At 42.1% G+C, this 144,179-nt stretch overlaps 1 protein-coding gene and 1 long non-coding RNA gene across 2 annotated transcripts; one reads left to right on the forward strand and one right to left on the reverse strand.

Annotated features, from left to right (window-relative positions):
- Positions 1–11,679: 11,679 nt before the first annotated feature.
- Positions 11,680–115,181, reverse strand: LOC142139615 (galactosylgalactosylxylosylprotein 3-beta-glucuronosyltransferase 1-like). Its single transcript, XM_075197381.1, has 6 exons — positions 114,519–115,181; positions 34,145–34,292; positions 28,552–29,078; positions 23,516–23,812; positions 14,825–14,930; positions 11,680–12,661 (listed from the first exon to the last, which is right to left on the reverse strand). The coding sequence occupies exons 2-5, from the start codon at positions 34,254–34,256 to the stop codon at positions 14,844–14,846; spliced, it is 1,023 nt and encodes a 340-aa protein (XP_075053482.1). The 5' UTR covers positions 34,257–34,292; positions 114,519–115,181; the 3' UTR covers positions 11,680–12,661; positions 14,825–14,843.
- On the forward strand, positions 92,499–99,306 carry LOC142139614 (uncharacterized). Its single transcript, XR_012688240.1, has 2 exons — positions 92,499–95,391; positions 96,111–99,306. It is a non-coding gene; the product is annotated as an uncharacterized LOC142139614 (long non-coding RNA).
- Positions 115,182–144,179: the final 28,998 nt, after the last annotated feature.

A 144,179-nucleotide genomic window follows, 5' to 3' on the forward strand; every position in this document is an offset into this window, starting at 1 on the left:
CAATTTCTACTGTAGATAAAAATGCAAAAGTCTTAGTTGCACACATTTGCAAATGTATGTTTAAGCCACCCGCCACTCCACGGTGATTTTGGTAATAGGGTGGTCCTAACTCTAAACAGTGAGAGTCCCATGTATTTAGGTCATACATATGTGTTTTTAAATTAAGAGCTAACTTACCAAAGAGGTAGCCCAGAAGCCTCCAAACAGCAATTCAGCGCCAGCACTCCCCACCAGCTGATACCAACATGCCTCTCAGACAAATACAGAAATGGAAGCTGCTCAATCAATTTATAGGCTCATAGTCTAATTGTTTAGAGTTAGGACCACCCTATTAGCAAAGCGCCGTGGAGTAGCGGGTGGCTTTAACATACATTTGCAAATGTGTAACTGAGACTTTTGCATTTTTATCTACAGTAGAAATGGCAGATATGTTGCTGACTATATATTTCCCTTTCAAGCACCTCCTATGAGCCTATAAATTGATTGAGCAACTTCCACTTCTGTAAAATAAACTAATTTGCACCCTTTGTATTGTAACATGGTTTGTCCAGGATCAAATTATCTCCTTTTTTGCCTTACTTTCCATAATGATTCAGGCCCTATGAGCTTTGTGAAAAAAACTGACTTTTATTGTTAGGCTGATGATGTCCGACAATATTATGTCTATTGCATGATGGTGGTATTGGCAAGACTGGTCTGTTCTATTGTTTAAGTGAAGCCAGGTTGGTTACGAGTGACAAGATAGCGAAAGTCAGACCCACACAGGTGGTATCTTGGGTGACAACTAACTAAGAGCATGGAAGGGGTTAATGATGATGTGGATAACATGTATTACCATGTTGATATAATTATCCTGACCTTTGTTCTTTGCCACGCTGTCTATTGTTCTTCCCTGGCTATCTCCAGATCTAGCACCTGTACTGTACTATTTACTCTGCTATTGTTCCCGTTTCACTGACTTGTTCCAAAATAAAATATCGTTGAAGTATTTCTGTGTCGGTACTCAGTGATCCTCACAGGCTCGTTTAGCGTTAGGAGTAAATACAAATTGAACGTGCATTTTTGCACCTCGGTGATTTAGTGTTGGACGGAGAGGGCATGGTACTTTGAAAAACAAAGAAAAAGAAAAGTTGCGTTTGCATTCCTTGCATCGCAGCATGGTCTGTCCAGGGGCAAGTTTGTAACTTTCAGCGGAATTTGCTCCTATCTCAAATTGGATTCTATTCAAGAGCAAGAAGAAACAATTATTGCATTTGCAACTAAAAACAACTTTATCCTCTTCCTTGTTAGTTTCAGCTTTGTATAAGGCGCACACAATCTCACATAGTGCTGTACATTGAATGATTCCGTTTCCCTGGCTAATCAATCAGACAATATATTTTCCAAGGTCACAGGGAGACAACACTGCGGTTCAAACCAGGATCTCCAGAACGTCTCACATTTTATCGTTATATGATTGGTGTCTTTAATCACTAAGCTTGTTCTCATCAGTTCCCTTTTACAAGACTTAAAAGAGGAGATACGAGTAACGGTTTTGAAGATATTATCAGTGAAAAGTGTATCAACACCTTCCTCACTAAGCTGAAATGTGTGAAAGAGCCAAACTATTTATAGATATCGGTGGCTTTTACTACTTGCATCATACAGCAACTTATTTGTATGCTGCTACTTTTAAATGAAATAGTATTATCATTTTTGTTTTAAGAATATAATTGCTAGAAAAAGTCTTCTAAAACAGAAGGCATTGAAATGTTCCTGCTATGTGAATTAGGGATTTAATATACTGCACTGATTTAATAAGGTCACGCCAGCTGCCTGCAGATTGAATATATGTCTGAGCTTATCCGGTTGTATCTGTGCAAATAGCCAGTGGTTCCTGGAGACGTACTGTATAAGAAGTGACCATGTTTCATTGGGTTCAGAGATATTAATTCTTAACCTTTAAATAACGCATTGCAATGCATTTTAACTATTTACTATTTATACTACCCTATATGGGCAAAAGTATTTGGACACACCTGTTAATTACTGAATTGAGGTGTTTCAATCAGACCCGTTGCCAGAGGGGTATACAATCAAGCACCTAGCCGTGCAGTCTCCATTTGCAAACAATTGTGATACAAATTGGGTCATTCTGAAGTGACTGCAAGCGTGGTACTGTGATAGGATGCCACCTTTGCAATAAGGTGGTTTGTGAAATTTCATCCCTGCTGGACACTCCACGGTCAACTGTAAGTGATATTATTAGGAAGTGGAAGTATTTAGGAACAACAGCAATTCAGCCACGGAGCGGAAGACCACATAAAATCACAGAGAGGGGTCAACGACAGATAAGGTGCATGGTGCGTAAAAGTTGCCAACGCTCTGCTGATCCCATAGCTGAAGAATTCCGAAATTCCCCTGGTATTAATGTAAGCACAAAAACTGTGAGGCGGGATCTTATGGGTTTCGATGGCTGAGCAGCTGCATGCAAGCCTCCTATCACCAAGACCAATTCCAAGCATCGGATGGAGTGGTGTAAAGCACACCGACACTGGACTGTGGAGCAGTGGAAACGTGTTCTGTGGAGTGATGAATCACACTTCTCTGTTTGGCAGACTGATGGGCAGATGCCAGGAGAACATTACCTGCCTGACTGCATTATGTCAGCTGTGAAGTTTGGTGGAGGAGGGATAATGGTATGGGACTTGTTTATCAGGGTTTGGGCTAGGCCCCTTATCTCCAGTGAAGGGCAATCTTAATGCTTCAGCAAACCAAGTCTCTTTGGACAATGCTATGCTTCCAACTTAGTGGCAACAGTTTGGGGAAGGCCCTTTTCTATTTCAACATGACTGTGCCCCAGTGCACAAAGCAAGGACTACAAAGACATGGTTTGATAAGTTCAGTGTGGAAGAACTTGACTGGTCCACACAGAGCTCTGACCTCAACCCCATCGAACACCTTTAGGATGAACTGCAACCTTCTCGTCCAACATCAGTGCCTGACCTCATAAATGTTCTACAGAATGAATGGGCACAAATTCCCACATAAACACACTTGTAGAAAGCCTTCCAAGAAGATTGGAAGCTGTTATCACTGCAAAAGTGGGACCAACTCCATATTAAAGTATATGTATTTGAATACAATGTTATTACAGTCCCTGTTGGTGTAATGGGCAAATGTTTGAATACTTTTGTCCATATAGTGTATTTATGGTTAAAGGTGACATAGGATATCATTGTAGGGAGGGGGTAGGGTGAGCAGCTCAACAGGCTGTATGTTTTTGATTTATCTCATTACAATGGGTTTCCGCCCTCACTGCACCCTAACTCCTCATTTGGCCACACACCCTGTCTGACTGCCAATGAAAGGAGCAGAAGTCTCCATGTGCTTGGTATATGCATCAGAGTCATTCGGTGGTAGATGACTTCTCTGTCTTCAGGGAAGCGGACGTAGTGCTCTAACTTCAACAAGATCCTGACAGTACGTATAGGACACGGAGGCATCTGGAGAAAGATAAATGGCATAATGGGACTTAATAATGGGGAAGGGTGTGGGCAAAGGGTATCTGTCATCACTCTATTGCTAATATGGGGGGTCTGCAATATATGGCTGGCACTGGGTGGTATCTCTGTGCCATCTATGGATGTCAGTGGAGGAATCTCTGCAGAATATCATTAACATTTTTTATTTGTAAGGGCTCCGCAGTGCTGGATTGTAGGGATCACAAAGATGAGGTGAATACGAGCTTGACGAAAAAGACGTGAGACAGAGGATAGGTGATAACTTACAATCTAGAGAAAGCGGGCAATGCTGAGACAATAGGAACTGGAGGGATTCTGAGTGTGCACCCAGAGGCCGTAGTGGTAGCTGGGGGTAGGATAGGCTATAGTGAAGAGCTGGGTTTTGAGAGAGAGCCTGAAGATTGAATGTTAGGGAAGAGTCTGGTCAGGCGGCTTAGGGTGTTCCATACGTGATTTAAACCACATTATTGGTCTGACTACCATCGGTGAAGGTGATATGTGGGATTTGTGTCATGGGAAACATATCCTTAGAAAACCACGGCCAACATAGAGACATTTTTACCTCTTCAACAAAGATGTGTTGAAGACAGAAGAGCGAGGAGAGAGCTCAGCGTAAGAAGCATCACACCAGTATAGTCCACTTGCAACTGGGATTTGCTAGTGGATTTCTGGTTGGAAATCAAATCCCTTTTCAAGAATAAACTACAATGTATCCTAGTCCAGACCATTGGTCAACTTAGATATTTTGCTTACTAAAGAAATGAACAAAATTATCTTGGAACCTGATTATTTCCAAAGACCACCATTGACCAAGACATTAGCCAAAATCATTGGTATCAAAAGTGTCTGAGTATTATTGAAGACAAACTACATTGGAATCTGGGACTTTAGGGTAACACACTCCTCACTATTGGCAACAATATCAGACAATTGACTCCAGATTTAAGCACATGTGGGCCCAACACCAGTGGATCACCTGACTGAAATATATCAGATTACTATTAGGGATGTTAGACAACATGGCTGAAAGATGGCCACTATCGGCCATTGTGATTACAGACAAAGTTTAATTTTTTTTGCCTTCTATTGTTATGGAAATAATTTAGTCGCTGACCAAAGCAGGCGTGGTCAATCTGTGGCTCTCCAGGTGTTGTGAAGTCCTAGCATGCTTTGACAGCAGATAGCCAGCCTACAGCTGGCAAAGCATGATGGTACTGGTAGTTTCACAACATCTGGAGAACCATAGGTTGGCCAGACCTGGACTAAAGTTTTACATATATGGAAATTAATGACAGGTAAGAAAATTCTGAAGCCGTACATAAGAGTGATTGTCATCACCAATGTACCAATTGCCAATTTAAAAGATAATAATGACATTCTCTTTATTAGCTTGACTTGGTCAGGAGAGGGTCTCGTCATTAAACCTAGATATGGGGGTAAATTTATCAAGCTACGGGTTTGAAAAATGGAGATGTTGCCTATAGCAGCCAATCAGATTCTAATTATCATTTATTTAGTACATTCTACAAAATCTAGAATCTGATTGGTTGCTATAGGCATCATCTCCAGTTTTTCAAACCCGCAGCTTGATAAATTTACCCCATGGACTGTTTTGCAATGAAGTGACAGTGGACACATCAGGCCTGATTCATTAACAAAGCAAAACGACCGTCATGTGCGTTTGTAAAAAAAAGAATGTATATCGGGTATACACACATTCGTATTCAACAAGGAGCAGATGTAAAGATACGTATATTGATGAATTTTGCTTTAACAGCCAATACACTGCAGAATACGTCAAATACATATGTAGAATATAGAGTCCCAAAAGAATGCACAGAAGATTAAAAAAAACCTATTCGATTAACGTCACCTGTTAATAATATAGGGCCTGATTCATTAAGGATCTTAACTTAAGAAACTTCTTATTTCAGTCTCCTGGACAAAACCATGTTACAATGCAAGGTGTGCAAACTAGTTTTCTGTTTTGCACATAAGTTAAATACTGACTGTTTTTTCATGTAGCACATAAATATCAACTTTAAATTTCAGTGTACAAATAAGCTATCAAGTATTTGTGTGCTACATGAAAAAACAGTCGGTATTTAACTTATGTGCAAAACAGAATACTAATTTGCACCCCTTGCATTGTAACATGGTTTTGTCCAGGAGACTGAAATAAGAAGTTTCTCAAGTTAAGATCATACTTGCCAACTCTCGGAAACAAGTTTCCGGGAGAGGGGGCATGACTGGAGGGCGGGACGAGGCCAAACGTGTCATTTTGGTCTCGCCCCCCGTGAAAACCTAATTTACGTCGCGGGGGGCGGGGCCAAAAGGACGCAATTGGCCTCGTCCCACCCCCTCCTGCCCTCATTTGACGCGATTCTCTGTGAAATCCAGGATGCGGGAGAAATGCCAACGAGCCCGGGAGCCCGGGAGACTGAACCGAATTTCGGGAGTCTCCCGGACATTCCGGGAGAGTTGGCAAGTATGGTTAAGATCCATAATGAATCAGGCCCATAGTTATCAATGACAAAACATTAAAAATTTTTAAAAAGTTGTTTTTTTCCCTACATAAAATACATTAGGATGTTCTTAATGTCTACTATACATAAAATGCATTTGTACACTACTGACAACACCGTACCTCGTGAATTAATAGGCTGCAATCTCACAAAATGGCTGCCTCCAGAGTGTGTAGGTGAAAGGTCTGCTTTAATGCCATTGTATGTGTCAGCTGTTAGTCGGATACTGCAGAAAATGACCTGACAAAGTGACATAAACCAACGCAAGTACATTCAGTCTCATTAAATCTGGAATGTGTCCTTTGCAGAATGAGCTCCTGTTTCCCTCTATTTAATACACAAACGCTCTGCCAAGAAAAATCTGGCGTGATAATCTGCCTCAGAAATTTCTGCAAATTGTAGGAAGCATAATAAAAAAAAGATAATTAGATCGGACTGCAGTAAATCTCTCACATCCTCTATATTAGCATAAGATGATGTTTCCAACAAATTGTGACAATATTGCCGTTACAGTGGCATAAAGCACCTTAATATGACAAGTTTTCATCACTTAACCATTGTTGTAACCTTACATAGAAATGATCACACCCAGATGGTCTAAGTAAAAACAAAAACTAAAGGAGAAAATTCTATAAAAGAGGACATATAAATACTTTTATTTAAACAATCCAAAATATTTTTTTCATTAAATATCAAGTAAAGAACCTTACAGACGTGCATGTGATTGTTATTAGCTATCCTCCCATAAATCATTACCTCATTTTTAATAATATCTCTGTTGGACAAACAAAAATGGCTGACACAAACATTCCGCTACATAGACGCAGGTTCACAGACAGAGCTCAGAGGGGTGTTACAAAGCCTCTCTGCTCACTACATCATGTGCCATATGACTGTGGTCACCATGGTAGTCCAGGATCATAAATCATTAATAGCAGCCTGAAGAAAAAAACAAGGGTATATGGTAAATCCCAACATTCTTCTTACAGCCTGACACAGTGATGTTAAAAAAAATCTGATTTTTTCATGGGATTGTTACTTTTATCTTTTCTTTAGGATTGTTCTTCTTCTTTGTACTTACACAACTTTATATATTTTCTTATGCAAATTATTAAAAAGCAGGTGCGCTCAACTGAGGAGACCTACAATATATGTCATATATATCTCCAGAGCAGGGGACAATTCAGTGAAGAAGGTTTTTTGATTGACCGAGCTCAGGGGCAAACGCAGGATTTGTAGAGGGGGGTTTCCACACCATGCTGCCAGTGGGCGTCACCATCATGCATAGGGGCGTGGCTATAATTTTAGACAGGGCTTGGCTGCTCTCCAACTCTTCCTATCCCCATAATATACATGGGCAATGCTTTGTGGACTACTGTTAGGTGCACGCAGCTCTCCCTTTTTAAGCAGAGCCGTGTGAAGCAGGGTCCAGCCACCTCAATTATACAGCGCCCCAGGTTTCCTAGTGCCTGGAAACCCCCAAGGGGGGAGGGTTTCCAGGCACTAGGAAAAACCCCCTCGGTTTGCCTATGGAGCTGGGTAAGGTATTTTATATATATATATATATATATATATATATATATATTCATTCTGTGTCCAATTCACAGGCTTGTAGTGTACATATGAGTAGAATTAGAAATGCAGATTATCAGCGTGAGCAGGGTGTATTGATAGGGCTAATGTCAGGAAATGTCCGTGTAGTTGTATCTCGGTATGTATATTAACAAGTTGTACCATCCTCAGATATTGGGAAATGTTGTAATGGACAGGTTGGTGCTGTGGATATATGTGATGCCAGTTTATCATTTATAGCAATATTAGCAACAATGGTACTAATGATAGCAGTGTGATTAGATAATGTCCATTCATTAAAGAGTCCACACAAATTAATGATCTCTAACTTGAGCAGCAGGTCCGCTGGGTATAATGATCCTTATGGAAATTATTCCCTTATCTTCTAAATTACATGTGAATGAAAATGTAAACAATAGAGATGATAGTGAAGTACTGTTGCTAGAGATTAGTACATTTTCGAACTTATGCACTTCTCTTTAGGAAGTTTAATGTAGGCCGTTCTGATTGGTCTTTGACTGCTCAGGTGGCGTGAGCCACTACAGAACAATAAGTTCACTATAAAACCAGCCGATAAATGATCAATGAACAAATTACTTATCAGAAATGACACAAAGATCATACCTGCCAGCTGCCCCGATTTCTGCAGAACAGTCCCGATATTAGTGATCTGTCCCGACTGGGGATATGTTTTTCCCATGTGTGGGAATGTTGGGGAAGGGAGGTATCCAATGGGCAGTCTAGAGCTTTACAGCGATAGGTCAGTCCTCTCGGGGAGTGGCCACCCCCACCCCCTGCGTGACAATGTGATGTGCCACGCCCCCTGTCCTACTGCCGGGGGCTGACATGTTGAAGTCATGCAAAGATCCCAGCATGGTGGACAGGGGCTAGCATTTGTGTTGTTTGTATATTTTCTCTTGCCATTGGTTTCTTCCGGGTGCTCCGCAGTCCTAAAAACATACTGGTAAGTTAATTGTCCTCTGACAAAGTGGACCTTAGAGAGTGTGTGTGGTACGGAATATAAATTGTAAGCTCCGATGAAGCAGGGACTGATGTGAATTATTACATATTCTAGGTACATCGCTGAGTAATATTATTAGCCCTACATAAATAAACAACAAATAATACTACAGTTCTTGAATAAAGAATCATTGAATACATGAATATATTTCACTCCTGCCCTAGCTCAGTTTATGAGATAAGAGAGTTCAGCAAGAGCTAATAGTAAAGGAGCGTAGTAGCAGAGTGCTGATTTGGGCAGCAGTCCTCAGGGGCATCCTAAGAGAGACAGTCCTACCCTGGAAGTATTGCAGGCTTATTGTGTTTGTGGCAGAAGAGGTACCAAGGTTTGATAAGACAACAGTGACTTTTTTTGAAAAAGGTATAATAGGCGTTTATTAAATTACAAGTTAACCCGTGCATGATACTCATGCATTCTAGTCAAATCAAGCTACTTAAGGTGTTAAAAAGGTTCTTGTCATGCATTTGGGCCATACCCCAGGCCTCCTCAGGGGAAGAGCGTTACTTCCCGACGTAAGCGCCCTTTTTTAACGTGGTTTTGTCCACATGTCACCACCTCATCATTCTTCTCCGTCACCTCATCCTTCATCTTCATCGCCACATCTATCCAGATGTCTATCCAGACACAGGGATCTCTCTCAGCGGTCCTGAGTATCACACTCCTCTCGCTCTGTCACCCCCGGCAACCACCAACCACTCCCCACTGTCACCCCCGGCAACCACCAACCACTCCCAACTGTCACCCCCGGCAACCACCAACCACTCCCAACTGTCACCACCAGCAACCACCAACCACTCCCAACTGTCACCCCGGCAACCACCAACCAATCCCAACTGTCACCCCCGGCAACCACCAACCACTCCCAACTGTCACCCCCGGCAACCACCAACCACGCCCAACTGTCACTTCTCCTTCAAGAAATATATATATATATTTTTAAAATCTTTATAAACACTTTTAACAATTAACAAATTAAATTAACAAATTAAAAACATCTTAGTATACCAAATTTCAGCCCTTTCTGAATTTTTTTTTCCACACACACTAAGAATTTAGTAGGTCGGTGTATAACTCCACCCAGCAGGTGGCGCTGCAGCTTGGTTTTATTTTTTCCACACACACACACACAGACTAACACACGCCACTAAGCATTTATATTATAGAAATTGGGCAAAGGAATATATTTGAGGCCATTGGTAAAACCCATTATATTAAGAGTAAGTTTTGACCAACAGGTCTCTATCGCTCTCAAAACTCAGGCATATTGCATACAATATTCTCGACTCCCTCCATCCCTCAACCTAAGAGAATCTTGCACTTGTTCTTCTCGACAGACAACCCAGAACTCCACTCTCTGGATCGAAGAACTGACATTTCCTCCCGCATCCAGCATCACGACACTCTCACGTCTCCATTGGTATTACAAGCACAGAGAGGGATCCGACCTAGGTGGGAAATTGGCCAATACAAGTCACAAATCTCTTGAGTTTTTTTCCAATTTGAGGAACATCTACAAAGAATTTTGGTAGCTCCGACCCCTCTAAAGCGACAAATGTAGATAACACATAAGGGGCACGGAGGTCTGTGCATAGAGCAAAAGGGAGGATTCCTACAAACCTATTAAAAGAGAACAACTTAATAGCTTTCTCCATTACAACAGAGGACAGTGGAACCTCCGAAATATCTATAGCTGGAGGAGACAATTTAGAAAAGCACTATGGTCATTATCAGAACAAATGGCCTTAGAAGACTACAAGTCTAAATAAAAGTCAAGAAAGGATATATTTATGTTCTCTGTTAGGGAGCAAATCCTCCCATTACATAGAATAATTCAGGGAATGCCAGGTTTTAATTCTTTCCAGGAAAGCTAGGAATCTGCTATTCTTCTCTACGAACCGAAATCCTCTCTTTGTAGTGTCAGATATTTTCTTTCTATATTTTTAGCATCTTATGTTTGTTGGCGTGGGGGTCTCGTGGGTCATTCCACCCACCCCACAAATATTGAATGCCAGATAGGTTACTGTAACTGTTCTCCACGTAACCTGTTAATTTAGGTGCATTAGGAGCTTAAATTATGGGGGGAAAAATATTGTGAGATAAAAATTTCAGGTGGAAAAAAGGGGAAATGTTCTGGCAAAATCAGGACACCTTGGAGTTCTACGTGTTACTTGAGTACTAAACGGGGAACAAAACTCCAACAAGTATTCTGATGTTTTAGAGAAGAGTGAACTGTTCTATCTTGCCTTTTCTTTAATGTTAGAACACTGATGTCTATATATCCGCTGGGGTACGTTTTTCCAACAATAGGTAAATCGAGACAAAAATGCGGATGACTAGGATCCCGACATGTAGCAAATACATACTTACCATAAAAGAGACAGACATCATTTCCGACTCGCCACATATAAATGCTGAAAGCAGAAAATGTCGGAAGTGTGATTTTCGACATTTAAAATGGCAACAGTCAGATTGCCGGTATTAAGAGCGCAATACCAGGTCCTGCCGGCTGTATACTGTAGAATCCCTAATCCAAACCCTAATCCTAACCTTAACCCTAATCCTAACCCTAATCCAAACCCTTACCCTAATCCTAACCCTAATTCTATCCCTAACCCTAATACAAACCCTAACCCTAATCCTTTTTCCTAACCGTAACCCTAATCTTAACCTTAACCCTATTTTAGATTATACAGGCGGCGGGTTCTGGCATTGCCCCCTTAATATTGGCAATCTGACTGTCGCCATTTTTATTGATGAAACTCACACTTCCAGCAGTTTCTCCTTTCAGTATTTAAATGAGGCATGTTGGAAATGTTGTCTGTCTCTTTTATGGTAATATGTATGTCCTACATGTCGGGATTCTAGTCATCTGCATTTTAGTGTCGCTATATTTATTGTCGGAATCCTCGTAATCAAAATAATGACTACCACCTTATGTAACTTTACACTCCTTAGGTATTAAGCAGTTTTTCACTGCATGCTGCCATATTTCTGTAAATATCCATAAAAACCCAAGTCACTTCTATTGAGAAATAAATTACCTGGTTAAGAACAACGATTCTTAATGCAGAGTTCTTTTATTTCCTTTACCAAATATTTAACAACTTCTTCCCTCTTTATATACAGCACAGTACTACCCACTTTGAACAATATAACACGGCAGCACCCAATTAGCAAAAGCTGAGCTGATAAAACTCAGTAAAGTAGCGTCCGTCATTATAAATCACCCATCCGTCGCTCTCACAAGTGAGCAAATAGCTCTTATATAAGGCTTTAAAATTCCAAATATAATTTACATTTTTTTTTTGGGCTCAACTCCGCTTTAAAGTGACCCCACAAAGTGAAGGCAGCCATTTTGTGGCGGAACCAAAATCCAGCCTATCCTATTACGGAACTAGCGTCATCACTGAGGCAACTTGTCAACATGGCTGCCTTCTCTGTGTGTAGACGAGGAGGGCACTCGAAGTCCGTATCATACCGTTTTGCAGTTCCCAAGAGGCTTAACGAAAGATAACCTATAATTTCCACATAAATAACAACATGAAAACCAACATTACCTGTGTGCCTTTATGTGTTTTTAATGATGGTCAGCAAAGTTATGTCACATGTAGCACAAGTTGTTTAAAATAAATAATTAAAATAAATCTTGTCAGCGGTATGGAAGCTTGATTAGCATCTGTCGTAGATCTGATGGCACGTCACATTGTGAGAACATTTTAATTAGCTTTGGTACACAGGCCCATATGTCTGTGGAAGAACTAACATATGTTTTGTCAGAGCAGAAACAGGAATAGACCATCCATCTTGTGTTCTGCCTCCCGTCACCGGCTCACAATGTTTTATTCCTCTTATCCTGATTAGCAGCAGCAACGGGGGGCTCTCCGGGAGAAAGTTCTTGGATTATTTCTCTTTTATTAGAAATGTAAACAGCCATATTGTAATTCCACAACATTTAGCTTTATAGGGAAACACTGTAAATGGCGTCTCCATAGCTTATATGTGTCCTTTATCCTATCCAGGTCTTGTTATGTACAGAGCATCTGGAAAAAAGTACAAAACACCTACATCATTTATCTTTATAGAGCGGAAATGGTCAGTTTAACATGTTTAAAATGTTATATTAAATATTGTCTAAATGTTATATGACATTATCTATCTATCTATCTATCTATCTATCTATCTATCTATCTATCTCAAACCTCTCTATCTCATATGTATCTCATATCTATATCTATCTATCTATCTCAAATATCTCTAATCTCATATGTATGTATCTATCTATCTATCTATCTATCTATCTATCTATCTCAAACCTCTCTATCTCATATGTATCTCATATCTATCTATCTATCTATCTATCTATCTCAAATATCTCTAATCTCATATGTATCTATCTATCTCTCATAGCTATTTATCTTCATAGAGCGGAAATGGCCAGTTTAACATGTTTTAAATGTTATATTAAATAATGTCTAGATGTTATATGACATATCCATCTATCTTATATGTATCTCATATCTATCTCATATCTATCTATCTATCTATCTAATATCTATCTATCTATCTATCTCAAACCTCTCTATCTCATATCTATCTAATATCTATCTATCTATCTATCTATCTATCTATCTATCTATCTATCTATCTATCTATCTCAAACCTCTCTATCTCATATGTATCTCATATCTATCTATCTATCTATCTATCTATCTATCTATCTATCTATCTATCTATCTCTCATAGCTATTTATCTTCATAGAGCAGAAATGGCCAGTTTAACATGTTTTAAATGTTATATTAAATATTGTCTAGATGTTATATGACATATCCATCTATCTTATATGTATCTCATATCTATCTCATATCTATCTATCTCATATCTATCTATCTATCTATCTATCTATCTATCTATCTATCTATCTAATATCTATCTATCTATCTCAAACCTCTCTATCTCATATCTATCTCATATCTATCTATCTATCTATCTAATATCTATCTATCTATCTATCTCATATCTATCTCATATCTATCTATCTATCTAATATCTATCTATCTATCTATCTATCTATCTATCTATCTATCTATCTATCTATCTCAAACCTCTCTATCTCATATGTATCTCATATCTATCTATCTATCTATCTATCTATCTCTCATAGCTATTTATCTTCATAGAGCGGAAATGGCCAGTTTAACATGTTTTAAATGTTATATTAAATATTGTCTAGATGTTATATGACATATCTATCTATCTATCTTATATGTATCTCATATCAATCTATCTATCTCCTATCTATCTAATATCTATCTATCTCAAACCTCTCTATCTCATATGCATCTCATATCTATCTATCTATCTATCTTCAGCATTATTTACACTATATTAATATACATGAAATGTGTATCTATCTGTCCAGTTCATATCACTTGATTAGTAGAGATATATACAGAAATTCGTGCTCTAGAATATTTATGGAAACCAGCATAGACATACCAGACAACAGTCTTGGTTTTCGTTAACTAAAGGGATGTAATCCCAACCACAATGGTCATGGTTTGGAAGATAGTGGCTTAATTTGTCCCGAGTTTCCATGTTGGATTCGTTATCATGTTGTCATTATGTGTCATCTGCATTTAATGTTTTATTTGCATTGGACGAATAACACCTGTAAATGCACTTTTTTGTATAAAGTGCCCTCGGATAAAACAGTATTGACCAACATCAATCAAAAGAACCTTTAAGTATATGTAAAAATCAAGTCAATTTGACCGTACACCAAAACAAAATATTTCGATTTTATGATATTATATTAAAATATTCCTATTAGCATAAAAACATCATAATATCATGCACATGTGCAACAATGGGAACTACATGCTAGTATACAGAGACAATCAGCTCTCCATATAGGGAAAAATGTGGTTGACCAAAATTGAAGTGCTCTGATAATGCACCAGTGTTTATAGCCATATCTAGTGCATAAGGGAATTTCTTTGTTGTTTTATATGAGACTTGGAATATACTTATATACGGAATCCTGACAAACACAAATCAGAACCGCCATTTATTGACGTTTCGACTAATGACGCTGACAACACAAGCCCGTGGGTGGGCAATGCACTCGCTCTTCTTGTGACAAACCTCAGATGTTTGGACTGTAACTCATAATAATATCTAATATAAAAGACACAACACTTACATGGCAAATGGCTCCAGTTCTACACTTCTGTGTTCATGTCTGTGAATCCTCGTTTACCCTCGTTCACAAGAGTTGGTTTCTCAGTCCTTGTGTGCCAGACCAAGACCTGAAATGAGATTAGAGTCATTAAGAATATATGGTATGTATATATATGTATATATGATTATTCAGCAGAGAATATGTTTTTGTGTTACGGTACAAGAAATCCACAAAGGTTTAATGAATAGTTTAGCACCTTGATTAAGTTCATAAAAGATCTTAAAAAGTGGTCATGGCTTATTATTTGCCAGAAATGTTGAGAATTTTTGTGTTTTAGACATACAACAATGTTGGTTTTGGTGTCAGAGGTTTTTTGGAGTATGGAAGGAGAATGTATACACCGATTAGGCACAACATTGAAACTACCTGCTTAATATTGTGTAGGCCCCTCTCATACTGCCAAAACAGCCCTCAACCGTCAAAGCATGGACTCCATAACACCTCTGAAGGTGTCCTGTGGTATCTGGCACCAAGATGTTAGCAGCAGATCCTTTAAGTCCTGTAAGTTGCAAGGTGGTGCCTCTATGGCTCGGACTTGTTTTTCCAGCACATCCCACAGATGCTCGATCGGATTGAGATTTGGGGAATTTGGCTGCCAAGTTAACACCGTGAACTCTTTGTCATGTTCATCAAACCATTCCTGAACAATTTTTGCAATGTGGCAGGGCGCATTATCCTGCTGAAAGAGGCCACTGCCACAATGTTTAGGTAGGTGGTAAAATACACACGAAAGCCAGGACCCAAGATTTCTCGGCAAAACATTGCCCAGAGTATCACACTGCCTCCGCCTTTCTGGGTTTCGCGAACTATTACAGAAAATTCATTAAAAATTTCTCCACTCGAAAAGGCGTCAGATCCCTCCAATTGGTCTGAAGAAGCTAGAGCAGCATTCCATTGCGTTAAACAACTTTTCATTTCCGCTTCAGTTCTTCTCCAGTCTGATTTATCCCCAATGTTTATCCTGGAAGTGGATGTCTCTGCAGTAGGTGTAGGTGCTGATTTATCTCAACATTTTGAAGATAGATATCTTTATCCCTGAGGCTAATTTTCTCACAAATTTCTGCCGGCAGAGAAAAACTACTCTATAGGAGAACAGGAATTATTAGCCATTAAGTGGGCTTTGGAAGAATGGAGACATTTGTTGGAAGGTGCCAAATATCCCATCTCTGTTGTCACAGATCATAAAAACCTTTTGTACCTAAAGTCAGACCAGTGTCTCAATCCAAGACAAGCTAGATGGGCCTTGTTCTTTTCCAGGTTTGACTTCAAAGTAACCTACAGGCCAGGATCCCAGAATTGTAAGGCCAATGATCTTTCTCATTCCATGATTCAAGATGAGGATCTTTGCCTCACCCAAAAAAAGTCCCATCATTGATCCTGTGTCCTTTTCTATCACCAATATTGTTCCTACCCCGTCTCTGGGGAAAAAAGGTTATAGCTCCAGCACTTTGCAAGAAATTGCTTCAATGGGCTTATGCCTAACGATTTTCTGGACATTCTGGAGTTCAGAAGACTTTCAAATTTCTCCAAAGATCCCATTGGTGACAGTGCAGTCTGCATTCTGGCTCCAGTCCGATTCCAGCACTCTGGTTCCTTCGGCTCTGGTTCCATTCCAGTTACTGCATTCCGGTTCCAGTCTGGTTACAGTATTCCGGCTACAGTGATTCACTTCTTGCAATTTGGTTACAGAATTCCGGTTCCAGCATCCTCCAGCATTTGGGTTACAGCATTCCATTTACAGTCCGGTCCAGCAATACAGTTCCTGTTTGCTCTCTTCTGCTAGTGTAATCACCATCTGCACCAGTCCTTTCACTACATGCAGAGGAACATTATCAGGCCACCCAGCTTTGTCCACATAGTCACCAGTCCAGCTCCAGAGATACAACCCAATCCGGGTACAGACAGATTCTCAGGCGTGACAGTTCCATTGCTCCATGGTCCAGTTCTGGCGGTCATGTGCCCACTGTAGGCGATTTCGGCAGTGGACAGGAGTCAGCATGGGCACTCTGACTGGTCTGTGGTTAAGCAGCCCCATACGCAGTAAGCTGTGATGTACTATGTGTTTTGACACCTTTCTATCATAGCCAATATTAACTTTTTCAGCAATTTGTGCTACAGTAGCTCTTCTGTGGGATTTGACCAGACGAGCTAGCCGTCGCTCCCCAGGGGCATCACTGAGCCTTGGATGCCCATGACCCTGTCTTCAGTTCACTGGTTGTTCTTTCTTGGAACACTTGTGGTAGGTAATAACCACTGCATACCTGGGAAAGCCCCACAAGTCCTGCCGTTTTGGAGATGCATTGACCCAGTCTAACCATCACAATTTAGCCCTTGTCAAAGCAGCTCAGATCCTTACACTTGCCCTGCTTCCAACACATCAACTTCAAGAACTGACTGTTCACTTGTACAGGTGTATTGTATTGAGATAATGAGATCAAGTAATGAGTGTGGATGACAGACGCACATCTTGTGCAAAGCAGATAATTCAAGTTGGGAGATATTTTAAGATGGGGGAGAGTAATGCGGAAACAAGATTTAATTTTGCAGATAATTTCAGGAGATAAAGTAGTAGGTAGGGTCAGGGATGTTCTTTTTTTTGTGCTTTCCCACTCTGCTGAATACTGCAAGATCTCATCTATTACTTTTACTATTACTATTACTTTTATTGGAACAAATAAAAGTTAAATCATTCTCCATGCACTGTTTAAAAAAAAATAATTTAAGAACAGATGGCTTTCCCCTCTCCACATATCCTCAACATGCGCCGATCCAGCTCTCTGCTCTATTAAGGCAAGAAAGTATCACTGAGCTCCTAGCCAAATTATGCTATGGGACTCAACAACGCACCGTTCCTTCCCCTGCTCAAAACCATATCCTCTCCTATGGATGAGGGCCCGTGACTATTGCAATTGTTAGAATGTAAACCTATCTCATACTCAGGTGTGGACCATCCAGGGGGTGGAGAAGATGAAGCAGAAACTATGTCACTTATTTTAAACTTCATTACTTGTCTCCGGTTATTATCCTTGTACCGTTTTTGTTTTGAAGAGTCATGGATTAAATTTTCTTGAACATCTTTCCATATTTGTCAGAGGTGCTCAACTCAACAGGCCTATAAGGGAGTCTGACCGATGCTGGACCTGGAGTTCTATGGGTGCTATCACTTTCAGATGCATGATGAACGAGCCCTGCCATGAACCACAGGAAGTCCTTAATGGGCCGTGAATGCTTCTAACGAGATGCAGGATAGGTAAGTACCTTGCGTGCTTCTTACGCTGACCACTTGTGACTGGCCGGCTGTAGAAAGGGTGTCGGGCCTGATTTGTTAAGGAAAGTTAAGTAAAAAAAATTGAGTAAGTAGTCTCCTGGACAAAACCATGTTGCAATGCAAGGGGTGCAAATTAGTTTTCTATTTTGCAAATAAGTTAAATACTGACTGTTTTTTCATGTAACCAACAAGTACTTGATAGCTTATTTGTACACTGAAATTTAAAGTTGATATTTGTGTCCTACCTGAAAAAAACAGCCAGTATTTAACTTATTTGCAAAATATAAAACTAATTTGCACCCCCTGCATTGTAACATGGTTTTGTCCAGGAGACTACTTACTCAATTTTTTTAACTTAACTTTCCTTAATGAATCAGGCCAGTCATGTTTATCTTCTGTTTATTCTCATTGTATGTGACTTGTTTGTGATCCCCTCAATGTACAATGCTGTGTAATATATCCACGCTTTATAAATAAAATATAATAATAATAATAGTAATAATTATAGCCAAACTGGTGTTGCAGTTACACAATGGACTGTCTATACTCTATAAATGAATAACAACGTTACCCTGCATATATATGGACTTGCTTCATACTTAAAATCGATTTATGTGTATATTAGGGAATTTAGAATGTAAGCTCCAATGGGGCAGGGACAGATGTGAGTGATATTCTCTGTACAGCGCTGCAGAATATGATTGACACTATATAAATAAACAGTTATTATCATTTGATCATATCACAGGATCCATAAGCTTCTGGAGTATATTCTTTAAATAATGTTTATAATATACTTTAATTGATCTTCATGTATACTGTGGGTGCATTTATTTGAACTTCATTTTTTAAGTTCAATAGTATTATTGTTTTTGTACATTTTTTACAAACAGACAGGACCAGTGTGATTCCCAACTGTTCCGCTACCAGCCAGCTGTAGTCCCTACTGTTATACCCCCAGATGGCTCCAAAAATGCCATCAGCCAGGACCTGCTTTTACTCTCGCTCCCAGAAAACTGGTGTGGGAGGAATTAAGAAAACGGAATATTTAGTATTATGTGTTCCTGCAGATATTGTGCCTCTAATTAAAATACATTTTACTTCCTTTGTATAGCAACATACGTCTTCCTTCTCTGTATTGTTTTCTCTTGTGACAAAAAGTCCAAATACTTTTTGTAGAATATAAAACAAAATCTCATCATACAGTATGCTTATTGTAGAAATTAGTTGCACACATATTTGTATTATATATGGAACGTTGTATCCAATTCGGAAAAGTATATACATATTACAAGTCACCCAGGAATTTCATAACCATTTAAAGCACAAAGCTGCATAATAACTAACAGTCAGGCGTGTATTATTCATTATAATATTCAAGTGATGACATCATAACTCATGGTGGCTTAGTGGTTAGCACTTCTGCCACACAGCGCTGGGTTCATGAGTTCGATTCCCGACCATGGCCTTATCTGTGGAGTTTGTATGTTCTCCCTGCGTTAGCTGATGATACTCATAGCTCACTGATTATAAGCAATGACATCAGAACTCTATTTCATACTTGCCAACTGTCCCTGAATGTCAGGGAGACTCCCTGAAATAGGGGTGATCTCCTTCACTCCCTGAAGAGTCTGACATTCTCCCTGATGCTGAGCCAGTACAAGACGTGGTTGGCTTCACCATCTGTGGCATGATGACACAGTTCAGAAATTGTGTCCTATGTCCATGTATTGATGCCGATGGAGGTGGCCATTTTCATGTAGACCAAGATTTAATCAAAGACTGACAGGTAAGACAACATGTCTTCAGTAATGGAGACAGAAATGTAAAAGACACTTCAGTCTCTAGAGATTCATTAGCTGCCTTTCTTTAACGCATAGTTGCCTACACTCCCGGCATTTCTAGGAGACCTCCCAGGCTCCCGGGAGAGCAGGACAACCTCCCGGTTCTTGCCCCCGCAATACATAAGTGGCAGGGGGGGTGCTTAATGATGCAAATATCGCGTCTTCTTAGTTCTGCCCCCTGCTGTAATTGGCCAAAATTGTGACAATCGTTTAGGGGGCAGGGCCAAACTGATGTGATTCATCAAGCCCCGCCCCCGCCCACCTCCCACAGGATCTCCCTGAAGCCAACGAAGAAAAGTTGGCAAGTATGCTCTATTTGTACAGACAGATATTATATACAAGGGATTTTACATGTATTATTATGTACTATACAAGTTACGTTGTACTACTTGTAACTTTTGTTATTCATTATTGGTCAGAACTTTTTCCTAATGATTCTGACTTTACTACGTGACTGAACACTTCTGTGCCCATATAATTAACAGCTGTATATACATATATGGATGCTCAGCCAGTAAGCGGCCAAGGGTTACAACCTCATTTATTCCTCCGCTTGGGATGTTTTTGTCCATATCAGCTGCAAATTTTAGATTTTCTCTAAATATTTCTGCACTATTTTTATCTACAGTAAAATTAACACACAAAGAAATCAATAACAAAACAAACCTAATAGTTTTCTGGGTATAGTGGAAAGTGTTAATTTAATTAATATAAAGTGGAATGAATCAGACAATTCATAAGAAACTATGGTTTTTATCATAGATCGATGCAGCACTCATTATCCTTGAAGGAGTTTACAGAACCAAGACTCGTTCTATTATTATTATTATTATTATTATTATCATTTATTTGTTAGGCGCCACAAGGTTTCGGCAGCGCCGCACATAGTACAAACAGTAGACTATACAGGGTATAACAGTACAGAACAATAAACAAAAAGTACCAATACTTCAGAAACTCCAGGCAGGCAGATGCAATAGACACGGAGCAGAAGAACGGGTAAGGAGACAGAAATGAAGAGGGCCCTGCTCATTCGAGCTTACATCCTAAGGGAGGGTTGACAGACCAGGCACAAGAGGAGCCGGTTGAGGCAATGGGAGAGAGGGGAGAATGAGCGGAGGAGATAGGGGTTAAGTGGATGGGTGGTAGGCTTTGAGAAAGAGGTGAGTTTTGAGTGCACGTTTGAAGGAGCACAGAGTGGGAGAGGTGGATGGAGCGAGGGAGGTCATTCCAGTGAAGGGGGCTGCACGGGAAAAGTACTGGATTCTGGAATGGGAAGAAGTGATCAGAGTGGAGGAGAGGCGACGGTCATTGGCCGAGCGCAGGGAGCGGGCGGGAGTGTGAATGGCGAGGAGGTTGGAGATATAAGGGGCAGTAGAGTGGGAGAGAGCCTTGTAAGTGGTGGTGAGGAGTTTGAAAAGAATTCTGGAGGGGAAGGGGAGCCAGTGAAGGGCAGGGCAGAGAGGGGAGGCAGAGGAGGAGCAGCGTGAGAGGTAGATGAGTCTTGCGGCCGCGTTGAGTATAGAGCGGAGGGGGGAGAGACGAGAGTGAGGGAGGCCGGTGAGGAGGAGGTTGCAGTAATCCAGGCGTGAGAGATGATGAGTGCGTGTATGATGGTTTTGGTGGCCTCCTGAGAGAGAAAGGGACGGATGCGGGCGATGTTGCGTAGTTGGAAGCGCCAGGCTTGGGCAAGGGAATGAATGTGGGGGGCAAAAGAGAGAGAGGAGTCAAGGGTGACACCCAAGCAGTGGAGTTGGGTGACAGAGGAGATGGTAGTGTTGTTAACGACAATGGAGAGGTCATGGTGGGATGGGTGGTTGGGAGGAGGAAAGACAATGAGTTCAGTTTTGGAAATGTTGATTTTGAGAAAGCGCTCCGACATCCAGGAGGAGATGGCGGAGAGGCAGTCTGATACCTGAGCGAGGAGGGTGGGCGAAAGATCAGGTGAAGAGATGTAGAGTTGAATGTCGTCAGCATAAAGGTGATACTGAAGGCCTAAGGAGGAGATGAGAGCACCAAGGGAGTAAGTATAGAGGGAAAAGAGTAGAGGGCCAAGAACGGAGCCCTGCGGGACTCCTACAGCAAGAGGGTAGGGGAGGAGGAAGAACCAGACGTGGATACAGAGAAGGAGCGGTTAGCGAGGTAAGAGGTGAACCAGGCGTGGACAGAACCAGAGAGGCCGAGAGAGAGAAGAGTTTGCAGCAGGAGGGGGTGGTCCACGGTGTCGAAGGCTGCGGAGAGGTCAAGAAGGATGAGTAGGGAAAAGTGACCCTTGGATTTGGCCGATAGGAGATCATTAGTAACCTTGGTCAGGGCAGTTTCGGTAGAGTGGAGGGGGCGGTAGCCGGATTGGAGAGGGTCAAGGAGGGAATTGTCTGATAGGTGCCTGGTTAGGCGGCTACTATGTAATGTTATACAATGTAATTCATCAAATGTCTTTTCAGATAACTATATGGGACTCGTTAAAAGCTCGTCACAATGACGGTGAAAAAAATAAGTAAGATCATGTTGGACCCTTTTTGGTAAGGGTTAAATTGTGGGCATCGCTTATACCACAAATGTGGAATCAACTACAGGGCTCCAATAACAGGGGCAGATCTTATTGCACCCAATGTGAATTTACCCTTGAGCAGCGATTGAATAGTTTGTCAGATGGCTGCTCAGCTGCAAATTTGTGGCAAACTTTACAAATACTGTTCATGGGACCACAGTTATGAGCATTAATATTTGTTTCTTCAAAGTTACCCACATGAAGAATGGCATGGTATCTTGTCAGCTGACTTTGTAGGCATTGACATGATATTACCTCTGTCCTGTTCGCTCTTCGATTGTTTTCTCTGTGACGAGCAATTTACTGAGGAGTCAGATTTACATGGTGATGACGATCACGTTCTCGTTCTCTTTGGTCATCAGTCATAATTTGTCGTCAGGCTTTATCCTGCTCCGCCCGTCGTCTTTTTGCTGCTTCTTGCTGTGCAGTTACTCCCATAGCAGACATTTGCCTTTAGGTGGCATCCCAGTTACACTTTGTTGCTTAAATTAATTAGTATACTCCTATTAGTTTAACAGTAAGTGCAAATAAAACGCATGGATAGAAAATCGAGTCAATTTGGAATAGCAAAGGTCGTTATAAATGGTAAATGCCACACAAAAAAACAAAGTAAACCAAACAAAATAAGCACAAGAAATGAGTAATATCTAGTCTGTAGGAATAGTCACGTACACAAAAGAGTCATTTGCAAACATTTTACCAAATTTGTTTGTGTGTATATTTATAAAGGTGAGGGGCAGTATTAGCCTTTAATACATATAGATAGTGCAAAATATCACCTCAAAATAACTGTCGCTAAATGCCTTGATAATTAAAGTGTTTCTGTCACTCACACGGTGGAGGAAGCCATTTTAGTTGACCTATCAGTTCACCAGGAACAAATGAACTGCCTCAGACCTCTGTGATGTCCCTAGCCCACAACATGGCCGTCTGCACTGCAAATAGGCATCAGATACATTTTACGCATAAGTGATATGTTCCAAGCTAACCTTAGTGCAGTTGGCAGCTTTGGCTTCCAGTCCATCCATAGTGACCAGATCTTTCAGTAGGCTCGTCTCTTGATAACCCCCCTTCACACCCTCCAGCTTGAAGTTGGCATGAGGCCTTTCGAGGATTAATCGAAGGCTGATGGCGAAACCGGCCATGTCGATGGCGAAAGGCCTGGTGGGGTCAAAGACGGTCTTCCAGCCGGCCACTTTGCCCAACTGGCTGACTTTTGGAGACTCATACCTCAGACCACCCACAAAAGCCACCGGCCACACTGATACCGTTCTTGTGTATCGCATCTGTGAACGAGATAATGGTGCATTACAGGCAAGTCCTCAACATCTCATTAACACTTAATCAACTAAGCCTAATCCTGAGTAATTTTATGTAGCTGTCAGGATGACAAGCATTGGCTGCATTCCCTATAGGTTCGTTGCCAGCCAATAGTAAGTAGGTTGTGATATTATGAAGACTTCTTATTGGCTAAGCTCTGTTCATTCCATGTCTACACTATTTGGCCATTTCATCTGATATTTATGTATAGTGCACCCAGGTGGATAAAAATGTACATTTTATGGTTGCAAAAAATGGTTTTAAGAGGGAATTACAGTTGTGTAATATCCTAATAAATAAAAAAGTTAAGAGACTTAAAAAATAAATAGGATCTGTAGCTTAGCAATGTGTGCAGATGAATGTGTAATTGTTGACCTTTGGGACATGTACAGCTTCTAAGTGGCTAATATCACCCTGAGACATTCATCAGATGCCAAAGTGTTCGGGGCTATAGGATAACACAAAGCCGTAAAGATAGTAACATTGGTCCAATATTTCCAGCCATTGCGGCCCAGTTTCCCGTGGGGATGAGATGGCACCTGGTTTAACTACAACACAGGCCAAACAGATGGAGGAGGATGCCCAGCATATGGGCCTCAAGCTAGAGAACCAGACAACTGACCTTCTTCTATACCAAGGGATGAGACCCCATAACTCTAAGGTCTAGTAAGCTCTAATGCAAACATTAAAATCTGACCAATGAGGATTCACTTCTTCCATAATAAATAACAGATAGTTAAGGAAGCTAAACCCTTCCGAAATCAGAAGATTCTTGGAGTAACATACACATTTTTCGGCTCTTTCACCAAATTCATTGGCCATAAGGAAATCCCTCTAACTGACCACTCACAGTCATGTTAATAGTTTCAAGCAACAAACCATTTTATCTGCAAAATCCTTAATTTTGGGAATATCATGCAACTTTACTGGAAGACAAAACCTCACCTTCACCCCCCCCCCCTGCACTGGCACATAGTTGTGGCAATACTCCAGTCCAGTTAAATTGATTACATGACTCCCCCATCCAAATGGCTCTAACCTGGATCTTAGCATTCGATTCTGGAGCCAGGACCTGGGGATTTCTACATTGGACTGACCTCCGTCTGTACTCCCTTCTTTAGGATCTGTCAAAAACCTAGTTTCCTGGGTTATCAGAACTGTTATAAGTCTCAATATTTTGCCTAATACTATGTGCCTAACTTTGAAATGACTATACAATTGTTGTGGTCTTATTTATATAACCATGGCGTTAGTGAACACAATTTACCCTTTGCGAAGTTGGGTCCTTTGGAGGATAATAAATCAGAAGTTACTTGGAGGTGTAAAATACCCTCCAGGACTAACCCATGAAGGCCTCTAATACTGTTCCTATAATATATATATATATATATATATATATATATATATATATATATATATATATATATATTGGTAGAAGTTCTGGGAAAGTGCTGAATGGCAGAGGTATATGTCCCAGGCTTTCTGCTTTGTGTACATTAAAACCCCAGGGAGATTGTTTATGTGTGGGGGAGAAAGCTTCCCAAAGTATGTTTTTCAGCTGTAGGAAAATATGGTAAGGGTCCCTGGGGTTATGAAAGGAGAGAGAGGGCAGGCTCCATTTCATCAGGCCCATTCTGGGTATTCTGGGCCTCCAGCCTAAATGTAACCTGATTTGCAACTGCACCTGTGTGTGTGTTTAAAAAGCAGTCAGGCTGGACATGCAGTCTCTCTCAGACCTGGGGAGGAGGTTGGATGCCTCCTAAGAGACTCTGCAAATGTTGAGCAATTACCTCTAGGTTTTGTATGTGTGTGGGACACAAGGTCCTTCACATGAGAGAGGGTGTTCCTGTGTGTTACGTTAGTGCCAGACAGGCAAGGTGTTTACTTTGAAGTTTTCTTTGTTCTTCTGTTTAATAAACCTGACTGAGGCCAGTTGTACCCAAAACACTGGACTTGTGTGACCTCTCTGCTGCTGTTCACTACTATCTACCACAGGAGATGGCACCTGTTCCCCTAACCCGGTTACATTGTGGTGGAGCTATGTGAGCGTGAGATCTGTGCATATTTAGAGCAGCAGCAGCTTTAAGAAACCTGCAGGAAGCAGGTCTGTGTGTGTCTGGAAAAATTAAAGTGACAGACACAGTGAAGAAAGATTTGCATTTGACTTATGTGGCTTACAGCAACTAAAAACTGGATTGTTTGTGCACAGCAGCAGTGGGAAGCGGAGAACGACGTGGATATGAGTGACAAATCCTGCTATAAAGTAATGTTTAAACAGAGTGCTTGTTGCATCAGTGCAAAGTGGATAACTCTGTGTTGGAATAACAGAATAGAGTAAATGTGTTTGCAAAACCATTCAGCAGCAGCTGTTGACAGGTTGTCGTACCCGTACATGACAAGAAACCAGGGGTTGTTGTATCAGATGTTCAAAGAAGGAAAATACATTTTGGAATGTTTAATAGTTCCTAAAGCGCATATCATAGCGGCGTTAGACCTGGCTCATGGTAACATAATGGCACAGCATCTAGGGGTAGAAAAAAACCTCAGATAGAATTTTACAGCAGTTTTTCTGGCCAGGGGTTCGATAAGATGTATCTGACTACTGTGCATCCAGCCCAGAGTGTCAGCGCCATGTTCCCAGGCACATTGTAGGGGTCCGCTTGTCACACTACCCTTTGTTATGGTATACCTGTCAGGGAAAAGAAAGCCAGAACAGGTCTACAGTGAAAAGTGTATAAAACTCTGGAAGGATAGAGCTGTTTTGTCAGCTTCCCCGGTCCCCCCAATAACCGCTATTCTTTTGGGTCAGAAAGGAACAGTTGCCAAATCCCCCTCACTCATTCCACAACATGAGTTGTTGGTGAGAAATGGAGGTGTGTTTAGGAATTATAAGTGTTCCACCCACAGGTTGAAACAAGGGGGGTATGTTACAAAAGCACTGGGAAAGTGCTAAATGAGTTATTGTCACGGTTAAATGCAGGAATACAGCTAGGGGCCACAAATATGGTGAAAAACACTCAATGTTTATTTGCAGAAGTGTACTAATAGCAGGTAATAATGAGCTTGTAGTAAATACCAGGTACAAAGCTGATGCAGGGAAGCAGGAGGTATGGAGAGATCCCAAGCAGGAAGTAACCAGAATCATACCATAAGGCAGGAACAACAAGTAACAACAGGATGTGACAACAATAACCAGCAATGTATGCTGGGAGTGACAGCTATAAGTAGGGGAAATCACAGGTGTAAGGAATAATTAGAGCAGAAAGGTTAACTCCTAAAGCACAAGAAGCAGGCACAATCTTAGCACCTCTGGTGATCAGAGGTACTGCTGCTAACACATAAAATGAAACACAAATAATAGTCCAAAAGTCCAGGAGGCAGGAGCTGCCAATACAAAGCAGCAAGCTGTAAGCAGATCGTTACAGTTATATATCCCAGGCTGTCTGCCTTGCGTATATTAATACCCCCGGGAGATTGTTTATGTGTGTGGGAAAAGCTTCCCAAAGCGTTTTTCTCAGCTGTAGGAAAATATGGTGAGGGTCCTTGGGATTATGATTGGAGAGAGAGGGTGGGCTCCATTCTTTAGATCCATCCTCGATCTTCTGGGATGACAAAGTCCACGAACCCAGATTCCACCTCCAGATCGGCAAACAGGATGGAGACTCCGTAAATGCAGAAATAAAGTACTTCATGTGTATAAATAATCTTGCTGAACATGTGTGGATGTATGAACTTAGTTTCAAACAGAGGTAAGTTTGACATCACAATCTTCTTGTTTCAAGAGCTCACACTCCAACTGTCTAGCACACGAGAACAGATATATTGATGATCATGATCACTGTTGACCCTGGGTATTCAGGAGCACTTGCAGCCACTAGCCTTACTATCAGCTTATGGCTAGCTGCTTGCCTGCATTTCTCCGTTTAATTGTAAATCATTGTAACTTTGTTTTGCATCTCAGCTAATTTATTCAATAGAAGGAGAATTCTGTATCCTTCGCTAGATAGCGGAGATAAAGTGTCCTAGTTATAGTGGTAGATTACACGGAGTTAGCACACGAGATACTTGATACGTTAATGAGAGATATTAATCATTGTGTCGCTTGGTGTGCATCCAATATTCCACCAGGCCCATCCTCACAGCTATAATGAACCTCTTAAAAACCTGCTACTAATACATCAAATGGTATGTGGATTCTAAATTATTTGGGTTACAAGATTACGCTACATCATTATAACATTCTCTTAGCGGATTGAAAGTTCTATTAATAAAAATTATTTATTTTTTTTCTTTGCATAATCTAAATCTAAACTTTTCTCTCCAGCACATTTTGTTCAGCCGGTCTTAATGCTAAGCTGAACATTTTGATTGAGCGTTCTCCTAAACCTTAGGTGCGCTCGGAAAAGGTCAGTCCTGGGAATGATGAGTTAGTGGCAGGTTATCCACTAAAGTGTAATGACTGTACCACAGCAAAGCGAGGTCTATTGCCTATTAAAACCCAGGATTAAATCGCAATTTAATTAAACAGCAAAAACACATTGATTTTTCAACGGACATAAAATAGAAATTCCAACATTAAAAGGTGATTAAGCGTGTTTCGGAAAGCCAATTACAAGGGTAAATTAAGATATTTATAAAGTCTGAAGGCCCAACAGAGATGTATAGAGAGCGGAATGTATTAAATCGCTCTTAGCAGTGGACTCACCTCTTCAAAGAGCTCTAGGCTGTATGTGTTATCGTCATCAGCAAAGTACACCACTCCTTCCGGGCGGTTGGAAGCGTTAATATTGTCTCGAAGCCACCGGAGACCAAGGTTTCTCTGCATGGTACCACGTGGCGTGTGTGCCCTCGATGAGCCCGCTCTCAGGTTGTGGGGGCTCTCCACATTCAAGTGCGTGAAGTTGAGTCCTGCTTTCTCAAGCAGATTAGCCACCAGTTTTGTTTTCCTGGGACAGTCTTCCACCACGATCCAGTGCAAACTCACTACGTGGAGAAACGTGTTGGCCAGTCGGACGAGCTCGGCCTTCTGGACTGGGCGGGTATAGGTGGGCGTAATGACGTAGATAATTGGAATGTCCTCATTCCAAGGTGGGGGTCGCGAGTAGACATACGTCCTGACAACCACAGGGGTTTCACGGGTGGTGTGCTGGTGGACGCACTGAAGTGAGTCCTCTTTACTCTGTGTCACGTTGCTCAGAAGAGGTTTGACTGTAGAATTGTCACCTGTTTCCTCTGTAAAAAAAAAAATGAGGACATTTGCAATAGTTATCCATATTGACAAGGAGACTTAGTGGGAGCAGGATCTGGCTGGGGAGAATTAACACCTATGTGACCAAAGCACATTTCACATAACTCCTTTAGGAAGGATAGCGCAGTAAATATCTTTTTATTTCAAGAGTACAGGCAAAACAATCCCCCTTCCATAATTCTACCTATGGCTACTTTGACCCAATAAGCGCAACATTAGCAGATGCCCTTGTGTTTCAAACTTCCATTGTCCCATAGATTGTAATCTTGCGAGCAGGTCCCTCTTACCTCTCTGTCTGTATTTATTACCCAGTATTGTCTTATAAATGTTTGTTCCCATTCGTAAAGTGCTACGGAAGTTACTTGCGCTATATAAATAAATGATGATGATGATGATGAACATTACAAAGTAATGAGGTAGCTCTCCAGAGTATAGGACAGGGTCTGGTTAAGGGTTCAGACTGCCTCATAGCGCCCCCTTGCCTTCCAAGGCAGGCTAGTGCGCGGTCAGTAAAAACAAACTCAGCCTTAATTTAAAATCCGTCTTTTTTACCCCACCACCAATGTTTATGTTCCCGTGTTTTCGAAATTCAGCTCCACTTGACTTTTTAAAAAAACTTGCACCCCAGGCTGCAGCCCAGTCAGCCTATTGGATATTTAGGCCCTAGTATAGGGATACCAAAATATATGTACTTTAGATATATATATATATGGGCAGCATGGTGGCTCAGTGGTTATCACTTATGCCTCTCAGCAGGGTCATGAGTTCGATTCCTGACCATGGCCTTATCTGTGTGGAGTTTGTATGTTCTACCCGTGTGTGTGTGGGTTTCCTCTGGTTGTACCAGTTCCCTCCCACATTCCAAAAACATACTAGTAGGTTAATTGGCTGTTATCAAATTGACCCTAGTCTGTGTTTCTGTCTGTGTGTGTGTTAGGAAATTTAGACTGTAAGTTCCAATGGGACGGGGACCGACGTGAGTGGCAAATATCCTCTGAACAGTGTTGTGGAATTAGTGGTGCTATCTAAATAAATAAATGATGATGATGATATGAGGTACAAGCCAGTTATAGGGCCATATTTACATCCACGGCCATAGCCGAGCCAGATTTTGGGCGGGTAAATTGTCTGTATGGACCAATAATTTCGTATTGGCCCACTCCATCTCACCCCTCAAGTGCAGACTAGGCAGGACACCAAGTAGCCATCATACCAGGGCCCGAAATTTTGCTGGGTCCTGAATATATGGCTAAAAAAAAGTCAAAGTCAAAGTGGAGCTGTTGCCCATAGCGACCAATCAGATTCTAGCTGTCATTTAGAATCACATGACGGCTAGACTCTGATTGGCAGCTCTGTGCAACAGATTTACTTTCCCTTTTTAGAAGGTTTGCTAAATTCACCCCTTGGAATCTAATTCTCTCTGCTGAGTGAATGGGGTTTTTGGTAACTATTAGTGCACAAGACTAAGATGATCATTATGAATGAGCTAAGCCTGAACATGAACATATAGTATAACACTTTTTATTCTCTCCATCTATCTGTGATCTAAAGCTGCAGTACTACATTTGTGATGTACCAATACATCGTCGCTTATCCTCTTAGTAAAAGGCTGCAGTGTAGTGTGAGATGAATTAATGTTCCCCCTATTATTATTTTTTTGTAGATTCTTTAAATCCTTTTCCTCTGTAACTAGAAAATTTCTGTCAAATAATGCAGCTGTCACATGTCAGGTGTCATTATTCAATAATGCTGATAAAACCTGTCTGAAATTAAAAATAATACAGGGGGAAAAAAACAGATTCTGTCCTTTAAATGACACCCTGCACATAACCGGAAAAGTGAACTATTATTTAGCCTCAATTCACTAGGAGCATCGTGCCTCTTGCCTCATGCCTCAGTCACTAGGGAATTGATGGCCTGCATTCTCAAGGATCTTGGTTCAATGACGTCTCCAAATAACACACACAGCACAATATTAAAATGGACCCACCCAAATACACACATTGGAAGCGGCCATTTTGTCGGCTGAGCGAAAATCATGAGGCAGGAAGTGATGTCACAAGGTACTAGTGAATTGATCTTTAATATTGGTTCAACCATACCGTCCAATAGAAGTGTAGCCTATTGCAAAGTGGGTGGGGTTTTGTGATAATTTTTGTGGGCAAATCTCTTGGGAGTTTTTCTGGTTCAGTGGGTGGGGTTTGTGCCGATCAGGGGTGGGGCTTATTTTTATTTTCAAATATTGGGAGGTATGGTTCAGCCCCTAAAATGAATGTATATAGGCATGTTTAAACCATTTAGTGTATTTTGCATTAACCATACTGAAGAAACGTTCTTCGAGCAGGGTTCCCACACACAGAACCCAAGAGCACTGTAGAAGGAGAGTTAACTTGTAGTTAATTGGCTGCGAACATTTGTTTAAGAATATATTTAAAAGATCTAATGTTTTATCTATAAAGGGAACCTTGAATAATCCAGCCATTAATAATTCTATTTCTAAAGGTTAGTGCATCTAAGGTGAAGGAAAAAGATTATATCTGAATTACTGAATTATATGCTGCTTGGTTTTGTCCCGGACGATAGAAAGGTCAATGACTTTTACATTTAATCAGAGAAATGGGCCCATGAATCTGCTTAATATCAATGGCTGGTTAGCTATGAGTAATGGGCAGCGCACCGCTGGCAGAGAGTATTGTCATTAAACAATTCTATAAATATGTGGAAACATTTCTTCTTATTCAACATTTGCATTTAAGGTCAAATAACTGCAGAGAGAGAGATGGGATCTGCTATCTAACTTGTCGCGCTATGCTTCACAGAATTCTTGTGCAAATATGGTTGTTTGACCCCTATGGGCATCCATAGGTGCACATCACCTATCTACTCTCTGGGATTGTTCCCGTTCCATTTATGGATTCACTGCAGCTTGTGCCAGCTAACTATGTGCCCCAGAACACGTCACATGTTGGTTACTAGAGATGTTTTGGTTTTGGATCTGGATTGACTTAGTGTTTTGGTTTTAGCAGAACTGCCCTCGTGTGTTTTGGTTTTTGATTCTTATTTTTTTCTAAAATCCTTATTTTTTTTTCTAAAATCACATAATTTGGCTCTTTTTGTACCTACATTATTATTAACCTCAATAACATTAATTTCCAGTCAATTTTTTTGTCAAGTGACAATGGCACTGAGCAATGTCACTGGAGAGTGACAAGAACACTGCTACGCCTGTTTCTGTGTGAGCAATGGCACTGAGCAATGTCACTGGAGACTGGAGAGTGACAAGAACACTGCTACGCCTGTTTCTGTGTGAGCAATGGCACTGAGCAATGTCACTGGAGACTGGAGAGTGACAAGAACACTGCTACCCATGTTTCTGTGTGAGCAATGGCACTGGATCTCCTGGGGAGGGAGGTACTTATGGAATCCAAAACCCGCAAAAGTTTTGCCTCTTTTCAGATCCTAGGACGCGTGAAAGTACCGAGCCGGCTCGCTAGCCTACTCGGATCCCATAAGTCCGGGTGGGCTTGGTTTTCAGAAAACCAAGCCCGGGCATCTCTAGTAGTTACATCACTACTTATCAGATTTAATTGCTCATAATGTAACAACTATTTGGCAGATGATACCCATTAGCATGTGTGGGGTTATCATCCAACCAGGACACAGAAATGCTTCTTTACTTAGGCAGGGCAGTGACTATTTGAGGGCTCTGTCCAGAGTCCCCGCCTGCGGACCGCTTTGCTTCATTCAACGCTGCTCTGCATAGCACAGCTCTGTGTGCAATGATAGGGAAGGTCGCACGGTGGTGTGAAGCAGCCTGTTACAGTGTTGGCCAATATACTGTATAGGTCTGGGCCTGATAGATTTAAAGGAAGCCGACTGTTTGCAAGCGGGAATGACCTGTAAAGTGACCCTTTTATTAGCAAAATAATATTGATTAGAGTAGATGAGTAATGAATGGAGAGGAGTTAAATTAATTATTTAATGTTAATTGCTAAGCAGCAAAGTTGGCCTGGTCATTAAAGTTACTAAACTATCCACTGGTGGGCTCCAAGTCGTGGAAAGAGTGTGTGTGGGGGGCAGGCGTGGCATCTGGGCATCACACAGCGGGGGATGGGGCTACAATATTGAAGTGGGTGAGATCCGGGAGGGGGGAGGGAGACCTGCTCTTCTGAGAATCTGGGAGACTCTCCGAAAATTCAAGAGTATCTCGGACATGCCGGGTGAGTAGGCGAGGATGCTCCAAGTCTAAACGGGCCCCTGTAGCAGGTATGGAGAAACTTGGGACAAGTGACTTTATTGCCCTCTGATAGATTGTAAGCTTGCGAGCAGGGCCTTCTCACCTCTTTGTCTGTTTTACCCAGTTTGTTTATTAGTTTATTACGTTTGTCCCCAATTGTAAAGCGCTACGGAATATGTTGGCGCTATATAAATAAATGATGATGATGATGATGATATGACAAAATCATCTTAAAAAAAGGCTATTTTGTAGATGTTTTTACATAATGTATATGTGCTACATAAAAAAAATTATTGGGTGATTGCAATGGACACATTACATGACGATTTTTCTACTCGCTTACAGGAAGAAGAAAAAAAAAAATTGAAAAAATGAGGTGGGTGGGGCTCGATGTTGTGGCATGTGGTGAAAGTGGGTGGGGCAATCATTACCAAGCCCCACCCACTCCAGCAACAAAAAAAAAAGTGGCAGTGGCTATCATATCATTACTCCAGTAGATGCCAGGCAAATCTCTCTGTTGGCATTAACCACTTGATCGATAGGGAGAGGCCCCATCTCCAGCGTAAATACCACTTTTCGCCAGAGAAATGAGTTTTCTCCCTATAAGAAGTCTACTGAACCCATGAACCAGATTTTGGCCATTTCTCAAGTCAATGGGCCACTCGGCTTCTGTCAGGACATTTTTGGACTGTATTGTAAAAGAACAGGCCAGTTGGGGTTTCGTTCTCTCTTCTGCCTCGTTTGTTTTTTGTTATCTCAATGAGCATCAAATCTAATTATGTTACTATATTTTTTATTGTATTTCCGTCTTACTCCTTAGAATGGTGAGGTAGAGGCTGGTCGGGTGCTGGTGCCACAGTGTTAGGAGGAGAGCCCATGGGAGGACGATGAGAAGTGTGGTGAGAAGGTTTCGTCTCCTCAGCATGCTGTCGCGATTGTCCGTGACTGTTCATTTCTTTACCTGGAGGAAAATTAAAAAAAAGTGGGTGTAATTTATTGCATTAAATGGAGATGTTGCCTATAGCAACCAATCAGATTCTAGCTTTCATTTTGTAGAATGTACTAGATAAATGATAGCTAGAATCTGATTGGCTCTTCAAACCCGCCGGAAAACTCTTGGCTTGATACATTTACCCCCTGATGTACCAGGTTTTTAGGATTGGTAGCAAAACACTCTGATTAGATTTATTGTTGTGTTTGTGACCAACATTGTCCCATCGACGTTACAAACCGGGATACATGGGTTTCACGACTTTTTAATTCACAAATAGGACAGCCCGAAACTTTAGAGATTCTCCCTGTTAGGTTTCCCCTGTGGGGGCTGAGGTTCAATGAACGGGAGGGGCTGTGGGGCAAAGTACCACCCAATATTCAATGCATCTCATAATAAACTCCATCTTTCTCATGTAACCTGCAAAATATCCAAAACAGGTTTGAGCACCACTGTATTAAGCGGTACAGAACTTTCTGTTACCTAGGAGAATGCAAGGCAATCGCAGAGATACATGACATTTTAGGTTTTTATTCATTAAATGTTTCCTTCTGGCTCCTCATTGATTTAAAGAGAAACTTAACAACACAAAACTGAAAATTACAGGTGTTGCCTATAGCAACCAATCAGATTCTAGCTATCCTTTACCATAATGTAATAGATAAGTGATAGCTAGAATCTGATTGGTTGCTATTGGCAATACCTCCACTTTTCCTTTTTAGAAGGACAGATACAGTAAAGTCCAGTTTGGTTATTTCAGGTACATGCAGTAATTTCTCTTAGAAACAAGGATATTATGACATTTATCCATATATTGTAGGTTTTTTCCTATAAAACATTGACTCTTTATAAAGTTTCAGGTCAGGTCTGAGAACCTTCTAAAGACACTGGACAAGTTAGATTGCTGTTACACTCTACTTATTCATAATTAGATTCCGACTCAGCTATGCGGCAACTCGATTCTTTGAACTTGACTTTGATATAACGATGAACCACATGTAATGGAATATAAATTGCTAAGTCAGCAGAATTTGGTCATTTGTTCTGTCCACTTTTTCCACTCAAAAACCTTTTGAAATGACATTTTCAGACGGGTTCTCTGTGCAGGACTGACTTCCCCAAGGGCAAAAGAGACCATTTGATCTTATTTTTTTTAGTTTCATCCTTTCTTAAGTTTCCTTGAAATAAATTATATATTTGCTAAAGTTTTTAGATCATTTTTTTTTCTTCCTTTTCTTAACAAACTTCCAACTTCAATGATGTTCAATGTATATCTCTAACCATTAGCTGTCCATGTGGAGTACCCACTAGGGTCAAGATCCTGCAGTCGCTGGGAGACTTTATATCTATCTATCTATCTATCTATCTATCTATCTATCTATCTATCTATCTATCTCATATCTATTTCTATATCTCATATCTATCTATCTCATATCTATCTATCTATCTCATATCTATTTATATATCTCATATCTATCTATCTATCTATCTATCTCATATCTATCTATCTATCTTTCTATCTATCTATCTATCTCATATCTATCTATCTCATATCTACCTATCTATCTCATATCTATCTATCTATCTTTCTATCTATCTATCTATCTATCTATCTATCTATCTCATATCTATCTATCTATCTTTCTATCTATCTATCTATCTATCTATCTCATATCTATCTATCTCATATCTATTTATATATCTCCTATCTATCTATCTATCTATCTATCTATCTATCTATCTATCTCATATCTATCTATCTTTCTATCTATCTATCTATCTATCTATCTCATATATATTTATATATCTCCTATCTATCTATCTATCTCATATCTATTTATATATCTCCTATCTATCTATCTATCTATCTATCTATCTATCTATCTATCTATCTATCTATCTCATATCTATCTATCTATCTCATATCTATCTATCTATCTATCTATTTCATATCTATCTATCTCATATCTATTTAAATATCTCATATCTATCTATTCCATATCTATCTATCTATCTATCTATCTATCTATCTATCTATCTATCTATATATCTCATATTTATCTATCTATCTCATTGCTCTCTATGTTACATATCTATCTATCTATCTCATATCTATCTATCCATTCATCTGTCTGTCTGTCTATATATATGTATATATGTCAATCATATCTATCTCTCTTATCTGCATATACAGTATATATATATATTATATACATGCTATACTTATACTATATATTATATATACTGTATATATTAAGTGGATTTGACACAACTAAGACTGATCACGTTACATTATGTGAATGAAACAAGGGGATTAATTCCCTTTAAGTAACTATTCCCAGTAGTAAGACCAAGGTACAGTGGTGATGAGAGGGGATCTGTCCCAGCATAACGGCCGACAAACAATACTTGTCCTGGGGTGAGGATGATTCATGCTGATTAATATGTAGGTGATACAATATAACGAGTCAGAGCCTGATATAGGCAGGAAATGCTTCTACATCCCATGAAGGTCACTTCTGCAATTACTTATGAATAAGGTCCCTGAGGTTAAGCTTGGTACACCCTACAGGCTTTTCACCCTATTATCGTGCCGACCACATGATAAACGACCATCCGATATCGCATTAGTGTGTACGCTCATATGTTCATGTTTTATATTATCAAAGCCCATTGTATCGTTTGATTTGATTCTATTAACTGAATAAAAATCACGATAATCGATGGAACGATGTTGGGCAAATATGGCAGTGTGTACACACTCACCACCAGCAGTGCAGGCAGATATCTGTACAGTGTACAGAGTCACGATCTGTTCAGCAGATGGTTATGAGAGATGAAGATCACAGATGTGATGGTAAATCGTGTATAATGTGTACACATGGATCTGCATGATCATCAAGACTTTCATTCGTTAGTAACATTGTTACAGAAATCGCATCTGCAGTAATGTTCTGTAGCGTGTACCCAGCTTAAGTCATCTATTTTGCAATACAGTTTTTGAACTACACAACAGCTGTGAGACATGTTTTGTTGCTGTGGGCACCAGACAGGTCAGTGATTTATATACTTTTGCCAAAAATAATCTATAATATGTCAACAATTACCATTATGTTATACTCTACACTTATCCCCTGATATGAACTTTATCGTTCAATATTTAATTAAAAAGTATTATTACATTTGGTCACTGTGCTAATTTCCCCTCTGAGTACAGTCTTTTAATGATGTATTTTACTCCTGCATGTATTACTGCTTCCAGGTCCCTTTACAGACATCATTACTCCCTTTAATGGAAAGTAAGATGGATGCTGCCAATATACTTTGTATAACCCTCTCCTTGCTCTGGCTAATTGACCTCTGTCCGTGTTTTATTTGTATCAGATTGTGACTCGCTGAACTCCACAAGTCTCCGGGGCCTCCAAACCTTCTTACAAGTCCAACTCATCTCTAAATAGATTTTAAAAATGTATTACATTCACTAAACGATAATAATAATAGTAAACAGTGAAGTGATTGTAAGCTCTTTGAGACAGAACCTGTTGTTCTCATATATCTGTTGTCAGGTACGTAGCCATCAGGGTGTGTTTGGTTAGAACGTGGTTTGGTTTGGACATGTAAGGATTGATTCACGTTCGGACGTAACCTGTCCGCAACTTGCGTTTAAATTAAGAACACGGAAAATCAGCGTAGTACCGCCCATATTCAAAGCCAAGCGAGTCTCAATTTCCATGTGAATCTGGGTGTACGTACGCTCTGCCTAAACATTACTTGCCATAACATACAGAAAAGAATGCAGTATATGTACAAATCTATGGGGGGTATTCAATTGAGGTTTTTTTTAGACCGCGTTAAGTCATTTTAACGCTGTTTTTTTTATCATTTTCGAGCGGGTTAACTTTACCCGCGATTCAATTCCATTTTTAACGCTACGCTTTTTTTCATGAAGCGGTCCTCTCGCGCTTCAGTAGAAGGTCTATTGTAAGTATAGGGTGTGCGAGAGGCAGCCTCGTTAAAAGCTATTCAATTGTTTGTTAATGTGGCGCGTTAAACAGGAAAATACCTCTTTGGGGTGTGATAAAAATAAAAAACCTATGAAAACTATTTGAAATCATGTAATAATGTTAAAAAAAAAAGTTAAATTATGTTTATCACTAATGCCTAACATGAAAAAGTTGATTTTCTTGTGAAAAAATAATAAAATAAAAAAACCTAAAAAATTTAAATAATAAAATCACTAATTAATTATATTTATGTATGTTTTTGGTACAAATATGAATGTAGAAATGTGTATTGACATGGTATAGATGGTTCTATGGTAAAAAAAATTGTTAAATAAATAATGATGCTAAAGAAAGTACTGTAATGTAGATATTATCAATGTGTAATGCAATCTAATGTATAGAAATGTATGCAAATCCTTTTTTTTCTGTTATACATGACCACATTAAAACTCCCCTTCACTCCCCTAAAAACTCGCAAACCCAATGATTAACGCGCGGGGGCAGCATTTCCTCTTTTTCAATTGAATAGCGAGTTCACGAGTTTTCACGCTGCGTTAACTAAAAACGGTCGGTATATCAGTCAAAAACCCGCGTGTGATTTTTTTTTACGCAGCACGAAAAAAAAAAAAAATCTCGCTGACAATTGAATACCCCCCATAAGTGTAATATAAGGTCACATCAAAACACATGCAAAATAATTTATATCATAAATTAAAGGAACAACTCTAAACCGTATTATCTTTAATAAAATATGCTGTGTCATTCATCGCTATCAGTCAGCGCTCACACCTGCTCTGTAGCCGGTGCAAATGATATGGCTGAAGCAAGCGTACACAGAACTGGTGTCAGCCGCATCTGCGTCAGGACGCCCTCGGCGCGCTCCTTACTGTCCCACGCGCCTACGTCCGTCCGCCCCGCGGCCCAGGCAGTTGTGTTATTGGCATTCAGACTTGAATTACATGCAGTTACATTCATTGGTGTAAGGTCCGTTCTGGAGAACGCGCAGTTATTTCACGCAGAGGGCCTGGAGCGAGAAAGAAAAACGCTGCCTCCCTTGCCCTCAATTTTATCCAAATAAACTTAAAAAAATAATAAACTGTAGCCCGATTCAGCGTTGCGCTCTGGGCGGTCGCCCTTCTTGCACAGCCCTAGATACGGCGCTGATTTCACGCAGCATATGGCTCGCAAATGAGTCCGAACATAAATCAGGCTCATAGCGGTTGAGAGATTTTGTCCAATATTTAGATTTTTTTTTAAATGCAGGGACGTAGGACAAAGCTTTATTTTAACCAATATCCGTTACAATGCTGTCTATCAATTTCGCTAGGAACATTCGTGAAGTATACGGCACAGTGGATGCCGCCATTGCGCAGAACGAGCCAATATTCCTGTAAATGCAGCTCATCGATTCTTAGTGACATCACTCTGGGGAGAGGAACAAACTTTCTAGTAAATAGAGAGATGCACTCTCAGGAATATCGCTTCTGCCTGTAATATGGCTGCCCGCTCTCTGAGTAGGTGACAGGCGATCTTTAAGCGCATAAACGCTGTCCTTACGGAGCAGCCCTGACCTTGGGCGAGTCCTACTGCTGACAAATCCCATCTCTCACCCTGCCTCAGCCGCACCGTATATCCATAATCACTTCTGCATTGAACTCGGCCCCAGGTGTTCAGACAAACAAAAAAAAAAGAGTGAAGGAGAGAGAGAAACACGAGATTAGTTTGTTCACTGAATATTTAAACTGCAGGAAGAGCTTTGGGACGACGTGTTTTTATTAATTTTCTTTTCAATTTTGTTCTGAGGGCGCTCCAGGGCTGGTTGTTTGTGCAGCAATCACCAGGAACCAAATTACTTAAGTCATGCAGATTCCTGGAGACCAATGAGGAGCCCAGTAAGGACCGTGAAGGATTCGAGACACGGTCTCAATTATTCATGAGGATGACCTCTGCTTCTATACCCCATGTATTATTCATGCTTGTTTGTTCTCTGAGCGCATATACACCCGCCAGACACAACTCTCCTCCAATTTAAACCCAGATAAAGAATCGGCTCCATCTGTCTCTCCCACTTGCCTTTTTTTTTTTTTTTTCCGTTTCCCAATTACTGAGCTGCTTCTCGTTCCAGCCATGTTCTAGGAAACGAGATGTGCTCTCCTAAATATCAGAAGGTGGGAAATCAAAGAATATCTGCTGTAAAGAGAATTCTGCCGAGTGAGGAATGGGGGATTACTGATGAAAGGGAAGCAGCACAATTCACTGTTTTGTTTTTTTTTGGTAGGAAATCCCCCCCCCCACCCCTCCCCAGATTTACCTGACCGGACAGGTGCATCAGCCTAGACCAGTGTTTGCTAACCTCTGACACTCCAGGTGTTTGTGAAACTACAAGTCCCAGCATGCTTTGCCAATACATAGCAGCTTATTGCTGGAAGGGTATGCTGGGACCTGTAGTTTCACAACACCTGGAGTGTCACAGGTTAGCCAACACTGGCCTAGACCAATATATGGGTACTTTTGTCTGTCCTATGGCGAACATGATTTGTTACAGACTGTGCAGAAGAGCAGGCTTTATTTAGTATTACTCATGGCTCACCGATTATTCAGATCGCTGTTACACGTTTCCACTAGAAATCCCCACTAGATTCACAATCAATATTGTGACGCCAAGTGACACGGTGACAAGTTGTGAAATGTAATAATGGACCCGTAAAGTGTGCAATAAAATCTACTCCATCTGTGTAGTCACTCAGCATTCTTAATCTCTGGTCAATTTAAATGTGGGTGTCATTAGTGAGGGGGTCAGTGCTGGAACCCACATCATTTTGGTAATTTGGTGATTGTGAAATATGGTCATAATTCCTCTTACAGTTGTTTGGGGGGGGGGGGGGGTGGACCATTAATTTTGGTATGCTATCATCATCAAACATGGGGAGAACATACAAACTCCACACAGATAAGGTCCTGTTCGGGAATCAAACTCATGACCCCAGTGCTGTGAGGCAGAAGTGCTAACCACTGAGCCACCGTGCTGCCCCTAATGTGTGTTTATCTTTTGCGTCCCTTTAATATATTGTATATACCATAATAAACATTGTGGGCCTGATTTATCTTCGCACGCAATGTGAGTGCAACTTAGGTTTAAGAAAACGCACGTAATTTTCACGCACGTCCGCCCAGATTCAAAAACAAGAGGAGCCCATGATACGTTTCCATTTGAATCTGGGTATTAGTACACTCTGGCTATACATTACCTGCTGTATGCAGACAGAACACACTGCAGGATAGGCACATGCATATGTGCAACATAAACTCTCATCGTGCAAAAAAAAAAAAGTATTCTATAACATAAATTAACAACTCTATAAACATTAATAAAATTATGCTTAAAAAACTTTTTTTCTTTTTTCATTTTTGCTTACATGAAATTCATAAATCAGGATATTCTCGGTGTACTGTACCTAAAATGCATTTGTACAGATTCTATTACTTGCAAACACATGTTGTGGCATGCATATGTGTAATCATCACTATCAGTCGGCACTTACACCCGCTGGTGCAAGTGACACGGCTAAAAAACACCTACCTGAGAGGTGCCCTAAACTTAAATCGGCCTCATTTGCATAGACACGCCCTTACTGTCCACCCCTTCCCTCCCCCTGTTCTGCCCTTCAAGTCATTGACAGTTGGAAGTGTTATTTGCATTTGGACATGAATTCCGCTCACTGGCGTAACTTTCGTTCTGGCGCATACGCAGAGCTTTTTACGCGCAAGATACGGCATGCAAAGGGACTTATGTCCAAATAAGAATCAGGCCCTATATCTATTTGTTTTGTGATTCTGGATGTGCCTCACATCTGTGTTAGTTGCAGTCTTGCTCATTCGATTCCATAAAACCATATTGTATATTTATTTTATTACCTATATTTTTAAATAAGTATAATTTACAGTAGTTTCTTTTACATCAGGTAATACATGGCTCTAAAGCTGCTGTAGAACTACAAGTCCATGCATGCCCTGCTAATACATTTTCTTCCCTCCCGGGGTGAATTTGTGCATTTTCAGCACCTGCAGCATGTATGAATCATTGTCATACATGGGCCATGTTTTCTGAAGCGTAAATCTATGTATTGTTAGAACATGTTCATGTGATGATATATGGCTTCTGGGAGTACGGTAAATCATTATTTTAAATTAAGGAACATGTTTTTTTCCTGTAAGATTTAGTATCTTTATAGCAATAGAGTTGTTTACCTTTGTTGCCCGGGATACGACACAAAGCTGCTCTGTGGATACAATGTATCCAGTACGGGGAGCACAGAAGAGATAGGTAAAGAAACAACTGATTGTATAGACACGTGGCTGGAAAACACAGAAGGATAGATAGGAAATATATCGGGGAAAAGCTGCCGATAGGCACTAATAAGCCAGTAAATGAAAAATGAAAATAATATTAAGATTTCAACGGTGTGCATGAACATTACAGGAAGTGAGCATTTTAACAGATATTCCTTAGTTACAATAGGTAATCATTCCCACATTAGGCTTAATGCATCTGACAATGCAACACAATGTATAATGCAGGTTTCCCAGCACTTGGAAACCCAGAAGAAAATAAAAATATAATTCTCTTTTATAATTATAAGCATTAACCAATTCACATGTACTACAAGTGAATTTATTATTATTTTCCTTATTGTTATTGTTTATTTGCACCATATTATGCAGCGCTGTACAGAGATTGTTTGTCATGCACATCAGTCCCTGCCCATTGGAGCTTACAATCTAAATTCCTACCGCACACACAGGGGGTCTATTTTGTCAGAAGTCAGTTAACCTCACAGTATGTTCTTGGAGTGTGGGAGGAAACTGAAGCACCTGGAGGAATCCAGGCAAACACGGGGAGAACATGCAAACTCCGCACTCTGGTTGGAATGGAACACAGGCCCCAAGGGTTCTATTCGGAATTCGAATTAAAAAACGGAATGTGGGCTAAATATTTTATGCAAGTGTGAAAGATCTTGAAGGGGTCTATTTATTAAGGTGGTGAAGAGGCGAAGAGCACAGATCTGAAGGTAAATCATGTAACATGTGCTTAGTACAATGTATACCCACCGTAAGAGTCATAAGGTATAATCTACGAAGAGAGAAGCATTCTCCTAAGAGTGTCTATATTTTGTGAACAAGGCAGTTGTGTTCAACAAAGATCTGAAGGACCCTCTAATATAGCGTCCTCCAATCTAATCTCACGGTGAGCGTTCCCATTCTAAACACATTTCTTGTGTGGAAAATAAGTAATTTGGAAGGATCTACCAATGTGTTCATCAGAATTGGCTGTCAGCTGCCAGGTAAATAAATTGTGCTTATTTTTATTCCATTTGCCGATTTGTCGTTAAACATGTGGCTTTCGGTTTCTGTTTCCCGGAGAAATCACAAGACTTACATATCAATATTTTCAAATAATCTCACTTTTATAGTCCATTCAAACGTATTTTACCTGGATGAAAGCGAATTAGGATAATTGTTTTATAGGTCACTGTTCCGCCGGCTTTGCCGCTATGTCGTAGTGCGCTTTTCCAATATGCCCGCCTGCGTTTCTGTGTCCACAACTGAACAACAGACTCTAGTAAAAACACACATATTTTAAAAAATAAACATTAAGAAAATGTTTTCTCTTTACCATTCCTACATATTTGCATGCTTCCAAAAATTCCTGATTCCTAAGAATTGTGGCAATTGAAGCCAAGCCCCAGATTCACCCATTTTGCGATGTGGACTCATTTAGTTTAATGTGTTTGTAGAATTTGCTCACACCACGTTCTAGGTGAACATGAATACACCACTCTAAAATTTGTACAGGAATTGGGATCATTGATCCCAGAGCCTGTACCTCTCCACCATTCAGACGAGCAGAAGCGTAACTGGCGAGCCAGCCAGGAATCCCAGAAAATTGTTCATGTCCCATTTTCCCACGTATTGAGTTGACCCGCGCTGTCTTCTGCCACTTATCTGAGCATGATCTGGCTTCCATGTACAATATGTAGAGTGGTTTGCAAACATGCTCATCTAAACTCGCCCCCAATACTGTACTGCACAGGTCAGTAACCCAACTAACCGCCCACCTGCTTTCATTCTCTAACTTGCATAAGATCAATCAAAGCTAAGTGATACTTTGTTGCTAGGTGTTATTGGACATTTTTACTTTAATACTAAATAACCCCATAATTTAAGCTACATTTTGGCAGTAAATCTGCACCTGCAACAACTCCCCATCCTCAGCCTCTCATGACCTTTTATACCTGGTACTAAGTGCTTTGCGCTAGAACTTCCCACTTAATTTACTATTGCAGTTAAATAATGTGTGATATAAAAAAGAACCTCTCATCATTAATTCATTAAGTCTTGGTAGTAAATTAAGTGGGATGTCCGTGAGCGGAGCACTTTGTACCGGGTGGAAGGGGTCAACCGTTGCCTCTGTCTGAAGCTGTGATGTCTGCGTTTTCAAAAGAGCAAGGCTGTGTTTTTTTCAAACCTGAAATGAGAGTAAATTAGTGAACCACAGCTGGGGAATTATGGGGGAGAAAAACAGCGGCACAAAGAAATCAGGACTGAACTGTAGTGTGAAACGGTTCTTATCTTGACTCCGGCTTTTTAACATGTTCCAATCGTAAATCATATCTGCCCTATGGTCTTAAATCAGCCAATCGCTTATTTCTGTAGTGCAGTGGTCAGGGAACAGGGGTGAATTACCCCAAATGGGGTAAAAATGAAATTCCTGGGGGTAATGCTGGTGATTCACATGCTGTCAGTTGGATTGTAGACCCCTTTAAATGTGAAATTGCTGTTGTACCAGAAGAGCCTCAAGGGTAGTATTGCATTTGAAAACAAAGCAGATCTGTCATATTTTTGGATGTCAACAGCTGCAAAGGCATCAAACTTGCACATGAGGAGGCAGTCAAAAGGTTGCTGCCTTTTGCAACAACCTACCTTTGCGAACAAGGACTTTCCACTCTAACGAACATAAAAACAAAGCAGAGAAATCGATTGGACGCTGAAGACTGCATCCAAATTGCTCTGACATCAAAATGCCCCAATATTGATGCTCTCGTATCAAAAATGAAGCAACATCATTTCTCTAAAACCTGAAGTTTTGAAGTTGAAGCTTTCAAAGACATTTTCAATAGATTCAATACAATTTTGAATTTCAATCATTTATAATATATGATTTCCTTCCTTTCAAATCAAGGCGGTAACGTCGGCGTATCTAAATATATTTGGGGGTAAAAAGCAAAAAAGTTCCCTGACCCCCTGCTGTAATGCGTATTAGAACTTAAAGCCGACATTTTGCTTTGTTACTAAAAAAAGGTTAAAAACAGATAAATAATTAAGACAATTAAGAAAATGCTTTATTCAAATAATAAAGCTTTTCATAATGGTTTTCATCTGCTATTGATAACCTGAGATGGTGATAACAGAAGAGGTAATGATCCCACTGTGATACTTTATAAATCTATAAATTCTCTATGCTCTAGCTGGCGAATCATACGGGTCTGGCAGTGCTATCGCCGGCGGTAACGCTTTGTTGTAAAGGGCGAAGTGAGAGAAAGCTCAGATGATAACATCCGTTTTTACCGACAATGAACCTGATATATTAAGGCACGCAAAACAAACTTAAATTACGTTTTTGTTTACAACGCATGTAGTTGAGGCATGAGCACGTCCATAGTCAACTGCAAGCAGATCCGAAAAATCACCCCTTGTATAATACGGGTTTAGTTATGTTCTACTAATACGGCACTTGGACAGATAGAACACACTGCAGGATACGTACAACACATATGGGGAATATAAAGTCCCAGCAGAACACAGAGAAAAAAAAAAGTATTCAATGATTGTGACCTGTTAACTATATAATAATTAAGGAATAGACATTGGAAAAAAGTATTTTTTTCTCATCAAATACATTTATCGGGATGTTCTCACGGCGGACTGTACATAAAATACATTTTTGTAGCTGCTCCTGATTGCAAACACATGTTCTAGCATCACATGTCCGTCATCACTATCACTTACACCCGACTTGTAGTTGGTGGAAGTGATATGATGAAAAAACATGTACCGCTGGGATGCTTGAATCTGACGCTGCTGCGTGCGCTCAGTCTTGGCAGGTCCTTACTGTACATCGCCTAACTTAGTCCTCCCCTTTCCCACCGCGTTTCGCCTTTCAAACCATAGGCAGTCGTATGTGTCATTTACGTGCAAACATGAGCCGCGTACTTTCTACAAAGTCTCATTTTCACTCGTGCGCAGAGCGACAATACGCAAAATCCGTTCCTTAATGAATCAGGGCCAATAAGTCTTTTAACAGAAGAAATCGAGCCACTTGGTCCTAATAAAAAAAAGGTGCAATGAATTGATTGGTTGCTATGGGTAACACTTTCACTTTTTCTTTTTAGAATGTTTGATAATTCTACCCCATAATCTTTATAGTGGAATATATATATATATATATATATATATATATATATATATATATATACTAGTTAACCCGTGCATGATACTCATGCATTCTAGTCAAATCAGGATACTTAAGGTCTTAAAAAGGTTCTTGTCATACATTTGGGCCTAGCCCAGGCCTCCTCAGGGGTAGATCGTTACTTCCCGACGCAAGCGCCCTTTTTAATGTGTGTTCATGAGGTAAAATTACCTCACGAAAATGAGTTTGACCCCTCAACTCGTAAATTTAGCCTTTACTACCCCTCCCACGGGGGGAAGGGGGGATGATGGAAGTTAACTGACTTGACTATTCTAATTTTTTTGTCAAATAATGTCAGTGTACCAAATTTCAGGTCAATTGGATGAGCCCTTTCTGAGAAAATAGTTTTTTACACACACACACACACACTAACGCACGCCTCTACACATGTGTGTTCATGAGGTAAAATTACCTCACGAAAATGAGTTTGAGCCCTACCAAATTTCAGCCCGTTTTGAATTTTTTTTCCCACACACACAAGAATTTAGTAGGTCAGTGTATAACTCTGCCCATTAGGTGGCGCTGCAACTTGTTTTTTTTTTTTCACACACAGACGCCACTAAGCATTTATATATTAGATACACAAACTATGCCTTGTTACAAGCCTCCTTTAAATAATTTCCTATATTCTTCCTACTTATTCTTTCCGGTTAGTTGAATTGAAACATGACATGTGCCTTTAACATCAGTTCATTAATCCAGACCAGCTTGTTGCAATCGGAAAATCAGTAGGATGGACGGGGGCAGATCGCTGTGGAACGGGTGAGATGGTTCACGTTGGAATTTATGCTTCTGTGGTTTAATTGGGTCTTGTTTTATTATTCATGTCCTTGGAAAGTGATTAATTAGAGAGCGGTGCTGTTGTGTTGCTGCTTTCACCCTCACACACAAGTACCACTCCAGGTCCCGCCTGGAAATATGGTAATCAGAGCTAAACAGCCAGAGCGGGGGAACAATCCTGATTAGACGAGAACCTTCGGAAAATTGGCAACAACCCCAGGGAGAAAAGTTCATATAATTAAATTATAATTCAAGTTTTTTTTCTCTCTCTCTCTTTTTTCATCCTCCATATACTCAATATTGCTACAAATTTCATAATTAGGGAAAAAACATAAATAATATGTCTCATAACAGGGCTAATGTGTGTTTAAAACTACAAATAAACAAAATTATAAATGAATAGCATGTTATTTAACCGTCAGCGGTAAGAGAAGTCTTTGCACTCGCCAGGCCAGTCAGGGGTCAATCTGCGTATGCGCAATTATATTGGGATCCCGGACTTGGGATTCCACGTTCAGATTCAAACAAATAAATAAGAGAAAGTTATTGGAAAAAAATAATAAATTTGATACATTTTAATAATTTAATAATAATAAATACATAATAAATAATCTAAAAAACATAAACTGCTTTATTTAAATAATAAAGCCTTTTATCCTTGTTGGCCTCTACTTTTGCCATCTACTCCAGATAGCCAGTACAGTGGTCATACTTGTTTCACCGCTATCCATACCAAATAGTTTTCCACATGCATTCCTTCCTCTATCCCTTTCACCTGCAGGAAGCGATTGGTAATATTGATAGGTCCTAGATCTTGTTTTAAGCCTTTACCATACTTGATAAATTCCAGAATTGCGTGAGTGGGGCACGACTACGTCACGATGAGGGCATAGCCACACCCCAGAGAGGGTTCCAGGGGCAAACGCAGGATTTGTAGAGGGGACGTTTCCACACCACGCCGCCAGTGGGCGTGACCAACATGCATGGGGGCGTAGCTATAATTTTAGACAGTGCTTGGCTGCTCTCCAACTCTTCCTATCCCCATAATATACATGGGCAATGCTGTGCGCACTACTGTTAGGTGCACACAGCTCTCCCTTTTCAGGCAGAGCTGTTTGAAGCGGGGGCAGGGTCCAGCCACCTCAATTATGCAGTGCCCCAGGCTTGGATGGGGAGTTTCCAGGCACTAGGAAACCCCCCCTCGGTTTGCCTATGAGTGCCTTGCAGTTTTGATGTGTTGTCCTCCCCTCCAAACACCATCCTTTGCCGTGCGCACCAGTGCATGTGGCACCCATTCACCGCTGTTCTGCCTGTTGATATTTTTTTAGCTCTTTGTGTGTTGTCCGTGGCTTGGCCTGTCTGTCCTCATCTTTGATTGCCATATTACTGAGTAACCATAGCTGGGAGCCACAGAATGCCGATGAACACATTAACTTCTATGGGAAAGACGGCTGCTGAAGGAGAAGATCACAACTAGCCTGGCTATAGTGGTTGGCCTCCTGGTGTCAGACCATCATATTTACACACCAATTTTTGTGCTGTTGAGTAAGCGCATGGATTCACGCTTCACGATAATGCCGATTGCAGAGTGCAAAATCTGTCTCCGTATGATATGGAGAGCCGGGGGCGTGACGCGTTCTCTTTCTCACCTTCGTCTGGTAAGAGCCATTAAAAAGCTAAATTTTAATTATCAGGCAGAGAAGACTGTTTGGTTCAGTTTCTATTTAATTTACCTCACATCGAAAGTAACACAACGCTGGCCGAAGAGACGGACTTCACACAAATTACACACCTAATATAGGGAATTTTCTTAAAGAAGACACTTTCTTTGTGACTGTTTAACGTTACACACTATGGGGTCTATTAATGACGGAGCAGTAGCAACATAGATTTTCTATCGTTGCTTATCGCAGCCATAGAAAATCTAACATTGCTGCAATTCACGATCAATAGTTTGCTGGTACAGGATAGAGGCGTCTTAGCGCTTTGCCAGGTTGTCTTCTGTTCACCTGGCTGCGTCGTTTCAAACTTGCACAGTAAAAAAAAAATGTTTTTTTTATTGTAATAAAAATAAGAAAGATGCTTTATTTAAATAATAAAGCATTGTTTCGTGTCCTGAGCCGCTGTGATAGCGATAGGAGTACAGCAGCAGTACTTTGCCTAAATATTCTTCAGGACATTTGTGAATCGATCTCCCCATATCATTGGTTTTGGTCTCACACTTTAACAGACTAAAATATTTCCCTCTGTACATATTAACCCACTGACAACACATCGTCTGTTGAAATCATTCCAGCAAACGGTTAATTTTCTGCGGTGCTTCCTCTTGTCTCTGGAGGTGATACAAACGTACCAGCCGCTGGCAGTTCCTCAGCTTATTTTATTTGCACGGAGACCCTTTAATTTTCTGCACAAAAGACAATGCATCTGTGTTTTCTGTGTGAAGAGGTCCATTCACAACCCAGGAGGAGAGGATTGGTGTTGGGACAGAGACGGATACGGTATAATATTGTCAGTCATTGCATGTCACAGCTGCCTCCCTGTCCTGTGATACTGAAGTCTCGGAGTGTCCTGGAGGAATCTGGTGCTCCGTGTTATTGGGGAGCAATATCAATATGAGTGTACCGTATACTAACGTCTCTCCAATGCAGCACGGTGGCTAAGTGGTTAGCACTTCTGCCTCACAGCACTGGGTTCATGAGTTCAATTCCCGACCATGGCCTTATCTGTGTGGAGTTTGTATGTTCTCCCCGTGTTTGCGTGGGTTTCCTCCGGGTGCTCCAGTTTCCTCCCACACTCCAAATAAAAAACATACTGGTAGGTTAATTGGCTGCTATCTCTCTCTCTGTCTGTGTGTGTGTCTATGTGTTAGGGAATTTAGACTGTGAGCTCCAATGTGGCAGGGACTGATGTGAATGAGTTCTCTGTGCAGCGCTGCGGAATCAGTGGCGCTATATAAATAAATGGTGATGATGATGATGAATGTATCACAGAAGTGACTGTCTGTCTGTCAAATCTCAGAGGGCTGGTCCTTCCCCGATTAATGCTTCAGTGATTCCAGCCTCTTGGTCGCCTGCCTAATTGCAGCTGATATTGCCAGAATTGAGTGAATCGCTTATTTAATTAGTACATCACAGTCTTCGGTGTCCTCCTACGCTAATGATGGGAGGTTTGTAACTAGTCGACACCGGACTGGATTGGCTGTGGTTCTTATGCAGTCAGGAGCCCCATCAATTTATAGTACATGGTCATACTTGGCTGCGGTGGTCAGAAGAGTGTGCGGTACAGTTCATTAGGGTGTTGCAGCCAGGGATTGATACTCTGAACTGCAGCTCGCCCCTGAAAGGGTGTGTCTAGGGGGGAGGGTGTCTAGAACATACTTACTAACTTTTTACTCTTTTCTTCCAGGAGATCGAGGAGGGGAGGTGGTGTGAAGACACAGGGGGGATTTTTGGGCACATATAGTCTAGAAGTCCCCAATTCATATTACGCCAAACAGAAGTACCCCCAGTTCTAGGGCTCATTACTCACTCATTGACACCGACAAGCATTCAAGCACGTAGGCCGCACCCCCATCATCAAAATCCAATAGAAAGCTCCAGCTCTGCGCAGTTACTTACTCCGCCCACAATCCAGCCCCGATGGTTGAATGAATGGTTGTGGTCGAAGCCCCATCCGCCCCCACCATATTTGCCACGGCCGGACCAAATTAAATATATAATAAATCTATTAATTATAAAAAAACTTAACTTTATTTTTCCGTTTCGTCTCCTTTCCATTGGAGAATGCTTATAAAATGAATAGAAAAAAAAATTGTTCCCATTTATTATTAAATTAAAACCTTGTCCCTGTGATGTTATTGCATTAGATATGCTTAATGTTTGTAGACACTCCCTTATATGTTTAAGCTTGAATCTTTAGTGATGGTCCCTAAGACCATGGGGAATGCTGGGAAGTGGGTGTGGCCAGTGTGCAATGTACCCAGAGTCTGCAAATGGCTGAATAAAGAGCTCAGCAGTGCCCACCCATGCTTCAGTGTCCTGATGAACTGATTTACAAGTATATTAACAAAACATGGTGTCAGAAGAAGTTTTAACTGGACTGCTAGAGCTCAGAGTGTGAAAGGATCCTGCAGAAGTCTGTAAAGCTGTGACACGCAGTGTCTGAATATCTGTCTTGTGCTCTGGTCACATCAAACAGTGAGTAACTATGGATAGGCTGTCTCCTCCAGCAGGCATGCTCATGTCTGGCAACTTGTCTGAAAACTGGAAAAGATTTAAACAAAGGTTTAATATATATCTTGCTGCATGTGGAGCTGATGCAATGGAGGATAAAACAAAGTCATCCATCTTCCTCCATGTGATAGGAGAGGATGTGCTGGACATTTATAACAGTTTTCAGTTTGCTGAAGGGCAGAATATGGTGCTATCTTCTATATTGCAAAAGTTTGAAGATTACTTTGTGCCAAGGAAAAATGTGACATATGAAAGATATAAGTTTTTCACCTGTGATCAGAAGTCTGGAGAAGGATTTGATCAGTATGTTACAGAACTGCAATCACTCAGCAAAACCTGTGAGTTTGGTGATTTAAAGGACTCACTGATTAGAGATCGTATTGTCTGTGGAATACCTGATAATGGACTCAGAGAAAGATTGCTGAGAGAGCAAGACCTAGAACTTGACAAGGCAATGACTATGTGCAGATCTACAGAAATGACCAGACTGCAAGCCAAACAGTTACACAAGGAATCTGATACTACTGTACATGTGGTGAAGAAAACAGAGCCAAGCAAACCACCATTCTCTAAAATGAAGCAGTCTAAAATGCAATCTAATAGGAAAATCTGCAGTAGATGTGGAAATACTCACAATCCTAAAATGTGCCCTGCTTATGGTAAAACCTGCATGAAATGTGGTGGACTTAATCACTTTGCCAAATGCTGTAGAACCAATAGTGAAACAAACAAAGTGCATGCCGTTGAACAAGCTACGTCTGAAGATTTTTTTGTGAATTGTATTGAACTTTGCAGTACAGACAAGAAAGAATGGATTGTTCCTTTAACAGTGAACGAGATTGTCATTCCCTTTAAGCTTGATACTGGTGCGCAGGTGAATTTGATATCGTTTCAAGACTATAAGACTTTTAGAGTAAAACCTAAAATTCATCCAGCCAATGTGAAAGTTACAGGCTACACTGGGGAGGAAATTCCTGTGAAAGGTACATGCCTAGTGACCCTGAGCTACAAAGGACAAAAGTTCAAAACATCGCTACTGATTGTGGATAAAGATGTACAACCGATTCTAGGATTAAGTTCATGTGAGAAGCTTAACTTGATAAAGAAAGTTTTCATGGTGACATCACAAGTAGAAGATGAATGCAAATCAGTGTTTACAGAATACAGAGACATGTTTGAAGGTTTAGGTTGTCTGCCTGGCGAGCATAAGATAAATCTAGACATGCAAGTTCCTCCAGTGATACACCCCTGTAGAAAAGTGCCATTTGCGCTGAGAGAAAAACTCAAACAGGAGTTAAACCGCATGGAAGCTTTGGGTGTGATACAGAAAGTTGATGAGCCTACTGAATGGGTGAGCTCCTTAGTAATTGTTGAAAAGAAAAATGGACAACTCAGAATATGTCTGGATCCAAGAGATTTAAATAAGGCTATTAAAAGAGAACATTTCAAACTACCAACCAGAGATGAAATCATGTCACAGTTTGCGGGAGCAAAATGGTTCAGTAAATTGGATGCATCTTCAGGATTCTGGCAAATGAAGCTAGATGAAGCCAGCTCAATGCTGTGTACATTTAATACCCCAGAAGGTCGATACAGATTCCTTCGACTACCATATGGGATATTGTCTGCTCCAGAAGTATATCACAAAAGGATACACATGATTTTTGAACACATTCCAGGTGTTGAAACAATGATGGATGACATTATTGTCTGGGGATCTACAAAAGAAGAACATGATTCTAGACTGAGACAAGTAATGGAACTTATCAAGAAGGTGAATCTAAAGCTGAACAAGGACAAATGTGAATTTGGTGTGAAAACACTTACCTTTATGGGTGACGTGGTCTCGGAGGAAGGTGTGAAGCCTGACCCGAGGAAAATATCAGCCATAATAAACATGGAACGTCCTAACAACAAAGACGACGTGAGAAGATTCCTAGGAATGATTACTTACTTAGGAAAGTTTATTTCTCAACTCTCCGAACAAACAGCACCTCTAAGATGGTTGTTGGACAAAAATAATGAGTGGATGTGGTCACATGAACAAGAAGAAAGTTGGCAAAACTTGAAACGGACCATCACAGAGCAACCGGTACTAAGATTCTTTGATCCTACAAAAAGTATAAGAATTTCAGCAGATGCCTCGCAATTTGGCCTAGGCTCAGTGTTGTTACAAGAACATGAGGATACATGGCAACCGGTAATCTATGCATCAAGAGCATTGACAAGTGCTGAAACAAGATATGCTCAGATAGAAAAAGAACTTCTAGCAATCACATATGCATGTGAGCGATTTCATCAATTTGTGTATGGTCAAGCGTTTACAGTGGAAACTGACCACAAGCCATTGGTAGCTATCATGGCTAAATCGTTACATGACTGTCCCATGAGAATTCAAAGAATGCTTATAAGACTACAGAAATATGATGTCCAATTGCTGTACTGTCCTGGTAAATACATGTACATTGCTGACACACTTTCCCGTGCTGTGAACAAAAGTGAAGGTTCTGAAAGTCTGATGGATAAAGAGATAGACGCATATGTTAATTTGATTGTAGCTTCTCTACCTGTGTCTCTTGCAAGACAAGAACAGATAAGAAAAGAAACAGAGACAGACATCACAATGAAAGTGTTACAAGACATCATTCTGAAAGGATGGCCAGCAGAAAAAAATGCGTGCCCACTGTCTATTCATGATTATTGGATGTACCGCACTGACCTTACGGTTGTCAATGGTATTATTTACAAAGGCAATAGAATTATTATACCTGCACGACTAAGAAAAATTATGCTGTGCAAGATACATGAAGGCCACTTAGGAGAAGAGAAATGTAAACGGAGGGCGCGTGAAGTGATGTATTGGCCAAGAATGAACCAGGACATAGCACAGACAACAGCTACATGTGAACTGTGTCTTACGTACAGACCAAAGCAACAAGTCGAGCCGCTGAGTCCTCATGCAGTGCCAGAGAGACCATACCAGAAGGTAGGCGCAGATTTGTTTGATTGTATTGGAAAAACACACATTGTCGTGACTGATTATTATTCTAATTACCCTGAGGTGCAGACTCTACCTACAACTACTAGTAAAGCCGTAATCAGTTGCATGAAGTCAATCTTTGCAAGGCATGGTGTTCCTATGGAAGTGTTCACTGACAATGGACCTCAGTTTTCCAGCGCTGAATTTAGACAGTTTGCTGAAGAGTGGGAATTTGTCCATGCAACATCGAGTCCCCACTATCCACAGTCAAATGGGTTGGTGGAAAGTTCAGTAAAAACTGTAAAGAGTCTAATGAAAAAAGCACAAGACGGCAAAGAAGATTTCTACAAAAGTCTTTTAATCTACCGCAGTACACCTCTACAGAATGGACTCTCTCCTGCACAAATGCTGATGGGAAGGAGGATTAGAGCAAATCTTCCGATAAGTGACGAACTGCTTAATACGCATAACTCAGCATTGGTGAGACTGAGTAAGGTACGTCAACAGGAGAAACAGAAACTGTACCATGATAGGCGAGCAAAAAGCTTATCTGATCTAAGATCAGGTGACCAAGTCCGTCTCCGAGATCATGAGAAAGGCATTTGGATGCAGAAAGGTATTGTGCAAGCACAAGTAGCACCAAGATCTTATATTGTACGTACAGATCGTGGAACAGAAGTAAGAAGAAATCGGGTCGATTTAAGATCTCAACCCAACCATAGTGATGGCAACACGACTGAAGAATACCCTTCATCTGACATGTATGATGGACTTGATAATGGTGAACAAACCATGATGGAAGAAAGGTCCAACATGGTTGACGATACACAGACTTTGTGTGAAAGACCCATAAGAGAAATACGCAGACCTGAGAGACTCATTGAAACGTGTTAGATGATGTTCTTAATGTTATATTGTTAAATTGTTATACTGAAGGATACAGGGCTTATCTTTAAAGAAAAGAAGATGTGATGTTATTGCATTAGATATGCTTAATGTTTGTAGACACTCCCTTATATGTTTAAGCTTGAATCTTTAGTGATGGTCCCTAAGACCATGGGGAATGCTGGGAAGTGGGTGTGGCCAGTGTGCAATGTACCCAGAGTCTGCAAATGGCTGAATAAAGAGCTCAGCAGTGCCCACCCATGCTTCAGTGTCCTGATGAACTGATTTACAAGTATATATATAAACAAAACAGTCCCAGAAAATAAACAATATAAAACTCTTTTGTGTAGACCAAGAATTAACAAAGTTCAGACCTGACACATTCCAAAGAGGGAAATTTAGTCAAAACCCATCCGTTCATCAACTGGTCAAACATAATTCTGTTTCTAGCGGATTTAACTTCGAGTTTTTACACACTAAATGGAAGATTGTAAATTGAGAACGTTGACAGGGAGCTTAAACATATGAATAAATAACATTATCTATATCATATATATACATATATCCATATACATATATATATATATATATATATATATATATATATATATATATATATATAATCTACAGGGTTAGTCTAAGTCCTGATCAGTAGTGATGTCAGTCTCCTATGCATGCTATAACATGTGTTTGCAATCAGGAGCAAACTGTGAAGATGTATTTTATGTTCAGTAGACATTAAGAACAATCAAATAAATATATTTCATAGGGGAAGGGGAGGGAAAAACTTTTTTTTTACTGTTTTATCATTATTGCTTTCATTAATAGGTGACATAATTTTTTTTTTTTTGTGAATTTATAATCACATAGGTATTGGATGTATTGTGTACCGTCTTGTGTAATCGAGCACAGCAGACCTACACCCGACTTCTTCAGCGGACAGATCTGGAGATCCGTGCCTTGAATTCAGGAGTGCGCAGAGACGATTTCCCTTTATTTTAAAACAAGAGCACTTTGCGCTTAGTATGTGTACTTTGATGAATCAGGCGCCCTAAATATGTAGATATATGGTGTATAAGTATAATATTTATGGAACATAAGGAAGGACTCTGCCTGTAAGGTCCCTTCGCACATAGAAGAACACAGCAGATGAGTGACACCTGATTGTAACGGATGTAATTCAGGGCAAAGCGATGGACTCCAGCTTCTGCACTGCATGACTTGCATCCTGATTGGATTTCCCTATCTCTCGCATCCTAATGTATTCTGAGAAATACTTGTGATTTTTTTTTCTTTCTATAATTTTCTCACTGAACACGGAAATGCCTAGCAGGGTCGCTCCTGGTCTAGTTAACACAGCGCACTGTGTCCTAATTTTATTCTGAGTCGTTAAATGTAACCGCAGTCCTGTCATTATGGTGTTGCTGAACTTTGGTGCATGCAGATTTCTCATTGTCATCCGATAACTGTAAAGACAAAACTAAAGAACCTTAGTGAACGTTGCTCGGTTATTATAAAGTATTACATTGCTGTATTATCAGCGGAGAGGGAACGCTGGAAGCTGTTATCACAATGGAAACTGCTTTGGGAAGAGAGGATTATTACTATTATTATTAACGTTTATTTATAGGACGCCACATGAGGTCCGCAGCGCCGTACAGAGGGAAAACAACAAGACAGCAATGAGTATAACAGTACAATACAGTAAACAAATAACAATACACTACAACTTCCAACACAGCTACTGGGGTGCAAGGAATATATTCAGTGCAGGCTGAAACCTGTGCCCCTTAGCGTGGGTGCAGCTAACAGGTTTAGAGCTACTGGTAAAGGTGTGAAGACAGTGGAGGAGTGGAGCCAATTGGCAGAGAGCCCAACGGGGAGGCGCACAGTGTAGCTGGTGAGCAAAAGTTATAGGTAATGAGAACGAACAGGAGGGAATTGGGCCCTGCTCACTAGAGCTTACTGTACAGTCATGGCCAAAAATATTTGAGAATGACACAAATATTATTTTTCACAAAGTCTGCTGCCTCAATTTTTATGGTGGCAATTTTACATATACTCCAGAATGTCATGAAGAGTGATCAGAGGAATTACAATTAATTTCAAAGTCCCTCTTTGCCATGACAATGAACTTTATCCCCAAAACAACATTTCCACTGCATTTCAGCCCTGCCACAAAAGGACCAGCTGACATCAGGTCAGTGATTCTCTCGTTAACACAGGTGAAATGAGAGAATTCATGAGGACAAGGCTGGAAATCACTCTGTCATACTGATTGAGTTAGAAGAGACTGTAAGATTTAAAAGGAGGGTGGTGCTTGCTATCATTGTTCTTACTCTGTTAACCATGGTTACCTGCAAGGAAACACGTGCAGTCATCATTGCTTCACACAAAAAGGACTTCACAGGCAAGGATATTGCTGCTGGTAAGACTGCACCTAAATCAACCATTTATTGGATCATCAAGAACTTCAAGGAGAGAGGTTAAATAGTTGTGAAGAAGGCTTCAGGGCGCCCAAGAAGGTCCAGCAAGCGTCAGGACCGTCTCCTAAAGTTGATTCAGCTGCAGGATCGGGGCACCACCAGTGCAGAGCTTGCTCAGGAATGGCAGCAGGCAGGTGTGAGTGCATTTGCATGCACAGTGAGGAGAAGACTTTTGGAGGATGGCCTGGTGTCAAGAAGGCCAGCAAAGAAGCCACTTCTCTCCAGGAAAAACATCAGGGACGGACTGATATTCTGCAAAAGGTACATGGATTGGACTGCTAAGGACTGGGGTAAAGTAATTTTCTCTGATGAATCCCCTTTCAGATTGTTTGGGGCATCTGGAAAAACGCTTGTCCGGAGAAGGAAAGGTGAGCGCTACCATCAGTCCTGTGTCATGCCAACAGTAAAGCATCTTGAAATCATTCATGTGCGAGGTTACTTCTCAGCCAAGGTAGTGGGCTCACTCACAATTTTGCCTAAGAACACAGCCATGAATAAAGAACGGTACCAAAACATCCTCCAAGAGCAACTTCTCCCAACTATCCATGAACAGTTTAGTGACAATAAATGCCTTTTCCAGCATGACGGAGCACCTTGCCATAAGGCAAAAGTGAGAACTAAGTGGCTCGGGGATCAAAACATTGAAATTTTAGGTCCATGTCCAGGAAACACCCCAGACCTTAATCCCATCGAGAACTTGTGGTCAATCCTCAAGAGGTGGGTGGACAAATAAAAACCAACAAATTCTGACAAACTCCAAGCATTGATTAGGCAAGAATGGGCGGCCATCACTCAGTATGTAGCCCAGAAGTTGTTTGACATCATGCCAGGGCGAATTTCAGAGGTTTTCAAAAAGAAGGGTCAACACTGCAAATACTGACTCTTTGCAAAAACTTAATGTAATTGTCAATAAAAGCCTTTGACACTTATGAAATGCTTGTAATTTTACTTCAGTATCCCATAGCAACATCTGACAAAAAGGTCTAAAATCACTGAAGCAGCAAAATTTGTGAAAACTAATACTTGTGTCCTTCTCAAAACTTTTGGCCATAACTGTACAATCTAAAGGGATAGGGGCAGACAAATGATTGACATATGGGGGTAAGCCAATGTTAGGGGATCTGAGGGCAAGAAGCAAGAGTGGGAGAGATGGAGGATGAAAGAGTGCCAGGTATACTACGCAGAAAAATGGTGAAGTGGAGGACTGGTCGGCATTTTTAAACAGGTGAGTTTTTAATGACTGTTTAAAGTCATACAGGCCAGGGGATAGTCTGATATATCGATGGAGATCGTTTTAGTGGTGGGGGGGAGCACGGGAGAAATCTTAGATAAAGGAGTGAGATGTGGTTACCAGAAGGCAGGAAAGGTGATGGTCATTGGCCGACTGGAGAGGATGAGAGTATGTATGGAAATGTAGGGAGCTGTGGAGTTGGAGAGGGCCTTGTACATGAGGATGAGAAGCTTGAAGAGGATTCTGTAGGGGAAGGGGAGATTAATTATAAGGCTTGGCAGAGAGGGGAGGCAGATGTGGAACAGCCAGAGATAAGTCTAGCTGCAGCATATATAGATCGAAGAGGAGCAAGATGGGAGTGGAGGAGGCCAGTAAGGAGATGGTTGCAGTAGTCGAGATGAATGAATAAGAGGTTTAATGACATTCTGGGAGAGGAAAGGCCTAATACCGGTCGATGTTGCAGAGCTGGATGCAACAGAATTGGGCAAGAGATGGAATGTGAGGAGCGAAGGAGAGGGAGAAGTCAAGAATGGCACAAAGCATGATGACAATCTTCCCAGTATAGGGCTTCTTTCATTTGATGCACCATCATCACCATTTATTTATATAGCGCCACTAATTCCGCAGCGCTGTACAGAGAACTCACTCACATCAGTACCTGCTCCAAAGTCCAGTGTCTAAAATGTATATTTTACACAGAATCTGCAGACACCTGTTCCAAATTTTTTGCCATTCAGTCCGAGCCTCACTGTTCTTCAGATTGTAAGCTCTTCTGGGCAGGGTTCTCATTCCTAGCGTATCTTCATGTTGTATAAGTGGTGACATGATGTCATTGTTATCATATTCTGCATGTGGAGCTCTGGGGAAAATGAAGGCACTTTAAAAAGGAAAGAAGTTGTCTTCTTATTCACAACCCCATCTCCTTAATTTTACCCTCCTTGTCTATTTACATATCGAATCATTTTCAATGGCATAATTCAGCTCCTGGAGACTTCTGACTATAGGACAAAGAGGAGGGGAAGGTCCCAAGGGTGGGGTGGATAAAAATGTGGGTGGCTGTCCAAAACTGGACAATGCTAATAATAATTTTAAGAATCTATCTTGTGATTTTAAAGATTTAAACACTTTTGAAAGTTACAAATAAAGCTACATAGCTGTGTTGCGGTCCCGTACCATTATACGGCATGCACTGGATCATACAAGATGCACACGAGAAGGGTCCACGCAGCTGTGATTATTATCGACTTGTTGGAAGATGATGACTTTTGGCCTGGGTGTGTAGTCTTCTTGGCGGCCAACCACTTGTAGGGATCTACTGGACAGTGAAGCTGTAGCTTGGTAGGATTGCCCCTTGTTTGTCCAGTGTAACGACCACCTCTTTTAAATATATCTGAAAACTCTTACTACACACACACACACACACACATATACACATATATATATATATATATATATATATATATATATATGTACATATTGCACAAAATAGATACAAACGGCGCTAGGACACTAAACCAGTAATATTATATTAGTAAAGTCCAATATCTTGAACTGGTTCCTTCATGTGTCACACTTCCCCTGTGCGGGCGGCTGCCAATCCTCTAAATCAAGCGGTGTAGCAGGAAAAAAATCTAAAAAAGATGGGAGAGGAGGCGCACAATAGTGTAGTACAGTATATTATTGGAGCCAATAGGTGAATCCAGAAAAGGAACCTAATCACCAGAGTAAAGTGAGCCAAAACTTTCCACCATGTGGATATCCACAGTAGCTAAAGTGGATAGAAATAGCAAAAATGGTAGGAAATGACACAGAGCCACGTAGCAGTCAGATGGTCCCATTAAGTAAAGTGAAAAAATAGACAGGTCACACTAGTGCAGAGATATGCGTACCAGACACAAAAAGTGTTATGGCTTCTCTGGAGGGATATCTTGTAGACCGTGAGGATGTAGTCAATCTCAGTGGTGAATAAAGTTTATTCACCATTGATCCTGTACGCTCCATCTACAACTGATGGTTCACGTGAGAAGCGTGAACTATTGCTGGCTCTTAACTGCCTGAACAGCCGCTTGGTTCACGATACAGCCTGGAGAGAGTCATTGCACTAACTGGACCCAAAAGACACAGCGGAGTTCGTGCTGTGCAAGTCTAGCATCTCCAGAGGGAGAAGTATTATCTACAAGCCGTATGAACAGCTCTTTTGACGGATCACTACGAATCAGATTGAGGTAACATATCCGTTAAACCTATGATGGCTGAAGATTGACTACATCCTCACGGTCTACAAGATATCCCTCCAGAGAAGCCATAACACTTTTTGTGTCTGGTACGCATATCTCTGCACTAGTGTGACCTGTCTATTTTTGCACTTTACTTAATGGGACCATCTTGACTGCTACGTGGCTCTGTGTCATTTCCTACCATTTTTGCTATTTCTATCCACTTTAGCTACTGTGGATATCCACATGGTGGAAAGTTTTGGCTCACTTTACTCTGGTGATTAGGTTCCTTTTCTGGATTCACCTATTGGCTCCAATAATATACTGTACTACACTATTGTGCGCCTCCTCTCCCATCTTTTTTAGATATATATACATATATATATATATATATATATATATATATATTTATTATAAATTAGGGTTTTGGTCTACCGAATGCATTTAATTTGAAAAGTAATTTTATTGATGCCATGATAAAATACTGACGCTTTTCACAGCTCTGTTTCTTAATCTCAACACACAATTTTTATTTTAAAAAATATTGCCCAAGGTTAGATTATATACATGACTCGTTTCATCCAGGGTGCAATGTTCCTGCTCCTGTTTTACAATTTAATTTTCCAATTGGATTAACCTTAAAAAGTTCAGTTTTACGAGGGAGGGGATCATGGAGAATTAGGCAGTACTTTGCAATGCTTGAGTCTTTTTGTAATGAGGAAAACGTGTTGTACTTTAGGAGTGTGAAGTTAACTATGCTTTCAGAGAAGAAAAGTGCAATTGGACTACAAATCAACATTCTAGTTGTTATGTGCCGTCCAATTTATGACCCCCCTGTGTACTGGGTATAAAGACACGTATTAGCTGGGCTCCGGTATTGGATTCTTCATTTTATCACAATGCAATCTGTGATCCATTAAATGCAGGAATGATTATAGAATACTACAGGTAGGCAGGTAATTTGCAGAGAAACACCGACTGGCATGTCTGCAAACTCTACTTGCCTGAACCATCCCCCAGCAGACCGAATACAAAATGAGGTTTGCTAGAAAATATGGATTGTACAGGGGTCACTAGTCTGATACACACAACAATCCGTCTCTCGCTCCACACGTCTCCCACCCACTAGATTAGAGACACAGAATTGACTAGGGTGGAATTGATAGCTGCATAGACAGAGCAAAGAGATGACAAGATGATTTATGCAGATCTTTGAGGTTACAGAAAAATGAGATTCACTGAGATTTACCGCCAGCCATAAACAAGTGTTGCTCGGGCTGTTTTATAGTGTAAATAATGTGTCCAGGCAGTTTTATGACCTAGCATCAGTATGCCTTTATTAAGCAGTGATACGCCTGGATATTAGGTGATTATTACTGAGTAATCTCGCCTTCAACCCTAACAGCTCTCTGCTGCTTATTTCATTAGAATTTAATTACAAGACATTTACATGACCTCATGAACCACGGGGCTGTAATATTGGTTAGAACTAACGGCGTAGAATAGAACCCGTAAATAATTTAGGTTTATTCGTTGAGGCACCATTAATGCTCGCCGGTCTGTAAAGCAGAACTTATTGTTACAGGTACGGCCCACATCAATTCAGATCCCTGTTTAAATTAAACAGTATCAGTCAACGGCGAGCAATGAGTTTACCAGTAAAGTAACAAGTAACTGAGCTGCATCAGTTTCATGTAATGAAGGAGAAAAAGGGACGTGGTGGACACGACACATGTTTGAGAATCTGCCCTTGTTCCCTCTTGTTCCTCCTGTTTAATTTAAGGATGGCGCGCCAGGACAGTTTCTTAGCGTGCCAGTTAGAGGCGATGTGGAGTCTAGCATTCATGCAGATAATGTGGGTTCAAAGCCCAGGTAAGCATTGAGGACCAGAAGGGCATAAAGTAAAGGATATGCCTCGTCACCAAACTAGAGCCAGGATGTTTAAGCAAATTGAGAAAACTCATAAAACAAAATGGCCACTCATTCAATTCCATGGAAATAGAAGTGAGGGTCCATGGGAAACAATATATTTAAGATACCAGTTACCCCGTGTTAAAAAACTGTCCCTGCTCTCTCCCCTGTCACAGACATAGACACCTTCATCCTGCAGCAGTGCGCTCCCGATGGGACTTCCGGATGCATTGAGCATGTGCGCCCATTGCTAGGCAATAGGACATGTCTTTCGGTACTCTGAGAGTGCAGCCTATCCATTCTCTAGGAACCAGTGACATCACTGAGAGTGCAGCCTATCCAGTCACTAGGAGACAGAGACATCACTGAGAATGCAGCATATCCATTCACTAGGAACCAGTGACATCACTGAGAGTGCAGCCTATCCGTTCACTAGGAACCAGTGACATCACTGAGAATGCAGCCTATCCATTCACGAGTAACCAGTGATATCAATGAGAGTGCAGCCTATCCAGTCACTAGTAGCCAGGGACATCAATGAGAATGCAGCCTATCCATTCACTAGGAACCAGTGACATCACTGAGAGTGCAGCCTATCCATTCACTAGGAACCAGTGACATCACTGATAGTGCAGCCTATCCATTCACTAGGAACCAGTGACATCACTGAGAGTGCAGCCTATCCATTCACTAGGAACCAGTGACATCACTGAGAATGCTGCCAATCCATTCACTAGGAACCAGTGACATCACTGAGAGTGCAGCCTATACATTCACTAGGAGACAGGGACATCACTGAGAATGCAGCCTATCCAGTCACTAGTAGCCAGTGATATCAATGAGAGTGCAGCCTATCCAGTCACTAGTAGCCAGTGACATCACTGAGAATGCAGCCTATCCAGTCACTAGTAGCCAGTGATATCAATGAGAGTGCAGCCTATCCAGTCACTAGGAGACAGAGACATCACTGAGAATGCAGCCTATCCAGTCACTAGGAACCAGTGACATCACTGAGAATGCAGCCTATCCATTCACTAGGAACCGGTGACATCACTGAGAATGCAGCCTATCCATTCACTAGAAGCCAGTGACATCACTAAGTCATTAGAAACTTTGTTCCACTCACACATAATTACAATATGAATAGGTATCTTGTCACTTTCACAAATGTATATGTGAAAGGTTTGTTATGGAGTTTGGTATATTATGTATCGTGTGTGTAGGTGATAGAAATTCTAAACAAACTAAAGCTGGGTACACTCCACAGAAAATTTATTTTTCTTTTTTTTAAATAAGTTTTATTAGTAACATCTTATCTCGAACAGTATTACAAAATATAAAACTCTTGAAAGGTACATTAGTGAGATGACAAATGCACATACAAATTTAACAGTGTGTATGACACTCTCTCACAGAGCTTTTACAAAACAAATTGAGCTTCATATGAACATGGTACCATGAAGATGTTATTTTGTTTTAAATTATACAAATAAGGGGGAAGAAGATAAAGAAGAAGGGGAAAGGGAGTGGTACAAGGTAAGATGGGGGGGAAAGAACAGATTGGGAGGGCTAGAGGAATGGAAGAGGAATTCACGCTTTTATGTTTCTAGCAGAAGGTAAAACCTGGTATTTCCAGTAACGGATCGGGTTTGACTTAAATTGGAGCAGAGGTTGGTTGTAATACGAAGCCCAAGGAGACCAGACCCTGTTGAAGGATACGGAGGAGCCCCTAAGCACGCTGGTGATATGTTCCATCTAATAGGTGTGCCAGATCCGACCACAGACAATTTGGATGCTTGGAGGAACGGGGTTCTTCCAGTGGGCAGCTATTTGACTGGTAGCTGCGCTGATTATGTGCCGAAGAAGCTTATGGGTATGTGTTGGAAGGTCTGGAAGGGGTAGAGGCAATAATACATGCTCAGGATCGGAAGGCACAGGAATATCAAGAACAGCTGTTGCTAACGAGAGAACTTCCGTCCAGAACGGACGCAGTTTGGGACAGTCCCACCATGTGTGTATGAAGGTGCCAGTGTGGCCACAGTCTCTCCAACATGTTGGACTTGTTTGAGGGTATATAATATGAAGCCTAGAAGGACCATCTGTGCAGCAATTTATTGGCGTTTTCTTTGGTACAGACATTTATGGAGCAACGTGCTGTCCATTCATATATGTCAGACCATTCTTCTGGATCTAGGGATGTTCCCAAATCTACCTCCCATTGTGTCTGAAAATGGTCCTTGGCCTCCGTGGAGGTGGGAAGTAGGGCATTGTATAGCGTTGAGATTAGACCTTTTGAGGATGGTCCTGATAGGCATAAGTTCTCAAACACAGTGGGGGGGTCTACCAGATAACTAAACCTTAACCTGCTGGTGATAATGTCTGATTTGTAAGTATTGGTGGAACTGTCCCATCGTGAATCCGCACCGTTCAGTCAATTCTGAGAACTGAGGGAACGTTAGGGTCCTTGTTATGTGGTTTAGCAGTAATAATTTACCTTCCCCTGCCCATTTTGGGTACATAGGACGTGATAGGCCTGGTGTGAAAGCTGGATTCAACCACAGAGGTATAAGTATCTGGGGGGCAGGAAATAGAGATGCCATTCTACTACACCGAGACCAGATTGAAAGGGAGAGGGCTATTACCGGATGAGTTCGAAAGGGGGCTGGGCGCTGTGCGGCTGAGAGCCAGAGGATAGAACAAATCGGTGAGCCTCCTAACAGATCCAATTCTATATCAACCCAAACCCTGGTCCCGGGAGGGGAGTGCCATTGGACGCACTAAGCTAAACGTGCCGCATAGTAATAATTGCGAAGATTGGGTATGCCGAGGCCACCGGCCATGAGAGAGCGTTGTAGAATACGAGCAGAGATCCTGGGTCTCTTATTTGACCAAATGAAGCGCATGATAGAAGTTTGCAGTATTCTAAAAGTAGAGGGAGGAACTTTGATGCTTAGGTTATGGAAAAGGTAAAGCAGCCTGGGGAGCAAATTCATCTTCACTGATGTAATCTGGCTCACCCAAGATATTATCAGCTTGTCCCAGGAAATCATGTCTTTTTTTAGGCCGATGCGATATCTTTTTACCAGTGCCTGAAAGTCCCGATCAGCAGCCGATTCATGCGTACACACTTACACGATTTTACATGATTTACCTTCAGATCTGCGCTCTTCAACTGTCATAACCATCTGCATAAAGATTGTGACTCTGTAAACTCTATGGAGATTCTGATCGTGAGTGCGTACACACTACAGAATTTGCCCGACATTGTTCCTTCGTTTTATAGAGATTTTTAGTCCATTTATAAAATCAAATCAATTGATACAATGTGCTTTGGTATGATAAAACACGATCGCGGGGTCTTACACACTAATGTGATATCGTACCTAATAGTTGTTTATCGTGTGATTGGCAGGAAAATCTGGTGAACAACCTCTAGTGTGCGCCCAGCTTAAGTCTATCTCAGATGCCATATCTTAAGAAATATCCGAGCATGGTATCTGAGATAATAGCTGATCATTATATCCGATATTATAGCGAAATATTATAACCAAAATTATATATGAGCATTATATCTGAGTTTATATCTGAGCATTAAAACAGGTTTTAGGTTCTCAGGGATTTAAACAATCCTTTGATAATATATCTTTTTACTCAGTCTTACAAAACGTCTCTCCTTACCGAGTCTCCTGCTGTGACAGGATGTGAAAATCTCTGCCACTCTCCGCAGTTATTGATCAGACTGTTACAGCATCAAAGGGAATATTATATGCAGTAAGTGAGCTGCAGTCAACCAGTCACGCTGTTCAAGAGGGAAGAAAATACCAATTATATTATAGAATATAAAGCCGCAGCTCCTGCACCCTAATCATCCTGGAGATTAAAGCTCCTTGTCTGCTAGTTGCTATTAAATATACATCTGAAATGACCATTATGGTAGCACAGATATACATGTCTGTCCAAAACCGGGGCTGGCTGCAAGCCCTTAGTTAGTTGGTCCCATTAATAACTGCACCGAAATATGTACAACGTGAAAACTGTCTCGCCCCTTTGCCAATCATAGACCGGTAATTACCCAAACTATTCATCAGGGGGTAACGTAAACAGCAATCAAACAATTTTACATTATAGGTAAGAAGTTGAGTTCCTTTAAGAACTGCAGAAGATTTGGGGCAAAGTGCAGAGTTTTGGGACTGTTTCAAATAAGCTCTGCAAAACTTTTTAGTTTGATTCTGAGTGGAGAAATGACGTTCAGAATTTGTGAAATTTTTCCCATTTACTCATATGAAATTTTCTATTAAATTGCTGAAAACTAATCTAAAATGATGTTATTGAACAGCAAATAACAACAAAAGAAATTTAAGCAGTAAACAATTTTGCAACTCTCCAAAACTTTTTGTTCAGTTTTAAGAAAAAATAAAAGATCCAAACTAATGTGATGAAAATGCATATGGAGCAATTTAGTTTGGACTGATGAGAACGTGTGGATCGTGTTATAGAAATTCTATGGCGTCATGGTGCGACTAAGGGACGAATGGTGCAATTGATAAACCGCGTGACAGGTGCTCAGTCATGATATCTGCCCACAAGAACATGTTCCATTTGTGCAACTACTGGCGAAATACCGCACATAGTTTTGTGAACCAAGTGATGGAGATTTCTCCATCTCTCTCTGTATAGTATAAGTACAGATGCAGGAGAGTTTATTGCCGTACACAGGGCACCATTGTACAGAATATTTTTTGCAGTAAATGAAGTATCCTGAGCTATTGACAGCTATAATAACCAATCTGGTACAAGGTAGCCAATAACTAGCCAAGATGCAACATTAATGTTAATAAACTCTGCTCCATCTGTATATACATTAGAGTTACAATCAGTTGCAGCAAGTAAAAATAAGTCAGATTTCCTACAAGCAGGACCGTTATTATAGGGGAAGTGAGACATTTGTTTCAGCTGGCAGAATACTAGGGGCAGAAGAGAAGAATTATTCACCTATGACCTCAGTCACTGGAGGAGGAAGCACACAGTGATACACAGATCACCTGTGAAATTTCTCCTGCAGTTCCTGTATGAGAAATGTGCCTGTGATTCCTCAGTACCTGATCCCTACTGTCCGTCACCAGTGCACCCTCATTTAGAGACCCCAAGAGGAAGCGCACAGTGACACACAGATCGCCTGTGAAATTCCTCCTGTTGATCCTGTATGAGAAATGTGCCTGTGATTCCCCAGTACCTGATCCCTGCTGTCTGTCACCAGTGCACCCACATTTAGCGACCATAAAAGGAAGCGCACAGTGACAAACAGATCGCCCGTGAAATTCCTCCTGCAGTTCCTGTGTGAGAAATGTGCCTGTGATTCCTCAGTACCTGATCTCTACTGTCCGTCACCAACACACCCTTATTTAGCAAACACAAGAGGAAGCGCACAGTGACACATAGACCTTGCCGTAAACTTCCTCCTGCAGTTCCTGTATGAGAAATGTGCCTGTGATTCCCCAGTACCTGACCCCTGCTGTCCGTCATTAGTGCATCCTCATTTAGAGACCACAGGAGGAAGCGCACAGTGACACACAGACCATGCCGTGAGCTTCCTCCTGCAGTTCCTGTATGAGAAATGTGCCTGTGATTCCCCAGTACCTGACCCCTGCTGTCTTTCATCAGCGCACCCTCATTTAGAGACTACTTTAAATGGAGCACAGGATTGCAGGTACTGGGGAGGGGAGGCATATTTTAGCAGGAGGAGATATTGGGGGGGAGGGATGGCACATAGACAGTACATATTACTCTTTATCTTCTGCTCCTGACCTCTCACATAAGATCATTAGACCTGATTGAAGAGTGAGGATTCAGTCATTTCCTAAAATGGTGATATTAAAAATAATGATCCATGGAAAGGGATTTATTTTCTCTGCTTGAGAAACTAGCTCTGGAAGAAATTACATTTAATTTTTCATCTCTTGCAAAACGCCCCCTCAGCTCCACAAAGGAAAGGGATTTTTAGGCTAATGTGTGGGATCGGTACTTTCTCAAAGTCTTCAGTTAATTGCACATACTGTACTGTACCCAGGAGTGGAAGCTCAATAAGACTCATGTCAGAGGCACTTTAGATGTTCAACAGAACAGACTTCTCCCCTCAGATACCTATTGATTCACTTCTAGACCCTTTATAGAGATGTTTGTCTTCATTAGGGGGAATTATGGCTGAATCACAGACTGCTCTGATTTGAGATTTCTGTAGCATTAAAACACATGCCCGTGTTTCCACATTTACATAGCGGAAGATATTTAAAATGATGTTTCTGTGGAGGGTGGCAGATTTTTTGTGCATGCAGACCAAGTGTTATGTCAACTATATTACAATCTTTCAAGTAAAGGACATTTTCACCTTTCATACTCTCTAAGTTATGTTCAACATTAATAAAACTATTCATTAACAAGCAACAATCATAAGCTTTTTAAGTTAGTTGATGAATATTGGGGGGAGGGGGAGTATGTGTTACTTACTGGCTTACTGGATCTTCATCTCCAGCTTGTCCACGAGGGACACTATTAGCCAATCAGATAATTGGAATTTTCCCAGCATAACCAATCAGAGCATGGGAACAATTATATTATTATGTTAATGAGGACAGGACAGCATGTGATTGGGGCATTATGTGAAAAGGGGAATTGAGGCAGCAGGAAACCACAGACTGAGAGTTATATAGTGGAAGTAGCAGGGTCCCCAGCAGCACAGAGTATATCAGGAGATGAGTGATGTGTTAGTGAGGACAGGGCTGTATGTGACAGGGGCAGTGACATGATGTGAGGAGGGGAATGGAGGCAGCGGGAAGCCACAGACAGAGTTATACACATTGGAAGGAGCAGAGTCCCCCAGCAGCACAGTGTAGTGATATGCAGCTCCTGTCACTCAAGTGCTGGGAGATGCTGGTGCCAAATACACCTTTGTATGATGCGTAGTTCATAATCCAATGTGTGTATACAATTTACAATCAAACGTGATTTAATAAAACAGCACAGTAATTTCCACTGTGTGAGACATCGCTGTAGACAAGTTTTACGTATTCATGGAAACATGCTAAGTCTTAGCACATGCTGTGGTGCTATGACCCACACCCTTATTACATTACAATGGTTGTCAACTTTGAATCCCCCTCCCCCTTAGGTACCCACTATCTGACCCGAGCTTTGTGCAAGTAACAGAGTTCAGCATAAGGGGGGGGGGGGGGATCTTTCCTATTCAATCAATTTATATTTTACATTAAGGTAAGATAATGTCTCACTGGAGGGACTAGGACAGTATATGCTACGGATGTACTGCGGGTTCAGTCTTATAACATGGTTCCCTGCCTTTAATTACCTACACTATTACAATACATTTACATGGCCAGTTCTGCAGCCCCTCAGTAGTTCCCCTACATTAAGGTGCCAGCACTGGTACCACGGATATGTCAAGTGTCACCAGGGCCGGTGCTAGGGTCCACGGCGCCCTAGGCATTTTTAAAAAATCGCCGCCCTCCTCCCTCCTCTCCTTACCTTGTCTCACCACCGCCGCCTCTCTGCTCCGTCTCCTCCCCTCCACTCACTGACACTAGTAAGTGGAGGGGAGGAGACAGAGCAGAGAGGCGGCGGTGGTGACAAAATAGCCTCTTCCCCCCTCCCCGTGCATCTGATGCTGTGCGGCGGCCGTGACAGGTATGGTCAGTGGTCACCGCACAGTTTTAAAGTCTTTTAGTATTCTGTGGCGCCCTCCAGGCGCCCTAGGCAAGTGCCTAACCTTGCCTAATGGGAGCGCCGGGCCTGAGTGTCACATTTGTGCGACAGTGTGATGTTATTATTATTAATTTTCTTCATAAAGCGCTATAAATTGTCCACAGCGCTGTACATAGGGGGTGATATTTGCATTAATGCGCAGGCAGCTGCAAAAATGGAGGGAGTTTGGGCAGTAATGAGGTTGGAGATGGAGAGGGGGAGAGAGGTGGTTCAGGGCTTTGTAGGTGAGTGTGAGGTGTTGAATTGGGTTGTGTAAGAGATGGGGAGCCAGTGTAAGGACTGGCAGAGAGGGGCAGCAGAGGTAGAACGTCAATACAGGACAATAAGGTGGGCAACGGCGTTGAGGGTGTACGAAAGAGAGGCGGGAGTCAGATAGGCCAGAGAAAAGGAAGTTACAGGAATCTAGGTGAGGTTACGTGGGAGTGAATGAGAGTTTTAGTTACTTCTGCAATACCTGTAGCGTTACTATGGTGATGGCAGACGAGGTCACAGGAGGACATGTTGGAGTGAGGCGCGGGCCTCACTGGAGCCGACGAGGGCCTAAGATTGGATGACATTTTCGGTGTCGTGAGAGGAACACCATGGGGTAAATGTATCAATCTGCGGGTTCTTCAACACCCGCGTGTTCAGCCTCTTCCGCGATTAAATTTCAAGCGGCGCTGCATTGTAAAGGGAGTTAACCCTTTACAATGCAGCGCCGCTTGAAATTTAATCGCGGAAGAGGCTGAACACGCGGGTGTTGAAGAACCCGCAGATTGATACATTTACCCCCATGTGGGGACTGTAGTCCATTTAAGGCTCTGGTTTCCCCGCATTGAGGTGAGCAGCCATTTTTAAACCTGGACCCTGGAAGGTAAGCCTGCTGAGAGAGACAAGCCCCCTAAAAACAGGCAGGATTTTTGTAGATCTGAGAAACTCGTGTGTCTCTGTGGAACTACTGATCCCAGCAGCAGTAGCTGGTATGTAACCTGATGGTGGTGGTAAGAAGTAGTGCAGGAGAAGTTTGGCATACCTAAGTCTGTACAACACTGAGATGGCCGGGCGCCCAATATTATTACACTACACTAGTGTACGCTCACATGTAAGACTGTGTTAAACACCCGTGTATTCGGGGGAGGTCATCTGGTGTTATATGCCTATACCCACCAGCCAGCCTGGGCATGAAGTTGCAGTTTAGGCCACAAGGGGCACACTTCACACTTCAATGGTGATAAAGGATCCACGATCAGCGGAGGGGAGGTGAGGGGACATTAGAGGCCAGGCACAGCTTGTGCTCCTGGGATAAGCAAATTAACCATCTCTCAGGTAGAGCAACTTCACCCATCACTTCCCTGGTAACCAGTGTCTGGACATGAAGAGCCTTAGTGATGCCACTGGTTCCTAGTGAATTATAAGGCTGCGTTATCATGAGCGATAGTTTAGTCCTCTATGTGTAGGTGGTAGTTTAAAGACTTTTTTACAGCACAAAAGTTCTAATTTAAAATGCAAAATTATCCAATAGTCAATGCTTATAGCTCATTTAAATATTAATGGAGCACAGATAATAATGTACTTTTCTGCCGCTCCGTTGCACATACAGGTTGGTGCAGACAAATGCAAACAGAGAAAAGAAACAATTGTGCTGTAAGCTGTGCATTCCTAATGGATCAAATCAAACACATATATTTAATAATTGTCACAATTATCCTTTTTTTTTTTTGCGAACAGTAACAAGACTGAAAACACTTTTCTAATTTACTGTGTAAACTGCCAGATAATTGTGTTTGTACAAGGTAGATAATTATACATTCCTGGCCAGTAACATCATAAGAAGACTGACACTCGCTGCTCGCCATCTCTCTTACATCCTGGTATCGTCCCGTTCCCAGCACTTGACAAGCAGCTGCCATATTATATCTCCCACTTAACGTGAAATATACTGAAAAAAAGACATCAGCTTTTTCTACCAGCGCACAAACAAGTCCTGCGACAAGAGTCATGCAATTAATTACTCTGGATAATTAGTGTTTTATTAGCAATTTTCCAGAGCTTGGCAGCATTCCCCTGCAGAGAATGTCTCCATGCTCATATCAAACTGACAAAACGTATTATCGTTGTGTTGCGCTGACTGTGTGCAGAGATTCAGCAATCCTCAAGAGCTTACAATTTAATGCCTGAATCAGAAAACAACACGGAACTTGTACTGAGCACAACTCCCGGATGTCTTAGCAGGCAATAATATCCGACTAGTTATCTTTTGCTCATACTTGTATGCAATTCGCATCATCATGCCCCGCCCACTGCGACTCTTTGAGGCAACTTGCGTCATCATGGTTCGTCCACTGCAGCGTGAGAGGCACTATTGCACCACGGTGGCCAGAGCATGATGTAAATCTTGTTGTCACGTTGTGTTATGTCTCATTCTGACTGGGCATGAGGGAGACTGACAGACTCTCTCCGAAGCCTGGGAGACCACCTACTACTCCCGGAATCTCCCAGAACGGTCGGCAAATAAACTTTTACTTTTAAGTACATTTGACTAGGGTTAAAACTAGAGATGCTCACTGACCCCCGTGAACTGGTTTTGGTTTTGGCAAAACCACCCTCGTGTTTTTTGGTTTTGGTTTTGGATTTTTTTAGGGAAAAACCTAAAATATGCTAAAATCACACAATTTTGCACTTTTTTTGTTCCTACGTTATCATTAACCTCAATAACACTAATTTCAAGTCATTTGCAGTGAATTTTGATCACCTCACAGATCACAATAATATTTTCATACACTTTCGGACAAATACTGCAGCGACCTGGCTGGATGGTAAGCGACAGAGCAACGACACAAACACACAACAGTTCCTAGCACATCTAGGACACATTGGCACACAGCAGTGGCAGAAAAGAAAAAGGGGGGTCCGCCCTCCCTCCCACCCTCCGTTATGCTGAATCTTAAAAAGGATTCCAAAACTCATGATATCCAAGATCCGCCGACATAACAATGGCGTTTTGCCTCGTTTTCAATTCTGAGGGCGCGCGAAAGTACCGAACTGGCTCGGCTCGGTACTCGGATCTGCTAAGTTCGGGTGTGTCCGGTTCTCGGGGAACCGAGCCTGAGCATCTCTAGTTAAAACACCTATTGCCATTATACATCCAGAATATGAAGTGGGGGGAGTTATGGCAAGCTGCGACGAACCAGACACATTAGAATATCAACAACTTTTACAAACCCAATTTGTTTTCCTACGTCGGGACAGGTTAATGTTTAATTAAAGCCCAACAAAGCCTTAACGAGACCACGAAACATAAAGGGCTATGTAAATAAATAATTATGTACTATCAATGAGCAATATGAAATGGTAACCTAACCTGTGGCTAGCAATGCTTACTGGTGCAGAGAGAAAACCACCAGTGCAAAGGGTTTTTCTGTCGTATCACTTACACCAGCTACATTTGGGGTGTAAGTGCCGACTGATAGTGATGACAGTCGCGTTTGCATGGTAGAACATGTGTTTGCAATCAGGAGCAACTGTATAAATGTATTTTATGTACAGTAGACATTCATAACATCCTACTAAATATATTTTATGGGAAAAAATTGAAAAAGAAAACTATATTATTCACAGGTGTCATTAATAGTTTCTTTTTTTTTCTGTTCAATCTTTTGGGACTTGAGATTTCACATATGTATTGGACGGATCCTGCCGTGTAATGTCTGCAAGAGCAGAGTGGACCAGGACCTCTATTCAGCAACTGATATATCATTTACATCTGCTCCTTGTTGGAGAGGTTAAAATGTCCTTCAGTAGTAATACTGATAGTAAGTCTATTGTGCGTAGCAAAACATTTTGCGCCGTGAGCTCCCGAAATATATACATACCTGAATACATTTGTGGAAAAAATAAGTACCTCTTGCACGTTATCCATACTTGCCTACTCTCCCGGAATTCCCGGGAGGCTCCCGAATTTCGGGGAGTGCTCCCGGACTCCCGGAAGAGTAGGCAAACTTCCTGCAATCTACAAAATTCCTGACATTGAATGGTGGGGGTGGGGCTTACTTGCATAATTAAGCCCCGCCCCTGCTATTCAATGCCGTGAATTTCGGCATCTTAAAGTGGGGGCGTGGCTATGGTGACGCAACAATGTCACCATGGCCCCTCCTACCCCCAGTCACATGACTTCTCCCCCGGATCTCCTGGGTTGGCATGTATGACGTTATCTGACTTGTATGTTCGGTTTAGTGGTCTTCTACAAAGCTATTAAAGACAATGCAGGCTGTCACAGAAATGCTGTTGACAGGAAGGGCGTGGCTTTGGTAAATACGCACAGGCAGATTTGCCTGATTCTGCCACTTACGCCAGCCTGCAATTGGATGTGGCAGGATTGTGACATTCTAATGTAGGCCATGTACACGGAGGGCGTGTTTGCACAATTGCCAACAGATGCAGAGTGGGCAAAAGCTGTATACATGTCAGGGACAGCAGTATGATTTGTGGGTGGTCAGGGGCAGGTGTGAATGCCCACTGGTGATGACGTAAGCCGGCGCTAGACAACATCTTGTGATTGACTATTTGCAAATGCTTCGCTGCCGCTGATCAGTGCTTTCTTTGTTACTTGGGCATAGAAAACGCTTTTCTGTGCGTGTTTAAGTAAAAAAATACTGTACATGAGATGGGGAGTTATTTCTGATGTATCATAGATATTTGTAAGTTTTATTGAGGGCTAATAGCAAATGTGTTTGTTGCAAATGAAATAAATATATAAAAATATGGGCACGTGGGATGTAAGTGTCTGTGACGCGTACCTGGCCGACCAGCGATAGCTGCAACTTTGCATATATAGATTTTTTTGCTAACACATTTTACATCTATGATTTAGGGTGCAATTGCAACCAACTCTGAAACAGACCCCAAGGGCTAGATTTACTAAGCTGCGGGTTTGAAAAAGTGGGGATGTTGCCTATAGCAACCAATCAGATTCTAGCTGTCATTCTGTAGAAGGTACTAAATAAATGAAAGCTAGAATCTGATTGGTTGCTATAGGCAACATCCCCACTTTTTTAAACCCGCAGCTTAGTAAATCTAGCTCCAAGTCTTTTCCAGGGAAAGGCTCTGCAGCCCCCCCTCTAAACTGGGAACATCCGTGTGATTGTACAGTCACCTTTGAAACCTATTTGAATGGGGGGCCGCAGTTTTGCAGCTTCACCGCTGTCCCTGAAGGCAGGATCTTTTCAGCAAATGAAATTGGCGACTAACCGAGCGAATGTCAGATGACGAATACAGAATATCCTGCGGCTCTATTATAACAGAGAAGTATATTGTTTAAGACCCGTCTCTGCAGTGAGATCTAATGAAAAAGAAAATCCATCTCTGGCCCAGATATGACTACACAGTCCTTATACATCTCTTAATTCAAGTGTCTTTTTCAATCAAATGGACCATTGACTCCGGCTGCTGGAGGCCGTGTGGATGTGCGTGTTGCATACATGATAATGTATAGGTGTACACTGTAAAGGGGATTTGATCTTTCTGATGACTACAATGCCTGTTTCAGGAGCGATTAACGTAATCAATTAGGTGCAAGTCAGTGGAATATAAATTATTATTTACAGAATAGTTTTTTCTTTTGATTTGTTATGTGTTTTAGTTAAGTGTGTGGAAAGCATTAAATATGTTATCTCCCTGTGAGACGGATTTATTGGGCTCCCACACATTGCAACAGCGATATTTAGCATGACCATAAGGTAACCAGATGCGTAGGTGTCATATATAAGCATTGCAATGAGGCGCAATAACTGCACTGAACCAGTGGCGGAGCTTCCATCGGAGTGGCCCATGAGGCCGGCGGTGTGAGGGAGTCCCGGCGATATTGGACCATCTGCTCCGGAGGCTCCTAAATCAAACCCCTAATGTATCACAAAACTTATCTACTCCACGCTCCTGTGCTGCTGATGTCCTCTGCCTCTGTGTGGAGGTCAGCACTTCCTGGTTTGGGCGGTCACATGATGGTGGCTGGAAGGCGGCATATTGAAATCTGCAGATTATATAAAGATCACTCTGACACTGCATCAGTGTCAGAGCACCAGGTATTCATACCCTGATTGACTCCGTTATGTTGTATTGCTGCTGACCTTGGCTTCCCTTGGATAGTGCTTCTGCCTGTTAACCCCTCCTGTACTCATGTACAAGTCCTTGCTTGTTTTGACCACTCTCTCTTGGATCCTGATTTTGTACTGCACTATTGCCTGTGTACCAGCTCCCGGCATGTTATTGGACTTCCCTTCTACATACTTACTTTGTAACTCGCTACCGCCAGTGTAGCCGTCCTCAGCTAGCTGGCCTGCTTTCGGATTTCCCATTTTCTACCTCTGTGTTACACCTAGGGCTGATCAGAGGGCGCAGCGACCCGTGTGATCCCGGCCGCAAACGTCCATCCTGCCTTACGGAAGTTCTCGGTGAAGACCGGGAGACCTGTTAGACTCCACGTCTGTTTGGCCAGAGCTAAACCAGGCTAACAAGTTTATCCATCACCCCAGGGGCTCTCATCCTGAGACAATCAAGACATAGTGTGGTGATTTCATTACAAACTGTTTGGACGGGTAAATTGCCCTACCTCTGTTTGGCTGCTGGACCCTTTGCATCCAACTGTTAGTATGTTGGACTTCGTCGTGTCAAAGCTACAGAAACTGCCTATTCCATTAACTCCTGCCAGTGGGTAGTAAAGAATCCTTCACCTCTTCCACTGCCCTGCACCATTTGGATCATTCTCTCATTACCTATCCCAGCTAATACACATTCATTCATTCACTCACATATCTTACATCTCTTCATCATGTACATACATAATTTTCCCTTCACTACTTCCCTCCTCACTTGTCTGTACACATCAACTGTTTGGTCTCCTGCACACACCACACTCACCAGCCTACATAACCAGAAATAAACCTCACACCCACAAATCCTCCTCGCATGTCCTCTTCCTCACCCTGCTCCTTCTCATGGCTGCTGGTGACATCTCACCTAACTCTGAACCCTGTACAATACTCATTATCATGTTCCACCCCAAACTTTTCCATTTATCATGTACTTCCAATCCCGCGAACCTTATCCACATATCTCCGCTACCAACTCTTCCCTTCTTCTGTGCACTAGTGAACGCCAGATCTGTTTGCAACAATCTTACATCCATTGATGATCTATTCATTTCTAAATCCCTCAACCTCCTGGCCACTACAGAAACTTGGCTCACCTCCTCTGACTCTACATCCCCTGCAACTCTCTCCTATGGGGGACTCTCCCTCAGCCACACTCCCAGACCTGGAAAAAAGATGGAGTAGACTTTCTATTTTCTCCAAGTTGCACCTTCCAAGTCATACCCTCTGAACCCTCCCTCTTATTCTCTTCCTTTGAAGTCCACACTATCAGTCTATTTTATCCTCTCCATCTTCGTGTTGCTGTCATTTATCGCCCCCCAGGGCCAGTTTCCCAATTCCTTGACAACTTTTCGGCCTGGCTCACTTATTTCCTATCCTTTGATCTGCCTACACTCATACTTGGTGATTTCAACATTCCCATTGATAATCCCACTGTCTCTTCTACCACTAAGTTTCATTCACTTACTTCCTGCTTTGGTCTCACAAAGTAGACCTCCTCTCCCACCCACTGTGATGGTCACTCCCTTGACCTTGTATTCTCCCGCTACTGCTCCACCTGTAGTTTCACCAATTTAGCATTCCCACTCACCGGCCACAACCTCTTTTCCATCAGCCTCACCTTACCTCATGCCCTCCCCTCTGCACCAGTCCTCACGTACACTACGACACCTAAGTACCCTTAACCCAATCCACTTCTCATGTTCACTAAAATAACTATTGTCTCCTATGTCTGCATTGTCCTGCCCTAATCAGGCCACCTCTTTCTACAACAAAACACTCACTACAGCCCTAGACAATGCAGCTCCAGCTACTACATACAGTCTCTGATGATCCAAACCCCAGCCATGGCACAACAAACGGACCCGCTACCTGCAAAAGTGGTCCCGCACTGCAGAGCGCCACCGGAGGAAATCTCATTTCTATCCTGATTTCCACCACTATAAACTCCTGCTTTAATCTTACAGCGCTGTCCTTTCAATTGCCAAACAAACATTCTTCAAATCTCTAATATTCACCCAGTCGTCTAACCCACGTTGTCTCTTTTCCACCTTCAACTCACTTCCCTGCCCACCTGCACCTTCTCCCCCTTCCTCCCTCACAGCCCATGATTTTGCCACCTACTTCAAAGAAAAAATTGGCACCATTTGACAAGATATTTCCTCATGCTAAATTCTACGCACTCCACCAACCTTCACCTACACTCCCCAAGTCACCCTTAATTCATTCTCTCCAGTAACTGAAAATGAAGTCTCTACACTCATCTCATCATCTCAACTTACAATCTGTCCCCTCGACCCTATTTCCTCGCAACTTGTCCACTCCCTCTCCTCCACTGCATGCCCACCTCTAGCTCACCTCTTCAACCTGTCTCTCTCCAGTGGTACCTTTCCATCCTCCTTTAAACATACGCTTATCTCACCAGTTCTAAAGAAACCATCTCTCAATCCAGACTCTCTCTCAAACTACCACCCTATTTATCTCCTCCCCTTTGCCTCCAAATTACTTGAGCAATAAGTGTACAAATGCCTGTCTCACTTTCTCTCCTCTCACACTCTTCTTGACTCTCTACAATCAAGCATCAAATGATGATGATGATGATGATGATGATGATGAAGGGTAATTTCTCTATACTCATTCGCCTAGACCTCTCTGTTGCTTTTGATACTGTTGATCATCCTCTTCTCCTACACACCCATCACTCCATTGGCCTGTGTGACACAGTTCTTTCCTGGTTCACTTCCTACCTATTGAACCGGTCCTTTGGTGTTTCTAACTCTAGTACATCCTCCCCTTCACTCCCACTATCTGTTGGGGTCCCACAAGGTACTATTCTTGGCCCTTTACTTTTTTCATTGCACACCTCTTCTCTTGGAGTACTAATTCATTTATTTAACCTCCAATACCACCTCTACGCTGATAATACTCAAATCTATATCTCTTCTCCTGACCTCTCCTCTTCTGTACTATCTTGTGTAACCATCTGTCTTTCAGATATCTCCAGATGGATGTCCCGGTGCTACCTAATCAAAACAGAACTTATCTTCCCTCTCGCTAGAATCACCACCTCTACTCAAATCTCCCTCACTGTTACTAACCTTGGTTTCACAATTGACTCCGTCTTCTGCTTTATTCCTCACATCCAGACTCTCTCCCAGTCCTGTTGATTCCACCTTAAAAAAACACTGCCAGTATACGACCTTTTCTTACTCAACATGCTGTTATGGCTAACGTCTATCAAGATAAATTTAAGAACAATAGGTATCAAGGTCGTCACCTTTAGCAGCTGCCAAGAAAATAAAGTGGGTGGTCAGAAGCAGGCCGGGATCAGGGGTCCGAAGCGAGCAGAGTAGTCAGGGTCAGGCCAAAGGGTCAGGGTCACAAGCGAAACAGCAAAATCCAGAATTCAGGCAGAGATCAAGGCTACAGGCAAGGTCCAAGTTCAGACAAGGGTCACAACAGGAGGTCAATCAAAAGTCAGGAGACAAATGAGCAGGTCAGCAACAACACAGGTAGTGAAACTCTATAACTGGCTGGGAGGCTAAGCCCTCCCTGCCTTAAATCTAAACACAGATCAATGAGAAGCAAGAGGGCTGGATAAAATATAAGCCCCAGCACTTGACTAATTAATTCGCACAGCCCTCCTCCTAATGCCCAGGAGGCTGTACAAATAAAACGATATAGAATGCGCACGCGCCCGGCTGCCTGTTTATATGTTCGGGACTGCGCTCAAGTTCCGCGCTCTTTTATAAAAGTTGCGTTCGTACTTGGATCATGCCCACTATGTGCATCCAGTAAATTGCTTGACTTTGTGGTGCTGTATACACAGCTACACGTGTAAACAGATATTGTTTTTAACAATGTGTGGTATTGTGTTTTTGTTGTTTGCATATTCTTATCATTGTGTCCAATCTGCCAAAGTTGGGTGCCCGTTCACTTTGTAAAATGCGAGAATGACTGATGTTTTCTAGAAAGAAAAAATAAAAAGTTTTGCATAGTTAGTAAAGTCGAAAAAATACACAGGTCCATTAAGTTCCACCTTTCCTAAATTCTAAATGTGTTGAGCAAGAGGAAGACAAAACAAACCCCGACCTTCCCCGGGTGTGACTGTTGCCTCACAGGGGAAGAGAATTCCTACAGACCCCAAAAATGTCAATTGGAAAACTTCCCTGGATTATTCACCTTTTGAAGCATTCAGTAAGTTTTATTCAACTGCTCTTTCACCTTGTAAAAATAATTACGTTTCTGTGCAGTCACAATTCAGGGTGGCTTATAAAAAACACGGATCAATAGTTTATTAAGGAATGTGTCTGAATGTACAGTATATCTAGTTGTATAGTTCTCTTGTCATAATATTCACATATATCCCCCACACTGGGCAGTTCTCATCCAGGTTTTACATAAACATACCCACCCCCTTTTTTTTTTTCCTATTCTCCTAAACACACTGGGCCTGGTTCATTAAAGAGTGTAGGTGGCATTTTTTGCATATATTGTATATAATTACCCTGTGTATGGCCAGAACCAGACAATACACCACAGAACGCAGCAACGTCCAATTATCTACGAGGACACTTACGATCGCCTATGATTTCACAGAGGGAACAGGATGAGGAAAGGGGGTATGTACGTAGTCAATGTATAGTAAGGACGTACTAAGCTCAAGCGCATGCAGCAACGTCCTATTCAAGCACTGGGCTTCTCTCAGGTACTTTTTTTTTAGCCGTATCACTTGTTCCCGCTACAGGTCGGGGGTAAGTGCCGATTACTAGTGATGACAGCCAGTGGTGGATCCAGGAGGGGGCGACTGGGGCAATCACCCCCCCTCCACCCGGACAGCACAAGTCTCCCTTTAAATTGTGTCCTAGATGCCGATCAAAACAGGGAGGGGCTTGGCCAATCGTGGGTGGTGCCAACCGGAGCCAGCCAATCAGAATGGAGGGGGCGTGCCTATGCTAATTCACCCCTCCTAAAAATAAAGTCTAGGTCCGCCCCTGATGACATCTGTGTGTTTGCAAGCAAGAGCAAATAAAAACATTCAGTAGACATTAATTATATCCTAATAAATGTTTTCAGGAAACGTAGAGCAGAGCTGACTTACACCAGTATTAAACACCACACGAATCTTCCCATCAGTTCAGTGTTGACTACAGATGTGTCTATATTCGTTTCACGTGTATTTTTTAAACAAATGCACATTACGTTCGTTTTGCGTGGCTTAATGATTCAGGCCCACTATATCCTTACAAATTCACTGTCCGGTCATGACTTTCACCCAACCGATTTTCATTTATAATATATCATCATTCTCTCCCGACAGCATTAATTTACATTCATTTATTTTGTTTGGATGACTCCAAGCATTTCTCATTTGGTATTTTTTTTACTGCTACTTTTAATTTTACGCACCCCAATACAAAAAATTTATGGTAAACTGTCGTCAAAACAATACATTTAAAAAAATTGCAAGAAAACCAACCTCAGCTTCCGTTAAAAAATGCGTAAAAACGTCATAGAAATAAATCTGCAAAAACTAAATAAAAAAAACAAGAATTTAGAATTTTATTTCAAACCAATTTTACACTTCAGAATCCACATCACACATTTTAGTGAATTATTAAAATAAAGGACAGTATGTAACAGAAACATGCCTGCAAAGAGGGCTTCAGTGTAGAACATGTGTTTTTCTTTTTGTAATTCTTCCCAAGCACAAACCCGTGATCATTTATTTCACAGCTCGGCCCATTAATTTACAGCAATTGCTCAATGTAACCGTGATCAATACAGAGGACCATCGGCAGTGTGGCTGCGCCGTTTCTTACATGATAATGTAACTTCTTCTTTTAACTCCTCGTTCCCTGGTTCTTATCCCTGTATTGATCCTCAAAATTACACCGTTCGCATCGCTGTACGTAGACCCTCCAATATGATCGCTTCCTGCTAGATGCTCCGGATCATCCAGAACTTGAATAAAATGTGTTGCTCTTTTGAGATATTAGAAACTAGCTCACTCTTGAGACCTTTGCCCTTTCCACTATTGGGCCCCCCCCATGCTTCTCTGCAAAACACAAGGGGTAACTTCCAGCTGTGGTTCACAGGGCACAGGTTCTTAATCCGTGGTCCGAGTATCCCCAGAGGCACCTCAGATTTTTCAGCCGGAATATTAAACTCAAAATAACAGTTTGTGTATTAGTAAAGAACACAATTTATAGAAGACAAATGAAATGAAGTATATTTTTAATACTTAAACATGTAAAGGGTTGCTTGGTATACATCTGTAAATTGGGGGGAATAAATGAGTATACTGTCATGGGTACTTGTAGTAAATTGACACACATTAAGGGACACTTGGTGGACATTTGCTGTGACACAAAAAGGTTGAGAAATCCAACCATAGAGTATACCATGTTCGCTCAAGAGACAGTACTATGGGGCACATTTATCAAAACTCGCAAAATATGAAAAATAGTTTTCAATCCTTATCGCACTGATAAGGATTGAACTATTTCTCATATTTATTAAAAAAGCAACACAGGAACAGCAGTTCCGAAAAACTGCTGTTCGTGTGAAGTGGAAAACATACCACTGCAGCTTCGTTCCCGAAGCAGTGCGTGGTCAACGGGGCTCCTCTTCTGACTCCAGTGCGCATGCGCTGAGTGAAACCCTCGGGCATGCGCACAGACATCTCTGCTCTCCCTCTGCAACTATAGCTGCAGAGAGAGAGCGGTGAGTGACAGGGAGGGATCATGTGATCCCTCCACACATGCGCTGTCCAGCTCTGCTCTTCGGAGCAGAGCTGACAGCACTGAAACTTTTCATTTATGATAGTGTACGCCAGCTCAAGCTGGCGTACATTAACATGTTTGAAAAGTTAATTACATTTATTGTTAAATAGCGTTACTGAGCACTCCCCATACATTGTTATGGGGAGTGCTCAGTAAAACGATAGGAGATGCAAATCAGCAGATATCTATATCTGCTGCGATGCTACTATCATAAATAGCAAATTAGTGCTCAGGATAGTTGAAAATTATAGAATCACAAGTAGAGTTTTGATATGCGGTAAAGCTCAGCTGAAGTTGGGTCTACGGTAGAAGTTTGGGACAGATTGAGATTTAATACTCCCGCTAATGTTAGTCAGTGCCAGCCTAAGCTTCGGTCTGACCAGACAACAGTTCAGGGTGTGTGTTCGTACGGGAAGCCAGAATGACGGATTAATAATCATAGTTTCAAGCTGTTTGGATTTCAGCAAGTCGATCCCGCTTTTGCCTCTTTCTCCTGGAATACCAGATCTCCCCTCTATCTAACCCGGATTTCCTCTAGCTCTCAGGAAACACTTGGGGGTCCCATTAAAGTTAGACATTCAAAATCATATCTTGGAGCCCAATTCAGTATATCTGGAAAACACCTCTCCACAGGTAAGTAGAGAATAGAACCAATCCACGACGGAGTCAGTTATGGGGGAGAATCAGTTCGGGGGGTAGGTTATCACGATGGAGGGGAGAATCAAATGGAGTGTCATTTATGGGAGGTAAGCCGTAATTTGGGGATATTAAGGGCACAACTATGATGTGTGTTGGGGCACAAGAACAGATTAGGCTGGTCCTGATGTTACCATTAGGATTAAGCGTATTAATTTGAGGTTAGTTGTAACTTTCTGTATATATATATATATATATATATATATATATATATATATAAACACATTTTTTTTTTTAATCCAGGCAATTTTGTTTTAAATAGTCAATCACATAACCTGTTAGTGCTGACATTGGTCAACCATTTTGCTGTCAATCTTATTCACTATCGATCCTGATCAGATGTTAAACAGGATTTGCAATTGTTTTGGGTCTACACAAAATGATATTGGGCAAATTTGATCTAAAAATGTACCAAATTGACTTGCAGGGGCAGCTACAGTATACGATTGACAGTTGGGGTCTTTAATATGTGCAGAGTAGTTGTAGGGGGTCATTACAAGATGAATAATTGGAGGGGGAGGATTTATTATATACTGGGTAACCTTTGCCTGAATTATATACCGTAAGGGGGCTGCATTATAATCTGCATAACTGAGACATGAACAATTGTCGCTGTATATATGAAGAACAATAATTATTACTATAATACACTATTGCTTGTTATTAGTGGTAGGAAAGTGGGTGGGGCCCTGGCCATATTTCGCATTAGGGCCACTATCTGGTGGTAAAGAAGCCACATTCAAGTGTCATACAACCGTCACATGCAGAATGAACTCTACAAGTGGATCTGGACTATGGCGACTGTGTTACTTGGTAAAAGATTATCTGGCAATCACAGGTGGTTTAAATGCAGTTCCTGGGTGGTGATCTATAATCGATTAAAGGCCCCCACTGGTCTGTAATTGGCTGGGGGCTACCCAAGGTCACCAGAAGTCTGTACAGGCATCAGGCCGTAGATCCCATCAGCCGCCTTGAAATCAATGCTCATTGAAGCATTACTCTAAGACCAGCTTAGTGGCTGTCACGGAAATCAGATTAATTAGTGATTCAGACACTTGAAATGAGTAAACTCTACGGCTATATAAGTTAATTGTGTCATTACGGGCTTCCATCGGGGGAGCAAACATCTGGCAGATTTCTTTCTTGGATGCTCTTACAAGAATTTTTTCAAAGGCGACGCAAAAGAACATGTCAAAGCCTTAGATCTCTGTGACCCGGTACAAGGAACAAAATTACATTTATTTTACTCCAATTACAGACTATTTTATTTTTCAGTATGTTTTTAATAAAGTTATACCAATATTCATCTACATGTATACATGTATATGCTTGGGAAAAAAAGATTAAAATAAAATAAAACTAGTATTTTATTACATGTACATATATAAAAAGAAGACATTGCAATAAAAAAAGACCTCTGGCAGGCTGTGCAGTTAATTGCTAGGAAATTAAATCATATCCATTAAATTCTGCATTTTAAGATAAAAGTAGAGGGAAAAGTTACGACTCGTGTAACTGTTATTTTCACGTTAGTTTTCATAGGGCTGGATTTGCATAATTGAAGCCTTTGCAAAGAATCTTAGGTGCTCTAGGCTCCGCCCAGTCACTGCTGGGGGAGGGGCCCTACAGGTGGCAACGCTGTTTCACCATCTCAAGACCCTCGCTCTGGTCTCTCAGAAAAGCAGAGAAGGCCGGGGAGGGTGGAGTAGTATCTCTTGGAGACACGAAAGACACTTGATTGTTTTAATTAAGTCTTGCCCTGTCATTATAGCTACAACCAACTTATCAAACGCATAGGGCTTGATTTGTTAAAGAACGTAAATGCCAATACGTGGCGTATTTCGTGTAAAACCACTCTGTGCATGCCCAGATCTGGACCAGTGAAGGCAGCAACGTCCAATTCATCTTTGAGCGCAAAGTACCCTTACTACAGCCTACGAGTTCATTGGTGGAACGGGGAGGGGACTGGGCGTATGTACGTAGTCAGTGTACAGTAAGGACGTGCCAAGCTGGAGCGCATGCAGTAGCGTCCGATTCAAGCTTTGGGCATCTCTCAGGTCTGTGTTTTTCTGTCCTATCACTTGTACCATCTACAGGTTGGGTGTAAGTGCTGATTACTAGTGATGACGGCTGTGTATACAGCTAGAACATGTGTTTGTATCAGGAGCAACTGTAAAAATACATTTTATTTATAGTAGACAGTAATAACCTAATAACTGTATTTTATAGGGGATTTTTTTTTTTTAAAAACAATTTTTAAAATGTGTTGTCATTAAGTTGTTTTTTTTTCTGTGCATTCTTTTGTGACTTTATATTCCACATATGTATTTGACGTATCCTACAGTGTATTGTCTGTTAGAGCAGAGCGGACCTAGACCCGTATTCATCACCAGAAGTATCTGTACGTCCGCTCCTTGTTGTATACAGAGGTGCGCATGCCTGATGTACATGTGTTTTTAATATACGCGCAATACATTCATTTTGCGTGCCGTAATGAATCAGGCCCATTGTAGAAATTGTTTAGTATATGTGGCTTCATTTTTAATCAGATCTGTGTTTTTAGTGCAGATTCTTACCTTACTGTCTCTTTCATATGCTGATAAGTAATTGGGTGCTGGGGAAATGAATGTAATCATTTATCCTATATAAGAAATGTCTACTAAATGTTAAGGTCTCGTCACACAATAGCCGCTCTTAATAAATTCTGCAATAACTGACTTGTATTTTATGGGAACAATGTAGAACTCTGCACATGGTACTGACGTAGTACATACAATTCTATACACGCAGACGTACTATAATGAACACAAAGATTTATACGTTCTCCCAGAATATGAATACAAATAATTATGCCAAAAGATTCATGTTTACAAAATGCCATAGACATATAGCGCTCGTAGACAGAGAAACAACACTTGTTAACAGCAAAGGCAAGACATTGTTCTTTGTCATCACTTTAGTTTTAACAGACCGTTCTCAATGCCTTCCTGCAACATAGTGTATTATGTACTTACTGAGCTATCCCACAAAACGTTACATTTTTACAGAGAGCGTGTGTGCAAATCAATTTCTATACATTTTATTTTAGAGCTGCCTGGGGGAGGTGGCCATTTTAGGGGCAGCGCTATGCAAATCGCACCACCTTGGCCCCACCCCCCGCGATGTAATGACGCAAACGAGTCATTTTTACAGCGGGGCCAAATGCTGCGATTCTCTAAGAATTCGCTGCTTTTTGGATCTAATTCTGCCCACTTCCTGAGAGGCTGCTATACTCTCCCGGGAGTCCGGGAGACCTACCTAGAATCCGGGAGTCTTCAGGACATTCCGGGAGAGTTGACAATTATGGTATATTTACTAAACTGCGGGTTTGAAAAAGTGGAGATGTTGCCTATAACAACAAATCAGATTCTAGCTGTCATTTTGTAGAATGTACTAAATAAATGATGACTAAAATCTGATTGGTTGCTGTAGGCAACATCTCCACTTTTTCAAACCCACAGTTTAGTAAATATATCCCTTTAGTGCTAAAAGTGTGTTTACAATTCTTAATGAACATGTTTAATTGCCTGTTATTAACACCTGTGTGTATGAGCCCATATTTTGTAGATCAGGGGTGAGAAACCCTGTTTTGGTCATCTGTGGGCAACATTAGGAGATTAAAAGAGGAGCCTTGGATTGTGAGTACTTTCAGACAGGTGATCAGACTTTCTAGTGCACTTTTAAGGAGCCCGGTTTTGGCTGAACCTGGTTCCTGCCTACTTTCCCTTACCCATTTACCAATATATGAGCGATCTTTATTGAAGCATTTAAACAATGCTGCCATATATAAAATATTCAACTTGGAAGCCAATTATCTCTAGGTAGAACAATCCTAGTGTAAGACACAGCTCTGCTACATTCAATAGCAATTATATTCTCGTATTCTAGCGTAACAACTCTGCTCGATGATGTACAGGCATGACTGAAAAACAATGCATGTAGTTAACATTGCAATGGTGTGCACATAAACCATTCAATCAAAGTTTTGTGATAGTAGAAAATCCCTGGCAGCAGCAGCTCATTGTATCTGTTGATGGTTAGTGGTTATCAGGTCATTGTTAGACAGACGTACGATTCTGTGTTCCGCAGTGGATTCACATAATCACTCTGCCTTGTCACAGCCACCGCACTGCATTGTAGTCTGGATTGCTTTCTCTCTGATAGCCCGACAGGCCAGTGGCTAATTGCAGGTCTTAATATATTCCATATCTTATTTGCTCTTAATAATAAAATACTGGGGTTTGTCATGTTCACCGTCTGTGGCAACGATGGGTGGAGAAAATAACAGATTTAATGAGTAGGCGACATATGTTCATTACAAGAAGTACCAAGTTCCATCTAATTACCAGACTGTGATACCGAGTGGCTATAACACATCGTTGTGTATTATTCTATGGTAGCAAATGCACGGATGACTTAGCTGATTTACTGAAACCGTACAGTCAGTAATGTCTCAGTAAATGATCTTTGCTGTATTTATGGCATCACAATCTGCAGGGAAATCCTTGAAAAGCAGCCATTTACATCCACGGAGAACAAACAGCCAGGGATGTGGTTATCTGATAGAGACAGGCAATAGATTTATAGGGCCTGCTTCTTTAAGACGTGCAAAAGGAACGTATTGTGTGTTTGTTTTCAACTAGAAGCGGATCTGAAGAAACGTCTCTTGTTGAATATGGGCCTGGATAGATCTGCGTATACGGCACTTGGCGTATTGAGACAGACACAAGGCACTGCAGGATACGTATAATACATATGTGTAATATAAAGTCTCATCAAAACGCACAGAAAAATGAAATATTCATTAATTGTCACCTGTTAAGTTAATAATAATATAGTTTTAATGAAAAAAACATGTCTTTTTTCATTTTTTTCCCTTATAAAATACATTAATCAGGATGTTATTAATGTCTGCTGAACATAAAATGCATTTTTACAGTTGCTCCTGATACAAACACATGTTCTAGCTGTATACGTAGTTATCATCACTAGTACTCAGCACTTACACCTGACCTGTAGCTGGTGCAGGTGATACAACAGAATATCGGGTACCAGAGATATGCCCAGAACTTGGATTGGACACTGCTGTGTGCGCCCCAGCTTGGCACGCCCTTACTGTACACTGACTACGTGCATACGCCCTGTCCCCTCCCCGTTCCACCAATGACATCGTTGGCTGTAGTAAGGGTCCTTTGTGCTTGACGATGAATTTCATACATCTCAGGTATATAGTTTGTTTCTGGGCATGCGCGCAATATGGCACGTATAGGCACTTACGTTGCTCAATGAATGAGGCCCAAAGTGTCATGTTATGGGAAGTTTTACATATACATACAATGCAGCCTAAGATTTTAAAATAAAAAATAAAAAAATCAGGACAACTGAGGTCAGATCCAGTGTCCCATTTAAAAGTTAGCCATTGGGAACCAGGGTTATACCAGGGACTGTTGGGTAAGTGTACAGATGATATGACATGTTGCTTTATGATTTTCGGATTAGCTCAGGGCTGAGCTTAGTCATTGAGCTGAAGCACTAGTAATACCTAAGCTCCCTTCTTATCTCATAAAGGTCCAGATTCAATTTTTCCTTCCTAGGTGATTTTTCTGTTTAGGTGGGAGTGGGATTGACAAGTCCCTGGAATCTCGCCAAGCAAAGAATTGTCTAGAAGATGCTAAAAAAAGTTACCTAGAAGGCTGCAGTACCAGATATGACCACTATGACTCGCCGTAGAACCCTCCTATCCCAAACATTTATTCTTCATAACCGCATTATACTGATGGTGACACTTTGCTGGGAATTCAATTCAGCGCGAGGCTGCGCACACTTACGGGTGGTACCTAAAAGATGCCTAATTTTTGCTCGCAGCGATGTCTTAGGAGTCACAAGGCTTCTGCGGCACCTCGCGTTGTATTGAATCCTCCCCTCTCCGACTATAATTTTACCAATATATCCTGCAGCAGTGCTTGGAGTGTAAGTCCCAGTGACATCAACATCATATGTTAGGCATACTTGCCAACTTTTCCTCGTTGGCTTCAGGGAGATCCTGGGGGAGGTGGGCATGCGGGGGCGGGGCTTCTCTAATTGCATCATTTGGCCCCACCCCTAAACGATTACCACAATTTTGGCCAATTACAGCAGGGAACGGGGCTAATATGACACAATATTTGTGTCATTCAGCCCCACCCCCACCACTTATATATTGCGGGGGCGAGAACCAAGAGGTTGCCCTGCTCTCCCGGGAGGTCTCCCAGAAATGCGGGAGTCTCCTGAACATTCCGGGAGAGTAGGCAACTATGCGTTAAAGAAAAGCAGCTAATGAATCCCTAGAGACTGAAGTGTCTTTTACATTTCTGTCTCCATTACTGAAGTCATGTTGTCTTACCTGTCAGTCTTTGATTAAATCTTGGTCTCCATGAAAATGGCCACCTCCATAGGCATCAATACATGGACATAGGACACAATTTCTGAACTGTCATCATGCCACAGATGGCGAAGCCAACCACGTCTTGTACTGGCTCAGCATCAGGGAGAATGCCAGACTCTTCAGGGAGTGAGGGAGATCACCCCTATTTCAGGGAGTCTCCCTGACATCCAGGGAGAGTTGGCAAGTATGATGGTAGGGTGTGATCATGTCTACTCTCTTAAATCTGTATATCATATTAAAAGCAAGCGAGTGCATTAATCCTACTTTTGTTTTTTTTTAAGCCCTATAAGAATAGGCAGCTTAGTACTTAAAATATTATATAAGAAACGCAAGCTATTGATCTATGTTATCAGACATTTGAAAATCTGGAAAACATCCTACCGCGGCCTTCAATACGGTTACCAACAAAAAAAATATGTTCCATGTTTAAATCTCCAATTGTGATAAGTTCATAAAACTTTTCCATCTATAATTATATTTGGGATGTTACTTGGAGCTCTGGTGTATAAAACAAACTAACATTTCTCCAGATCTATCCAAGCGTTGCTTGGTCTTGTTAAATATGATTTTTTGTTAAGGCCTCATAAGGCCTTTGTTCAGCCATTTTATTGTAACTTGTATAGAAATATTATTTGCTAGAAGAGATTATTCATTTTTCTGTTAACTTGCAGTTTTGCAATATGTGAGCCTATGGCCTTGAAGTTGAACTAATAGAGAACACCTGAAGAATGTAACCAGTTATGAAAACAATAATGAGCTTCATATCCAGCTGGTAGTATGGGAGCTGTATCCATGGTGTTGCACATAGCATATCTCCAACTCCCCTTGAGATAAGAAATAATAGGCTCATCTGTCCTTAGAAGGGGGAGAAAAGTAAACACCTCAAGAATACGTGAGAAAGTTAATCAGTAGCGCTTCTCATAAACTAGTGGTATAAACTATTGTATGCATATGACGTAGGATTCATTTATTCAGTAGCCTATAAAAACCTGTATCTTTGTATCAATAAACTAGAGAATATTCCTTGCATACAGAACTTGGTCTGTGTCAATTCTCTCCAGCTGATTGAAGCGCTTCCAGATATACTTGACACCACAGGCTGACTTGGGTCAGAATTTTAGATTTTACAACTTGGAGGTCCCACCGAGATTCGCTGTCCAGCAGGCTACAAGACAGACAACGGAGGTTTCCCAGCACATTGAACCCCAACATCCGCGGTCAGTAGATTTCTACTCGTTGGTCTTCCTAGTCTGGGTCACCTCATGTCTGTCTGAGGCACCTGACACGCGAATTTGTGAGTCTCAAGTATCATCTGATTAATATAATACAGTATTAACCCAATTTGTTTACTGTAATTGTATTGTTGATTAGATTTTTGAAAGATGATTGAATTTTGAGTGCATGTGTTTGTACCTATGTATGATGTATAAAGCATAAAAGTCACATAAGACATTGATCAAAGAAGCATGTAATGGAATAGAGGGATTTAGAGAGTTATTGTTTTGAACATTGAGTGAACATTTTAGACACCATCCCCAGAGGTATATCAAAGAAGGGAGATTCTGTAATCTGCCCAAATTGTGTAAGAGAGATTTCCAAAAGACCTTCGTCCCAGATACTGTCAAAGAAGCTATTTAGCACGGACATCCAGTACAAGGAGTCCACAGAACGGGACGTCCAGTGCAAGGACAACCCACAGAAACTAGATAAGAGTCCCGATTTGGACTCAACAGAATACTGTCAATATGAGTAATATAGATAGTAAACAAATGACAGCAGCTCCCTCATAGATATGATGCACAAAGACTAAAGGAAATGGGGGAGTAGAAGGTCTGCAGGGAATTTTTCAAGAAAGCGGGGATAGCCAAAGATATGTGTGGATGGAGAAACAAAGGTGTTGCAAGTGGTAATGTGACAAGAACAAAGGGGTATTGAGATCAAACCCCAAGAGATTGTTTGAGGTGGCACAGGAAAGTTAAGAGATCTGAAAAGTCGAAATATATGTGGATATGCTAAATGCATCGGAAGCTGAATAATGAATCAAGTAGGTTGTATATTATAAATGTATGTTTGATCCTGTGCAGCTGAATAAGTGAAATGTGCCCCTCCCTTATTCTGTGTAAATGATTTCAGTGTGTTGAGATAAGAAGCACACTGTTTTTTGTTTTTTGACAATGTATGTAAAATTAAAAAAATGTGTCCGGAGTGCTGATTGATGATAACATGTTGAAGCTAACTTGTATTTAGTGTAATGCTGGGACTTGTAGTTCCACAGCAGTAGGCTGGAAGATGTCAGTTAAGTTTTCTTTCTCTGTATGTGAGTTTTGTCTCCGTCTTACTGCGTGTGAGAGAGATCCGTGATAATTCACATTGTTTGTTCTTTGTCTTAGTGCTCTATAAGGGAGATGTTTGATTTACTTTAAATCACAATGTTTGTCTGTCTTGTCCGTTTTTTACAAGAGACATGTTTCAAGGTTGAAAAAGTTGTACATTCATTGCTTAATGATAAGCTTTTAAAAAGATACAAAAGAAGTTTTAAAATGTTTGGTCCGATTGCACGGACAAGATTGTAAATAATGTACATTATCACTATAAGTACTAGTGTCAGAACAAAGCTGGCTGGGATCCAACAAGCCGTTTCTGTATTTGAACAAAATAATTTTGTTTCTGAAGTTCAGAAATATAGCTTTCTCTTTAATGAAGTTGAGAATTGTGGGAGTGAGCTTACATGCTGTTTTTATCTGTGTTAAAATGGCGCTGATGAATGTTCTCAGAAATCAGGAGGGTTTGTTATGCCTTTAAAGAAATGTTACGAGATAAAATGTCGTCTGTGAGCGAGACTTAAGTGAATATATTTTTACTTTGAACACGAAAATCACAGAATCTAGAAATATGTGTGAATATTTGGTCACGGGAGAGAGATTTTGTTGAGAAAATGTTGAATGATTTACAGACACAATGTATTGTGTCTAACGAGAGTACTCTGATTTATGAGACAGTGCTGCTTTTAAAATGGTTGAATACTTGGAACCAAGATTCCAGATTGAATGTTTCTAAACCCGGAAATTTAATTAGTGTCATTTAAAAGGGCTGTACTAAGAGATGATAAGAAAGGAGTGGCTTTGAACACTCGCCCAGGTCTCGTCACTTTGACATTCTCTATTTGTGAAATTAGGGACTGCCCCTTTGAGGAAATCAAGGCATGGAACGCATAGCGTCACAGTTAAGCTTTTAGCAGCTGTTCACTGGTTACCTGATAACAGTATACACGCATGTTACAGTTACAGTAATTCCTAGTAAATAAATGTTAATCTCTATGCAAAAGTTTTTTTTATTCACAGGTCTCCAGCTGCAAAGACCCATTAGGCAATCCAGATTGCATTGATTTAACTTCCAATGCACCATCTTTGCACCACAACAAACATAAGTATAAACTAATGAAGGATTTAAATAACGTAAACTCTTCTGAGTAATGATTACCTTGTTTTGGAAGAGATATTAGAGTTTATGTGCTATTCGCATAGCAAATGCATGAACTAGGTGGTTTTTCTGTATGTGCAGAAAGCAAAAGGTTTTTATTTGTATCCTCATTACAGTTTTGAGTAAATCAGTATTTGTAAAGACATTTACTGCCCTTATTTACTGTGCTATAATTGTCATATACTGTAAATAATTCTTTTTATTGTGGGTATGGTAATGCATTGATGGGAATTCTATATTTTTACAGAAATGAAAAAGATTTAAGACTTTAAGAGCAATTGTATGTGCTCCTGCATTAGCACTTCTGGATCATAGCAAGCCATTTATACTCTCCTCTGAGCAGAACCAAATGTTTAACCAATTTTAAGCTGAAATAACTTCAGCGCCAGCACTGGCTTTGCCAGATTATGACAAGCCTTTCACATTATTTTGTTATGAAGTCAGTGCACATGTACAAGGAGTACTGACACAAATACATGGTCGCAAGCTAAGGTCACTTGCATACTACTCTGCTTTAGTGCTTGAAAAGAGTATAGATATTGTGCTAGGACACCCAGTTACCTTAACGGTATCGTACGTTGTGACAGAAACCAAGCACAAGCAAAACATTTGTTACCGGCCAGATTTACTAAGTATGAAGATATACAGCACAAAGGACATTCCCTCCTATTGTGAAATGAGTGACATATAACACTTGCCGAGCGCACTGTGTATTTTCTTCCTCCCTTTCCTTTTTTATTAGAAGAAAAAAAAAAAAAAAAAAAAAAGGAAGCACAAGAGGCCCCAGAGCCTCTCATGTTCACAGATATATGTTAAGACCTTCAGACAAGGGGAATCTGAGTAAACTGTATTTTAAGTTTTTTAAAGGTCCAAGGGAGACCAGAGAGGGGAGTTCATTGATATTAGCAGGAGGAATATAGATTGCACGTTATTTTCCTTTGCTGTGCGCTGTAGATGTGTACTAGACTAGAAAGGAAAGCCAAGTTTGGAAGAACCAGACTCAGGCCCATAGTAATGTATAGATCATTATACATAATTAGAAAATTCTAATATGAAAGTTTAACCCAACCAAATAAAGAAAAGAGCAACCCATGACTACAGGGGTTTACACCCAATGCAGGAATGTGTTTGTGAGTATTGTGGCCCAACACATTATTATATACACTAATAGAACTGATGATGTGGCTTATTAACAGGTTATTTAAGCTAAGTGTTTCTCTTCCAGAAGAATTAAAGTTACCACATCTGTCTTAACCGTTGTACTGTACACTCCATCTAATGAGTGTAAACTTTGTGGAACTCAGAAACCAAGAACCTTTTCCTTGGATTCCACATGCTCCTTACTGAAGCCTATCCTAATGAAGTAGCACTGCTTACTCCCAGTAACGTTACACATAAGCAGTGCACAATGTTGAATCCTGCTGCCTTATTGCAGCAAGTTTCAAAAGATGGGAGAAGTACCTGTATATATTGGGGTTACCCTAGGGATTTGGGGGAATTCCATTCCAGCTTGAACAGAAAGAAAGGAAAAAAAAAAAAATGCAAACAAAATTTTTCTGAACATGATTGCATAGAACTAATGAAACAAGAATCTCTGGTTTTATCTCACATTAAAGATAAACCATTACCAGATGCAGACATCACTCTTTTTGTAGATGGTTCACACTATCACATAGATCCTGTCCCGTATACAGGGTGTGCTGTAACCACACACACAGAAATAGTGATTCAACAGACTCTACCGAGTCACATGTCAGCACAAGAAGCTGAACTAAAGGCCCTGACACTTGCATGCATATATGCAAAAGGACAAAGAGTAAATATTTACACTGATTCAAGTTATGCATTTGTAATTGCGCATGATTATGGCCCTGTATGGAAAAGTAGGGACCTTATGGGTTCAGCAAGCAAACCAGTCAATATGATGAACATACCAGGGCATTGTTCACTGCATTCCAGCTGTCCTCCAAACAGTGATGAAGATGAAGACACACACAGAGATACTACCCCCGAAGCTAAGTGAAATAGACCAGGCCGCACGAGAAGCCGCCATAGCCCCAGTACCCCAAGGGGAGTCTATTTACATGGTGACCCCCTGACCCCTGTTTGACCAGAGCACACTCCAACTTATGGAAAGACAAGCAACAGAAAATAAGAAAAAGACTTGGGCAATACATGGAGCACTAGAAGTGCAAGGAGTGGTGTAAAGGTCAGCGTTTGTGTCTGCCAAAAGTAGTTTATCCCATTATGGCCAATATAGCACACGAGAAAGTGCATCTGGGAAAAGATGCTATGGTTGTACTCACTAGCAGCTTATGGATAGTACCAGGGTTCGCCCAAGCAGCACAGTCGTTAGTGGCAGAATGCCTAGTCTGTGCACAAAGTAACCCGAGTAAGTCTGTCCTATGGAAAAGCACACCCCAGACATAATATCCCTATAAGAGGATACAGATAGACTTTATAACTTCCCAAATGCTCGGGCTTTGAGAATGTGCTTGTCTGTGTCAACTTCTTTAGTCACTGGCTGGAGACATGGCTGTATAGAAAAGCAAATGCTAAAGCATTAGCCAAGAAAATTGCGAATGAGGTAATCTGATGATATGGTGTACCAGAGGTCATTGTAAGTGACAGAGGGATACACTTTACGGGGCAAGGATTCCAGAAACTATCACACCCCCTACAGATCCCAAAGTTCAGGATGTATGGAGCGCCTTAATGGTACACTGAAATTAAAAATGCAGAAAATAATGGCTGAAACAGGTCTGCCATGGATCTCATGTTTACCTGCACTCAGTAAAAAAATACTGCTAGGAAAGACACAGGTTTAACACCATATGAGATATTGTTTGGCACAGCAAACAGAACAGGCTGTTATTTTCCATAGCAACTACACCATGTATATAGTGATTTGTTGAATTATGTTGCCTTATTATAGAAACAACTAACTGAAATACATGGTCAAATATTCTCCTCCATTGCAAACCCTAATTTTGATACAGGTACCCATAAACTGCACCCTGGGGGGCTGGGTGGTCGTGAGAAAGCACATCAGGAGAAGTCTTGAACCCAGATACAAGGGTCCTTATCAAGTCCTGTTGACGACTCCCATGGCAGTGAAAGTACAGGAAAGAGACACCTGGATTCACGCATAACACTGCAAAGTCTTCAAATCAGGGGAGTCTTGTTCTGATAAATAGAAATGACTGTCTCATTGTATTGATATGTCTTGCCAGAATAATTGTGACTGAAGTAGGGATTAAGGCCTCCCTAACCCAGTATGAAACAGACAGTTAAGTGACATATTGCCTATGCCACTGTGAGAAACATATGGGAAGGAGTGCTCAACAATTTGCACTCATAGTAGAGTAAACTCTGAAAATGTCTTTGTGCAGATGCATAACCTCATTGATAAAGTTGTCAGTAATGATTCATGTTGGATATTGGAAATATTGGCATTAGTAGCAAATGGTTTAGCAATCCTGTTGATCGTATAGGTGATAATGAAACTAAATATATGGCTGATTAAGAAGTTACTGACACTTGATTGTTGTCTCTCCAAAAAGGGAACCACTGAAAATCCCGAACCTCTGATGATCACAGAAATTACTTCTGAAACCTGACCAGACTATGAGCGTCATGAATTATTTGGACTAGCAAAGCCAAAGAACTGCAGAGTTTGCAACAAGAAACTACTAAAGATTGAACAAAGGACATGCAAGGCCTGCAGAACTACTATAGACTCATTAACTATCTTTTAAGAAACCATCTTTTAAGAAACCATCTTCTAAGAAACCATCTTTTCTAGACATGGACATTTGCCAAAATGCATCTCCTCATAAATCAAGTTAGGACAGGGAGGATCACAGGCTTATTAGTGGGGGATGAGTTGACAGATTCCTAAGGGGACCAACTCTATGCATGTGGCCTCCTACATGTGTATAAGTACCTGCTTATTAAGAATGTGGTTCTATAGATAGGATTAGGTAGGTAGGAGGAGAAAGGGTCGAAAATTGAATAAAAGATGGGAAATGTTAAATATGATTTTTTGTTAAGGCCTCATAAGGCCTTTGTTCAGCCATTTTATTGTAACTTGTATAGAAATATTATTTGCTAGAAGAGATTATTCATTTTTCTGTTAACTTGCAGTTTTGCAATATGTGAGCCTATGGCCTTGAAGTTGAACTAATAGAGAACACCTGAAGAATGTAACCAGTTATGAAAACAATAATGAGCTTCATATCCAGCTGGTAGTATGGGAGCTGTATCCATGGTGTTGCACATAGCATATCTCCAACTCCCCTTGAGATAAGAAATAATAGGCTCATCTGTCCTTAGAAGGGGGAGAAAAGTAAACACCTCAAGAATACGTGAGAAAGTTAATCAGTAGCGCTTCTCATAAACTAGTGGTATAAACTATTGTATGCATATGACGTAGGATTCATTTATTCAGTAGCCTATAAAAACCTGTATCTTTGTATCAATAAACTAGAGAATATTCCTTGCATACAGAACTTGGTCTGTGTCAATTCTCTCCAGCTGATTGAAGCGCTTCCAGATATACTTGACACCACAGGCTGACTTGGGTCAGAATTTTAGATTTTACAGTCTCTTCTCACTATGCTGTTACAGACAAGGGACTGTGAAACCAACTCTCGTATAGATAGACCTTTTAACACATTTATTGGCGGATGCCCTTCCTGGAAGAAACATTGGACGGTATCCTGGTAGCGAGAGTTTGATGCTGTGAATCAGTCTTGGCTTCACGTCGGGGGGGAAGTTAAAAGTCTAACTACTGTTTTCCAATCAATACTAATGCATAATATATCAGTTGTGAGAAGCACTTTTTAATTTGAATGAATCATTGATGTCCTAATTACATGCAAGAATGCCCAGTGTGGGGCGGTGATGGAGGGATTCAATTTGTTTACCCCTTGCTGCAGGCTGGCCCGTGTGAAGGGCTAACATAGACAATGCAATTAATCATACCTGCCGTGCTTCGTAATACTAATATCTCATTGGAGATTGGAAGCAGCCCACTTCTATGTCTTTCTGCGGGGAGAACGTGGCTCCGATCTCACTGACAGCTCAAAGCAGCAAAATGACCCAAGTAAGGTGACATCCTGGGGGGAAGACAATTATCTTTAAGGTTTTGTTTTATCTGCTCTACTTAATGCTGGATGAACGGAGAGTTCTCAGACTACTGCTCAAGCTGAGCAAAAGGTGCCCAAAGTTACTTTGGTGTCCAGCCTAAAAAAACATAAAGTACTGATAAAAATACACCCTGTAATTGGTTTCTATATCTGTCACTCATCAGTTACACATGTGATTGACCTGGGTCAGAGCACATTATTGTATTCATTCTTCATCTCCTGCTCGTGTTATTAGTCAATCACAGCACTGAAATATTCATAACCAAACAGATAATGGCAATGCTCGCAGCAGCAGGAGAGGAGTTTGCTGGTATTGTGGAGGCAGTGACTTGCGTGATTGTGTCAGTGAGGACAGGGCAGGAAGCCACAGACTGAGAGTTATATAGTGGAAGAAGCAGGGTCCCCAGCAGCACAGAGTATATAAGGAGATGAGTGATGTGTTAGAGAGGACAGGGCTGCATGTGACAGGGGCAGTGACATGATGTGAGGAGAGGAATGTAGGCAGCAGGAAGCCACAGACTGAGAGTTATATAGTGGAAGGAGCAGGGTCCCCAGCAGCACAGAGTATATAAGGAGATGAGTGATGTGTTAGAGAGGACAGGGCTGCATGTAACAGGGGCAGTGACATGATGTGAGGAGGGGGATGGAGGCAGCAGGAAGCCACAGATTGAGAGTTATATAGTGGAAGGAGCAGGGTTCTCAGCAGCACAGAGTATGTCGGGAGATGGGCGATGTGTTAGTGAGGACAGGGCTGCATGTGACTGTGGCTGAGAGTTATATAGTGGAAGGAGGAGGGTCCCCTACAGCACAGAGTATATCAGGAGATTAGTGATGTGTTAGTAAGGACAGGGCAGCATGTGACAGGGGCAGTGACATGATGTGAGGAGGGGAATGGAGGCAGCAGGAAGACACAGACTGAGAGTTATATAGTGGAAGGAGCAGGGTTCCCAGCAGCACAGAGTATATCAGGAGATGAGTGATGTGTCAGTGAGGACAGGGCTGCATGTGACAGGGGCAGTGATATGATGTGAGGAGGGGAATGGAGGCAGCAGGAAGCCACAGACTGAGAGTTATATAGTGGAAGGAGCAGGGTCCCCAGGAGCACAGAGTATATCAGGAGATGAGTGATGTGTTAGTGAGGACAGGGCTGCATGTGACAGGGGCAGTGACATGATGTGTGGAGGGGAATGGAGGCAGCAGGAAGCCACAGACTGAGAGTTATATAGTGGAAGGAGCAGGGTCCCCCAGCAGCAGAGAGTATATCAGGAGATGAGTGATGTGTTAGTGAGGACAGGGCTGCATGTGACAGGGGCAGTGACATGATGTGTGGAGGGGAATGGAGGCAGCAGGAAGCCACAGACTGAGAGTTATATAGTGGAAGGAGCAGGGTCCCCCAGCAGCACATAGTTTATCAGGAGATGAGTGATGTATTAGTAAGGACAGGGCTGCATGTGACAGGGGCAGGGACATGATGTGAGGAGGAGAATGGAGGCAGCAGGAAGCCACAGACAGAGAGTTATATAGTGGAAGGAGCAGGGTCCCCCGCAGCACAGAGTATAACAGGAGATGAGTGATGTGTTAGTGAGGACAGGGCTGCATGTGACAGGGGCAGTGACATGATGTGAGGAGGGGAATGGAGGCAGCAGGAAGCCACAGACTGAGAGTTATACAGTAGAAGGAGCAGGGTCCCCCGCAGCACAGAGTATAACAGGAGATGAGTGATGTGTTAGTGAGGACAGGGCTACATGTGACAGCGGCAGTGTCATGATGTGATGAGAGGAATGGAGATAAGGAGGAAACCACAGACTGAGCGTTAGTGGGGGGAGCAGGGTTCACAACAGAAGAGAAAAGTTTTGTAATGCTCCTATTATACTGATGCAGGAAGATTGTGGCATCAAGCAACATTCATACAACCAACTTAAAAAACTGTCTCTTAGCAAAATTACTATCATGCTTGTTTACTATATAATTCACTATGGGAGGGGGTGGAAGATGGAATAGTCAGCTAATACCTCTATATAATTTATAATCGCTCGCTGACATTTTGTGATAATTTAGTATGACTGCATTTCATTCAGAGATCACAGAACAGGCAGTAAAGAGAGTTTTCAAAATGTATCATAGTCAGAGTCTTATTACGTCTGATATTGATTACATAGATGTGTTATTTATGTAAAATTAAAAAAAGAAAATGTGTGCAGAAGCAAACTATGGTAAGTGGAGATGTTGCCTATAGAAACCAATCAGATTCTAGCTGTCATTTTGTAGAATGCACTAAATAAATGACAGCTAGAATCTGATTGGTTGCTATAGGCAACATCGCCACTTTTCCAAACCCGCAGTTTAGTTAATCTAGCCCAAGGTCATAAAACTCTGCATCCATCTCACCAGAAAGGTCATACACATATTGGATTAAAATAATATGTATTTTGTGGAATTTAAATTCCCCCAGCAGGAGGCTGCAGCAAAGCAGACTGGAGCTGATTAATAGATAAATAATTTACTGTCAGAGAAGGAATCTCTTGTTATTCAGAAATGACAGAACTTTAACTTCAATTTCAGCATTGAATGGAATCAGTAAGTTTTCACTCATCCCTACAACAAGCAGCCTTGATAGCCTCACATCACTTAATGCTCCGTAAAAGGCAGTAACATTGTATGTCCCTTTAAAATCTGACATACTTAGCTATGGAGAATCATCTACAAACACCTAGAACAGTGCTCAGTCCCCCCGCTGACCGGTGCGCCGTGTAATTGTCTCTGCAGAAGAGTGTTTTACTCTCCAGTCTGTAGTAATTGTCATCTTCAAATCTCCAATCGCTTCATCCCTCATACCTAAAGAATTGCATTTAGAGAAGACACAGACTCACCAGCTAATACAACGGGATTATCTATAATATTGTCTCTCGTTCTCTATCAATTTTCACTCTGTCATATGGGCTGATAAAGCTTTGAGATGTCACTGCATAGTAACGGTCTGATACATACATATAATCCCGTATGGATGTGTCTGGAACGTTGGGAGAACTTCCAGGTGTTAAACATATTAGGGTCTTACTTGTGCATCCTATATAACCACTGTGATCACATCTGCTCTAATAAGCCACCTATGTGGACAATTTTATCAATATTGACATCACGCTGTACAATTCAGGGTGTTGACCTTATGCCTAGGTCGTGGTGCTGTGGATTAGTGCATAGTACCACCCTCTGGGGTTCTGTCAATAACATTCATGTGTTAGATACTCCCTCCTAGAGAGTATCTAACTAATATTTACGATAGCTAAGTAGTTTAATTTGCAAATAGGACTTTTGAATTTAGATATTAAAGAGTCAGAAAAGATGGATATGTTGTTACGTTCATACCCTTGATATAGATATATTTGCATGTTTGCACTAATAGATTACGTGTATTTACATGACGCCTTATATTCTGTACATAAGGTATAAAAATGCAAAGTCCAGTTTAAGGTTTAATTCTCCTCTCTCCCTGTACAGCCACCCTCACATTACACTGATGCAGGAGGAAGCACATGGTGATTGTGTCATTTTCCTCCCTCCCAGTATTTCCATCCCATCCTCACTGTCCCACTCATACACTGATTCAGGAGGAAGCACATTGTGATTGTGTCATTTTCCTCCATCCCATCCTAACTGTCCCACTCATACACTGATGCAGGAAGAAGCACATTGTGATTGTGTTATTCTCCTCCCTCCCTATACTTCCATCCCACCATCACCATCTCACTCATACACTGATGCAGGAGGATGCACATGGTGATTACATCATTCTCCTCCATCCCATCCTAACTGTCCCACTCATACACTGATGCAGGAAGAAGCACATTGTGATTGTGTTATTCTCCTCCCTCCCTATACTTCCATCCCACCATCACCATCTCACTCATACACTGATGCAGGAGGATGCACATGGTGATTACATCATTCTCCTCCATCCCACCCTCACTGTCCCACTCATACACTGATGCAGGAGGAAGCACATGGTGAATGTGTCATTCTCCTCCCTCCCAGTATTTTCATTCCACCCTCACTGTCCCACTCATACACTGATGCAGGAGGAAGCACATGGTGATTACATCATTCTCCTCCATCCCACCCTCACTGTCCCACTCATACATTGATGCAGGGGGAAGCACATGGTGATTGTGTAATTCTCCTCTCTCCCAGTACATCCACCCCTCCTCTTTGTCTCACTCACACACTGATGCGGGAGGAAGTGCATGGTGATTGTGTCATTCTACTCCATCCCACCCTCACTGTCCCACTCATACACTGATTCAGGAGGAAGCGCATGGTGATTGTGTCATTCTCCTCCCTCCCAGCATTTTCATTCCACCCTCACTGTCCCACTCATACACTGATTCAGGAGGAAGCGCATGGTGATTTTGTCATTCTCCTCCTTCCCTGTACTTCCATCCACCATCACCATTCCACTCATACACTGATGTAGGAGGAAGCACATGGTGATTACATCATTCTCCTCCATCCCACCCTCACTGTCCCACTCATACACTGATGCAGGAGGAAGCACATGGTGATTGTGTCATTCTCCTTTCTCCCAGTACTTTCACCTCCCCCTCTTTGTCCCACTCTTACACTGATACAGGAGGAAGTACATGGTGATTGTGTCATTCTCTTCCTTCCCAGTATTTTCATCCCATCCTCATTGTTCCACTTATACACTGAAGCAGGAAGAAGCCCATGGTGATCACCTTAACCACTGAATGCCTCCTCTTGTATTGCCTTGATGAGTGCTGGTTCTAGGCAGCAGGGATAGTTATGAGGGTAGGGTGAGTAAGGGCACCAAAGGGCTGGATAGAAGCCAGTATGCATAGATACGACCCTGCCGAAAATGGCAGTGACTTTTTTGTTATTGTTTGATAATAAAAATGAGTTCTGTACATTTCAGGTAAAGTGGAAAGATCAGCACATAAACCAAAATTTGCTGTGGGGCAATATTGAAAAAAAAAGATACTAATCCACCTGCCTATGATGTTTAATGTCCTAAATGCAAATCTTCTAAAGTTTCCGTCAGCAGTTTATTTTAAATGAACACAACAGTCAAAATTTTGCATAAATTGAATCGGACTTGAGCGAGTCGCAGATATTTGTTCCACTGTTGGGATACATGACCGTAGCGGCTTATTCAGACAAGAGGTTACTTCTGTTTGGAAAACCACATGAGAAGTGGAGCAGGTTTGAGATCAACGTTTCTCGTAGGTCGTCCACTCATAGAATAATAGAAAGTACATCATAAAACTAAGAAACAACTGGACCTTTTGATTAAAGTACAGTACTCAATGCTTAAAAACCTATATACCTCATTTTATGATCATCCCTCTTCAAGCACGATCTTGTTAGCAGAATATTTCAAAATGTCAGATCTTTCAATTGCCAAAATAAGCTTTTCCTAGTATAATAATAATTTAAATGCTGTGCTTTCACAAGGGGTTGGGTGTACCGACTGGGACTCAACAAGCATTAAGTAATACAATATAAAGTCACAATGTTGTAAATTATTACAGAGAAGAATCAGAATACATGACATATTCTGTGGTGCAGGCAGGTAGAGAACAAACTAAATCCAATTTTGGAACTATTTGCAATTCCAAATCAATTAGCCATTCAAATGCTTTATCATTCAGGTGAAATCCATTGACCCAGCTGATTAACAAAGTAGACTTGCATTAAGTCAAGTAACAGTACATTTATATACAGACAAACAGACAATAGATGCAAGAGAAGAATAGTACAAGTAGACCTGCAATAGGATAAATAAAATGACAATTACAATATTAGTTGTTCTGCAATATATTTCCTGATGTATCTGTAGTCAGAAAAGAGTAACCTTCATTCTTCCTGACTCCCAACTTCTTTATGTCAAATCTGGGCATGGCCCCCATTCAGGGGTGAATCTAGACTTTTATTTTATGGGGAGGGGGCAGTTTAGCAGAGCCCGCCAACCACATCCCAAATCTCTATTGGTGTAAAAATCACCCAGTTAAATTGCTGACACCTCCTGTGGTCCCTTGACGTGTGAAAGCATCCTGCACTCTGATTGGTGGATAGTTCCAGGCCATGTGAAAGCATTCTGCACTCTGATTGGTGGATAGTCCCAGACCATGTGAAAGCATCCTGCACTCTGATTGGTGGATAGTCCCAAGCCATGTGAAAGCATCCTGCACTCTGATTGGTGGATAGTTCCAGCCAGTGTGGATACCTCCCACTACTCTGATTGGTGAATGCCTAGTGGCCCAGCCTATGGTAGCCCACTATTCTAGATGACCTCCTGTCCCCCCAGCTCAGCCAGGTCTTGGGGTAGATGCCCCGCTCCCCTGTTGGTGGGCAAGCACCTGATCACCCCCCCCTCCCCAATTTGTATATATATAACATATCCCCCAATAATTTTGCCCATGGATAATGGAACTATCGATGGATATATATTATATGGATCAATAGGTAGTAAACTTATCAAATGCAGGAATTTGTAAAAATAGTAGAGGGGGTGAGGGGCACATACATGGGGAGAACCTACAAACTCCACACAATTAGGACCCTGATAGCCATGCCAACCACTGTGCCAACGTGCCGCCCCACGTGTGATAATTGTGATAACGGTTTAGCTTTATCTACCATTGAAGTGGAAAATGAGGTTAACTTTCTGATATCAAAATGCTCCAAACACAATTAATATAACGTATAGATATATCCTCGGCTCTCTGTGTCTTTCAGGTATGAGATGTTCATCTAAGAAAGTAATTTCTAATCCCCCCACCTGCTTGTCTTCTTCCTAGATAAGATGTCATCTGCAATTGATGCTGGTGTATGTTTTCACTGGTGTTATCAGGTAAAATCAATGATCGCGCAGTTTAATATTAATAACATTGTATCTTATTATAGAGATGTCTGCTCTCTGCTGTATTAGATTCCTCACTGTGTTCGAGTCCGCCAGGAAGGTGATCAGAAATCTATGTTGTTACAGGGAATGTAGTTGTTTAACACCAATAAAATGAACTTTGATATAATTAAAATTGTGTTTTTGTTTGGTAACATTTATTTTGTGAACCCCATAGGTGCTTGCTACCAAATTGCATAGGCATTCCCAGATATCTACATTTTTATCATTTTAACCTCAATAATGTAGCAATTTTAAAAAAAATTGCCCAACTAGACCCTTTCATTGTTCCATATGTGGGAAGTTATTTTTGGTAGGTGTTCTTAGGATTAGAGATGCTCACTGACCCCCGTGAACTGGTTTTGGTTTTGGATCTGGATTAGCTTCGTGTTTTGGTTTTGGCAAAACCGCCCTCGTGTGTTTTGGTTTTGGTTTGGATTTTTTAGGAAAAACCCTAAAATATGCTAAAATCACATATTTTTGCTCTTTTTTGTTCCTACATTATTATTAACCTCAATAACGCTAATTTCAAGTAATTTGCAGCCACCTCACAGATCACAATATTATTTACATACACTTTCGGACAAATACTGCAGCGAGCTGGCTGGATGGTAAGCGACAGAGCAATGACACAAACACACAACAGTTCCTAGCACACCTAGGACACATTGGCACACAGCAGTGGCAGAAAAGAAAAATGGGGGTCCGCCCTCCTTCCCACCCCGTTATGCTGGATCTTAAAAAGGAATTCAAAACAAGCGAGATCCGATGACGTAACAATGACGTTTTGCCTCGTTTTCGATTCCGAGGGCGCGAGTCAGTACTCGGATCTCCTAAGTTCGGGTGTGTTCGTTTCTCGAGGAACAGAGCCTGAGCATCTCTACTTAGGATGCATTCTGTGTAAACTGAGATTTACTGAAGAACTGTAGAGTGGTCATTCCATGTATTGAGCTGTGTAGTATTCTATACTCTAGCTAGAGGGCGCTGTGCGTGAAATGCATTGATTTACCTGCACATTAAAGTTGCATTATGTATTATCAAGTAAAGACCAATCAGAAGCCACAATGTCATTGATTGCTGCTTCTGATTGGTCCTCCTGCTCACCACTCAGCCCCCTCCGAAGCATCACTCAACAGAGCTCTGGGAAAAATGGCTGCATGTGGGCTTCGCAGAGGGTAAGGAGCTAGTTAGCTCCAGGTGTTAATAGAGCTTTAAAGCACATCTCAATTTTTTTTTTAAATGCTGCCAAATATACAAGGAATGCTGCAAGACATGTGGCTACTGTACATTTGTATTTTCAGACGTGTTGGTGCAATCCTATTGGGCTTTTTGCAGACTCTGAAAAATTCTAAACTGACTTTTATTTTAAATCCAAAAAAGTTTGTGTTTAAATAAAAGGTCTCTCTGCCCATAAGCACCATATAATTGTACTCCCCATTCTGGGCGAGTTGAGAGCAGCAGGTGGCTCATTAAATGCCAGGGTACCATCCATTTTTTTTAACGCTTGGTGCCTGGGGGGAATACTTGGGCATAAGCTCTCAGCTTTACTGGCATTGAACACTGAACATCTGCAATGGGTTTCCGGGGCATTAAATATTAAGCATGGTGAGAAGTGTAGCTCTGATTCCTTCTTGTGCTACGGTACCCATATTGGGATATAAGTACAACTTGCATATTAAATCAGCAAGTCAACCTCCCCCCCTCGCCCTGCACACCCCTATCACTTATTCTTAATACCCTTTCCCAAATTCACGTCTGTCAGTATAGTATACAACAGAGCTTATGACAGGTACACTCAAAAGTAATACTAAAATCCCTTATCTGATACTAAAATCCCTTATCTGAAATATATGATGAATACCAGTAATTTATTACATATATTTTTTTTTAAAGACTCGTTCCTGTATTATTTCCGACCTTGTCCATGTGTTTTAAAACTGTAATATTGAAGCATTGCTTAGTATCTGTTCTTTGTTCAAGGTGAGCATTTAAAAAAAGTATATAATCTGATGATGTCCAGTGAGCATGTTATGTTGGAGTATTGTGCATACACTACAATACCTCAATACATATTGGTATAGCTACTGACATCCGCGTGTCCTTGTTATTTGAATAAAAATGTTGTCAGTTATCCAGCGATGCAACACAATCAGGTGTGAATGCCACACGCACATACCACCTTCTGTTTACGCAATTCCTCTGCTTCGTGAAGTCACCTGTAATGCACGTAGATGGGGGCCTTGATCTTGGGGCCTTAGGCGACTGCCTCAGTGGCCTTACCCTTAAGCCAACCCTGTTTGCCACATGTAGGAATTGGTGCTTCTTTCATGGAGTTTAAAAATACGTTTATTCGGATGTTTCTTATCTAAAGGGGGTAAAGCATTTCTGCCGGGCCTATTTATCAATATGCACCACTAGCGATCATTTACATTTATCATAGCGATAGAAAATCTGCTATTGCCACAATTTATCAACAAAATTTCCCCAAGGCAGCTGTGCGGTACTCAGGAAATTTGGCGATACTGGCGTGAAGCAGCAGGGCTTATCTTAGCGCTTCATCGGGGCAGTCTCAGTGGATGTGCGGATGAATCAGTTAGCCGTTTCACGCAGGTGCAACTCCAGACTTGGGTTTGCGATTCCACTAATTGGCAAAAAAAAATGTTTCAAAATACATAAAAAACATTAAAAGAAAACCCATAAAAAATAGAAAAGATTTGCCAATTAAAAACATGCTTTTTTTAAATGATAGCAGTACTATCGTCAGCATTAACCACTTGATAGATAGGACAAGATAATGGTAAATAAACCAGTTATTGGCGGGTTTAGGCTTTTCTCTGTTTGCAAAATAGACCCCTAAGTGTCAGAGTCTTTAACAAATGTATCAGTATTTACTCACTAACAGCTGAAGCAAAAATACATAAACTTGATAAAGAGTCAAAATACATCCATTTTAGGGATAATCTCAGTTTAATATAAATAATCTGCAAAATATATGAACATGGACATATAAGGAGACATCTGGACCATTGGCAATGCTCTACGGTCTCTAGAGGGGTCACAAGTCACCCACTAGTGATTCTGGCGGGTGTAAGATTATCGCCAATTTTATCCCACAATTGTAACAAAACAAAGTGCTTTGTACCTTTGTGTATGAATCACATTAAACCATCATAACAGATTATCCACAGGAATCTCACCCTTATCGTTAAAAGAGTTGAACTAGCGCTACATAAAGGCATCAGCAGTTAGCTCAGGTACAAACTATAACAACAAGAGAACACTAATATGTACGAATACTGGATCATACACCGTATGCCTGCAGCACAATACCATGGACTAGGGCAGATTTATTATTTAAAGTCTAAAGTGATCTTACATCCCTGTGATACAGATTTACAGCTTATCATATTACGCCTCTACCTGCACAAGTACATTCCCCCCAAAGCGCGCAGGTTGGCGGAGAAACGCGGCGGTGTTAATGGAGGGGCAGAAGTTTGCACAGACTGGCTGGAGGAGTCAGAGTGGAGATTGTGCATTTCTTTAGGGGTGTTCCTTGCTGATGCAGAGATCGAATTTGTACCAGTTCACAGCTGAGGGTTTTCAGCTCTCAGCCTAAACTTTTCGATACCGTTTTGTGCCTGCTTGTAGCGCGCATTTCTCTGCATACTTGGAGCAATGTTATAGCAACGTTTCCACTTTTTCAGTAAGCCTCTTCAGATTCTTCTATCTCTATGCACTTAGGCGCACTTCTAATTTTGTGGAGTAGTATTATGAGAGTAGGGGATAGGGGTGAACCACAATGTACGCTGGACTAAATATCTAGGTGCACTGGTGCAAAATGAAGGTCATTTTGCAGTTAATACAATGTGAGCTCAACTCAAAACTGGTATTAGAAATAGCAAACAAACAGAACATCAAAATCCTGGTATTTTGACATATTTCCATCATGCAGATGTAAGTGACTATATTGGGGTCATTATGGTGCCCCGTACACACCCTTGTGTTTTGATGCATGCACAGAATCCGCCTGAGGTGTGGGCAGTATGGGATGAAGGCGGCTATCTGATAACGCATTTATACACAAAAAGCAGAACAAAGTTACGTAGAGACAAGTTTGCAAGTCTCATGTTTAATATCAACAGGAAAGAAAAAAAAGAAGATAATTTGGTGATGCATCGCAACGACTTATTTCGTGTTGATAGTTTATGAATTAGTCACAGTGGTATTATTATTAATATTTATTTATAAGGCGCTACAAAGCATCCGCAGCGCCGTACAGAGACAAACAAAATCACAATACAATGGGAGACAGCACAGTACAGTAAACACAGCAACTCAGTACGCTCAATGCACAGCTAGAGAGGGCGGGGAAGGGGGAGGGAGGATCCGAAAATGACAGGGCCCAAGAAGGGGGGCGTGGAAGACAGGGAGACCCCCAGGGGGAGGAGGGAGCGAAAGTGGATGTGGGGTGGAGGACCTTTGAGGAGGAGCTGGAGAGCAGAGTTAGAAGTGGTGGAAACAGGAGGAGAGATGGCCCTGCTCAGAGGAGCGTACAATCTAAGGGGAGGGGTGGACAGACAGAGAGACGCAGGGGAGAGAGGGAGAGTAGGGGGACAGAGGCAGAAGATAAGGTAGGAAGTTAAGTGGGAGACAGAAAGGCTTTAAGAAAAAGGTGGGTTTTTAGGGCCCGTTTGAAGCTGGATAGATTAGGGGAAGTTCTGATGGAGGGAGGGAGCTTGTTCCAGTGGAGGGGGGCAGCGCGGGCGAAGTCTTGGATACGCGCGTGGGAGGAGGTTATAAGGGGGGAAGAGAGGCGACGGTCAGAGGCAGAACGGAGAGGGCGGGATGGAGCATGAATAGAGAGGAGGGTGGAGATGTAGGGCGCAGTGGAGTTGGCGAGGGCCTTGTAGGTGAGTGTGAGGAGCTTAAAGAGGATTCTGAAGGGGAATGGGAGCCAGTGAAGGGCTAGGTAGAGGGGGGAGACAAAAGAGGAGCGGAGAGAGAGGAAAATAAGCCTAGCTGCAGCGTTAAGGACGGATCGAAGGGGATCGAGATGAGAGTGGGGGAGGCCAGTGAGGAGGAGGTTGCAGTAGTCCAGGCGGGAGATGATCAGAGAGTGGATAAGGCATTTGGTGGCATCTTGGGAGAGGAAGGGCCGGATGCGAGCGATGTTGCGCAGCTGGAAGCGGCAGGATTTAGCAAGAGAGAGGATGTGGGGGCCAAAGGAGAGAGAGGAGTCGAGGATGACACCAAGGCAGCGAAGTTGGGGGACAGGGGAGATAGAGGTGTTGTCGACAGTGATGGAGAGGTCAGAAGGGGATGGGGTATGAGAGGGAGGAAAAACTATGAGCTCAGTTTTGGCAAGGTTAAGTTTGAGGAATCGAGAGGACATCCAGGAGGAGATGGCAGAGAGGCAGGCGGACACCCTAGAGAGGAGGGAGGGAGAGAGATCAGGAGAGGAGAGGTATAGTTGAGTGTCGTCAGCGTAAAGGTGGTAGCTGAAGCCGAAGGAGCTGATGAGTTCACCCAGGGAGGAGGTGTATAGAGAGAAGAGTAAGGGTCCCAGAACAGAGCCCTGAGGGACCCCGACTGGAAGGGTGGATGGGGGGGAGAGAGACCCAGAGGTGGTGACAGAGAAGGAACGGTGAGTAAGGTAAGAGGTGAACCAGGACAGGACTGGGCCGGAGAGGCCGAAAGACTGGAGGGTGTGAAGGAGGAGGGGGTGGTCAACGGTGTCAAAGGCTGCAGAGAGGTCAAGGAGGATGAGAAGGGAGAAGTGGCCCCTGGCTTTTGCAGAGAGGAGGTCATTGGTGACTTTAGCCAGGGCAGTTTCAGTGGAGTGGAGGGGGCGGAAACCAGACTGGAGAGGATCAAGGAGGGAGTATTCAGAAAGGTAGGAGGTGAGACGGCTGCAGACGAGCCTCTCAAGAATTTTGGAGGCAAATGGGAGAAGAGATATGGGGCGATAGTTCGAGAGAGAAGTGAAGTCGAGATTAGGTTTCTTAAGAATGGGGGATACGAGAGCATGTTTGAAGGAGGAGGGGAAGATGCCAGTGGAGAGGGAGAGATTAAAGAGGTGAGCGAGGTGGGAGCAGGTGGTGGGGGAAAGGGAGCGAAGAAGGTGGGAGGGGATGGGATCCAGGGGGCAGGTAGTGGGGGGGGATGATAAAATGAGAGAGTGGACTTCCTCGCCGGTGGTGGGACGGAAGGAGTGGAGGGGAAGGTGGTTGGGGGGGGAGGACAGAAGAGTGGGAGGGGTGGAAGAGAGAGTGGAGGAGGAGATTTCAAGTCGGATGGCCTCGATTTTAGAGGAGAAGAAGGAGGCGAAATCAGAGGCAGTCAGGGAGGAGGGGGTGGGGGGAGGGGAGGGGGCCAGGAGAGTGCTAAAGGTGGCAAAGAGGCGGCGGGGGTTAGAGGACTGGGAAGAGATGAGGGATTTAAAGAAAGATTGTTTAGCGAGTGAGAGGGCAGAGCTGTAGGATGAAAGGATGAATTTAAAGTGGAGGAAGTCAGCCAGGGAGCGGGATTTTCTCCAGTGACGTTCATATAAAAGGTGGTAGCACCTCCTTTATATTTATCTCACATTATGTTTCCCTAAATAATTATTACATATTAGGACACATTGTGGGATAACATACATGATCATTTCTGGGGAGGTTATATCTCTTCCAAATATTGAAGCCAGTCTCATGGTTAAATCAGATTAACAGTAACTAACTGGGCACATTTGGATTCCAGGGGGTAAATGTATCAAGCTGAGAGTTTTCCGTTGGGTTTGAAAAACCAATCAGATTCTAGCTATCATTTATTTAGTACATTCTACAAAATGATAGCTAGAATCTGATTGGTTGCTATAGGCAACATCTCCACTTTTCAAACTTGCCAAAAAACTCTCAGCTTGATACATTTACCCCCAGTCCTTCGTCTGCCAGGGGGCGCTGTGCACACAGAGTGGCTTTTTACCCCTGCTCAGGAGAACCTGTGCTTGAATTTCATTAGGATCCTGTACGTTTCTCAAGCAGCAGACTAGACCGACAAACCAATGTAATTAAAGAATACCCTGATTCTCCTCTCAAAGTAGACAAATGAATTGTGTGCAATGATTTCAGCTCACACTGCTCTGAGTTGTTTAATCCCAATATGAGTTAAATATCAGTAATTAGGGAAAGTTGCTTTCTTTTGAGGGATGGGACATAAAGATATTTTGGGTGGAGCTTAGAAATGACTTTGTACAGGTGCACATAGCTGTACAGTGGTTGGAATTGCATCCGACCAGGAATTAAATGTTACACTTTATGGGTATAAACATATTTATGTGCATGTTGCATTTGTCCTCAGCAAATGACTACCAATATAAATACTGTTATTCAGTTAGTTTATAATTGTCACCTTGCACACTGTTATATTGTGCATTAGGTTGTCTAGAATGTAATATAATAAGTACTTTGTATTCAGGGTAATAGGCACCTCTCCTGCAGAGCTTGCAATCTCTAGCCACTCAACCACTCTCATTACAGATGCAATCTAGAGAAGAGTGTAGCGTTCGCTCATACCTGGCTGACGGAGGATGGTCCATTTTCTCCCATGCAATGCGAGACGCAGGGTATAACGTGTAGAAATGTTCCTGCCGCTGACAGCAGTGCAGAAGCAATAAAGACTGATCAATTCTCCAGTGTCCCCTTATACAAGCTGATAGCCGGCTCCGGCATACAGGATTCTCCTGGAGTCACTGGTCAGAGCATTCCAGTCCGCTCAATGCAGCTGAGCCAGGCTGTGCAGAATGACACTTCTTAAGGTATCCCTGATAAATCTGCTCATGGGTTAGGAATGACTACGAGGCAAATCACTGCACCACCTTAAAATAGGAAAAGAATAGGGAAAGCAAAGGAGTGAATACGTTTCCTTTCCTCCCCAGCTTGTTTCATGTCTGAGACAGGGATGAAGGGTGCGAGAACAATGCACATCCTTGCATTTAAATCTGAATGGCGGGGAGGTATTTAGAGGAAATTAGGGTGTGCTGGGTCGTGATTGGCCGCAGGTTAAGCATGCAGTGACAGAGAGGGATGAGCAGCGTGGCTATCAGGAACCTGAAGAGAAAAGTGAGAGATTTTGGTTTGAAGGAGCGGATTGGAGGATCGATCAAAGTCTGTCTGAATGAAAAGCATTCATCACATATGCTGCATCCCTAAATCACCCTCCAAGCAAATACATCTCCACCAGCTGCTCTTGTTACCAGAGTATCTTCTGCTTAACTAGTCAGAATGTTCCATGTGTGCAGTATGGAGGCAGTGAAGGAATTCAGCTATCTGAGCGGGTGCCATGAACAGAAAAAGATTTAGTTGCCAGGGGAGAATGGTGGATATCTGTGTGCAGTGAGGGGGAGAATCAGGGTGATCCGGGATCTGTGTGCAGTGAGGGGAGAATCAGCAGGGCCTGATCAACCACTAGGCTGACCAGGCTGCAGCCTGGGGCGCTGGGTCCCGGGGGGGCGCTGCACTGTGGGTATTTTTTTTTATTTTTTTTTAAATATTCTTTTTTTTTTTAAAATTTTTTTTTTTTCCATTCATTTTTTTTTCCGGGGTGGGGGAGGGGGGGTCGCCGCTGGGGATCGCCGCGGGGGGGGGGGGGGGGGGATCACCGCGGGGGGGGGGGGGGTGGAGGGCTCGACGATCAAAAGCTTTGGTGGTCAGTGGTTAGCAACACACAGCCAATCGCCAGGCTGCCTGTTGCTGTGCAGCAGACAGGAAGCAGGACGTCTTCACTTCCTATCTGCTGATCTGAGGAGAGGAGCGACGCTGGCACAACTACAGGTAAGTGAAGGGGGGAACTGCCCTGCATATCTATAGGGAGGGGGGGAACTGCCCTGCATATCTATAGGGAGGGGGGGAACTGCCCTGCATATCTATAGGGAGGGGGAGAACTGCCCTGCATATCTATAGGGAGGGGGGTGGAACTGCCCTGCATATCTATAGGGAGGGTGGGGGAACTGCCCTGCATATCTATAGGGAGGGGGGAACTGCCCTGCATATCTATAGGGAGGGGGGTGGAACTGCCCTGCATATCTATAGGGAGGGTGGGGGAACTGCCCTGCATATCTATAGGGAGGGGGGAACTGCCCTGCATATCTATAGGGAGGGGGGAACTGCCCTGCATATCTATAGGGAGGGGGGAACTGCCCTGCATATCTATAGGGAGGGGGGGGAACTGCCCTGCATATCTATAGGGAGGGGGAGAACTGCCCTGCATATCTATAGGGAGGGGGGGAACTGCCCTGCATATCTATAGGGAGGGGGGTGGAACTGCCCTGCATATCTATAGGGAGGGTGGGGGAACTGCCCTGCATATCTATAGGGAGGGGGGAACTGCCCTGCATATCTATAGGGAGGGGGGGAACTGCCCTGCATATCTATAGGGAGGGGGGGGGAACTGCCCTGCATATCTATAGGGAGGGGGGGGGACTGCCCTGCATATCTATAGGGAGGGGGGAACTGCCCTGCATATCTATAGGGAGGGGGGGAACTGCCCTGCATATCTATAGGGAGGGGGAGAACTGCCCTGCATATCTATAGGGAGGGGGGGAACTGCCCTGCATATCTATAGGGAGGGGGGGAACTGCCCTGCATATCTATAGGGAGGGGGGGGAACTGCCCTGCATATCTATAGGGAGGGGGGGGAACTGCCCTGCATATCTATAGAGAGGGGGGAACTGCCCTGCATATCTATAGGGAGGGGGGGGAACTGCCCTGCATATCTATAGGGAGGGGGGGGGAACTGCCCTGCATATCTATAGGGAGGGGGGGGAACTGCCCTGCATATCTATAGGGAGGGGGAACTGCCCTGCATATCTATAGAGAGGGGGGAACTGCCCTGCATATCTATAGGGAGGGGGAACTGCCCTGCATATCTATAGAGAGGGGGGAACTGCCCTGCATATCTATAGGGAGGGGGGGGAACTGCCCTGCATATCTATAGAGAGGGGGGAACTGCCCTGCATATCTATAGGGAGGGGGGGGAACTGCCCTGCATATCTATAGGGAGGGGGAGAACTGCCCTGCATATCTATAGGGAGGGGGAACTGCCCTGCATATCCATAGGGAGGGGGGGGGGAACTGCCCTGCATATCTATAGGAAGGGGGGGGAACTGCCCTGCATATCTATAGGGAGGGGGGGGGGACTACCCTGCATATCTATAGGGAGGGGGGGGGACTACCCTGCATATCTATAGGGAGGGAGAGGGGGGTCTGTCATGCATATGTATAGGGAGGGTGAGGGGGACTGTCATACAAATCTATAGGGTGGGAGGGGGGGGGCTGCCATGAAAATCTATAGGGAGGTAGAGAGGTTGATATGTATGAAGGAGGGCAGAGGAGGGGGGCTGATATATGTGACTGGGGGAGTTTTGATGTGACGGGGGGGGGGGGATAGCTAGCTAGCAGAGTGGAGGTAAGGAAAATAGCTGCAAGGGGGATGGATGCAGGGTGGGAGGTAAAGAAAATGGCTGCAGCAGGGGTTAAGGAAAATGGCTGTGCGGGGGGGTTGTGGTTAAGGAAAATGGCTGCAGGGGCTTTTTAAAAAATAGAGCAGCTTTGGGGGGCAGAATCTCATGATTGTGTGGTGGTCACATGGGTGGTCTCAGCAATCACTAGAATACTAAATATTAGTGAGATGGGGCTGGTAGAGGTTTGTATTTGATTGACAACAAATATTCAGATATTGCTTATATATGCCTGTCCAATGGGGTACTTTTAGCTGGCCATAATGGAGTGTTTTGTTTTAACTAAAGGGCCTAATCATTCAGGGTTTGCATTATAATACATTTTTGCATTTTAAAAAAAGGACGCCAACTTTCCAGAAGCCAGCGGGAGGATAACAAAGTTGCAAGAGAGAAGAGCAAGGACAGGTAAGAGACAATGGCACAATCTGTCTAAATTTGAATGCTGGAGAATACACCTGAACATTCATATTCAGGAGTGTTCCTATACACCTATATATTCGGAGGAGGGGGGGGGGGGGCGCTGCGGCCGTATTAGCCTAGGGCGGCCAGAACCCTTAATCAGGCCCTGAGAATCAGGGTGATCCAGGATCTGTGTGCAGTGAGGGGAGAATCAGGGTGATCCAGGATCTGTGTGCAGTGAGGGGGAGAATCAGGGTGATCCGGGATCTGTGTGCAGTGAGGGGAGAATCAGGGTGATCCGGGATCTGTGTGCAGTGAGGGGAGAATCAGGGTGATCCAGGATCTGTGTGCAGTGAGGGGGAGAATCAGGGTGATCCGGGATCTGTGTGCAGTGAGGGGAGAATGGTGGATATCTGTGTGCAGTGAGGGGAGAATCAGGGGGATCCAGGATCTGTGTGCAGTGACGGGAGAATCAGGGTGATCCAGGATCTGTGCGCAGTGACGGGAGAATCAGGGTGATCCAGGATCTGTGTGCAGTGAGGGGAGAATCAGGGTGATCCAGGAACTGTGTGCAGTGAGGGGAGAATCAGGGTGATCCAGGATCTGTGTGCAGTGAGGGGAGAATCAGGGTGATCCAGGATCTGTGCGCAGTGACGGGAGAATCAGGGTGATCCGGGATCTGTGTGCAGTGAGGGGAGAATCAGGGTGATCCAGGATCTGTGTGCAGTGAGGGGAGAATCAGGGTGATCTGGGATCTGTGTGCAGTGACGGGAGAATCAGGGTGATCCGGGATCTGTGTGCAGTGAAGGGAGAATCAGGGTGATCCAGGATCTGTGTGTAGTGAGAGGAGAATCAGGGTGATCCAGGATCTGTGTGCAGTAAGGGGAGAATCAGGGTGATCCATGATCTGTGTGCAGTGAGGGGAGAATCAGGGTGATCCAGGATCTGTGTGCAGTGAGGGGAGAATCAGGGTGATCCAGGATCTGTGTGCAGTAAGGGGAGAATCAGGGTGATCCAGGATCTGTGTGCAGTGACGGGAGAATCAGGGTGATCCATGATCTGTGTGCAGTGAGGGGAGAATCAGGGTGATCCATGATCTGTGTGCAGTGAGGGGAGAATCAGGGTGATCTGGGATCTGTGTTCAGTGACGGAAGAATCAGGGTGATCCGGGATCTGTGTGCAGTGAAGGGAGAATCAGGGTGATCCAGGATCTGTGTGCAGTGACGGGAGAATCAGGGTGATCCGAGATCTGTGTGCAGTGAGGGGAGAATCAGGGTGATCCAAGATCTGTGTGCAGTGAGGGGAGAATCAGGGTGATCCAGGATCTGTGTGCAGTGAGGGGATAATCAGGGTGATCCAGGATCTGTGCGCAGTAAGGGGAGAATCAGGGTGATCCGAGATCTGTGTGCAGTGAGAGGAGAATCAGGGTGATACAGGATCTGTGTGCAGTGAAGGTAGAATCAGGGTGATCCAGGATCTGTGTGCAATGAGAGGAGAATCAGGGTGATCCAGGATCTGTGTGCAGTGAGGGGAGAATCAGGGTGATCCAGGATCTGTGTGCAGTGAGGGGAGAATCATGGTGATCCAGGATCTGTGTGCTGTGAGGGGAAATTCAGGGTTTTCCAGGATCTGGGATCTGTGTGCAGTGAAAATCAGGGTAATCTGGGATCTGTGTGCAGTGAAAATCAGGGTAATCTGGGATCTGTGTGCAGTGAAAATCAGGGTAATCTGGGATCTGTGTGCAGTGAGAATCAGGGTAATCTGGGATCTGTGTGCAATGAGAATCAGGGTAATCTGGGGTCTGTGTGCAGTGATGGAAGAATCTGGAAAATACAGGGTCTGTGCAGTGAGGGGAGGATCAGAGTAATCCAGGATGAGGGTGCAGTGAGAATCAGGGTAATCTGTGTTCTGTGTGCAGTGAGGGAACAATGAGTGTTATCCAGACTCTATGTGCAGTAAAAGGAGAATCAGAGTTAACGGTGATCTGTGTGCAGTGAGATGAGAATCAAGGTAATCAGAGCTTTGTATGTAGTGACAAGAAAATAATTTGGGGTCTGTGTGCAGTGAGATGAGAATCAAGGATCTGTGCAGAGTGAGGGGAGAATCCGAGTAATCCGGGATCAGTGTGCAGTGATGGTAGAATCTGGGAAATACAGAGTTTGTGCAGTGAGGGGAGAATCAGAGTAATTCAGGGTCAGGGTTCAGTGGAAATCAATATAATCTGTGGTTTCTTTTCAGTGAGGGGACAACTAGTGTAATGCAGGTTCTATGTGGAGTTGGAGGAGAATCAGGGTAATCTGGACACTGTGTGAAGTGTGAGGGGAATCAGGGTAATCCAAAATCTATTTGCAGTGCGGGGAGAAACAGCATAATCCTGGATCTGTGTGTAGGGAGAGAACAAGCAGTGTAATCCAGGATCTGTGTGCAGTGAGATGAGAATCAGGGATCTGTGCAGAGTGAGGGGAGAATCCGAGTAATCCGAGATCTGTGTGCAGTGATGGTAGAATCTGGGAAATACAGAGTTTGTGCAGTGAGGGGAGAATCAGGGTAATCTGACAGCTGTGTGCAGTTCGAATGAATCAGTGGTGTGAGGGGAGAATCAGGGTATTACGTGGTATGTACAAAATTTGGGGAGAATCGGGAAAATTCGGGGCATGCATGAAATCAGGGTTTTATCTGGTACCTTTGGGAATCAGGGTAATCCGGGGTCAGTGTGCAGTGAAGCAGAAGGTAATAAAGGATTAACGTTACCCCACAACAGATGATAAATGTTTTGCACAAAGTGTGGACTTAGTGTGGATGTAGAGGGCTCCGATTCCATGAGTGGTGGGTTCCGGTCATATCCAATAAAGGTTAAGACCGCCAGGATCTACTTTCCATCCAATAAACCCACTCATGTTTAACTGTATGTGTATGTTATGTATAATTTATCTGTAAGAGAGATGATCCTGCTCCATAGGTGCACTATGTGCTGAGTCCTGGTAGCGGGACAGTGCACTCAGAGCCACGGGGAACACACAGGAAGTGCTAGAATGTTTGGAGCTGTGAATCTCACTAAAAGACTGGAAACAGTTAATTACGGGAGTTTACAAGAGCTAAATTAATCATCAGTGATTAGAAACCCTTTTGTTAAAAGCCATTGTTTAAATTTGGTATCTCCAGACTTTGTGGAGCCCGCCAAAAGGATATCGGCTTAATGATAAACTTTGTTACCGGATCACCTGACAACTGTGTAATTTTGGTATCTCCAGACTTTGTGGAGCCCACTATGAAGATATCGGAGTAATGACAAACCTTTTTACCGTAACACCTGACCATTGGGTATGTTTCATATCCCCAGCGCCACCAGGGAGCCCAAGAGTCAGATGGATAGCTGTCAGTCGCTGTCACGTCCCCGAGATATAACGGCTTCCAATCAGGTAGCCAGCAGACCTAGCTCCCTACCTCACCCGAGCCAGGATAAAAGATAGTTTGCATAGACTAGGAGGGAGATTCAGTGGTGAAGATCATGAAAGCTAGAAATCAGGACATGACAGAAGATTACAGGATTACGACTTCTGCTGGACTAATCAAAGAATGGACGTTACAGTCAAGGATTACGAGGGCTAGTAATCTTATTACTTGCCGGCCTTGTGGGTCCGTGTGCCTGCCAAAAATCGGGCGGTAGCGGAGCAGGTAGTTGCCGCGCTGGCAGCCACTGTAGACACTGGTTACAAATCTCCCCGTGGCACCTTCACCCACTGGCAGTTTTTTACTTGCAAAGCTGCCGGCTGCTGTTTCTTCGCTACAATGATGAGCTGGGGGTGTGGCGCTGGTTGTGATGTCAACGCTCAGCGCCTTATTCCCAATCTGATCCAGAGGAGCCGAAGATGCCCACACCTGAGGGGCGGCAGGGCCTGATGCACTTAACTGGTCCCTGTGTAGAGAGATTGGTCTGTAGACTCCTCCGGAATGATTAAACACTCTCTGCAAAGCACTGTTTAATATGTAGGTGCTATATAAATACAGAGTAATAATAATAATAACAATAATAATAATAATATAAATGGATAGTGTGGCAATATGAATAATCTATGTAGTGTGCAGAAAATAATACATGAGCAGCATGTAAATATAAGTATGTTTATATCTGATGAGGAATGAGATTATAAGAATTCAGTTAATTCTGGGGGGAAAACTCTTTCCATTATATTGTTCTAGCAGTGAAAGCTGCTCAAGATACAATAGTAATACAGTGTTTCAGCACCACAAAGAAATGGAAATCAAAGGCGTCTTTCTAAGCACTGCGGTATGGAAGGGACTGACACATTCAAGGACACAGAGACCAAGGAAAGCATCTCTCTCTCCAAACACCTCTTCATATAGTCTCAGTATAGGGACAATAGGTAATATACATTTACAAGTAGAGTTATTTTCTAATTATTGTGACTATAGCTGTATGTTACTCAGTACAAAGAACCCTTTTCATATTTTGGTTTACGGTATTAAGCTCTTTTGCCTAATGAACAGTGTAAACGTGTGCAGAAAACTCATATATTCTACTTAACACTTAGAAACTACCTCGGAATATGGTGGACTCCTGGGCGTGTTACCATCTGTGGACACCAGCTGTCAAAGACATGGGCGTCTGGTGAGGAAGCTAAGGACCGTTCCCTTTGTTTCCTGGATTACAAATTGCTATATAATTATTATTATTTATTTATTTGTCATGTTACACAGCACTCAACGGAGAATATTTGTCACTCACATGAGTCCCTGAGCCATCAGAGCTTACAGTCTAAATTCCCAAACATACATACACAGACTGATGTAATTTTGTCAGAAGCCAATTAACCTTTTGTTTTGTTTTTGGAATGTGAGAGGAAACACCTGGAGGAAATCCATGCAAACCCTGGGAACGCATGTAAACTCCATACAGGTAGGGTCCTGGTTGAAATTGAAATCAATACCGCAGCACTGTGAGGAGACAATGGTACATATATATATATATATATATATGTAGTGATCGAATTGGAAACCTAGGCAGATGCCAGGGGCACCCAGAGGATTTTTCAGGGGGGGTTTCCTCCGCCCCCGAAAAAAAATAATCCCTAGAGACCTGCCGCGGCTGCTGTATACTACAGTGCCGATATGTAGGGCACTTTTTAGCGGAGGGGGTGGGGTTTCTGGAGACCCAGAAACCACTGGCACAGGATGTAGAGGGCTCCGTAATCACTGAATGACATAATATCACTCATTTAATGTCTGGTATGGCACTGTGGCACACCCACACTGAGCGCTGGCCGCTAGCATGGAGGGGCAGCAGGTGGCAGCTTCTTATCTGTGGAGCTGACGGCTGCTGCTCCTCCATGTTTGTACTGGGCTGGGGTTGTGTGATGTCTACCCTGGGACAGCACATTGCCACACTAACAAGAATAGAAGTTGTTGCCCGACTCCAGTCCACATTTGGTAAGAAGAGAGGGGCAGGGGTTCTGAGAGGGGGGCACCCAATACCCACACACTGGCCCAGCATGTCAACAGTCCTGATTTTTCCACATCTATCCCTGATTTGAAAGGAGTGTGGACTCTCTAGAAAGTGGCATGTTTGGGTGTATCCGAGTCTGGTTTAGGTGGATCTGGGTGTAGTTTGGGTGGATCTGAGTCTGGTTTAGGTGGATCTGGGTGTAGTTTGGGTGGATCTGAGTCTAGTTGGGCAGCATGGTGACTAAGTGGTTAGCACTTCTGCCTCACAGTACTGAGGTCATGAGTTCAATTCCCGACCACAGCCTTATCTGTGTGGAGTTTGTATGTTCTCCCCGTGTTTGCATGGGTTTCCTCCGGGTGCTCCGGTTTCCTCCCCCACTCCAAAAACATACTAGTAGGGTAATTGGCTGCTATCAAAATTTACCCTAGTCTCTCTCTCTCTGTCTGTGTATGTATGTTAGGGAATTAGACTGTAAGCTCCAATGGGGCAGGGACTGATGTGAACGAGTTCTCTGTACAGTGCTGGGGAATCAGTGGCGCTATATAAGTAAATGATGATGATGATTATGATGGTTTAGGTGGATATGAGTCTGGTTTTGGTGGATCTGGGGCTAGTTTGGGTGGATCTGGGTGTAGTTTGCGTGGATCTTGGTAGGGTTTGGGTAGATCTTGATGTGATTTGGATGGATCTGACTGTATTTTTGGTGGATGGTGGATCTGGGAATAGTTTAGTTGAATCTGGGAGTAGTTTGGGTGGATCTCAATGTGGTTTGGATGGATCTGAGTGTATTTTGTGTGCATGGATGGATCTGGGAGTAGTTTGGTTGAATCTGGGAGAAGTTTGGGTTGATCTGGGTGTAGTTTGGTTGGATCTGAGTGTTTTTTGGGTGGATGGGTGGATCTGGGAGTAGTTTGGCTGAATCTGGGAGTAGTTTGGGTGGATTTCAATGTGGTTTGGATGTAGTTTGGTTGGATCTGAGTGTATTTTGGGCGGATGGGTGGATCTGGGAGTAGTTTGGTTGAATCTGGGAGAAGTTTGGGTGGATCTGGGTGTAGTTTGGTAGGATCTGAGTGTATTTTGGGTGGATGGGTGGATCTGGGAGTAGTTTGGCTGAATCTGGGAGTAGTTTGGGTGGATTTCAATGTGGTTTGGATGGATCTGGGTGTAGTTTAGTTTGGGAGTAGTTTGGGTGGATTTCGATGTGGTTTGGATGGATCTGGATGTAGTTTGGTTGGATCTGAGTGCATTTTGGGCGGATGGGTGGATCTGGGAGTAGTTTGGCTGAATCTGGGAGTAGTTTGGGTGGATTTCAATGTGGTTTGGATGGATCTGGGTGTAGTTTAGTTGGATCTGAGTGTATTTTGGGTGGATGGGTGGATCTGGGAGTAGTTTGACTGAATCTGGGAGAAGTTTGGGTGGATCTCAATGTGGTTTGGATGGATCTGGGTGTAGTTTGGTTGGATCTGGGTGTAGTTTGGGTGGATATTGATGTTTTTTGGATGGCTCTGAGTGTATTTTGGGTGAATCTAGGTATAGTTTGGGTGGATCTCAGTATGGTTTGGATAGATCAGCGGTGTGACCAATTTTGGCAAAATTTTACCAATTGGGAATGTTGGCATCTGTTGTTACCGGGTTTTAAGAAAATAAATAGTTTTTCTTTCTCAAAGCAGGGTACAAACCATTGCCCAGGACACCAATATTAAATAGTAACACGGATCAAAACAATCAACTATCGACTTAAAATCCCTTACACTGTATTTTCTGGGTGTTGTTTATGAAGTGGAGGAAATGCTGCAATCTAGGACATTTTGTTTTGCACATGTGTGCCCAAGTGAGAGACACCTACACTCATACACATCCCACTCTACTCTTTGATACTGTTTTATATTTGTGTGACTTTTGTGGGATTATTACATAGGAATTCCAGCAAATGTAAAAGCATGATTTTTAATGTCCTCCCCACTCTCTCACTTCTGCGCCTCTCTCTTAGTTTAGGGCTTCATTTACAGTGTTATAAATATTCATCCTCTCTGGCATCTTTCAAAAAGTTTTTCATACATCATGGAATGAAAATTAATTAATTCCATTGAACAACACAAAAATATTCTATAGCAAGCATAAAATGAGCAACTCTAAATTATTGTCTTAATAAATTACAATAATAATGATACAAATAAAAAAACAGACAAACAAAAACTGATTAAAGTATTTATCCCTTTTGGATACGACAATAACCCAGGTGCAATCAGTTGTCTATAGAGATCACATAATTACCTCATTGGAGTTGACCAAACCACCAATAATTATGTACAAGTAAAGTGTTTCAGTTGATTTTAAAATAAACACACCTGTTTGGGAGAGGTACAACCATTTGCGCACATCCAAACAAGAGTTTCATCATGAAGCTGAAAGAACATTGTAAGCAAATCTAAGAAAATTTTATTAAAAAGCACCCATCCGGGGGAAGAGTGTAAAAAGATTTCAAAGATTTTGAATATCTCTTGGAGCACAGTCATGTTCGCTGTAAAGGACTGGAGAGAAAAAGTATCTGTGCAAGAGGGTGACTTTTAGGGAGGACACCAAGAGGCCTAAAATCTGCAAGAAGTACGTTCTTCCATTGAAGAGATGGGAAGAATTGTCTATAGGACAACAATAGCCCAAAATTTACAAATTATGGGAAAGAAGAAAATGGTTGTTGAAGAGCTCACATGAAATATGGCTCACAGTTTTCCCGAAAGCCTATGGGATATCCTTGTGCAAAGTTGGGGAAGATTCTATGGTCTTATAAGAACATGATGGAAGTTTGTGGCCTTCATGCTAGGCACTAAGTCTGGAGCTAGCCTAATACTAGACATGATCCCAAGTACAATGGGTCTGATTCATTAAGGCATGTATCTTCTGTGTGCGTATCGCACGCAAAATCACTGTGCACATGCCCAGAACGGGGCCATACACAACTAAAGGCAGCAACGTTCAATGCATCTACGTACACAAACCACACTTACTAAGACTTCTTGGAGGAAATGGGGTGGGGAAGGGCATTCGCCCGTAGTCAATGTACAGTAAGGGCGTGCCAAACTGGAGTGCATGCAGCCACGTATGAATCAAGCTTTGGCCATCTTAAAGTTACTTGTTTTTCTGCCGTATCTCTTGCTCAAACTACAGGATAGTCTAAGTTCTGATCAGTAGTGATGACAATCTTGTATATATCATCATCATCATCATCACTATTTATATAGCGCCACTGATTCCGCAGCGCTGTACAGAGAACTCGTTCACATCAGTCCCTGTCTCATTGGAGCTTACAGTCTAAATTCCCTAACACACACACACAGACACAGACAGAGAGAGACTAGGGTCAATGTTGATAGCAGCCAATTAACCTACTAGTATGTTTTTGGAGTGTGGGAATAAACCGGAGCACCTGGAGGAAACCCACACAAACACGGGGAGAACATAAAAACTCCACACAGATAAGGTCATGTTCGGGAATTGAACTCAAGACCCCAGTGCTGTGAGACAGAAGTGCTAACCACTTAGGCACCGTGCTGCCCCAGATTATGTATATATTATAACATGTGTTTGCAAAGAGGAGCAACTGTAAAAATGTATTTTATGTTCAGTAGACATTAAGATCATCCCAATAAATGTATTTTCATGGGGGGGATATATGAAAAAATATTATTTTTTTGAGTAAGTTTTCTTACTTAAGTGTTCTGGACAAAACCATGTTGCAATGCAAGGATTGTGAGTTTATTATTTTGCACATAAGGAAAATACTGGCTGCAGACAAATACTTGATAGCTTACTTGTACACTGAAATCTAACGTTCATATTTGTGTGTTACATGAAAAAACAGACAGTCTTTAACATATGTGCAAAATAGAAAACCTAGTTTACACCCCTTGCATTGTAACATGGTTTTGTCCAGAAAACTTAAGGAAGGAAACTTCCTTAATTTCTTGCCTAAGTTCCTTAATGAATCAGGCTCTTATATTATCAACAGGTGACATTAATTCAATATTTTTTGTATGCTGTGCGTTCTTTTTGTGAATGTATATCCACATAGGTATTGGACATATCCTGCAGTGTTCTGTATAGCAGAGCCCAGCTGACCTGCCCCCATATTCATCACCTCACGTATCTTCCGATCCAATCCTGGTTAATTTCAGGGGATTAATGTATTAAGCAGTGGATTCTGCACGTCGCCGATATTTAGCGACTTTGCAGAGGAAATTTAAAATAGCAATGGCTTCCAAGAGAAGGCATATTTTGACACCTTTTCATTATTCAAACATCTTGTCACTGTGAAATGCAGAATAATACCCCTTTCTCCCCCAAATCCCGGGTCAGACACGGGATAATGTTGCAACCCTTCAAACAGCACTTTGGTCCCTCCAAGGAGCTGCTCTTAACTTAACCCGGGTCGAGCAACCCAGTAACACCTTTCAGAATGCAGCGTATCCGGCTCCAACCCGGGAGTAACCCTAGTCATGACCAGGGTCCTCTGTCGAGTGTTTTATAGACAATCTAATAGCATAACCCCCCAAGCCGTCTTTATACTAGAAATGTTCACTGACCCCCGTGTTCTGGTTTTGGATCTGGATTAACTTTGTGTTTTGGTTTTGGCAAAACTGCCCACGTGTATTTTGGTTTTGGATCTGTATTTTTTAGAAAAATTGCTAAAATATGCTAAAATCATATAATTTTGCTCTTTTTTTTTGTTCCTAGATTATTATTAACCTCAATAACACTAATTTCAAGTCATTTGCAGTCAGTTTTGACCCCCTCACAGGTCACAAAATTATTTTCAAACACTTTCAAACAAAGACTTCAGATTTAGAAGACCAAACATGTCAGACCTATTAATTCTATTTCAGCAATGACAATTAGCAATGGAGCAATGGAGCTCTCCTGAATGTCACTGGAGACTTTGAAGAACATTGCTACCCCTCCTCTTTCTTTTCTACCTATGACGCTGCCCAACTGCTCTACAGACTATGCTACCCCTTATGTGTCCCTCTGTGAAATAGAGCTGGATCGCGGTGGAGGGCGGTACTTATAGAATATAAAACTCGCGAGATCCGACGACGTAACGATCATGTTTCGCCTCGTTTTAAATTCCAATAAAGCGCGAAAATACAGAGCCGATGCGGATTTGCTAAGTTTGGGTGTGTTCGGTTCTCGAGGAACCGAGCCTGAGCATCTCTACTTTATACCTCTATTCTCCCTATGAAGATATGAGGGAGCAACAATGGTAGCGCCGTCCTGTAAAGATTGAGGGCCGATTGTGAGCGTATCGTACTCAAAATCACTCTGTGTATGCTCAGATCCGGGAGATACGTGAATGCAGCCCTCTCCGCTACATCCGCTAATGCAAAATATACTTACTACAGCTTACGATTTCGGGGAGTGAACCGGGCAGGGAAGGGGCATTTTGCCGTAGTCAATGTACAATAGGGGCGTGCCAAACTCAAGCACACGCAGCCACGTCAGAATCCAGCACGGAGCATATCAAAGCTACTTGTTTTTCTGCCAAATCTATTGCTCCAGGCAAAGGGCTAGTCTAAGTCCTAAAATCAGTAGTGATGACAGTCTTGCATTCATGCTATAACATGTGTTTGCAATCAGGAGCAACTGTAAAAATTAGAGATGGGCAGGTCCGGTTCCCCGAGAACTGAACCCACCCGGGTATCCGAGTACCGAGCCGAGTAGCTCGGTACTCTCCCGCCTGGTCCGAATCCAAATCGAGGCCGAACGTCATCGTGACGTCGTCGGATCTCGGTTCTCGCGATACTTGAAGATTATAAATACACGCCTCCACAGCAATCCATCGCCATTGGACAGAGGGAGAGAGCAGGGTGTAGTCACAGGCTGATTAGAGCAGGGACAGAGAATCCAATATTCTGATTCCAATTGTTGTAACAAAAATCGCTAAAAAAGAGAGGAGGATAGAGGTTTTTTTTTTTTTTTCAATATTTGGCACTCCCCAGCGCTTTTGGGGTGTCCCCCATAATTGTGCATAAATATTTCTGGCTGTCAAAATTACTATCTGTCAGCAGTATCTACCAAATAATTTTTAGCACTCCCCAGTGCTTTTGGGGTGTCCCCCATAATTGTGCATAAATATTTCTGGCTTTCAAAATTACTATCTGTCAGCAGTATCTACCAAATAATTTTTAGCACTCCCCAGTGCTTTTGGGGTGTCCCCCATAATTGTGCATAAATATTTCTGGCTGTCAAAATTACTATCTGTCAGCAGTATCTACCAAATAATTTTTAGCACTCCCCAGTGCTTTTGGGGTGTCCCCCATAATTGTGCATAAATATTTCTGGCTGTCAAAATTACTATCTGTCAGCAGTATCTACCAAATATTTTTTAGCACTACAAGTGCTTTGGGCTGAGAATGGATTCAAAGCAGTCCACATATGAGCAGAATGAGCAACCAGGTTCTATCACCAGTCCTGATGTTAGTGTTCCCAGTACGTCATCTGGGCAAGGCGATGTCAAACTACACAGTGTTTCTAAATCAGTCCAAAAAACAAAAAAATAATTTTTTTTTTACTGTGTTGAAGCGAAAAAGAAGTGTTACTGAGCAAAAGTTAAGTGCTGATAAAAAAAAAATTGCCAACATGCCATTCTACACACGCAGTGGCAAAGAGAGAATGAGGCCTTCACCTTTGGCTATTAGTGGCAGATCCCAAAAAGTTCCCGAGCCTACAATCAGAGCCGGATTTAGACCTCATGGTGCCCTAGGCAAGTTATTGGTTTGCCCCCAGCCCCCAGGGGCCCCCCACACGCACCCCCCCAGCCCCCCACCTCCCTGAAACAATCCATAGCATTATATTTTTTTTAGCATAGCATATACTCCTATAGTTAAGTAGAAGGGTAAACTATGTGCCGCCGCACATCACGCTGCTCCTCCTGCATCACCATGCGGCCCCTCATTATTGTCCCTCTCATCACACTGTGCCCTCCTTTATCATTGCACTGCATCACACTGTGGTCCCAGCAGTCCATGAACCCCATATTTTGTCCAAGGATCTACCAGAATTTTGAATTATGCTGGTCATATGCTCCATACGATAAATATTAAGCTCAGTGGTCGAAGTGGAAGTTTAGAAGTGGCGGTATGAAAAATGTAATGGGAATGTAAACAAGTGGATGGAATTTTATTATTTTACAATGAAGGCAGCATGAGAAGTAGGGTTATGGCCTACTACCATATACACCCCACTTCTACCACTGCTTACCGTTTAATTCACACAAATTGTACTTTATGATTAACACTTAAGTTTAGTTAATGATATTAACATGTCAAGAAACTGTAATTCAGGGTTAGTAAGCCCAGTAATGAAAAAACAGCAATCTCCTATCACTACCACATCACAGACTGTCCGCTACTACAGTTACTGACTGCAGCCCTCTACCTACAGAAACATGAAAAGGTGCTGGAATGTAATAATCATGTTAAGATGTCAGTCTTCTGCATGAATCCCATAGTGCAACATTTAAACAAGTCAGACCTCCTCATAATATAAATCCCACCAGATTCAGGATAGTTGGCAGACTGTGCTGCTCTCTCCTACCTGTTCTTCTCACTTTCATCACTTGTGGCTGCTGTGTCTTTAGATTAGTTGCTGCTTGTCTGGATCCTGGAATGTTGGAGACCCTATTTGGAAAAAAAAATGGATACATGAAATTTAGTGAACTCCAACCAGCCCCAGTGTTAAATCAATATAGCAGCCACATTTTATAAGTAGGCCTCCCTCCAACCAAAACAATAAATTAATAGTGTTACCATTTAAAAAATAAACCTATTTCCCTCCCACAAACAGCCCCTCACACACACATAATATAAATACACTGCCCCCCCACACACACACGCAGTGGCCCTTCACACACACATAATACATACACACACAGTGGCCCCTCACACACACATAATACACACAGACAATGGCCCCTCACACAAATAATACACACAGACAATGGCCCCTCACACAAATAATACACACATACAATGGCCCCTCACACACACTTTGGAAATAGAAGAGGATGAGGGGGAGATTTGTGGAGGTGACGAGGGCACTAATGAGGATGTTGATGATTATGATGCAGACAGATACTAAATTGCCTTTCTCAATTTCTATTTATATTCTAGATTATATAACGGCTGAATTGTTTTCTATTTTACTCCTAGTGGAGAGGGGATCTGATGCAGACAGATGCCAAACTACCCTTGTCCATTTCTTTGTATATTCGAATTTCTAGTTCTACAGTCTATGCAGGCTGCTTTTTTTTCTATTTTACTACAAGTGGATGGGGGGCGGGTGGGGGGGGGGTCTGATGCAGGCAGATACCAAACTGTCTTTGTCCATTTCTTTGTATATTCAAATTTTTAGTTCCACAGTCTGTGCAGGTTGCATTTTTTATATTCAACTAAAAGTGGAGGGCGGGGGCGGGGGGGGGGACGGGGGACATAGATAGCCACCAAACTACCGTGGTCCATTTAATTTTACTTTCTAGTTCCACAGTCTGTGCAGGCTGCTTTTTTTTAATATACACCCAAAGACGATGGCTACATTGCCAATAATCAAAAATGGTAGACAACCAGGTTTGTCTGTATAATTTGCAGACAAGTGTTCGAATTAAGGACGGCCTACCAGGGATTAAACTGGTTTTTTTTCATAATTTATTAGCTTTAGAATTACCTCACTTATCTAAGAAACTGGTGGAGCACTAAATTAGGTTATTTTAGACCAAAAAAATTGTATTTTTTTCAAAAATAGCAAAACAAAACCAAACAAAACCAAAAAACGCAAGGGCGGTTTTGCAAAAACAAAACCAAAACACGACGGTAATCCAGATCCAAAACCGAATACAAAACCAAAACACGGGGGTCAGTGACCATCTCTAGTAAAAATGTATTTTATGTTCAGTAGACATTAACAACATTCTAATAAATGTATTTCATGGGGTAATAAAACAGTTTTAATAAGTGTTTTATCATTAGTGCCTATATTATTAACAGGTGACATTAATTCAGTAATTTTGTTTTCCTTACTTATGATCTACATAGGTATTGGACGTATCCTGCAGCTTCTTGTGTGCTAGAACAGAGCACACCTGCCTCCAATTTCAACAGTACACATATCTAGAGCTCCGCGCCTTGATATATTTGGGACTGAGCAAAGCCGAAATACGTGCGTATAATATTAAACGCGGGTTGCGCTCAGAATGAGTGCCTTTATGAATCAGGCCCTGAGGACTTAATGGTTGGTAGCACAAGGTAAATTTCTGCATGCAATGAATCTTGTAAACAATGTATATAATTATACAACAATACTCTTTATTCCTACTTAGATATCTCCCCAATACAGCATTGGGTTGCTATAAATGGGCGAGTGCAGGGTGATTACTGCATACTAACCCACTTTCATACCTTCCTTCCGGGGGATAGGTATGAAGGGATAATATAATTTAAAAAATCTTAATTATTTAAAAAAAACAATGTTCCTTGTGAATATTGGGACAAAATTTGAAAAATGGGCATGGTCACACTGCATTTGGGGCACGACACAATCCCCCAAGAGCACATCCATCATTTAAAAAATGCAAGGCAGCCCCTAACCTTCATCCCCTCCTCTATATACACCCTAGATTTGCTGTGCGCACCTGATACACACGGCAGGCGACATACCCATACATGCCAAAACTTTTAAGGGGGAGAAGTCATGTGACATAAGGTAGGAGGAGGAGGGCGTGGCGCATCACCATAGCCCCGCCCCACTATAAAAAGTGTGGCATTTAATGGAGGGGGCGGAGCTTAATTATGCAAGCCCCGCCCCGAAATTCAGGCAAGTATGGACAAACCACACCATTTCTCGTAAGTGCAGTCCACGGGGTAGCAGTGAAATTTAGACAGTTGGGAGGTATGATTGTTACCCAGTGAGTAAAAACAAAAACAGATACATAAGAAAATACAAAGATAAATGATTTCACCGTCCTCCTGGAAGCTGTAAAGAAATAAATGGATTTACAGCTTAACCCATAACATTCCTGAGGTGAAATATGTCCTAAAAATATAATGTCAGCGCTATGTCAGGATGGGCTCAGATGAGTTTTACTAGAAACCTCTTTGATGACAGTAATGACCTGCAGTATGTGTTAATTGAGCATTGCTAGGTAACATGGCACCGTTACAGTAGGCAGAGGTCCACAGGCCTCCGATTAACTCTTTCACTGCCAGTTCCTTAGTGAATCAGGCCCTTTGTTCCCGCTCACTTTGAGGTAGATCCTCATGGCCACGCCCAGACAGCAAGTAATGACACCGATTGAAAGATTGACATATCTCTCAACATTCATAATGGGAACATCGAGACGTTGACCACTTGAGGAAGAGCTGGAAAAAAGTTAAATTGTCTGAAACATACTGCCACATAGCCAATACACCTTCATGTAGCCTCATACGCCAATATATAGTCATTATAACCTCATAAAGCCTGGCACCCTTCCTCATTATATCAAATGCCAGAACAGACGTTTTCCGGATGAGGCCGGAGAAGTCTAAACGCTGATTCAATGTCCAACTTTGCCATCAATGCCTCATATTAATGCCCCATATTTTTAATCACACGGAGACCCTTAAGAACAGAGAAGTGAGAATTTATCCCAGCAAAATAAGGGCTACTGTGTACTTGTAGAAAAAGGGTTGATATCGAGAATTATCCAGCATACAGGGCACAAAGAAGCCGTACTGTGCAGACAGTTACTCACACATACAGATTGAGATCAGACAATGAGAATGTGATCCAGCATAGAAGTTCTACTGTGCAATTGTTCAAATATACAGCATAGAAACAGAGACTGAGAATTGCATACAGTAGGGTAACCAGATTTTGTTAAATGAAATCCGGGGTAATAAGTGCACAAGCCTTTTTTGTCCCCTCTCATTCAAAATCACATTCCTTCCATCCATTAATCTACTACGTAGCCTGTTTATGAGGAGGAGTTGACATTGCTGGTGTTATGACTTTTCGCTCATTGCCAAATATTTTAAAGCAGCATAATCACACAGGGGATGGGGTAGCACTGACTATTCCCCCCATCATCGGTTCCCTGCAATTTCTCTCAGGGTGGCTTAATTTATTTTATTTTCCCAGCCCCAGTTAGAGTCAGGTCTGAGCGCACTGCCAAGCAGAATGTGTCCATCCATTATCATCTTTCTTTATATAGCGCCACAGAATCTGCAGCGCCCCGCCATCAACAAAACAATAATCAGAACAAGATACAGATAAGTAAGGGGTCAAGAGAAACAATAGAATAGGTAAAAACCAATACAAGAGACTAATGAGAAAGCAACTACATTAGAAGATACAACTAGATCATAGGAAACATTACAAAAAGTGTGAGGAGATAGGGACAACTTTAACATTAAGAGGACTAGGGCAGTAAATGGAAACGATAGAGGTGGAGGAAGAGGGGTAGGTGGAGCGTGGGAGGGGATTGTCTTAGGATGGGGCCGGGTTGGCGAGAGTGAAAAGGTGAATTTTAAGGGAGTGTTTTAAAGATTCAAGGTTAGAGGTGAGTCTGATTGAGTGGGGAGGTAGTTCCAAATGTGGGGAGCAGCACTGGCTATGCTCTGATAGTGGAAGTGTGAGGTGGTGATAGGTAATGAGGAGAGGGGAAGGTCATGGACAGAACATAGTGGGCGAGCAGGGGAGTATATCTTGACAAGGTCGGAGAGACATTGCGAAAGAGGATCGGGGGAGGAAGATTAGTTGCAGGGCAGACAGACATTTGTCAGGAAATCCAAAAAGGAGACAATTGCAATAATTAAGGTGGTAGGTGCCAAGAGCATGGATGATGGTCTTACTGGCATCCATGGAGAGGAAAGGATGGATGTTGGCAATGTTGCAAGGTGGAGGTGACAGGAATGGGCCAGAGACTGGAGTGAAATCGAGGGGGGAGTCAATCATGACAAGCGTGCGTAGGGAGCAGGATAGAGCAACACCATCAACGTTACGGGAAATCAATGGAGGGCATGTGACACTAGTTGGTGGGAGGATGATAAGCTCACTTTTGGATATGTTGAGCTTGAGGTAACCTGCAGCCATCCAGCTGAAGACAGCAGAGAGGCATTTGGACACGGGAAAGGAGTGAGGGAAAGAGGTCAGGGGAGGAAAGGTAGATTAGAGTGTCATTGGCATAGAGTCATTGGTATAGAGGTGACATTGGAGGCCATAGGAGTGGATGAGTTGACCAAAAGAGGAGGTGTCAACAGAGAAAAGTAATGGGCCCAGAATAGAGGCTTGGACGGAAAGAGGAAGTGTAGCAGGCACCATAGGAAGTGACACTGAAGGAATGATCAGAGAGATAGGAGCTAAACAATGAAAGGACAGTGCCGTGAAGGCCAAGGCATTGAAAGGTGTCAAGGAGGAGAGGATGGTCAGCTGTGTCAAAAGTGCCAGAGAGTTCAAGGTGAAAACACAGGAGGCCCTTCATCTTAGCCAAGAGTAGATAATTAGTCACCTTAGTGAGGGCAGTCTTGATGGAGGGGTGAGGGCGAAACCGGATCAAGGAGGGACATCAAGGAGGGAGATTGGTGAGAAGTTGGACGGAAATTTGGAAAGGAATGGGAGTAGAGATATGGGGCAGTATTTGTGTGCTACATGAAAAAAACAGCCAGTATTTAAATAATGTACAAAATAATAAACTAATTTGCACCCCTTGCATTGTAACATGGTTTTGTCCAAAAAAAACATACTCAAATTCTCGCCTTAATGAATCAGGCCCAATATGTGGCCCTTCTGAAGGTTAGAGGGACGCCCATGTGGCCCATGAAGTTTGGTCATCACTGACCTACGAGATTTAATGCTGGTTCTCTGATGATTCATCTTTGACTTGCAGACAAATGCTGTATATTCCACTACACTTGATGCAACAGTACTAAATAATACAGATAAATACACAGCGTATGGCAGAGATGTCTTTATTATGATTGCAAATACTGTTTGTTGTCTGTAGTTCATGTTTTATTCCTTGCTGTAATGAGCTGTACTCCACAATCTCCCCATTTCCATTCACTGTATCTCTCAGCTTGCTGCACTAGAATAGCAGCAATGCTTTGAATGCCGAGATTCATTTCAGACAGTGCGTTTTTCTCCACATAAATCTTGTATTATTAAAATTACAGGTTTTAGCATTATACTAGTCTGCAATCATCAGAAATGATGGATAAACAACACAGTCAGCGGCATAACTAGCACTGCGGCACCCCATGTGGCTCCTGTCAGGGCAGTGGCAAGGGACCATCCGCTTCCGAGCGTTCAACCTCTAGAAAGTAAACTCTTACTAGCAGGGCATCCTCTCCTACTGTTTTCCTTATGTAATTTTGAAAATTTGTTGTAAGATGTTACCTTGCTATTGTGAATATAACAGTGCTCTTTTGCTTCCCATCTGACTGGTTTTGGCCGAAAGCAGCCTTATGCATCAGCTTGGCTTCCCCAGTATTTCCTGAGTGGGTACACATTCGCAATTAGTGGGTAAAGAAAGGGCCTTTTAATGTCAAACACAAAACACATAAGTTATTACAGGGTTAAATGCCAGTGTTCCTAACACGGAATCCTGCCTAAAAGGAGTCACTGCTAAGTGATGGCGTTGTCCTGGCTGTCACGAGCCGCGGCAGTGCCTCTAGCCGCCACGACTCTCCGTGCCCACAGGACGCGTCCCGGCCGTCTCCATGACGATGGAATGTCACTTCCTGGCAACGATTGGAACGCTCTGGTCTGTAGCGCCGCGTCCCGGCATTGAGGGCAGCCGGGTGCGTGCGCAACTAGTTAAGGGTTTAATTATTAATTAGTCAGCCCCTGAGGCTGATTGCCCTAAGCTGGATTTTTCCATGCCCCATTGGTCAGTCTCTGTATTTAAGGCAGGGAGGGCTTGGCCTCCCTGCCGCTTATAGCATCCTGTTTCCAGTTAGCTGACCTGCTCCTGTGCTGTATTGCTGAAAGCCTTTTGCATTGACTTCTGTGTATGACCTCTGCCTGTCTCCTGGATCTTGATACCTGCTTGTTGCCCTGACCCTCTGCCTGTTATTTGGACCTGAATCATCGCTTGTTTCCCTGACCTTCTGCCTGTTACCTAGACTTGAATCATCGCTTGTGGCCCTGACCCTGCTTGTATCTGACTTTCCCCTGCCTGTTCTCAGTTTAGGCCAGTCAGACATTATCAACTCAGTTCCAAACCGCAGACCTCTGGCCTATCCCTACTCTGTGTATTACCTCCCACTCCTGTGTGCTGTTGTGCGACCATACACTTGTACTACACTAGTGTAAGACCTGGGGACATCCGAGTACCTGTGAGCATAACCAGTCTCTACGGAAAGGCCAGGTTGGCAGGTATGACCCACTCACCACTGGTACATGTGTGATGGCCCAGGGGTGATGGTATGGGCACTAGTGTTTAGGATAAGGTGGTTGGTACCCTTGGGTAGGACCTACGGACTCTGATACAGTCTGATTCCTTTACTTTTGACAAGAGAGTTCTGAAAACGAATGCACTTAAAATCACAAGTGTGTTTCTCGGCTATCCAACAGAACCTGAATGGGTTCACATTCCTCACCCAGGTCAGCCGATGGCTGACAAGGGGAAGTGCCTTTATCATAGATATATACTCTGTCTCTCCAGAAAGGAGACACCTGCAGCAGATAAGAATTTTATGCATTCAATTATACTGCTGTTTTTCTCTATTTTCACAGCCTTTTGCCCCCCCCCCCACTGCTTATGTTGTCTTGCTCACTCGTTTAGTCTCACTCACTTTTATACCTTCTCCCCACCCTACTTTATTTCACATTCTCTCTTTTTCCTTTCTCCCCCTTTTTCGCCCCTCTTTGCCCGTTTCATTCCCTAATTGCATTCCCCTTGTTCTCGCATCCACCATGTCCCATCCTAAAAGAATTACTTCTCATCCTGCCCACCTTTTGGACTCCCCCCCCCCCCTGTTTGTCCAGCTGCCATTTTACTTCCTCCCAACCTCCCCTGACCAACAGTTGCCTCTAATCAGGATTCCTTCCAGGCCCCGGTAGATATTCATTGGGTTGGTAGACAAGCCTTTGTTGGTCCGACGTCCTGCCCATGCTCAAAAGTAAAATTGTATAAACAGAAAACAGCGCTGGAACCAATGGTCAAATATGAGTTCAAGAAATGATATAAAACAAACAATTGATTAAAACAATTATAAAACCATACATGAAAAAACAAATAAAAGTCGCATGATTCAAATATGAATATGATTAAGGTGGTACTATATAGACCCAATGAGTGGATCACAATAATAATTCAATACACAAATCATAAATCATGGAATGGACCAAGAATCCAAATGTAATTGAATCATAAATTCCACTGGAATTTCTGGGATCATATAAATATTTGGTAATATTCCGTTGAGCCTGTCCACTCTAGATGAATATATAATGTACCTGTAAACTGTGGCCCTTCTGTGTTAAATAACCACTCTATAAATAAATTGATTTATACGTTCCACATTTGTCTAATAGAAAGCTTTCTTCCAAACGGAACACAGATAAAGATCCGATGTGTCAGTCAGTAAACCTACTTGGTACAGATATATCCGTAGGAAATAAATTGCTCGAGCCAATGGTGTAAGTACCTGAGGGTCAAATGACAGACCCACTGCTTATGCTCCCTCTGGTCTCCAAAACGCACTGGAACCAAATCAATTTTCTTCTGTCCGGATGTCACATGATAATCAGTGTGCACGCTGAAAGCAGATTCTTCCCCCTGTCTTAAACTGCAAGTATTCGGAGGTATAAGCCGATATCAAGATGATTAATAGAGGAGACATAAACTGTACCATCAAACGTATGACTGAATATAAAAGTCTTAATAGAAAAGAGTCCTTTGACTGACGCGTTTCATCGTAAAACACGATTTCTTCAGAGGCATTTTTATTTGTTTTTTCATGTATGGTTTTATAATTGTTTTAATACATTGTTTGTTTTATATAATTTCTTGAGCTCATATTTGGCCATTGGTTCCAGCGCTGTTTTCTATTTATACATTTTTGTTTTTTAAGAGTTTGCAGACTCTTGTTTACAGCAGCAGATTCCTTTTGCCCCCTATTTTCTCTCGACCATCTGTCTATTTGTGCCTGGGGCTCCTTTCTTTTTTAACTCAAAAGTGAAATTGCAAGATTGAGACCCACGGAAGTTGTTACAATTCGCTTGAACTTACAATCAGAATTCATAACAATATGCAGACCATTAGATCCCAATGGCCGACGGTCACCCTAGTCTGGTCCGCAACAGTGTCCCACCTCTCTTGGAGAATGAAAATTCCCTTTAGGACCACGCAGAAGCTAGTCAAAAAGATTAACTGCTCGCTAGGACATGTAATGACAGCCGTGGGTGGTTTCGTAATCAATCATCCTTTGCCGACGATAGACCAAACGCTCCTTTACCGTAAAGATGGGGTACACTTCACAGGTAAAGGGCTTTGGATCTTCATACAGCGAATTTATTAGAAGTTATGTGGTATTGTTAGGTGGTCTGGTGGTGGACTGTTCACCTGGTAAAGGACAACAGCTGTGGTAGGAAAGCACCGTGACCTAGGAGTTAGCACTTCTGCCTCACAGCACTGGGGTCATGAGTTCGATTCCCGACCATGGCCTGTGTGGAGTTTGTATGTTCTCCCTGTGTTTGCGTGGGTTTCCTCCCACACTCCATAAAAACATACTGGTAGGTTAATTGGCTGCTATCAACAAAAAGGGACTGATGTCAATGAGTTCTCTGTACAGCACTGCGAAATTAGTAGCGCTATATAAATAAATAGATGATGATGATCAGCATCTGATACATACAGCGTTATCGCCGATTGGCAGAAGATCAGTGCCCCCTTCGAGATAAAGGTGGCTTTTAGTCTTTTTGTGAGGAGGACCCATTGATCTGTTTTGAGAGGGACGGTGTTTGTAAGTCTAGAAGGGATTAAGTCACTCTGACGCCAGCTTTAGCGCCGGCCATACAGTAAGGGACTGAATCCTCGGTTAAGTGGATTTCAGGGCCAGTTGGCCATCCACAGTATGGTTCACTCATCAGTCGTTACTCCCGCAGTGTGCTTTCTCCACCACCAATTTTCCAAATTGATTAAATAAACTGTGACCTATTATTTTGGCGGTTCAGACCTTCACTTCCGCGTTTCATACGCGGCTACATGAGGGATTTGGCAGCACGGATTATCCTTTTTATGATGCATTCATCTCTGCAATCACCTTTTGCGAGTCAGACCACCACTTCAGCGTATTACACGCGGTTACACGAAGAAACAGGCAGCACGGAGAATTTCTTTTAACGGACTCATGCTGCACTCATCTTTATACCCGGACTGCATTATCGCTACATCCTGAGGATCTACACAACTTTTAGGGATTTCTAGGGTAAGATTCAATTTATATTTCTTCTTTCCTCACGGAGTTCCGATTTTATTCTCCTTCTACTTTTTACCCAAAAGAGCTATAAACATTTATATTGTCTGTCAATTTGTTATATTTCATTGCGCCCTTCCACTATTACATATTATTTTGGCATGTCAAGAAAGTGTCTTTGGGGTATATTTACTAAACTGCGGGTTTGAAAAAGTGGAGATGTTGCCTATGGCAACCAATCAGATTTTAGCTGTCATCTTGTAGAATGTACTAAATAAATGATAACTAGAATCTGATTGGTTGCTATAGGCAACATCTCCACTTTTTCAAACCCGCAGTTTAGTAAATCTAGCCCTTTGTCTTTAATTACTGTTATCATTTAAAAAGTTAAGTTTAAGGGTGATGTGTAGAAGTAAGAGACATACACTATGTGCAGTTTTTGACCAGACTCAATAGGACCCACACCACGGTAGAGAGGCAAGACACAAGCAGTACACAAACAAAGGAACAACCGAACAGCACTCAAATGGCATTCAAATATACAATTCACAGAACTAAATCACATGCAATTATAAACAAAGCACAGCAGGTACAATAGATATTCACAGTAACATCAACAATGCAGCAGGCATATTAATCTCTGTCTATAAATAAAGGCCTAAATTTACTAAGCAATCAAATAATACTGTTCAGCATTTAAACATTGGGTGCCCCTTCCAGAGAATGATGCACAAAGAAAGGGTCATCTGTATGAATGATGCTCGGTACTTTCCCGCCCATTCGGAATTCAAAACGAGGCAAAACGTCATTGTGACATCATTGGAGCTCGGTTCTCGCGATGTTTCAAATGCATGAATTCCCGCCTCCACAGCGATCCAGCGCCATTTGACAGAGGGAGAGAGAAGGGTTAGGTTGCAGGATTAGAGCAGGGAGAGAACAGTTATTACAGCAGTTATTACAGCAGGAAGAGAGCAGTTATTACAGCAGTTATTACACCAGGAAGAGAGCAGTTATTACAGCAGTTAATAGAGCAGTTATTAGAGCAGGAAGAGAGGAGTTTAGAGGAGGCATTTTTCCAAGCATTACAAACTGTTTGGGGTGTCATATTCCCTCCTAAAGAAACTATTTTCTGCCTGCAGAAATTGTAATACCAGCACAATTTCTTTCTGAATTTGCACTACAAGTGTTGGATGTCACATATTCCCCTGAAGTAAAAAGCCATTTTCTGGTGCTGAAATTATTATATACACCAGCACTATATATTTCTGAATTTGCACTACAAGTGCTTGGGGTGTGACATATTCCCCTGTTCCAAAAAATTTATTTTCTGGTTTTGAAATGATTATATACCAGCACTATATCCTTCTGAATTTGCACTACAAGTGTTTTGAATCTCATTAAAATGGATTCACATATGAGCAGGATCAGCAAGCAGGTGCTGGCACCAGTCCTGATGGTAGTCTTCCCTGTACGTCATCTGGTAAAGCCTATATAAAAGTACATAGTCATTTTAAGTCAGGGAAAAAAACACAACCAAAAAAACCTTTTACCGTGTTGAAGAGAAAATGAGCTGTAACTGATGAAAAGTTAACTGCCGAGAAAAAAAATTGCCAACATGCCATTCTACACACGCAGTGGCAAAGAAAGAATGAGGCCTTCGCCTTTCTCTATTAGTGCGAGATCTAAAAATGTTACTGAGCCTTCTTCTTGTAAGGTCACTCGTGACCAAGCAAGACCAAGTAATTTGGAGTCCAAAAGTGGTGCACAACTACTGTTACATGTGAATGCCGAGCTGCAAGAAAACAATAAGGCATTAGAGGATAATGTATGCTCAGAATCAGAAATGACACCAATCTCTGAGGAGAGTCCATCTACGGTGGTATGTGTAATCGTGACCATTCTGATAGTGTACCCATAAAGAGGGGCCCTTTCGGTATTTCTGCTGATGTGTGCCTGAACAGCCCGAGTGTAGCCGGTGATACACCAAGTGAGGAGGACACTTTGGAATTAGAAGAGGATGAGGGGGAGATTTGTGTAGCCGACGAGGGCGCTGATGAGAATGAGGTTGTTTGTGTAAGTCCTGTGCCAGTGGCAGCAGGGTGGCACCAGTGGCAGCAGTTCTGGCACGTGAGATTCTGGCACCAAATTGCACTTTTCAAAGAGAAGCAGGGATGACGCAGGTGGCAGACCACAACAGTTTGACATCTGGGCTGGTTTGAAAGATTTTACCAAAAAATGTGTGACCTTGCCCATAACTCCAACCAATCCAACTATTAACATGCAAAGGATGGTGGAGGATTATTTTCAAGAGTTAATTGATATGGAAATGTCAGACAGTCCCTTTCCATACTGGGGCATTTCTATTTAATGCACAGTCTTTGCAGGCTGCTCTTTTGTCAATTTCACTATAAGTGTAGGGTGTAATCTAGACCCAAACAGACAATCTGCTTTGGGCATTTCTATTTTATTGTACAGTCTTTGCAGGCTGCTTCTTTCTCTATTTAACTATAAATGTAGGGTGTAAAATACAGACAGACACCCAACTGCCTTTTTTTTTGCTATGAATGTCAATAGCTCTTTTTAGAATGTTGACTGCTACCCTGGATTGGTGTGTGTAGCTGTAGAATTAAGGAGGGCCTTGCAGGAATTAAACTGTATTTTTCCTAATTTGTACTAATAAGGTTTGGGTGTAATATACACCCAAAGACGAGTGCTCCATTGTTAAGAATCAAAAATGAAGAGGAAGACAAGCAAGCTTGTCTGTAGAATTTGCAGGCAAATTCTACTGCGATATATAGGTAACACCCAAAGAGAGGAGCTCCATTTCTCCATTGCTAATTGTAATTGCTGAAAAAGAAATTATAGGCCTGCCTGGCTTGGGCTAAATCTGCAGTTACATTTTATTGTACCATAGCTCACTCAGAAACTGGACAGGTGGCAGGGTTCAGTGCTAATCTTCCTCAAACAATACTAAATCATCCCCGCTGGAATCCACCATCATAGAAGTCTGTGTACTTTGATGTAATTGCCGATAATGGCCTTCCTCATGGAATTAGTAGTTCATTTTTTGGCAGAGCTGTCACGATTTTTGGGCAATTCTTTTAGAGCAGAGCAAATGTCAAAATGTGGTGCTGACTCATCTGCATTACCACTGGGTGTCTTGGGAAAGGTATGTTTTTTCCGAGAAGCAGTTGCCAGAGAAACTGAAGGAGGAGACGTCATTACAAGATGTTGATAGCTCTTGGATCCTGGTGAAGCGAATTAAGTCCTAGATCTACAATTACAATATAGTTAGTGGATTTGCTTAGTTTTATTTTATCTTTCAATTTCTAAAGCTGCTTCTCAAAAAAATTATAATTAAGGCAATCACTTGACTCAAGCTAACCGTGTCTGCACTCTCTTCACAGGT

This window comes from Mixophyes fleayi, chromosome 2 (assembly GCF_038048845.1).
Source record: "Mixophyes fleayi isolate aMixFle1 chromosome 2, aMixFle1.hap1, whole genome shotgun sequence".
NCBI classification, from domain to species: domain Eukaryota; kingdom Metazoa; phylum Chordata; class Amphibia; order Anura; family Limnodynastidae; genus Mixophyes; species Mixophyes fleayi.

Coding starts and splice junctions, on each gene's coding strand:
- LOC142139615 (XM_075197381.1), bottom strand. CDS start 34,256: ATGCTGAGGAGACGAAACCTTCTCACCACACTTCTCATCGTCCTCCCA. Junction 29,079..34,144: donor CTACCTCACCATTCTAAGGA/GTAAGACGGAAA, acceptor TTTTTTTTACAG/AGGAAACAGGTGACAATTCT. Junction 14,931..23,515: donor AAGCTGCCAACTGCACTAAG/GTTAGCTTGGAA, acceptor ATCTCATTTCAG/GTCTTGGTCTGGCACACAAG.